Raw genomic sequence first — 144,179 nt, forward strand, 5'->3', positions numbered from 1 at the left:
CACTGCTGCTGCCCGGTCGATCGCCAAAAGTTTGCTCGCTCCGCTGCCGAATGCCCTGCTCATATCGAGCTTATGTTCATTCTATTATAGGATGGCCTTCTCAGTACCCTGTTGATAAAATTCGAACCTTTATTACAGCGTTGGCCCGTTCCGAAGCGCTATCCGCTGCCTCTTCGGTACGACACCGGCTAGGCCTAGCGACGACTAGGGCAAGCACGAATCGGTGAAGTTCGTTGCCCAGCGCGTCCGCGGGTGGCATCGTTGCCGAAAGCTTCGTACGTGTGTAGGCATGCTGTCGTTGCACGAGTACAGCAGACAATCCTTCTGATAACATCGCTGTTTTGTCATTTCTTCTACGAGCGTGAATTCATGTGAAGTTTATCAAGCCAAGCAGCCTTCCGTCTCCGCTGCGCGGTGGCACCGGCTGTGGGCGGAGCTTGGGGGAGCTCGTTCGCGGCTCGCCGGACGCGCGGTTCTCCATGTGTCCCGGCTGGCACTGCGGCGGCAGTTCGCATGCGGCGTTCGCTGCGGCACGCCGGTCAAGCTTTCGCACATGTGCTTACAAGTTCACGACCTTCCCCCTACAACGGATTGGCTCTGGCTGGCTGCCGGCTTGCATCTGACACTCTAGCCACTTCTCGCTCAACTCTGGTCTGGCGTGACCTCGCGAGATCGTTGCTATGACGACGACAAACGCTTCTGCGTCAGGCTTAACAGCTGAAAAATCGTCCTTCTATCTAAAAACAAAAGGCTATTTGTCACTTGAAACTTTACGCGAGGGTAAGATTGGGTAAGCTTAAAGCGAATACGACAGTTTAGAACACGATATCGCGCCGAGGAATTAGCGGCGAAGCTGTTATTGCTGTGAAGCGGGCGGGCAGGGCGTCGCCATGTTGTCAACTCTACGTACGCCAGCAACGTGAAGACGCCAACGTGAAAATCCGAATCTCACGTACGTCCGTAAAACTCCCGCAGACTCTTCACGTTCTGCGCATGCGCACTGGTCACACGTAGGCGCTTCACGTACGTAAAGCTCCCACGTACGTGAAACTAAAACTGTCTATTGAGTCAACTTTTCTGCGGACGACGGATGCGGGTGTGCGCTATTGTATGACCCGCGGAACCGGTCGTCTCGGCGCGGCCGCATGCGTGCGGAGCGGGTCAAAAAAGCAACCGTACAGCGGCCTTAGTGGTTTTATTTCACCCCCGTACGCGGCGTTCGCTCGCTACGCGGCGGTTGTTCTTTAGTGTATTTTCCTTTGCCGTGTACTCGAGCGCAATAAACTGTTCGAGTACGTAACTCGGTGTCTGTCCCCTCTGGCTCGAACCCGCCGCAGTAGCGACTTCTCGCACCGCGGGTTGGGGGTCACAGCTCAGTCTGTTAGGGCTGCACGTCGGGGCTAGAAGGCGGCTGTAGCGTCTAGTCCCCCCGTGGCACATTCTTGCGAGATTAACCTCCATAACATCAACAAGGTTTTCCTTGGAACGGCAAGGCTACGTAAGAAGGACTTTTGGCTCACCGGCTGGGGAATGGGGGGTGCGATTTCGGCGGCGGACATTTGAACGTGCCGTGAATATGGCGGACGGGATCTCCCGTGCGCGCCGCATTCTTCGGACAAAGCCATACCATACCAGCGCCTGTGTCTTTGTCTCCATTTCTTCGTGTTTCGTCCCGTTCGTTGCGCTGTTTTATTTCATTATGCCATACCAAGACGTTTGCCGCGGAAGGCGGCGAGAGCGTGCGGTATTGACCGGTCGCTTCGCCGTTGGGAGCCAGAAGACGGTGTGGTCGTGCACGACGGGTCCTCCCGTGTGGGTTGAGTACTCCGTGCCCGCTATCCCCGGCATTTGCCGGAAGAGGCGGCGGGAGACGACTGCTCTCGTTGCCGGCTGGATCCAGGAGCTCTCCTGTCCTCTTCTCGCGGGAAACCTCGTAGACGTCTTGGTTGCGCACCCATCGCTGATTCTCCTTCCCCCAAGGGGAGGTATTTACCTCCTCTCCCAGCCGGCGCTGCCACGACGCTCGGCGGAGTGGTGGTGACCGGTCGCGGCGAAGGGGGAGGAAACTGGTTTTCCACAGGATGTGCCGCAAAAACATCAATTAGGTGAACCCGAAGTGGCACTTTTGAGGCTTGAGAGAAACGGTGGCAGACCGAACAGCTTCGAGAACAGTTTTCAGGCGGCGCAGGTGTTCCGTGAACATCGGCGAAGAGATTATCACGTCGTCCAGATAAACAAGGCGTGTCTGCCACTTCAGACCTATGGAAAGGCGCCAACGTATCCATTTTCGCCAGAGCTACAGTATGCAATCTTTTTTTCATCAGCAAGCTATGGTACGTGCTGCAAGTGTTGCATTGGTCTCGGGTAAACTTACAAAAGCTTCACTGGATTTTTGCCGTCTTCATTTCGGTGGCGGAATGGGAACGCTGCAACAGGACGAATCTGTTCCGGCGGATTAAAGATGGGGGCTCGGGCATCTCTTCTTACGCCAGGTTATCAATCGATTTTTTGTTCGCGACGTTTCCGACCCATTCTGGCCAAGTTAGGCTGCGGCGCCTGTCGCCTGAGTTTGTTATCTCCACCAAAAATGTAGCGTGTGGGATTTATGGATATTACAGAGTGTAGTTGAGTCTAATTGGAGTAGACTCCCCGCACCACTAATGTATCGCGGGTTTATGGATATTACAGTGAGGTCATCGAGTGTGTTAGATTCCTTTCAGCGCGTTTCTCTCTGGAATATTTGTTTGGTGTAAAGAGGAAAAAGTCGCACCGCCAGTGTGATATTGTCTTCCCAGAACCCTTGTACAGGAAGGCCCTGGCACGGATGTATAAAGAGAGTAAAAAAAAATGCAAGTTCCGCCAGGAGCTAGCACCTTTTTCTTTTAAATTAAATACCAGGACATTACCAGTAAAGAAGTTCTTTGGAGGGAAGGGGTTTTTTTTACCGTAAGCAGCCGGAAACAATATATTATGTTTTTTACATTGTTGGTAAGGGGTATATTTTTTGGATGTATTACTACGGACCATAAAGAAGTATTTCCACTAGACTCGCCCGGCATTCGATATTTAAAGGGGCACCGTAACGTTCGCCAGACCACTAATTCCAGCCGGCCTGTAGGTTCTTTATACCTTCCCGATGCCTCGAAGCACAATTCTAACGGTGAAATCGTAGCGCCTTATATTTTAATTCGTTTCAATAATCAGTGTTTTGGTGCCGATGTGAGCGACACACGACGGCGAAGTTGGTTGACGGATATGACGCTTCCTTTTCGCTTAGGCGCTGCTTCACTGACTGGTTGAGCACGTACTTTAGATTTTGCAATCGCATATGTTCTTAAATTTAGTATGCAGAAAACAATTAAAAGGTGTTTTAATTGCAGCAAAATCGGCAATTAAAACACGGTCGGCAAAATCGTTAGACAGTCCGAAATAACGTGGCTGATCGTTTCTGCCGACACTCCACAGATGGCCCAAGTTGTGTGGAGATCGCTCTTGAAGCGCAAAAGCCACACCGGAATCCGCAGCACTCCGCAGAGGGCTTCTGCCAGCAAGCCACTGAACAGGGAGTTGTCATATAGTTGTTGACCTCCTTGCTGGCCCTATAAAGGCGCAGGGTAGGCTTCGCCTTATCTCCTGTACGACATTCCTCCGGATCTGCCTTTCGCACTTGTTCTCGAATTTTCGCACAAGTAGCTCTCATGTGATCCGCAGCAGCAGCGATGGACGTTAGTGGAAGACTGCGACGCAGATTTGCTAACCGTCGGGTCCAAACTCCCGCAAAGATGGTGTGCAGCAGCACCTGGTAGGCTAGGCTAGCTTGGGCAGACGGAGAAGCCGGCCGTTACCACGGCAATGACGCTGCCAAAAAACGCGGCTTCAAGTCGAGTTGCCTAGGTGGATAGCTTCTGATAAATGAGCAGAAAGCTGCGTTTCTCATAGGTTCCGCCCAAGTCGAGAGCTGGGCGAGCGAAATGGGAGAGGGGCTCTCTTTCACACCGGCTCAGACGCGCTGTTCTTTTTTTTTTATTGTATTTAGAATTTTATAAACCGAATAACTCTCGTTTCCGTGCGCAGATTTTTGTAATTCTTTTTGCACTGACGTCGACACGGTGCAAAGAACCTAGAGGCTGGCTGGAAGGAGCGGCATGACGAACGTCACTGTGCCTCTTTAAGCATAGAGGATGGGGTTCCATTTGAAGTAATTATGCTTATGGGCCTCCACTGTATATGGCACTCCAGAATGGCGGGCTATCACAGTGACAGGGATGCCAGAACTGCTCGGATTTTTTTCGAGAGAGTATAGAATGGTATACTGCCATTCAAAATGTGGGTAATGAACCTCCCGAATGGCTCTCAAGGGTCGAGCCTTTGTTTTTACTGCGGGAGTTTTAAAGAGACGAGGCCAGTCTAATACGGGCTGATCATGACATTCATTCATGCAAATTGCCTTGTGTGACATTTTTCATGTTTTGATCGAAGTTTAATTTTGTTTTATGTCGTGTGCCAATCAATAAAGAAAAAAAAGCCTGGCCGTGGCGCAATTGGTAAGTCGCTGGGATCGAAGGGATGGAGGTTCGATTCCCGGTGGAGAAAAGGTGTATTAATTTCTTTGTAACTCGCTCTCTAAAGTGTGACACTTCTGTTGACAACCTTCTTTGGACAGAACCAACAGAACTGGGAGGTTTTTGACATTCGAATATTCAAATAAAAATTTTACTCTAGATTCTCCTCTCCGTCCTGACGCATTTTACAAAATTTGGGTGCCGTAAAATGATCCGTTCACGCGCAACACGACTTTAAAATATGCTGTTTTCATGGCTTAAATTGAGACTATTTCTGCCAGCAACACTGAGTTTCTGACTTCCCGCATGATTATGAAATTGCGAGGCTTATATTGAACTACCTCAGACATTTTATGCAATGCTTCATGATTTCCATACGTTATTTTCACCATCCAACGCGCGTACGTGTGTTTTTCTAATACTGAGTGTGACGTCACCATTTCGTCAAGTGGGACATCGTTTCTGGCCGTGAAAGCAGTTTCGGTTTCGATTTACTGTTTGTCCTTTTTAAAAATACTTCTAATTGGAATTTCGAAAAACGTTTTTTTTTTTTTGTGTGTGTTGGAGTCAGGACGTGCCGAGGAATGTAATTCAACCAAAAACACAAAATAAAAAAAAAACCACCGGAGTTGGCCTTTGAAGGTCCACTGAAATGGGTCACCAAGAAGGATAAACAACGCCATAACATTGATAGATATTGAACCACCCATCATTCTCCCGCAAAAATTTTCTATTTAGCTTCTGCAACACCGGAGATATCGGCGATTAAAAAATGACGCTCCCAATTTTCCCTCTCAACTCGTACGCCGAAGGGAGCCTTAAAAAAATAAAGAATACAAGCAAGTTCGAAGCTCCGCCCAGAAATACGTCACTTCGACGAACTTCCGGGTGACGCGCGCTCGCGCGCTGGCGTACTCGTGTGTCAACCCATACTCGCTCGCACACGCCTGAGGAGTTCGCCAGTTCGCGCAGCGACGTTTAGTGTAACCGCGAACCTGTGGTTAGCCCATGTTACACTGCGGACCAAACCATGGTTACACCACTGACCGCGGTGATCGCAAACCGAGCTTGACGACCTCGGTTTGCGTCGTTAATCGAGGTTATGACGGCGTCTGTTGACGGAGGCTACTCGTCTGCGCCCGAGTGCGCGAAACGTACGAGCGGGTCTGCTTCACAAAGTTATTCATTTGTCCACTGTATCACGTTTAAAGATCGATGTATAGAATATGGTGCCGCCCGACGTCTTCAATTACGGCCGACAGCGCACTGAAGCCTTGTCTTGCCTGCAGTATCCTTTGCAAGGGTGGAAGAACGGGCTAGTTGGTAAATCATCTTGAAAAGCAAATTAGCGCACTTCAAAACAAAGACACAGGAAGAGAACGACAACACAGCGCTGACTTCAACTGGTTTTTATTAGAGAGTGACACAATATATATGTACGAAAAGTGGGCGTTTTAATGTTTAAGTAGTTTTAATGTTTAGATTCCAAGTACACTCCTCAGCCTCTAGCGGCCTGACCTTGGTTGTTTTAGGTATTCTGTTTTTAATGCCCTTTTGGTCTTGTAATGCTCTTAAATGTCCTTTTGATTCTTTTATCGCTCTTAATGCCCCTTTTGTGTTTTTTATCGCTCTTAATGCCCTCTTTGGCTTTTATCGCTCTTAATGCCCCTTTTGGCCTTTTTTCGATTTTAGTTTATGTATCTTCGGATCGTGCCATCTTTAACTGTTTTTACCTATTGGCCTCCCTCTTTTTCGCTTCTTCTTTATTTTTCATAGCCCTGTCGTTCTGCCTTCCTTTGACCTATATTGTTATTGTGCGCCTTATAACTTTGCGCTCGGTGTTTTACGCCGCGTGCAAACTCAGCAGTTGTTATCAATTCTTTCACGCCCACTTTTCGTACATATATATTGTGTCACTCTCTAATAAAAACCAGTTGAAGTCAGCGCTGTGTTGTCGTTCTCTTCCTGTGTCTTTGTTTTGAAGTGCGCTAGTTTGTTTTCCAAGTATCATTTGAACGGCTTGTTGCTGAGCAGAACGTCAAAAAATGCGCGGCCTTAGCTATGAAAGTACACGAGTTTGCAACGCCTGCAGCACGGGATGCCGCGATCAGGCTGAGGTACGTTATACAATTACCGCGGGGGTGGGGCGCGCGAGCGCGGCGAACGACGGCGCCGTGCGTGACCGTCCCTAGTCGTCGCTAGGCCTAAATTGTTTCGCTTCGAAGCCGCGGCGGTCGGCGCTTTGGAACTGATCAACGCTGTCGTAAATCGTCTACTTATGAAACTGCCTTATAGGGAATCCTATCCTGCCGTAGTAAAATAATTATAGGATTAACTCTGGCGACGCATTAATCGCAGAGCTAGTACGAGCAGATCGGATCAGCCGAAATGCACCAGCGGCAGCTGGCTTGAGCAGAGACTTGCTTGTATCACGGCTATCGCTCTTACCAGCAATTTGCTGCTGGTCAGCGATCCTCACGAGGGCTTCATACTTGATATTCGGCTCAGTATTCCAGACGCCAACAAATTTTAGCACGCTTTATTTCGGTCATCGCGGTGCTAACGATCCGGCGTGTCGTTCGCATATACGGTATGCGGGAGGAGGGGCCACAGCCCACAGCGGCGGTGTTTAAGGCCCCAATATAGTCCGACGTTTTCGACGCGACTGGCAGAAGCGGCGACGTCGGCCACGGTACGTCAACTACGACGGGCGCGTCAAAAAACTGTCGCTTCTACAGTCCGGCGCGGCTGGCGTGCACGGCGCCGCGGCGCGCATGCGCACAAGCATTTTCGAGCACACTACAGGCACTAATCACTGTTGTGATGCGATGTGTTTACTGCGAATGTTCAAATGGCACAAAGCATTTACAGCCAGCCGTGGAGACGTCCAACCCAGCAACGGCCTGCCCGCGTCGACGACGGCTAGGGACGGAACGATGATTGTGTACGTGCGTGTTTTACTGAAAACTAATCATAAATTAAGTACATGTACGATTGCACAAGAGTTAGGGAATAAACAGTAATGAGGATCCCTTTCTCGGTCGGCCGCAGTTCCTGTAGAATTCCATCAATTTCGCGAATTCCCTGGTTGTTGAGCCGCTGCAGACGTTCGGTGTGGCCAAATCGAGTACGTGGCCTTCGATTCCGGCGTGTACCGGTCACAACTCTATGCGAAGCCACTTCCGCAGTTTCTGGTATTCTTCCACTGAATGTACTGCAGATAAGGGAAACACCACCATCGTTACACCTTCTAGAGCACTGCATTAAAACGGGTATGGCACACGCACTGCGGCGAAGAACTCACAGCTGCGCTCGGCCATATTGCTGACAGATTGCATTCCAAGCATTTTTCCCCCCTCTTAACGTCTCTGTAGTCACTCCGCTTGGTATCATAGACGCAGGGCTGCCCTCGAATGCCTTCTAGCAGCTTTTCCGCAACAGTGTCTGAAACGCGCGCGCGGCCGCTGCCTACATAGCAAGACGCCATCTTTACTGCGCGCGAGGAATGCTGGGATGCGTGGCTGGCGCAGTGGGCGAGAAATAGGCGAGATTCTATTTACGCGTCGGCGACGTTGGGCCGCGTCAGCTCGCGTTCGCTACGTCCATCACGCCGTGACGTTGAACCTCGGTTTTTCGCCGAGGTAACGTCGCGGAGGCCGGCGTGCGCGCACGCGTGCGTTACAACGGACTATATTGGGGCCTTTACGGCGGTCGAGGAGGTGCTGCCATCGTGCAGTGCTTGACCGTGCTGTTGACGCCTCGTCGGACGACACTCCGGTACTCCTGAAACCACGTTATATAAATAAGATATTTGTAAATGCAGCTTCGTTCCGCCGATCACTGCGTCGCTTCGGTTGTTGTACTTGATGGGCAATGGCCGCCCGAGCTGCGTAGCAGCCCGCACAGAGTTCGAGCAGCGCACGAGCAGACGACTTTCGCAGCTACCGGAAGTGTGTCCGTGACGTCATGACTGCAGTGGCCGCAGCGAATGGCAGCTTCTAGCAAGCCTTGCCAGTCAACTCACCCGTGACGTCATGGGTTAAGGAAATAGTTCCATGCGACACCGCGAATTTCAAAAAACGCTGTTTTTAAAATTTAATAATAAATCGCTGGCTTTGTTCCAAGGAGTTATACTTTGCGTTAGTGCTCATGTCCTACACACTGAACACGTTTATCAGTGGCTTCTTGGTGGCCGTTTCAGTGGACCTTTAAAAGGCGAGCAGGAGGGGAGGAAAAAAGGTGGTGGTACTAGAGAGGGGTCACACAAGCCTAGACTATGATTATAGCATGCATTTTAAATGTGGAGACAAGATTTTTTATTAACGTAGTTACTTGATACGTGATTCTCTCCAATGACGCTACCCCTCCTCAATCTACGTCTGTTCGCCTTCTTAGTAAGGCCTGTCAGGGCCCTTCGTGAAGTGTTTATCAACGTAAATTCTGAAGGAATTCACAAGAGATGAGCGAGAACAAAACTTTATTATCAGTTGAAATATTTCAGGTTCAATTCAGTGTGTTAGGTAGCTGAGGCTGTCACGGGAAACAGCTAGAAATGAAAATGACTCGGAGAAGAGCAAATCAAAATTATGTGGTTTCTATCAGCAAATATGAGCAAAGAACTTTTACTGAGCAGTGAAGTGCATGAAAGAATAAAATACAATATTAGGGGAAGCATTAGAGACGCAGTACAAAGCGAAAAGGCTTAATGCTAACACATTCAGCGGCTGCCGCTATTCATTTTCACTTTACAGCCTTGTGTCAAATCTCGCGTATGCGGAATGAACTTTGCAAGCGCACTTCTATCCAGCTGGGGAAGGGTGGCAGTTCCTGGCCTTACTGGGCTGGGACGGTAGGTCAACGCCGCTTGCGGTGGGGGCTAGCCAGCCACCGAATGTTTATCTGTTGCAGGCCGTCATTGCACCCGCCACCGCTTAGGTGGTGGACGACGGCTGTTGATCATGATGATGACCTGAGACGAAATGGCCCATACCCACGTTGCGGCGCGCGTCTTTCTCTCCCTCTTCTTTTTCTTTCTTCTCTATTTTCTCTTCTGTGCGCACGAGGCAGCGAAGGTGGCTCAGCTACAGAGCCAGTAGCAGGCCCGTGCATTTTCTTTTCCTTCTTCGTACAGCCACAACAACAAATTCGTCCATGTCACTGCACTCTTATAACTTGCCGGAAGGATTCTATGCGAATCCTATCTCATTTCCCTTTACAAATGAAATTAATTTTACACCAGTTGCCCGGAGCTTGCTTATTCGTTACCACTATTTCCAATGCCTTAAACAACGTTCCTTTGTTGTTGTTTTTTGACCACAATATTAATCTTGACTGGAATTTCGTCTATACTTGCAGGTGTGTATTTAGGAATATTTCTTTCCTCCTTTTTCCAGTTTAGATTGGTCAGTTACAAGCTGCTTGTGCATCATTTGGGGAGATTACCCAAATGACTCAGTTGTATATAAGAGAAAGGAACAAGAGCTGAGGGGGAACCTGATTTCGCGAGCGAAGCGAACGTTACTCGCTTTTCTTCGGAAGCAAAAGCGTATTTAAATCGCCGCCAGGGATGAGTGTGCTGCCCAGGCGAAGACAACTCCTTTGCCGAAACGTTGGCTTCGCTTGCGAACTGAGGCTCCCCTCCACCTCGTTCAGTGGTCTTTCGTATACTGTGTGGCCATCGTCTTCCTCTCGTTCTATCCTGGATCCTCAGCTGCAAGTGATGCCATGTAGTTCACTGCGCCGTCTCCCACAAAACATTTTCTTTCGGCATCTAGAATTCGTTCCTGCTTTCTTTTGTTGGGGTCGCCACCTATGAACTTAGTAGTGGCGCCCTCTAAGCTCAAGCGCAGCTAAGGGGGATTTCAACAAATGTTTGGTACTGGAGCAGCGTGGATGCTTGGCTCTCTCTCTCGACCTCCTGGCACGACAGCACAAGAATACCCACACAACATGGTGTCAGAAGTGAGAGCAGCATGAAAAATTTGTCTTAAAGCACGTCTCAATGAACTTCAAAGGTAAAAAAATGCTCCCGAACGTAAGCGCCCAGCAGGCCCACTGGCTAGGCCTCACTCTGCAACCGCCAGATGCCTTCGACTTCTGCAACCCTGCAAGTTGGTCTTCATGGAAGTCTCGCTTAGAGGACTATGCCGCTGTCTTAGGACTACGGAACGCTCCGCAAGACATGCAAGTACGTACGCTTCTGTACTGCATGGGCCCGGAAGCTTGCTCGCTGCTAGACACTTTTTCACTCGACCCTCCCACGACGCAGTTGTCAACTCCGAGCACTTCGTGCATCCCTGTAATGAGCTCTATGAGTCGTCTCGCTTTCACAAGCGCGTTCAACAACCTGGTGAGAGTGTCGACGCATTTTACGCCGAACTGTTGAAGTTAGTCAAACGTTGCAACTACCCGTCACCGGCAGTGGAAGAACGCTTGGTCCGCGACAGGTTTGTCATTGGATTGCTCGACACGCGTCTCTCCGATAAGCTTTGCTGCTCCCCTAACTATTAAGCTTGGACGCCAGCTCACCAGTCCGAGGACGCGGACAAGGAACGCTCATTCGCACAGGCTACCTCGCAAGGCATGGTCAACATTGATGCTGCAACTCAAAAGTTTTCGCGCCGGCAGGTAGATGCTAACGCGGCCGCGCATATCATGCACGCTCAGAGTGCAAACAGCTCTATCTGCTGCGGTAAGAAAGGTCATTTTGCTAAAGTTTGCCGCTCCAGGCAGGCCAAACTCAATGCTATCCAAATGCATGCTCTCGAGTCGCTAGCTAAAGCCAAGTATGTGAATATCACAGTGGACAACTACACAACTCAGTTCAAAGTAGACACAGGGGCCGAGGTTTCCGCAGTTCCAAGTGACTTCCCCGGAGTCCCGGCTGAGCTCGCCAGGGGGGTCGCTATTTTGACAGGGCCCGGTGGCCAACCTCTGCGTCTACGGGGTTCGTATTTGGCACAGCTATCTTGGCACGGGAAGACCAGCTCCCAGCGTCTTTACGTCATTGAGGCACTTTCAGTACCTTTACTGAGTCTACCAGCCATCCAGGCTCTTGAAGTTGTGAAATTTTTGGGTACTGTCAACACTCCTGAGCCAACGCTTCATGCTGAACTGTTCCGTGGCCTCGCACGCTCAGAGATGAGTACAGCATTCGCTTGAAACAAGGTGTTGCGCCGTTCTCACTCAGTGCTCCTCGACGGATACCAATTCCGCTGCGTGAAGTTGTTCGGCAAGAACTTGAAAAACTCGAAAGCGACGGCGTCATTCGCCGTATTGATAAACCAACTCCGTGGTGCGCCGGACTGGTGGTAGTACCAAAAAAGGATGGAAAGTATCGTTTGTGTGTGGATCTGACTCGACTAAACAAAGTTGTTCTCAGGGAAAGACACATTTAGCCTACTGTTGAACAAGTTCTTGGGCTCATCGGTGACGCAGCCGTTTTTTCGAAGCTGGATGCAACTGCAGGCTTCCCCCAAGTCAAGTTGTCAGCGGACTCGCAAGAATTGACTACTTTCATCACACCTTTCGGTTGTTTTTGCCCTTTGGCATCACTTACGCTCCGGAGCATTTTCAAAAGCAAATGGCCAGAATCCTTGAAGGTGTCAACATGATTGATGATATTCTTGTTTTTGGACGTACCATGCAGGAACACGATGCAAGACTTGAGCAAGTGTTGACTCGTCTTGCAGCTGCAGGCGTCACCTTGAACAAAGACTCTGGGGTCTCCGAAGTCTCCTTCCTAGGTGTCTCAGCACAAGGCATCAATCCCAGGCAAGATCGATGCAGTGTATGCAATGCCACCTCCCACATACGGGATGGTAAATCATCTTGCCATTTTCTTGCCTCATAATTTGGAAATTACTGCTCCGATACGCACCTTTTTCAGCTATAGGGATACACTAGGTTTGAGTGGCTTCAGCCCGGCTCCAATGGGAAGGCAACTGAGAAGTAGAGTCCCAAAGCCGGTTGAAAAGCTTCGTCCACGCTGGCCTGAAAGGGAGGAGGTAGCCCTCAGAAATGATGCTTACAAGAAAAAAGGACTGCAAAGGACTTCAACCGACATCATCGCTTCAGGGATCTGCCATCACTTCAGTCCAGTGAGCTGGGTTCGACCCGACCAGGTGCGTGCTACAGTTCTGAGCAAGGCACAGCGTCCAAGGTCCTTCGTCGTCGAAACGGAGCGAGGAACGATTCTGCGGCGGAATCGTCGCCACCTTGTTCCCTTTGTGTTGAGGGCAGCAGATCTCGCACTTCTCCAGCCTCACCCCCTAACTCAAGAGGCACCTGATCCGTCGCCTGTTACAGCTTCACGTCCTGGTGATGGTGTTGTGTACATGTAGTACCACCGGACCGCTTGAACTTGGCATTGAGGGGGATGTTAGGTTCGCCACCTATGAACTTAATAGTGGCGCCCTCTAAGGTCAAGGGGGATTGCAATAAATCACTTTGTGTTTGGTTCTGGAGCGGCGTGGATGTTTGGCCCTCTCTCTCGGCCTTCCGGCTCGGCAGCACGGGAACGTCCACGCAACACATTCTTTTTTACCTAGCCAGTTTATATGCGTCCAGAATTTCCTTGGTGCGCCTTTAGTTGCATCGCGAATCCGGCCATGCAGTGATTGATGGACTGCTTTATTTTGGTCTAACGAGGGCCTATACCCTACGATTCTTTTGTTGGTACGCGTCACGTCTGTTCGTCCATTTCCTCTTACGATAACTTCTTTGCCTCTCGATGTTCCCTTCAAACTACCCGTCGTTGTTCGATGGCGTCGTCTTTATCCAAGCAGATTCTTGTGTTCCTCTTTCTATTCCGGTTGTTTGCTACTTTTACTTCGTTTTGTACTGATGAGTAATTTTTTAGCTAAAAATTACCTCATTGGACGGATGGATGGATGGAATATAATCAAGAGCGTCCCCTATGAAAGGGCGGTTGCAGTTTCTACCATGATCGGCTTTCCACCCTTTTCATTATACCTCGAATGCTGTTATAAATTCGTAGGCTATTTCATTATTTCAGTTACTACAGTTTTGTTCAAACCCAGAACACTATGCAACCTTCCTGCTTTTCAGCCGCCGATCTTCCAATCGTTTTTTTTGCTAACTTTCACTGCAGATACATTAACCCGACCACTGGTGTCTCTTAAGCTTATATAGGGCCTCAGTGAGTGACCTCGCCTGTATCGTCATGCGAATGGATACCATCATATTCCAGTATAAGGTGTTCAGTTGTTTCTACGGTTTTACCATACACTGCATATGCGTCATATTCTTGCTCATTTTTTTTTCCGGAGATAAAAAAACAACAACAAAGGTTTGCTTGGCGCGCTCGTAAGGGGCGGAAATTATTAACACTTCTTTTTGGGCGAGTTGGTTCATTATGACTACAGGAAAATTTGAAACAGCGCTAACACACACAACCACAAAGGATAGATGAACGACGAGACACAAGCGCGGATTCTAAACTGATTTCTACTGGAGAAACGCATCACCTTGTATACACAAGAGTTGGTGGAGACAGGAAAGGAGCCATCGTGAAGATAACCAGATACGCACGCGCGAGCAAGCGACGTTATAAAAATGCAGAAACCAAAAACAAGACATTCTAAGGGAGAAAAGTTTATGACGAACAGGGGTCGTCATTCATGTTAGGTGAAGCCAGAACCTTGTCAATAACTTTTACTGGCGTTATTTTGCTGACTTCTCGCATCACTAAAAGGTGGAGTGTATTCCCGAATGCATTTATGGTCCTGGGAGCATTACACATTAAGAGAGGAATTTGCATAGCAAAGCAACAATTTATTCAGCAAAAAATCAAATGTGCTGGGGCTCTAGTTTCACTGTGTAGACTAGAATAAAAAAAGGAACAGATACAGGAAGAGTGAGGAGAGTGCAAAGGCAGAAGCTGCGCAACGTGTGTAGCTTTTAAAATACATTTTACGCATTTACAGCGAAGATATTCGAATGCACTTACAACCCTTGTCCATTAAAATAAAGAAAGTGAAAAACCGCCGTTCGCAGCGAAAAGTCGGTGCACCACGTGACCTGAAACGTCGCGGGTAGAGACGTTTGCGGCCTGTGTGAATAAGAACGCGTGAGCCTTCACGGAAAGCAAACAGAGTTCAGGCTTTGCCTCTCAGTCACAAAACATTCGTGTCACTATAGTGCCACCTGTGAAGCTGTGAATATGTATTGTAAGGTTAAAGCGAGCACATGGCCTTATTTTTGGGGACTTTTTAACCCTAGCGGGTTATATAAAACTTGGCTATTTCTCGCAAGCCTGACCTGTTGCTGCAACTGAAAATAACCGTGTAATGGTTGGCATGTAAAACACAGTGCAGGCTGTGTAAGCACAAATAGTGCAAGAGCAGTGAAAAGCGAACCAGTGCAAAACACGGAACATTCATCCCGTGATTTAACCTTTCTTTAAAACGTTAAACCAATTTGCCCGAGCTTTCGCCTTGAGGCAAGAGCAAATTTTAACGCCGGAACAGATATTTCTGTTAAGTGCTTTTGTATTGTTCGGCAATAGACAATTTTGAACACTGTTTTTGATTTTCGCTTACGCGCCAAAACATTTTAGGCGCTGCATATGACGGTTGTCATACAGAAATTACAAAAATTAGCCAATTATAATATTATACGTGATCCCAATTTTCGCAACAAATCTGGCATATTTTTCGCGCATTTGTGCAATAGAGGATGGAGATGTGGGAAATGAGAAAAAAGTCGTTTCTAGGTCATAACTTTTGTTTCTCGGCAGTTATTCCGTGTCGTTATTGTTTTGATGAATGAAATGCGAACCGACTCATAAGTGCACAACACTTTTTATACATGATTTTGAAGTGCGAAGTATAATGCGGCGTCACAGGTGCGAGCTGAAAACACCAGCTGAACAAAAACTCCTTACAGCATTGGATTTTCTTTCATGGCCGGCTCGCTTGCTCGATAAAATCAACAATGAAAATCACTTGTGCGAAGCCATGTTAGGAGGCCCTTGTGAGCACTTTCGACTAGACGAGCATAACACCAGACTGCCTGCTTTTTTATTGTGTCTGATGTACCGAAAGATTGAAGATGATCCGAAATGCCATTGCTGTTTTATGTGAAAAAAACAACAACCTTTTTTTGTCCACCTAATTTCTGGGAGTTACAAAGAGAAAAAGGTTAATTTTATTTGAAGCCTCACCTGACGGCTTGCATGCACGGCATAATAGAAAAATTTTCGAGTAGAATATACTCACTCCTCCCTTTTATGGCCTTTCTATTTTGTAAATGACTTTCAGCTAAATTCAATGTACTCAAGGCTAGAGTTTATCATAGGGAAGTAGTAGGAAGTGCTTTCGTGATGCTCCGCTCGAGCAGCAGTCTCGTGTTCGTTCTCGTATATTCTCGCGTCCGAAGCAACGCCGAAATTGCCCAAATGCTTCGGCACAAAAATGTAACAATTTTTTCATTAATAAAAAGCTGTTTCGTATTGAACCCGCCACCTTGAATAAAAGTGAGAACACATGACGGTGGTGTGGATGCGCGTATTATATTTACAGAAAGTGACGTCATAATATCGCGGGTACCCGCAACAAGAGAAGGATTGAATACAGTGAGCGAGAGATGAAAGCACAGCTATATTTGAGGTACAATAAAAAAAAAAAAAACGACTGCTTTAGAGTAGGCTGATCGAGGTGGCGAACAATGAGTAATTGAGCTCACAAGTTTCGTTTTTTTTTTTTAACTTCAGCTAAGCACGAATGCACATGACATTTCTTTGTGAACAAATAAGCTTTCATCCGGTCATAACGCGAGAGCTACAGGAAAACATTTTCAATAAAGCCTGCATGACTATAGAGCGTTTGTAATGGCGGTTTCGCCAGCGTTGATAATGCCACTTTCCGTTCTCATCCCCTTCCTCGAAAGGGAACAGCTTCCAGAAGTGCTGTCCAAAGTAGCTCCGTCGCGCAGTTTACACTAATAGCTGCTTTTGATTTCTGTGCGCCAGCGCTGCATTCAAGCTTTGTACTGGTGAGATTAAGCACGATTTGACGCCTCTGATGCTGTGGCGCGAGATCAAGCTGAGCACTTGAATCTGCGAGTCAAACGGTGACTACGGAATGCAGACAACTGCGCGTACGGACATTTTCGCCATCTTTGCTGGCTGAAAGCACACGATGTAGAAACGGAGGGATTTGTTGAATGTTCGAAAATCATCCGAGGCCGGTGATGACGCTGTCGATCCACTGTCGGTACTGGCCGAGGGAGACGTAGACGCCGGGCACTCCGGGTTGCCCGCAGCCAATGCCCCACGAGACGAGCCCCACGGCCTTCCACAGGCCGTTGTACTCGCACACCAAGGGGCTGCCGCCGTCGCCCTGCAATACATTCATGCACCGTCAGTCTACTCCATTTTCATCGATTGACTAGGCCGAATCCAAGCAACCATGGTTACTGCAAACACTGCAATTCCCCTTGTCCATAAAGACATTTGCGCATTGCAGCGCGTTATCACTAAGTCTGCTGTTTACTTTTACCTCTTCCCATTTTGCCAAACATTTCTTTGCTAAGTGAAGTAAAATAAGTGAGCAGTTTCTTTTTGCCCTTTGCTGAGTCATTCTTAGCCATTTTCATTTTTGCTGTCTTTCCAAGTCATTGCAGTTCTCCCTTATTTCATTTTGCTGAGTCATTCTAACTCTTCATTAGCCTGGCAGATGACCGCCATTTTCCGGATTAGCTTAGCTCCTTTGCAAATAAAGGGGATTTTCATCTCTCCACTTTTCCACGTGCCAACCGTGGCCGATGCCAGGTGGTGTAATGATGGAAATTATACGGCCTTTCTTCACATTGCGCTTCTGACGCCAATGCCATAATACGTTTCGGGAGCGCTGGGCTTTTTTAACACTGGGCCGAGAGGTCGGACGCAACAAGGTTCTGTGGCACCAAGAAGTATTGCCTGGTAGAGTACCCGTTGACCTTGTCAAGGACAATTCTTCCTGAACCTCCTATACTGCAATGCCTGGCTAGCGTCGGGACGACTGGACCACGAGCTGGCCTTGGGTTCTCGTAGGAAGCTCATTGTGTGCACAGCATTTTACGCGTTTAACAAACAAAGCCCTCCATGTGCGTTTCGCTCACAAACATTTAATATAATTAAGTTATCTAATACAATTTAAATGAAGGCATCTCACTCACAATACTGCGTGCAAATCGTACGAGCAATTATGTACACAAAGGCAATGCATATGTGCTTATTACTAAAGAGAGAAGCAAAGTTCGCTTAAACCTTCCGAGCCCTATCGAAGACTGACTGTCGTGTAATGTGCTCTGTGTGCCCGCTAGACACCTTCGCCATTCGCGCTGCGTTCAACGCCACCAGTAGCCACAAAAGTTTTCAAAACCTTTTTACCATTTCTCGGTGCGCCTATGATGTTGTCCCTTTGTGAAGAAAAGGCGAATAAGCCATCGAAGAGGCTTCGAAAGTGTGAAACATCGTTTCACAGGTGATGAATCTTTAAAACGCCGCGATACGCACGACTGCCGGCACCGGCTACCCAAAGAAACACATGAAGACAAATGTTTTCGAACAGGTTTTCCTCTTTAGCAGAGAAGTCATTAATGAAGGCAGCCGTTCGTGCAAAGTTCGCGCTTGCTTAAAAAAAAAAATCAGAGCATTGGAGAACCTGCACTGGAACAATGCCTGAGTGTTGCTGCTGCTGTGGTTACGCTTGACGCGTCGGCATTTTTTTATCGCCGCCGTTGTTTTTGGTGTAACCTAGAATTTCTCGGAAGAAGAGATAGCTCGCTTGTGGCTTCTCTTCCAGGAAGAAAAATAGAGACAGCACATACTTACATATATGCAAGCATCTGTCGCATGCTTTGCCTCAATATAACGCAAAAGCGCTTAAAAAGCTGCATTGAAGTGTCATAATATTCATGGTTTCTTTTTCTTTCTCATTTTTTTCTTATGACATACTTATTTTATTTCGACGTCCTCCACCTTCGTTAGCTCGACAAAGAGGGAGAAAAAAAGCCGGAGTATAGTAGTGGTTACCGCTATTATACAGCGGAAGTTGCGGGAGCTCTGGCTCAAATATAGAGCGAAATTCACGGGACCCCGTCGCTCCTCTGGACAAGATTCGACAAGCCGATGGGGCAGCGACCGCCTGTCCTTGACGCGGCCGCGGCATACATGCCGACCGCAGCATGCCCGCGCGCCTGGGGAGGTTCAGACTTCCGGCCACTCTCGCGGTGCTCCGAAAGGACGTACTGTGTTTCTTCGGGCCCGCGATCGACGCACGGCCGCCGCAAACGAGCAACCCAGCCTTCGACGCCTCAGCAGGAAAGCCGTGAGAATTGCATTCGCTAGAGACTGTTGTTCAATCGAACATTATTTTTGCTTTTTGTTAATCTTTACCTGACCTATTAATATTTTTCGCTGTGTTTCCTATGTAATTTTTGCCCATACTTATTATATCTAGAATACTTGCTTTATCATCTTTATAGTCTTCTTTTTTTAGCACAGTGTTTTTTGTTCATTGTCGGGTTGTTTTTCCTGTTGTCATTTAATTCTTCGTCTTTTATCAGTATGTTGTGGCGTTTTATTCTTTTCATTATGCAGTGTAATTCGGATTACTATTTATAAACATTCAATTGTTTGTAAAAGAAAATGACCTATTTGAACGTATTCCTCAATCACACACCGACAAACGTACTTCACAGGTTGACCAGCCTAACCTCATAGAGTGACGACACGGGCAACCGTAAAGGGGGTCCCGCGCCTCTTTTGACCGTAAAGGCGGGAGTTTGTGACAGATTGGGGTTCGAGTCCTGCATGCTAGCCGATAATCGTTGCCAGCATGGGGTAGTGCGCTCTCAGATTCCTGCTTCTGACTCGACTTTAATGAGTTCCTGTCCATAGTTTCTGGTGACGACCTGCGCAAGCCACTCATGAGGCAAAAAAAAATGCTTTCGCCTTAAAACGACCGGCTCAGCTGATGTTCATCCGAATCGGCCATACGTAATGTCTACAAAGTCTTGACGAAAAAGCAGTTTTCAAACATAAGCGAAAGAAAGCAAATTGGCGGTCATTGCACACAGCAACGCAGGCGATACGCCGGCCGCGTCCGGCGTCTGTGAGAGCATCTATGTTTGTAAACGTAGTGAGTCAATAAATGACCTGACAATGTATTTTGGAGTGAAGACTTACTATAGGCGATAATATTTTCGAATCCAACCCGTCCAGCATAGAGAAGAAGGAAGGCAGGCCTCTAACTGCCTTTAATCCCCGGCAGTTCGCTCCTGGCCGCCATGTCCCACACATGGTCCCCTTCGCCCGACCTCAGTTCCAAACCTCTTCTTCTTCCTCCCTCTCCCGCTTATACGCATGCGCGAATCTGCAGCACACGACAGATCGAAGTAGCTGCGCCATAACAAACGACACGCGGCAAGTCAAACAAACGAGCTATTATATTTGTTTTACTCCAAGAGCCCATGTAACGGAACGGTTAAGGTTATTTAAGCCAGGCAGAACAGATGCGGCATGAAAATTACGCAGATGTGATGTGACAGGAACTTGCACTTGACTACGATCTGCGTAGTAGAGTTTGAAAGCTTCCCTCATTCTTGCTTTCATTTTCCCGGTTACCGAGCAGTTACGATAAATGACCTTGCAGTCAACAACACAGCACATAAGTGCTCGAAAAAAAGAAGTACGAGGAGCAGCACGAAGCTCGTTCCCTAATTTCCGCGCACGCTGAGTTGCCGTCATCGACTCATGGTCGCTCACGCGATGCTTTAGCATTGGAAGACTGGTGTAGAACGTTTTTTGGGTGTTGGATTATTGTGGAAAGAAAGGCATAGTCTCTGTCTCACGTTTTTGGTGGACACTTACAATTAACGGCATACAATTGGAGGTACGTCGGATCCAATCCTTCCAACTTTTCACTTACAATTAACGGCATACAATTGGAGGTACGTCAGATCCAATCCTTCCAACTTTTCACTTACAATTAACGGCATACAATTGGAGGTACGTCGGATCCAATCCTTCCAACTTTTCACTTACAATTAACGGCATGCAATTGGAGGTACGTCGGATCCAATCCTTCCAACTTTTCACTTACAATTAACGGCATACAATTGGAGGTACGTCGGATCCAATCCTTCCAACTCTTCACTTACAATTAACGGCATACAATTGGAGGTACGTCGGATCCAATCCTTCCAACTTTTCACTTACAATTAACGGCATACAATTGGAGGTACGTCGGATCCAATCCTTCCAACTTTTCACTTACAATTAACGGCATACAATTGGAGGTACGTCGGATCCAATCCTTCCAACTTTTCACTTACAATTAACGGCATACAATTGGAGGTACGTCGGATCCAATCCTTCCAACTTTTCACTTACAATTAACGGCATACAATTGGAGGTACGTCGGATCCAATCCTTCCAACTTTTCACTTACAATTAACGGCATAAAATTGGTGGTACGTCGGATTCAATCCTTCCAACTTTTCACTTACAATTAACGGCATACAATTGGAGGTACGTCGGATCCAATCCTTCCAACTTTTCACTTAAAATTAACGGCATACAATTGCAGGTACGTCGGATCCAATCCTTCCAACTTTTCACTTACAATTAACGGCATACAATTGCAGGTACGTCGGATCCAATCCTTGCAACTTTTCGAGCAGGTGGATGAGAAATGCGTCATAGACACGTCAAACTAGGAAGGAGCAGCGTACCGTGCAGGCGTCCTTTCCGGGCTCCCCTCCGGCGCACACGAAGCCGGGGTGCAGCTGGTAGTAGGGCCCCAAGCGCGTCCTTTTGAGCCGTTGCTCGCAGTCGGCGTGGCTCACCACGGGCACGTCCACTTTCTTCAGGATGTGCTGGTACTCGCCCTGGTTGCCTGCACCATTTGAGCTCGATCAACGCCAATGCGAATGTTGACACCAAGGGTGGAAAATCAACCAATGAAAATTGCATAACGAGAACAAAGAAGACCGATTATTGCTTTCTGTACACTGTGTGAATGGACATCGTGGCGCACAGTCACGTGGTACAACACCACACTCCGTATGCTGCACTATACTGATTTGTGAAACAACAGAATGTTGGTAGTCAGCGCCCGTCTTGCCTTATGTGTTTTACTTTGAAAAGTTGCAGTGCTTTTACGTCGATCGAAGGGTTCGACCTGACGACAGGAATTGGCTCTTGCTTCCTGCAACGCGGCCTAAATTTCCGGTGAGTATGCGGCTGTAGTCATCAGCAGCTGTCGCTATGAAGATGCGGTCCGATGGAAACAGAAAAAAAAACGACCGAGGTTTAACTGCTAACCTAGGTAGGCGAAGCCAAAGCGGGGACCGCGCTTAAGTCTGTTTAAGAGGGAAAACGGCGAAAGCCACTTAATTGTATCGCCGCTCTCATTACCACTATCAGCATCGTTGTCAACTAAATGCAACGTCATTGCGACTATCCTCGTTATCAAATACATAGTCATTATTGTCATCGCTACATCGATATTATAATTCTTACGCTGGACAAGAAGAATGACGATCTGTGCCCCACGAGCCCAGCGTGAAGCAGGGGTTTTGGCGCTCGGCTGGGCATGGGAGAGATGTTTCGATTCTCGGTGGAGACAGAGTTTTTTCTTATAGCCACCCTTTGTCCTCTGGCTCACTGAAAGTCAAACTACAGCCGTCGCTGACCTTGGCCTCAAGGGCGTAGTTAAGCTTTCGCGTCAAAAAATGTCACTGCGCCAGAAGTTACATGAGCTGCACGGGCCAAAGCAAACTTCGACTGCACAGTCAATTTTTTTTTTGAGAATTTTGGCGAATGTGCTCGTGCTGTCGGCTTTCAAGATAACGTCCTGAGAGCTCAGTCATTAAAGGTGAAGTATTAATTTATTATGATGCTTGAACCGAATGAGTTGTTGGAGAAGAGAAAAAAATCTGATGAACTTTCAGTTCCCGACCACAGTCTAGTTATGAACCCGGGTGCTTGCTGAGAGCTATATGGAAAGGTTCCAAAGAAACAGAGGCAATGCACGACACGAGTGCACTGAACGGCCGTCTGTTCTCTCAGGACATTCAGACCGAAGCCACTGACAACGCTCTCTCTCTTTTCCTCTGGGTTGCCAATATAGTTTGTCAGAAATAAATTGACGGAAGTTGCCATTTTGCTGAAGAGCACAGATAAGCACATAGTGTGGGGATTGTGTCCCCGGAGGGATGCGAAACATGCAGCCGGTGCTGCTGTTTTGCTAGCTAGAGACCCCCCGTGGGGTCACTGCGAGAGGGAGCCGTACTGCTGAGCCCTTCCGAGAGGATCTCTTGGGAGAACTGTTGCTCCGTTTTTCCCGTGTCAGTCTCGCCTGGTCTCGCGTTTCGACTGGGCCACCTTCAGGTGACCTAAGTCCGCATGCGGGAAGCGAACGGAGAGACCGCCTTCGACAGCGGCAGGTGCGTACATTTTTCCCTCCAGGGTCACTGACTTTGGCTGGGGGACAGCGGGTTATGAACGCGTGCGAAACTTGTATGCTTGCTCGAAACCAGGCCCGAAAGGAATCCGACGCACGCCTGTTCGGCGCTGACGCATGACCGACGCTTCTGAGTCGGCAGGGCCTGGTTTTGCACAGTTCTCGGTTACCGCCAGCCGGTGGCGGCGCGCATTGAGCCATCGACGTGCGATCTGTGTCACTCTTCCTGCCTCATCATGTGTCTCTGTGACCCAAAGCGTGAGTAGTTTCTTCCTTGTGTGCACGGCGCCTGGGATACGGGTTGTAACGAGGTCTGGGGGTCAGTGTAGCGTTCCTTCGGAGCGGAAGAGCAGGTGGCACCTCTCAAAAGTAATCATTCGACGGATATCGGACTCGTTCTTGACACTCGTAGAAAAAGCATATAAAAGAAATAAAACAAATTAGGGAATGATCGGGCCTTAACAGTAGACGCAAATATTGCTTTATACTCTTTTGTTTACGCATGGTTATGAGGAAAGGAAGGCGCAGTGTGACGTCTGATGGAGAGGTACATATTTGGTCGTCGGCTGGAATTCCTACCGCGTACTATAGCCTCCAACTTGGCGAGCCAAATGGGAAGCAAAATGCTATGACGTCACCCTGACTTTTTGGACAAATGGTGTGAGCCCGGCCTTAACAGGTACGGCATTCCTCACCGAAGGCGTCCTTTCCCCAGCCGGTGACCCAGCAGCGGTGGCCCTCGAAATTCTCCCGAGGCTCAGGTAAGCAGGCGGCCCCTATGTGCGGCAGATTGAGGTCGACGGGCGAGTCCAGCCTGATCAGGGCCAAGTCGTTGTTCAGGTTCCCAGGGAAGAACTCCGGGTGGATGACCACCTGCGCCGCCTGCTTCTCGACGTGCGCGTAGAACTCGTCGTCCCGGTTCACGTCCCACTCGCCCAGGCGGATCTTGATGTCCTGCGGACGGAGGCTGAACAAAAGATGACCTCCATCTTCAATTGGGTTTTACAGCTCTGGACACCGCTTCGGTATTTCTAAACCAAGGTCAAACTGGGACCTAGTTTGCCTAAGCGACGAGTATCACCTAGTTTAGAGTGCTCTGGTGAACTATAGTGCACGACCACACGACTTAAAGGTCCTTTATGACCACGGTACTAACTGACGACTTTGGAAACTACGCGTTGCAATTAATTGCAGGTAATTAGTGAACTGCGAGCAAAATTGAACTAGACTCTGGGGCGTGAAGTCATAGAATGCATCTTGAAACCGCGCAATAAGACAAGGGAGGAGAAAGACACCAACAGGACAAGGCGCGGAACTTCAACTAGTTTATTACAACGGTGCGTCGAAATTACAATCGCACTATAAACTAACAAAGAATCATCATGTAACACTGGTGCACAAACGTGTATGGGACATAGTGCTATCCTGATATGCAAACCCTTTATCTGATAAGTTAACTGAGGTTTTGCTGACACATGGCCCAGATTCCTTCCTAATACAGTAGGCCTCGTACACTTCTCTACTTAGTTTAGACGGGAACGTTTTTAAGATTGTCCTCTCGCGGAATCGAGGCTTGTAACCACGGCAGTGGCGACAATGGTCGGCCTCCCCCCGCCAATGCGCCTACTCCTGCGTGGTGCTCCTGAAGTTTATACAGCATCCAGTTTGCCCAATGTAGTTTTTGCCTCAGGGGTATTTTGTATACGAACCCACTTCTGCACGGGACAAATCTGTCTGTGTGCTCATTCTGCCTCCCCTGCACTTTATTGCACAGGCCAGCCAGGTATTGAGGTGCGGTGAAGACCACACCTCAAAAACTGCAATGGGAGGGATAAGGGTAGATAGAGAACACCTCAGTAGTCTACGATTAGCTGATGGCATTGCCAAGAATGATTGGTGACAGGAAAAGTAGAAAGATAGGCTTGAAAATCAATATGCAGAAGACTAAGGTAATGTTCAACAGCCTCGGGAAGGAACAGCAGTTTACGTTAGGTAGCGAAGCACTGGAAGTAGTAGGCGAATATATGTCTACTTAGGACTGGTAGTAACCGCAGATCCGGACCACGAAAAGGAAATAAGAATATGATTGTGATGTAGCGCATTTGGCAAGCACTCGCAGATGATGAGTAGCAGCTTACCGGTATCGCTCAAGAGGAAAGTACACAACAATTGCATTTTACCTGTACTCACCTATGGGACTGAAACGTGGAGGCTAGCAAAGAGGGTTCTAAGTAAGTTGAGGAGAGCGCAGAGGGCTATGGAACGAAAAATGGTAGGGGTAACATTAAGCGATAGGAAGCGTGCAGAGTGGGTGAGAGAAATAACTCAAGTTACTGACGTTCTAGTGGAAATCAAGAAGAAATGGGCACGGGCAGGACGTAGTGCGAAGAGAGGACAACCGATGGTCGCTGAGGGTAACAAACTGGATTCCAAGGGAAGGAAAGCGTAGCAGGGGGCGGCAGAAAGTTAGGTGGGCGGATAAGGTTAAGAAGTTCGCAGGGGTCAAGTGGATGCAGCTAGCACAGGATCGGGTTAATGGGAGAAATATGGGAGAGGCCCTCGCCCTGCAGTGGGTATAGTCAGGCTGATGATTATGATGATGATGATGATAATGAACAACGGCACGTCACCTTTCAGCGCCACCTTTTTCAAGCGATGCGAAATCTGATGTAAATATGGCATGGAAACAGGTTTCGTGTTGTGCTGGTTCCCTGCGGCGGTGCTCAGGTACACCCCTAGCGTCACTGGCAAGAACCTCTAGCACAGAGGTGATTAACTCCCAGGGAAAAACAGCACTGCTTTCTTCCTCGCCCCTGGTCTTTTTGTGCGGTTTCAAGATGCATTCTAATGGTAGCCAGAAACTAGCCCGCCTCTCAATATTATACGTGAAGTCATATTTCGTTGAATATCTTATGCGGAATATTATTGCACTGAGCTAAGTGTAGGTCCCAATTGATTACTTTTTCAAAAGGAGGAATTTTTGCTGGCTACATGAGTAAAAGTGCGGCACTGATGTGCTTAGCCGCATATGAGCGGTTTCAGTATTGTGAAATGTTGGGTGGCATGACAGTTTTCATAATTTCATATGTTCTTCATGTGACTCATATAGAAATCATATGAAACATACACAATCTATGCGAGAAACATATATTAAGGGAACAAATTGGTACATATTTCGTATGACAACTTGACCTTATATTCCACGCAAGAGTCAAGTAGTTGGGAATATATGTGGGGAAAGCGAGTTCAAACTTAGTAAATTGACGAAGAAGCTGTCATACAGAAGGGGCACTGGGCATTCATTACGCCATATTATGCCATGGTATGGGACTTGCAGAGAAACAAGCTAAAACCAAAAATAACCCCTGATGTATAGAACAGAGCTAATTTTAAATCGATGGGAGATGCTATATTGTCACGGTGAAATAAGAAAGGGGATGTTTATTTACAGTGTTGTGGCAGCGGAACAAGGTGAAGCTATACTAGCCCCCAAAACACCAACGCCTCTTCCTTCTCTTCTGCCACACAATCCTTCATCGTCGTCAGTAGCATGACATTTCCTCCCTTCTCAGCCGAAGCCCTCTGGACGTGTTCGTAAGTCGTGCGAGAGTTACACGGCTTCAAGCGGGCAACGTGACGTAGTTCGGGTTTGGCAGACTGACGACCCGATGCGGTCAGGCGAGCTGTTTTATATGTTCAATCACTGATGCGTTTGACAACCACATATGGGCTGTGATAGTGGGCCAAGTGTTTTTGATGTAGGCTGCAGCACCGAATTGGATGCCGCAGACAGAATAAATCCCCTATAGAGTACGTGACACGCCGGTGACTGGAATCCTATCGTACTTTTGAACGTTCTTGTGAAACACCAGAGCGTAAGCGGGCGACTCTCCGAGCTTCTTCGGCAAGGCAGAGGATCTCATCCAGGCAGTGATCATCACGGCTTGAGAAGGGCAGGATAGTATCCAGGGGGTAGCGTGGTTATCTGGCATAGAGCAGGAATAATGGGCTATGTGATGAAGGGTAGTGGATGTCCCAGTTCTTATGCCCTGCATCCACATACATGGCCAGCGCGTTTATAAGCGTTCTGTTGCGCTCAGTCAAGTCTGGAGTTGGTATGGCGTCAAATGCCGGGAAGTTACGGCGCATAAACGCTTGAGCTCTTCAATAACATCAGCGGTGAATTGTCGGCCCCAATAAGTGATGACAAATCATGGCGGCCCGTGTCGTAAGATGGTGCAACAGGAAAAGGGACACTTGATGCGCCGTAGTAGATGGAATAGCGCGGTTTCACAGTAACGTGTGAGGTAGTCCCCGCAGATTATAATCCAGCGATTTCCCTCCAACGACTTGGAACTAGAAGGATTGTGTAGCAGAAGAGGAGGAATATGCGTTGGTATTTTTGGGCTAGAAGATTTCAAGTTGTTCCGCACCTACAGCATTGTAAATAAGCACCCCCTTTCTTATTTCATCGTAACAACTTGGTGCAGGGTCCTCCGTCCGACTCCTACCTACGTCGCTGGAAGACCATCTAGATTTTCGCCTAGTCGCCGCCTTACTGGATTGCCACCGCTCCCGACCATCATGGACCACACAACCGACTCAAACCGTGCACGCCGCGACGCTGCAAGCTAGGCTGGCGACAAGCCTGCCCCCTCCAGCCCTATTCCGTCCCAGCCTTACCGGGAAGCACGATCGTTTGCAGGAGAAGGTGAGGACGTTAAGAAATAGCTACTCCATTATCAACGAGTTGGTCGGTACAATTGGTGGGACCCTGTCACCATGGTGACAAATTTCGTATTCTTTCTCACTCACACGGCGAGGACTTGGTTTGAGAATAACGAAGACAACTTTGCGACTTGGGACTGGTTTGCCACAGATTTAAAACAGCGTTTTGGCGACTCTGTTCCAAGCAAAAAGTGAGCTGAGCAACCCTTGCCCAAAAAGCTCAATTGCCCGATGAAACTTGCGCCACCTATAAAGAAGAGATCACCAGATTATGCAAATGTGTCAATTCCAACATGCTCGACGAAGAAAGAGTCGGCCGCATCTTGAAGGGCATCGCGGATGATGTGTACAACTTCTTAATCGCCAAAAACAACCCTGACACTGTCTCTGATGTCATTAGACACATCCACGCGTTTCAAGTTCTCAAAACACATCGTATTGCGCCGAAATTGGGGCGGCTGGCCAACGTGCCTACCGAGGCCAGCCTTGATGACCACGCCCTACTAGAATTTCCTTTGACTATCCAGCAAATGGTGCGGGAAGAACGTCTACGGCTCGACCCACTTCCCCATCACGAATATGCTGAGGTCTCTGCCCACAGGGTCTCTAGAAGGCCGGCTTCACCACTACCACTAGCGATTACAGCGCAGCCTTTCTCCCGAGCTCTTCAAGTTGCGGCTTGGATTCACTACCTGCCTATGCATTTTGCCAGCCCGTCTTCGTCGATGCTCACCGCCCCAATGCATGACTTCACCTCAAGTACACCTCGCTCTTCAATCCGATCTACCAGGATTCCTCAGCAGTATGGGCATTCAGCCAGAACTACGACGCGCCCTGCTGTTCCTGGCTCTTACCCACAACATCATTTTTTAGATTCCCCATCAATCTGCTGCGGTGTCGAATGTCACATCGCCAGGCACTGTGGCAGTAGGCTGCTTCCACGCTATAACCGCCCGGCGCTTCCAACAGTACCCAACAATCTGCAATACAGCCCCGTTTTCCAACAATGAAATGTTCCGCGTGGTACCACTACGACCGTTCACGACCGTTCCCCAGCATGTGATCGAAGTGTTACTCCTCCGTCCGTGCGCGCCGTTCTCCATCACCGGCGCTCCGTGTCACCTCGTCAGGAAAGCTAATCAGCGCGACCAATAGGGGTGAGGCCGCTGGAAATGTGCTCTGTGTTAATATCATTCCTTCAACTATAATGCTGAAAAACAAAATTAGTGTGTTCATTGATGGTATGTTTAAATTAGCTTTGGTGGATACGGGTGTCTGTGATGAATAATCAGTTTACGCGCTAGTTGGCACGCAAAGTGATGCTTGAATACGACCGCGCTTCAATGTTTTGTGGTGTGAGTGGAGAGGCGTTGCGGCCTCTGGGTGTCCGTGGGTGGTGCAATTTTTCATGCCGAATTCGTCGTCATAGCGGCACAATATAATGGCGATATTAAATTCTTGTATTGAACTTTTAGGATATGAAAATGAATTTCTGTCAGCCAAGACATGGATAGGACAAGTAAGGCGTAAGAAAAACCAAAGAAACTGTACTGAAAACAACAACAACAACAAAAACGAGATAACAGTATGCAATGACAGAATCAAAGGCGACCTTTCAGTTCTTTTCACTTCACGGTACAATAAGACAAAAAATTTGATAACTACTCGCGTATAGGTAAATTTATAGAATCTTCAGGTAGGCGCGCTATACTTTGGCAAAAGGACGAATTACAAAAACAAGATAAGACTGGTACGTGCGCGAAACTCATTTTTTTTTGTAATTCGTCCTTGTGCCAAAGTAAAGCGCGCCTACCTGAAGATACAGAAACCAACTGGCCACCATTACAGCATTGCTAAAGTTATAGAACTCTCTTTTTAGCTTTCCACTGCTGTATAAAACGGTGAAAACAAACGGAAGCAGTATCACAGCCCTCTGGATGGATGCACCAACATATGTATGTATGTATGTATGTATGTATGTATGTATGTATGTATGTATGTATGTATGTATGTATGTATGTATGTATGTATGTATGTATGTATGTATGTATGTATGTATGTATGTATGTATGTATGTATGTATGTATGTATGTATGTATGTATGTATGTATGTATGTATGTATGTATGCATGTATGTATGTATGCATGTATGTATGTATGTATGTATGTATGTATGTATGTATGTATGTATGTATGTATGTATGTATGTATGTATGTATGTATGTATGTATGTATGTATGTATGTATGTATGCATGCATGCATGTACAGGGTCGTCCACTTCTAGCTAGAACACGATCACTGCTTTTAAAGCAACATTGTATCTGACGCAGGCAGATATCGATGCAAAGCGATGCAAGCACACAGAGACACGGATGTGCTGCTTCGCATGGCCAGCCACTTTAGATTACTGCGTGGCCGGGTCGGATGCAATGTTGCTTTAAAAGCAGTGACCGTGTTCTAGCTAGAAGTGGACGAGGCTGTACGTACGTACGCACGCATGTATGTATTGTGGGGCTCCGCAGCCCCTTTAGGTGTTTTAAACCCCGCGCGCGTCTTTCTGTTTGTATTGTGTTTGCACGGGCAGCGCGAGTGCGCATGAGCAAGCAGATAATCTTGGGGGGCGTGATGTTAGCGGCGACAGACGATGGTAGATAAGCGCGTCAGAAGCGAGGCATTTCTCTATGAGCGAGGCGCGTGGCTTTTTTGCCCCGGCGGAGAAGCCGGCGCGGGGCAACGGGCGAGCGTCATGGGCCAGCAGGGTGTGCACAGACGACTGAAAGAAGATCGCAGACACGAAGATGGAAGCAGTGCCTGCAGGAACAGCCTAAGCGTATTTCTGTGAGTTGCTGTACCGCGAGAAGCAATCTTTCTTGTGTCGCCGTTAGCGCTTTGGCCCCATTGCTCGTTTTATTCGCTCCGCAGTGTGTTTGGTTTCGCCGCGGTAAGGCCCTGACATTCTTCCCGCTTTCCGTTGGTGTTCTATTGTCGCGCGCATGAACAGCCTGTTCTCAGCGCAGTAGCGCCTTATGTTTCTTTGTTTCGCTTTTTTTGTTTATCCGGAATAAACCGGTGTTTTTTAAGACTGGATTTGTCACTCGTCGGGCGAGACCATGGCTCGCAGACCCGTTTTTTTGAAGGCGAGGCCTTCAGTATGTGTCTATACGTATGTACGTGCGTACGTATGTATGTATTGCTCTCAAATGGTTTGCCACTTTTGTTTGCGTGATTTTCTTGCAGATGAGTCGATCTAACTTTCAATAGGGCGCTTCTATATTGCTTCCTCAATGTTGTTAGGTATATTCGTCCTTTCGTTGTTTATAATTGTGTTTCCTTTTTACACTTCCTGCATTTCTCTTTTCACATGGCGACCCACCTACAGACTAAAATTTACACCTCCTCTTCGCCTTTTCTCACTTTTTGCGAGCTGCATATTAAATACTCCATTCGGTTCATAACCCCGCAATATAATCATATCGGTACCGTCTGCATACCGGAGTAAGTTGTCGAGACATTTTATTAATTCTCATGTTATTTCAAAAATGCGTTTCCTGTCACCATGTCATTTTGCCCGCAACTGCACCTGGCACGTAGAGTTCTGTGCAATTTCCTTGATATCTAAGTATGCCAACTCCTCCCTTTTTCATTTGCGCTGCTTTTCCGTTGAAATCCTCCCGGACATAGTCATGGATAGATGGCAGGTCTTCTAGACCACTAGGATATGTCTCGGACCGAGCATATTCAGGTATTTCATGTTCCTTCAACGGCCTGTGTTTCAGCTCCCTCGCATGTTCATGTAAGTGATACTGGTCTTAAATTTCTTTGTGATCTTCATAGTAGCTACCATATGGTATTTCTTTTTCGCTGCACCCCCTCTCCTACGCCAGCCTATCTCAGGTCCTATATTCCCACTGAACTGAAGCAAAGGATGGCCGTCGCTGTAGACGATGCAGGAAAAGAACCCCAAAGTAAGCCGTTCGCTCACAACCGAAAATACAGCAGAAGACGTTGCGATCTCCCGTCCAATGGCTAGCATGACAGCAAAGTACACTGTTAGCGACTCAAAAGCGCTTGTGAGAAATTAAGCCAAATGAAGCATGGCACTGGATAGAGGCATTGTTAGCTATATAAAATTAAATGCCACTACAGGACAGTCAAGGGTGCGGTACCAGTCTGCGCATGCATCAGTCAACACAACGCAGGCGGTTTCATGGCCTCCAGACGACCACTTACCCGAACCCGGTGGCATACCGCCGCTGCCATCTTGGGCAATACATGAACACTAAAGGTGCAAAGAAAGGACGAACCTCGCACATATTATATGGCAATTTATGCTCGCTGTATTTCTGCCGTTTTTTCCCTCCCTGTTTGCGGCAGATGCCACCATGCTTGGCGTTTCTTTCTCAGATGCACACTTACTTCTTGAGGCAGTGGGCTGCCGTGGCGACCCACTGGCTGGCGACGAGGGTACCGCCGCACACGTACAAGCTCTCCTGGGGCGCCAGCTTCTTCATGATGCCCACCTGCGAGAGGAGGAGATTCGTTGGAGTCTCCGGACCTGCTCAAGCTAATGTGACAAGGGACGTGGAGGGGGTTTCCCACAATGGTGGGGTATTCTGCAGTTGAAGAGTGGCGGCTCTCACCGTTAAGTGCATACACGCTTCTGCTGCCAAAGAAAGTACCCTCTGAGAATAGCCGGGCATGGTGAATGAATTGTCGTTTTGGTTCTTTCTCACTCCGCCGATCATGTAATATCAAGTACGCTTAGACGGTAGCTCTGGCATTGTTTACATTCTATACGTCACTGTTTCCCTCCCTGCGAACATGTCGGCCTAGTGATGAAATCTTGGCGCAAACTTCTTACCGCTTGTTTTCAGACACTGGACCGTAATTTTTTTTTTATTTTTTTTTGTGTTCAGTTATGCTGCGAAGAGAGATACACCACTTGATTGAGCATGATTTCCTTCCTTTATCGCTCGCGTTCCTTTTTAAACGTAGCAAGTTTATCATCCAACCTAGGCCACGATTCCCACCAGAATTAGTAGCCAACCTCGGCCCGATAGTTATTTATTTTCTTATTTGCATGTTTAACTACATTCAACCACAGGAGCATTGCAAATTGGGGGGGGGGGGGGGGGGGGGGGAGGGCTGAGAGGTTGTTGGGAGGTTATTTTCTCAACTTTTGCGTCCAAGACAACTATGAAAATAGGAGAGTTAAAATATTCCAGCAAGGACATCGGAACAGCGCATGCACAAAATTTCGACGTAAGTGAATATGTGAAATGAAAACTAACCTCTGGAGATATCACGCCATGGAGAAATTTAAACCGTGGGAGCGATTCGAAATATTGCGCAGAAAATTTGTCATACGCGCGAGTGATATCAGTACTAAGCAGCAACAGTAACCTTTAACGCTGCCGTCCGTGCAGAATTTAACGTTGCTTTGGCGAAGCGAGCAGCGTCAATGGTGGCGAAACAAAAGAGCAATGCAAGAAATTGTATACCGGATTATGGGGCAGGCGCAACACGATGAGTTCAAAATAATGGAATCACTTGGTGTTTGATATAGCTCACACAGACGTTGCATAGTATTCCACAGGATTCTACAGCATCGCCTTTTGTATTTCGCCTCCATGACCGAGATCGAGCCCGTAATTCGGAATGAACAACCGAATGCCATCTAGCGGTCGGAAGAGCGTGATATAGCTGCTGTGGAACGTTGATGATAGACGAGGCACTTAACGAACTGCTTGTTTGTGAGGCAAGCAGGATGGGCGTATTGCGACCGACTGCTACAAGTGCTTTAGTGACCGTGATGGATTTGAGGAGGGGTTTCTACCTATGTGCCTAAGTGCACTGCAGCGGGGACGGTACATACGGAACACTCGCGACGTCTCTAACTTCTGCCAAGCTTCGCTTAGCAACGATGGATCGGGGTGGTGGGAAAAGCCTCAACGACAGGCGGCGCGTCCTATCCAGTGATGCTCGAACTCGATAGCGCCCAGGATACCGTGCACGGCGCGGAAAACCCGCCGTTCGCGGATTGGCCATGAGCGAGAAATCTTGATTGGATTACATCACGTCACAGCTGCATGGCCACGCGAGGGGTAGCACACCATAACACTCTGGTTGAACGTGAAGTCATGTGTGGAATGAAAAAAAAAATCATATGTAATGAGTGATAGAGGTCACCGCATGTCGAAAAATTTTGACTTCGTAAAGAAATCGCTTAAACTTTCAAGTATTTTCGGGATTGAACCATTTTGTGTTTGCCAGCCAGATGAGCTTCAGGTCTTGGCCAGAAGCACAGGATAATTTGCACGTCTTGGAGTTTTCGTGTAAAGCGACACTGCGCTATTGAGTGGTTTGGTTTGATTTCTAGGGTTTAACGCCCCAAGGCGACGCCGTAGTGGAGGACTTGGGAAATTTCGGCCACCTAGGGTGCACTGAGATCGACGCCACCCGTTTTGGCTCCATCGAAACGCCGGCGGTCGGGATCGAACGGGGTGCTCCGGCAGAGTAGTCGGGCACCTAACCACTGCACCACCAGTCAGTGCATGCGCTGTTGAGCGTGTGTGTGTGTGTCTGTGCTAATGAGATATATAGCAATTAAAGAAGTATGATTAGGCACAGTGCATTTCGGCGTTTTACATCTTTGTTGCGGGATGTGTTACAGTGGCACCGGCATGCGGCGGCCACCAGAACACAGGTAATCGAACGTACGCCGCTGTCGCAACAGATGAGTGGCATAAATTGCTCTTCTTGCGTTTTCGCTGTGCTGAACCTGCAACACTAGTTTGTGGCGTTCTGTGTCCGTAGGTGGTTTAATTTCTCAATGCGGAAGGCCCTCCGAAGACCACACTCATGCTAATGTTGTGTTTTGGTATTTTTTTGTGCACCCAAGGCGGGCTGCGCATGGCGATCGCCTTGTAGACAGGACGAACCCGGTCAATCGCGCGGCAAATGATATCGAGCACCAAATTCTCTCTATGCTTGAGGCCGTGCAGGCACACCAGACGGTGATTTTCGAGCCTGCCCGAGAGTTTGCTGCTGTATAGCGTGGTTGTTATCTCGGCCCGGAGACGTGAAAAGGAAAAAAAAGAAGCGACGGGAGGGCAACCCAATCCGTGGTCATCTCATTCGCCTTGTGCTTCTGATCCCGCCAGCAAACAAATAGCTTCAGAATAATGGATCGGCTAGGCGGCAAGCAGCGACAGCGGCGAAGGCGTGTCCAGTTGATGCGCATGCTTGAACCCGATAGTGCCAAGGATCCTGTGCCGCGGAAAACCCAGCGTGTTCCTTTCTTTGTATTCTCCTTTGTTTTTTTGAGCTGTTTCCACCTCTTCGCCCATCGCCTGGACGGTATTTCAAAAGCACATGGAGGTGGCGTACAAAAAAGGCCGGCAGGTTTGAGGGCACTGTAGCGAATGCTATTAATTTTGCTGGAAATCACATCATCTAGAAGTGACTTTTATAGGAAACTAGAACGCCTGCGTGTACATCGAGCAGAAAGGTTATACAGACGATCCAAGTGCTAAAATGACTTAGTATAGGCTAGACGTGTGCACAAAAAAAAATGAAGCTAAAAATGGCTGGCGAACCAGTGTGGAAGTCCTTCTCTCACCGCTTGGATTCCCGCAAATCTATGTCTCTCGTCTGGATCGCCATACGCTTCCACAGTAGACAGCCGCTCTATGTGCTGGTCGCAGGCTTACTGACTTCTGGGAGAAAATTGTTGGTGCAGTGGCTATTACGGGTTCCCAGCCTGTTCCTCACGGGAATCAGCGACGGGTGTAATATTTTCTCTTGAGGAACTCGACACTGCCATTGTCTTCGTCAGGGTCAGATGGAATCACATATGCCGCACTGTCCCGCTTTGGCCACAACGTGCGAGAAGAGCTCCTCAAACGTCTCCTAACCAGTCTTGGCTCGACGGTGTTGTGTCGGCCCTTACTAAAACAAGGAAAATATCCACACAGGTCTATAGCTTTGGCCAGTTGCCGGGAAAGGTCATGAAAAAAAGTATTTGACGCATCTTGGATGGTACTTTGAGCACTATAATATGTAACCAAACGCAATGTTCGAATTTCGGCTGATTCGCTCCTCTGTTGACAAGGTAGTTCATCTCGTGACCACGGTTCAACAAGAACGAATGAAACGTCTGTCCGGTTTCTTGATGTAAAAGGTGCTTACGAGAATGCGACCCATGAAGCCATCTTTGATGTGCTGGAAGCATTTGTAGCCGTATGATGGCGGGAATAGAGAGCTACCTGATCAAAAAATAATTTTTTATCCATTGTGAAGATGGCCCGATAACTACGCACTACACGCATGGTGGTGTCCTACACCACGCCTACGCTTATAGTTATGCAGGGTGGTGTCCTCAGCCATACTTTGTTTAATTTGGCAGTCATCGTCCTTCTAAAGAGCCTCCCCAACATCGTCCACTATGACGCTGACTTTCTTTTACACAGCGTCATTCTCCATCATGGCGCTCCTCGCCAATTAATCACCGACCGCGGTCGCTACGTTTTGTCACGAGTTATCGAAGACATCCTCCGTTCATGTTATACGAAGCATAAGCTCGCGACCGGGTACCATCCCCAAACCAACGACCTTACCGAGCGTTTCAACCGGACACTCACTGACATATGTTATCTATGCATGTCTCGCCTGATCACGACTAGGACCTCGTGCTGCCATATGTGACGTTTGCCTATAATTCTTCCAAGCACGACACGATGGGTTATTGATCCTTCTTCCTGCTCGTTAACAGAAACCCTTCCTTACCTTTGGACATGCTGATTCCGCCTGCTGGCCGCCCCATAACCACCTATGCACGAAACGCCATTTCTCAAGCCACTGAAGCGCGCCAAGTAGCCCGTCGTCGGCTCCTTGCCTCTCAGACTTCCCAGAAGTCTGCCTACGATAGACGACGTCGCCACGTATCTTATGACCCTGGGTCCTTGGTTCTTCTATGATCTCCTGCTCGCCGCGTTAGCCTGGACAGATGGGATGGAATATAGGAGCGTCCCCTTTGAAACGGGGTGGTAGTAGTAGCTATCATGTTCATTTTTCTCCCTATATCTTAATTATTGATTTAGAATGGTTAAACCATCATTCTATTTATTAAATTTTGTTCCTACATTACTAATATTATGTCACTTCTCTGCTTTTAAGCCACCAATCTTCCAGTCGTTTTTTGCTAGTTTCCACCGCCGGTTTATTCACCCGGCCACTGTTATCTCTAACCCCAGAGCTTCAGGAACAGTGATTGCGCAATCACTGTTCCTGAAGCTCTGGGGTTTAGAGATAACAGTGGCCGGGTGAATAAACCGGCGGATGGATACCATTACATTCGAGTATAATATGGTCAATTGTTTCACTGGAGTTTCCACATACAGCACATGCGTCATCTCCATTGTTAAATTTCTTTTTGTAGCTGCGTGTTCTAAGGCACCCTGACCTAGCTTCAAAAAGTAGGGCACTGACTCCAGAGTTATCAAAGAAATCTTCCTTCCTGATCTGCATTTTCCACTTTCGGTATAATTCCACACTCTCTTTCTTTTCCATCAAATTTATCCAATTTTTACCTTCTGTGTTTTTCACCTGTTGCTTAATGCTCTTTATTTCTCCGTCCTTGTTACTAGCATGCTTACTAGTTAGTTTCCTAGTTCTTTTCCTCCATTGTGAGTCAACGCTTTTTAGGTACAGGTATTTAAATACTTTAGCTGCCCATCTGTTACTGTCCAATTTCCTCAGGCGTTCCTCATATAATATTTTACTCTGAGCTTCCCGCACTTCGAAAGATGCCCAGCCCATATCTCCCTGTACCGCCTCATTTGTAGTTTTGCCGTGGGCACCTAGTGCTAATCGTCCAACGGATCTCTGATTTATTTCTAATGTCGACTGTACCTCTGATTTTAGGCACGAAACCGCATTTCCGAAAGTAAGTCCGGGCACCATAATTCCTTTCCAAATACCCCTCAAAACCTCATACCTATCGTATCCCCACAATGCCTTATGCTTCATTATCCCGGCATTCCTTCGCCCTTTGGCCTTAAGTGATTGCTCATGCTTTCCAATGTATGCCAATCCTTCGTTTACCCATACCCCCAGATATTTATATTCTGCTACTCTAGGTATTTCAAGGCCTTGTATTTTAAGACCCTGATCAGTTGAGCCGTTGAAAATCATCAGACCCGACTTAACTGCACTGAAACTGAAGCCTAGAGCCTCCCCTTCGTCTCCGCAATACTTAACTAGAGTTTGCAATTCTTCCAGACTCTCAGCTAGCAGCACAATATCGTCTGCATACATCAAACCGGGGAGGCGCTGCTCTACCGCCTTTCCACCTAATCTATATGACAGGTTAAAACCTAGGTTACTTTCTTGTATCCTCCTTATTTCCAGGTTTATCATATAAAGCATGAATAGCACCGGTGATAGAGGACAGCCTTGTCTTGATCCTTTGCATACTTTGACATCCTCCGTACTTCTTATCCCTTCCCACGTAATTTCTACTTTGTTATCCCGGTATATTTCCTGTAGGAACTCTATTATCTCATAACCGATACCTTCTTCTTTTAATATGTTCCACAGGAGTTCCCTGCCTACGTTGTCGTACGCCCCGTTTATGTCCAGGAAGGCCAAATACAAAGGTCTATTTTCCACTCTAGATATTTCGACGCATTGGGTAAGCACGAACAGGCTATCATCTAAGCGCCTGCCATTTCTAAAGCCGTTCTGAAGTTCTCCGAGTATCTTGTTACTTTCAACCCATGCTTGCACCTTTAATTTCACCGCCTGCATGGCTAACCTGTACATAACAGATGTTATGGTAATCGGCCTGTAGTATTTTATGTGCATCCTGTCTCCTTTCCCTTTATAAATCAAATTCATTTTACTCTGCCGCCAGCTGTCCGGAATTTGCTTATTCGTTATGACTGTTTCCAGAGCTTTCAACAACGTTTCCTTACTTTTTGGACCGAGTTCATTATTCAGCTTGATCGGAATTCCATCTATTCCTGTAGATGTGTTTTTATGAATATTTTTTTCTGCCTTTTTCCAGTTTAGATTGGTCAGTTCTAAGCTGCTTTGTATTCTGCTACCTTGTGTTGCTTCCTGATTTGCGGAGATTACCCTATCGTCGCTCTTAAATGACTCTGCTATAACTGATGTAATGTAGTTCACTGCGTTATCTCCCTTTAAACAATTTCCCTCGTTATCTTGAATCCGATCCTGCTTTCTTTGATTCTTCTTCCCTAGCCAGCTTATATGGTTCCAGAATTTTCTTGCTCCGCCTCTAGAGGCATCGTGTATATCAGCCATCCAGCGATCGGTGGACTGTCTTATTTTACTTTGGACGAGGGCCTGCACTTGAAGTTTCTTTTGTCGATATGATTCCCATTTTTGGTCGATTTCCTTCTGAGATACCTGCGCTTTCTTTGCCACTCGGTGTTCCCTTGAAGCAGCCCGTCGTTGTTCAATAGCTTCCCTGATTCCCTTATTCCACCAGCTCCGTGGCTTCCTCTTTCCATTCCAGCGGTTGGCTACTCGGCCTCTCGGATAAACTTTTGTCCCCCTACAGTGGCTGTTATCGTGTGGTGCGCCAAGTCACCGATGGGACGTACGAACTTGCTCCTCTTGTGTCTGCATCTTTCTCGTCTCGGCCCGCTACTGACATTGTACATGTTTCGCGGCTTAAGCCATACCAACTCATCCCTTCTTTAGCAGTTTAGCGCCGGCGACTGCGCTTACACCGCCGGGGGTAATGATACGAGAAGTGTTTTCTCCCCTTGTGCGGCACGATAGATGACGACAAAGTGGGACTGTTTTGATGTGGTGCTGCTCGCTGCTATGTCAGTTGCAATCTTGTAAATATACTGTAAATAGATTGAGTCTTCACGTAACATTTTGTGCGGCGATGACATCCGCATTTGGGCCTCCTCTGTAAGCCGTCTCGAGGTGCGTGCAAGACTTCAGCAAGCAGCACCGATAACTTCTACGATCAGAAGCAAGGTCTCTGTGTTTCAGCGGAAAAGTCCGCGCTGATGCCATTTACACGCAAATGTATGAATCCATATCCGGAATCCATCGACAGTTACTCATTTCTTACTGTAAATCTAATCGTTTCTTAGGGATTATAATAGACCAAAATCTGTCATGGAGCCCGCATTACACCTTACTGACAAAAAAGCTAGCATCTATCGGTCACTTGGTTTCTTGGCGAAATATCATGGGGCTCGTAGGTTTCAGTCAATGATGTAGTTGTACAGAGCATACTTTTGGGATTCCTGAGGTCAGGTACGCCCGTACTTTCAAATACGTGCAAGACTGATTTGCGGCAACTCCAGGCAGTCCAATGTCAGGCCTTTCGCACATACCTGGGCCTCCCTCGGAGTGCATTGAAATCGGGAAATATTGCAATCGTCAAAGACCACACGCTTTGACGTATATTACTCTGGACTCATTGAGAATGCACATACGTCATATTTTAGGGATTACACAGCATCTGTGCCTCTGCAGATACCACAAACTGCATTTACAAAGGTCATACCAACGCAACAATCGTCAATCCCAAAACAGTTCACTCCAGCAGCACTACCTGTCTATCCACTGCGGTGTCTGCGTCTCTTATGTGTGCGCCTTGCTCCTGGGGATATCGAAGAAATCGAATTTAATACCGGCCTTTAAGCAACTAACACTGCCCATGTTATACTTTGAGGAACCGTACTCAAGTCTGTACCGATGGTTCGGCAGCTTCATCTAGTTCTAGAGACAGGTTGAGATTGATCAAGTCATTTCACATAGGGTAACTGAGGCAGCAGTGGCCGCACTTCGCGCGGCTGTAAAATTCATATCTCAGCAAACATCTGAAAAATGAGTTGTGTTAAGCTTCCCTACAATGTCTGCCTTGAGCCATGGCGACCACAAGTAACGGAAGTACGACACCCCAAACAATAGAAGAGGCAAGGGCTACCGAGTGGCATTGTTGGCAATGATTTAGCTGACGATGCTGCTCGATCGGCTTACCCAACATTGTCCAGGTTCCCCTGACTGGCAGAGCAAGACAGCGTCAGCTGCTTGCTGGACGCTATACTTTGACCCCTTACTTGAACAGGAAATACCGATCGGCCTCCCCCGCTGTGGTGCTACGCTGCTGTGCCGCCTGAGGTTGAGAGTGGCGTTTACTCTCATCTCATCGCAATGGCAGTTTCTTCAACGTGTCAACAGTGCGGATGTGACGAAGTAATTGGGTACGTACTTTGTGACTGACCTCGGTTTGAACGAGAGTTTGCCCTTCTGGCTGCTGCACTCCGCCTCTTGGGTTCTCATCCTCATACGGAAGGGAAGATTCTAGGACCATTGACAAAGCCTTCATCACATAGGAAAGTGGTGACGGTGCTCTCGAAGTTTTTGAATGTCTCAAAGTTCAGTTCACGATTGTGAACTTTAAGTGTGCGCCCTCTGTCTCTTTAACTTAGTGGACTATTAGTGGAGAAAAAAATGGCATCTCGGTTGTTTTACAGCACCGATGAAGTTGAGCAGACTTTGCAGGATCGTCAACGATGGCATGAAGAACAATGCCTGCACTAAGAAACACCAGACAAAAGTCATGAAATGTCATAAGGGTGTGGTTTACAACATTCCCTTGCCTTGCGGCAAACGCTACTTCAGACAAACAGGCCGTTGCCTTAACGAAATATTGCAGGAGCACCAGCTAATGGTTTCAGGCATTGCGATGGATGACCACTTGGCCGAACATTGCAAAAAGTGCCTTCACCAACCATACTTACGCAGCCATAGGGAAAATGAATACTAGGGAGAGCAGGGAATTCCTTGAGGCCCTCTGCATTAAACTGGCATGATGAATGCATGAGTGAGCCCACTGTCGCGCTCAGTAATAACGAATGGGAATTTCTAGAAAGATATGGTGGCTATTAAAAATTTTGAAGGTTTTTCCACACACAGTAGCTGATGATTCGTCGTAGCCCTTGTTACTATCTGGTGGGCAATTTTTCTCCCATCACTCTTTTCCTCTGCTCTAAGACTTGTGCCTGTGGTTGCGCCGAGGGTGTTGTGGTTCTTTACTTGTGTTGGAACTCCTGCTCATTTTGTTGCTGGGTTTGTCGCGGTGTAGTTTTTATCAATTTATGGTTGTATTGTCTGTCTCATCTAATTGTTGCTGGCTTTGTCGCGGTGTACTTTTTACCTTTTCATGGTTGTTTTGTCTGTTTCATCTACCGTCACCTCGGTATGCCTTTAAACTTGTCGGTTTTAGATTTCATGTCGCCTTTTGAAGATTTCTTTCGCCCCAACGGTTTTAATTTCGTTTTTATATTTTGGTTTTATAAGGTCTTTTCGTAACGTATTCCTTCATCTTCTTCGTTCCCTGTGAATTAGAGACTTATCGAATTGAATCATTTCAGTGCATTCTGTAAACGTGGCGTTTTTAAGTCGGTTTATCACCTCTGACGCGACTGCTACTGAAGGCGGCACCAACGGAGCATGTTAATGAGGAGAGGGAATAAATGTATAAATGCGTTCTTTCCGGAATAAATTTCAGTTGCAAGTCTAGCGTTTGCCCTGTCCGCCTAACCGCAGTGTGTGTCCCCTTGTGCGCTAGCACCATGCCTGAGTGGAATATAGACTCGTAAAAATTAATTTCCCCGGGAGCACATGCAACCAGCCCGATATTGGAAATTGATTGGCGACGTCTGGTCAACCAGTGGCCCGGCGTTGCCAATGCGCTACCAATAATGCTACAGCCATGCGATAACATTGACCACTCTTGGACCAGTGATTTACATGTTCCCTCATTGCTATCAACGGGCAATAATGACCTTGCTTATAGAATTGCTTGCTAACATTGTATACACAATGATATATTATGGCCAATATTACCCAGCCATCGACAATGTCTCGCCAATCATGGCATACATTGGTAAATATTTTCCTGCCAGTATATATGTCTTGTCGACATTGAATGTAGCTTGGCACTCATTGGTCAATATCATCCCGCCAGTCTTAGTGGCTTGCCAACATTGTATGCATGTTCAGTTCCAGTGGCCGATATTTCCCAACGAGTGGTGGCCACTGGCCTACATTAAACATATCATGGCATGCATTGGCAAATATTGCCCAGCCAGTATTGGCGGCTTGTTAACATCGGTTAACATACATTGGTCAATATCCCCCTGCCAATCGTGATGCTTCCCAACATTGTGTATATCTGCAGATAAAACGGTCGATCATGGCATACAATAGTAAATATTGGAAAGCAAGACAGCGCACTTCAAATCACAGACACAGAAAGGGAACAACAACACAGTGCGCTGTTTTGCTTTCCAAGATGATTTACCAACTAGCCCGTTCCTTCATCCTTGCAAGGTAAATATTGTCCTGCCAGTATAGCTGGCTTGTCGACATGTAATAGATCTTGGCATATATTGGTTAATGTTATCCCACCGGTTTCAGTGGCTTCCCAACAATGTATACTTGTTGGTGAGACTGGCCAGCATTGCACCTATCATGGCATAAATTGGTGAATCTTGCAATGGCAGTATTAATTGCTTGTCAGCACCGAATGTATCTTGGCACACACTGGTCAATATCCTCCCGCCAGTCGTCTTGTCTTCCCAGCATTGTATATCTGCAATTGCAGTGGTCGATGTTGCCTGACGAAGTGTAATGGCTTGCCAAAATATGCCAAAATACCATACATCTTTACATAGGTTAATCATTATTCTCTTGCCATCATTGATGGCCTCTCAACTTGAAATATTTGCTGCCATACGATGGTCAATATTTTAGTACTATTTGAGATGGTTTCCCAAAATTGTATCCATCATGGGTTATAGTGGTCGATATTTTAAGGGCAGCTGCGATGGCTTGCCAACATTGCACGCATCATTGTATGCGTGCTGTAACCCGTGCCCCTGCTCTACCACTTTACTCCATGGCCAGTCACTGGATAGCGTTGATTTGCACGATTCCACTCCCACCTATCCATTCATCGATACCACCGCCGGCCTTCACATCAGCGCCATAACGCCTCTTCCTTCGCCACTCCATCATCCCTCGAAGTTTTCCACCGGTCCATCGACGCTGGCCTGACGCCCTACAACGAGCCCAGCTTGTCGCATCCTACAACGTTTCGCGGCTTCGTTCGACTCCCAGCAACCTTCGTTGAGGCACACAACTACCGTTACTCACCGTATTGATACCGGCACCCATGCCCCTTTGCGCCAGCGTCCGTACCGTGTTTCAGCCGCCGAGCGCCGCATTATCGATGAATAGGTGACCGACATGTTCCAGCGCAACGTGATCCAACCGTCGCACAGCCCTTGGGCGTCTCCGGTCGTCCTAATCAAGAAAAAAAGACGGTTTCATCCGATTATGTATAGATTACCGCCGACTGAACAAGATCACGCGCAAGGACGTTTATCCTCTCTCTCGTATCGACGACGCCCTTGACTGTTTGCAGGAAGCTGAGTTATTTTCTTCAATAGACCTGCTTTCCGGCTACTGGCAGGTGCCGATGGCAGAGACCGATCGCCCCAAAACCGCTTTCGTCACACCCGATGGGCTCTACGAGTTTAATGTCATGCCATTCGGACTGTGCAATGCCCCTGCCACATTCGAACGCATGATGGACAACCTACTCAGAGGGCTCAAATGGCACACTTGCCTTTGTTACCTGGACGACGTTGTCATCTTTTCCCCAGATTTTCCATCTCACCTCCAGCGCCTTGAGACAGTTCTGCATGCCTGACCGACGCTGGCCTCCAATTAAATTTAAAGAAGTGCCGTTTCGGAGCACGGCAGCTAACAGTTCTCGGACATGTCGTCTCCAAGGATGGCGTTCTTCCCGATCCGGCAAAATTGCGCGCTGTGGCATAATTTCCCAAGCCAACCAATGTTTAAGAACTCCACAGCTTTGTCGGCCTCTGCTCGTACTTCCGCCGCTTCGTTCGCAATTTCGCCACGATCATCGACCCTCTCACCAAGCTTCTGTTCAGCCACGATCCTTCAGCCTGGTCTCTGCACTGTGATGATGCCTTCGCGACACTCCGCCACCTTCTGATGACTCCGCCAATCCTGCGTCATTTCGACCCTTCTTCTCCCACGGAAATCCACACTGATGCCAGTGGCGTCGGCCTCGGCGCAGTACTCGCTCAGCGGAAGTCTGGCTTTGATGAGTACGTTGTCGCTTACGCCAGTCGGACCCTAACAAAAGCTGAAGCAAACTATTCCGTCACCGAGAAAGGGTGCCTCGCTATCCTGTGGGCAATAGCAAAATTTCGCCCCTACTTGTATGGCCGTTCTTTTGATCTCGTCACCGATCATAACTCCCTCTGCTGGCTGTCTTCTTTGAAAGATCCTTCTTGTCCACTGGCCCGTTGGGCTCTGAGGCTCCAAGAATACGACATTAACGTCATCTATCGCTCTGGCCGTAAACGTGCCGATGCTGATGCTCTCTCACGTTCTCCCTTGCCATCTGAAGCCACTCCTGCTATATCCGTTCTACATCCCACCGACATGCCCACCGATATGACTTCCGAGCAACGCAAAGACGCATGGATCGCTTCACTCCTGAATGTTTTATCCGGCCGCGCTTCACGACCTCCTTGCCGCGCTCTCCGTCGCCAGTCTCACCATTTCGCTATCAGAGACGAGCTCCTCTACCGTAGGAATTACCTTCCGGATGGTAGAAAGTGGCTGCTTGTAATTCCGACCCATCTGCGCTCTGTGATTTGCTCCCATTACCACGACGATCCCCAGTGTGCCGGCTTATTGAAAACCTTCACTCGCCTGCGACAGCGGTACTACTGGCGTGGGATGTTCGTTAATTCGTCCAGTCTTGCCAAGAGTGTCAGCACCGAAAACACCCACCTCGCCAGCAGGCCGCTCCTCTGCAGCCGCTGACCTGCCCAGCTCAGCCCTTTGAGCGCGTTGGAATCGACCTGTACGGCCCGCTTCCTAGCACATCAACAGGCAATCGCTGGATCATCATTGCAATTGATCATCTCACACGCCGAAACGGCGCCTTTGACATCTGCTGCAGCCCAAGACATTGCCTCCTTCATCCTCCATCACATCATTCTTCGCCACGGGGCTCCCAAAGAATTGCTGAGTGACGGAGGTCCCGCCTTCCGTTTTGAAGTTGTGGAAGCTGTTCTTAGGGAATGCAAAATCTTTCACCGCGCCAGCTCCGCGTACCAACAGCAAATAAATGGAATGGTGGAGCGTTTTAACCACACCATGGGCGACATGATGGCAATGTATGTCGCTTCCGACCACTCCAACTGGGACCGCTTCTTTCATTCATTACATTCGCTTATAACTCTGCCACTCAAGCAACCACCGGATTCTCGCCATACTTCCTCCTGTACTGTCGTGAGCCCTCTTGTACCATGGACACCATTCTCCCTTACCGACCGGATTCTTCCGAATTCGCGACTGTTTCACAAGCTGCAACTTATGCTGAAGAATGCCGCCAGTTAGCACGGTCCACGTTTCACGCCCAGCAACAGCAGAAAACCACCCGAGATCAATCTGCACTTCTTCCTACTTACTGTACAGCTATGGGTACCTTCCTCCTGTCCCGGCCGTTCGTTCATCCAAACGTCTGAGCAAGTATCGGGGTCCCTACCGCATTGTCAAGCAAACATCCTCCGTCAACTACATTATCGAACCCCTTACGCCATCCACTGACCACCGTCGCCGCAATCGTGAAAACAGTAACCGCCTGAAACCTTACTACGATCCTGCCATCGTCGCATCGTCATAAGCCGCCAGGATGGCGTCTTTTCGCCCGGGGGAAGTTGTAGGACAGGTATTCGGCTCTGATATGTTCAGCGCCTGATGCTGAAGAGAACGACAATCATGTTCAACGCGCGTGACGGTCAGGGAAGAAAACGACGACGAAGCTCGCTCCGACGCCTGTGCGGGTGCTGACACAAGTCTCACGACTGATCGCCGAACGTTCTATTGACTGTTGACGGCGTAGCGCCCTGTTCAAGGTCTTCTACAACAAAAACATTATTTTCTATATGTTCTCTACCTTCCCCTAGTAGAGAAAAAAATCAAGCTTTCTCAGATGTTTTAGAATGAAGTGTATTTAAATTCAATACCATTGCACGTTGCCCAACTTTTTACTAAGTTGTGTACTTGCTGTGGCAGCTGTTAACTAGTTCGGACTTATTTTTGCTGGTAAAGACTTACAAGAGAAAATATTGCAGAAGCTTGAAGCATAGCAACCCCACTATTGGAGACTGGAAATAAATGTTAGTGAATTTTTTCGTTTTACAAAAACAAAAAAATATGAATGCGTGCTCACCACTGAAATATTTGTCATAAAATTACTGTTGCCTGGTCATGCTGCTCTTCAAGGAAATTATTTTTGTTCGAAAGCTGTATAAGCGCGTGTATAACTCTCATGACCTGCCTTCGAATATTTTTGCAAAGTCGGCTTAACATCACGCGTTTAAATGCTTGTTCCTATGCAGTATTCTTGGAAGATTCTTCATGCTTTTCAGGAATATTGCCAGGGGGCGCTCGGAGTGAAAACGACGTTGAAGTGAATCGGCTCCGGACTCTCAGGACGTACCTAAAACTCGGACCGTGCAATTCCACCTGTACCGGCTCTGTTAATCTAGCCCCAGTCGCCAACACCGTGACAAATCTGGTGGAGGTGAGGTCTGATGTCCCGTACCCCTAAGTTAAGCAGGAGTGCTGGTCATATATTCGAGGAAACGCCTGTTCACCGCACTAGCCGCAGGCAACGAGGCCTACCACCTGAGTTTTCCCCCTCGGGCATGACTACCGGCAGCCACGACGTCGTCGCAATGCCTGGCGCGACCCCCACCTACGTGACGTTTCAGAACCCCCACGTCCCAAAGACCTTACACAGGGACACCTACGAAGACGTCGACGACTGGTTGCAGCACTACGAAAGGGTAGCTACATTCAACCTCTGGAATGACGCCGCACGGCTTCGAAATCTATACTTCAGCCTTGAGGATAGCGCTCGGACGTGGTTCGAGAACCATGAAGAGCAGCTGTGTTCTTGGAGTGTGTTCAAACGTCATCTTGCGGCAACTTACGGTAGCTCAGATCGCCGGACTCCGGACTCGCAGCTCCACAGCAGATCAGCTCCGGGCTCGCAGGACGTACCTAAAACTCGGGCCGTGCAATTCCACCTTACCGTTCTTGTTAACCTAGCCCCAGTCGCCAACACCATGACAATATTGTCAGAACACATTGCAACCAGACCGAGGGTATTTCAATATGAAAATTACGTTCGTTCGCTGTAACAGTTTAGAAAAAAACGTACCGTCTTTGCCAAAAGTAACCAGGCTGCAGGATTTCCTTCTCAACCGTGTTTGGAGCCCTTGATCTATTTCAAGACAAGAAATGGTCTTTAAGATAAGAGTGATGGGCTTTTGTTCCGTACAGGTGATTAATGTCCTTAACTACACGGCTAAGGAGCAAATCGGGCAGTCTGGTTGCTTTTGGCAAAAACGGTACGTTCTTTCTAGCAGTGTTAGACAGGCGGCTGTTTGCGACGCCAGCCTCCGCCGTGGCAACGTACGCTTTCTTCGTTCCCACGCGTCCATTGAACCCCGGCGAAATTGAAACTTGCGATGTCATATGAAACCATGCGGACAGCACTGCCGCGCTCACACGACTGGCGCCGGCGCGCTCTCTCTCTTTGCTCTTTTCTCCTCTCTAGCAGTGCAGGTGCACGCCTCGCGGGTTGTCTTCTGCAGCTCCGCTGAGTCCGCTCACACCGGAGAATAAACAGTAGAACCAAGACATGCCTCGTCCCGTCTCGCGGAACAGTCTGCAGCTCAGTGTGAGTACCACTGACCCTTTATTTTACGATATATGTTCTTAAGGGAGTAGGTCTTTGGGAGCCTTTGTTGCTTTATTTGCCACCCATGTTGCTACACTTCCCTGCAGGAGGAAAGACTCGGGATTACGAGGACGGACCTTTGCGTGATAATTTCCTCTTGGGCTGCTTCGGTTGACGCTGCATGCAAGGCTGTGTTTTACGACCGGTAAGATATCCATTTTTTATACAGTGCGGCGTATTCACTGGAAATTAATCATCTTGTCAGTCATTGGCACCTGATAATTAAGATTAACAGAATGTGCTTATCTGCTGTTTATGTAAGAGTAAGAAAAGATTTTGCTTTAACTCTTTTGCACAAAACAGAAAATATGCATTTTTCACGAATCCTGATTTCAGCACATTCACTTGGACAAATCACTTTTATAGCAGTGGCAAATTTTACTGCTCATGAACAGTTTGCCCAAGCTGTACTAAAAAATCAATTCTGCATAATATTCTGCATCTGCTGGCGAAAACAAAAGTTTTCGCCAGCAGATGTTTGTACGAAAGGAAGATGGTGACATGAAAGCTGCTCGAGCATACATCGGCAAGGACTGCTGAAAGCCGTTGTCCTTATAACCGAGAACAAACGTCGCATGCTAGAGATGCTGGCTTGGCAGACACCTGCTGAAGCTGCCTTTAATGCGGCGTCTTCCTACAGCCTGGGATCTGCCGACACCTTGTCAATGGACCTAACCAGAGGTGAAGTCCCGGAAGTCTGAAATAATTCTGCCTATAGTTATTTTTCACTATGTGCCACATGCGCACCTAATAAATACCCATGAAACGGACAATTCTGGCTTTTTGTGTGAATGCATGTGTACTTTCAGGATGCTGTATATATATTATGAGCTGCATGTAAAATACCTGCACAAAAACAAACTCAACCCTGTGTTTGGTGCATGATGGCCTTAGCTGCCTCTGCGCCGTAACACCCATGAAATAAAAAATTGTCACAAAAAACAACATTAAACAAAAATGGGATTGCTTGGATGCCAATGATGCAAAGCCAGTGGACAAGCTTGGGTGGGCGATGCTGGGCAGCCGATGAGCCTAGCTGGATAGCACTTATTAAAAGCCATGAGTAAGCTTGGTTGCAAGTATTGGATTGCCAGTGAGAGTGGCTGGATGTACGTTATATAGGAGCCAGTGGGTATGCTTGGGTGGAAGATATTGGGTAGCTGTTGAGTGAGGCTGCATGCCAATAAATAACCTAGTCTGCCATTGGTGGCCATTGTTGGAAAGCCAGTCTAGTAGATTGGAATAAATCTTGGACGGGTAGGTCCCCAATGAAACACCATTATTGGCCCCAATATTGGGGTGGCCGGTTTCCTCCAATATTGGGCTGATGGCTGTCCATTGACGGCGTGCTCCTTGGGTTCATTGCCGCTTTTTCATTTTTCTCCCTTTGCTACCCACCACACGCGTATAGTTGCCTACTGATCATTGCGTAGTTAACCTTTATGTTCTATTTCTGTCTTTCTTTCCGTCTCAGTGTGAATTGCTTTAATATGTATATGGTAGAGGACCGGATTAACCGGTGGGCTATGGAAGATGCCTTTGTGAGTGTAGTTTGGCTGGGGATGACGGTGCATTAACAACTCGCCAGATACGCGACGTTGCTATGCTACGTGGTGACCGATACGCTACTGCACTTCGGAGCGATCGCCAAAGTTCTCTACTCCGACGAAGGTATTTTGGAAAAAAACATATTCACAATATTTTTGGTAACGCGAGCCCCATTTTCTTTAACTAAGCTGAGAGAAAAAGGCTCTTTTCTGACAGTAAGCTGCTCACTCCATACTCGAACATGGATCGTGCTTCCAATGTGGATTTAAAGTGTCCATATCAAAGAAAACCGAATAACGTTTGAAGGGGGAATCCTCAGTTCGCAAGCCAACGTTTCGACAACAGGACTTGTCTTCGTCTAGGCATAGAAGAAAGTGTCCAGTTATTAAGTATATCTTCTTTATGTCTCAATGTTTTAGTCCCCCGTAAAGGGGTCAATTGTGTTTTGTTTCCTTTCGTTTTACGGATGAAAATTAACATCCTTAGTGTTTTTATTTTAGTGTCATACTTGCCACGCAAATGTTTATATACTTTTCTCATTTATGCTGCAGTTATTTGGATCGAATGGTGACTTCTGGACATGCTAAATAATCATTTTGATTTATTTGTTGATTGATCGTGTAGCGACTCGCGTGGCGTTCACCACGTGCCGAAGAGGACATGAGAGCTCAGGAAGCTCGGGACCTTCGCCTCTTATCAAATAAATGTGGTCGCCAATGCCTGTCGATCTCCACAATCGATTGATTATTCCGAGGGCTTGTACTCACGTGCCAGGGGAACTCGGCGAAGTCGGCGCCGCTCTCCGGGTAGTGCAGGTTCTTGACTCGTCCGTGGATGCCGAATGCGTTGCGGGCTCCGCACGTAGGGTATGGGGCCTCGGGAAGTTGGGACTGCGGGAACACGGGGCCCAACACACCTACCGAAGGCGCCGGAAACGGAAGCGTCGCATCCACGGGCACCGGAGGCCGCCTCACTGGCTTTCGCTGCGTGTACACCGCCGACAAGCGTGCCTCATTGCTCGGCCAAATCTCTATAGTCAAGTAAAGAATGTAGCCGAGAATACTACTCAAAGGAAGCCCTCCAACCAATGGCATCGACAGACAGGAACCTCTCTGCAATTGAGGCATAAAGTAACGTTTCCCCCTCTCATACCAGTAGGTGTAAAGGGCGTTACGTTGGCGATAGTTCCAAGTCTATGGAAGAAAGGAAAGAGACTGCCTAGCCGGAGGAAAACATGGACAGAGGCTGGAGCTGTGCCCTCTTGAGAGGGACAAGAGTTCAGAGCTGACGCCAATGGCTGGAAAGACTCCTATGAGTGGTATTTACCGCTGAATTCTTGACTTGTAACCGACTATAATCTGTGCACTAAAGTTAACGAAGAGCCACGCCTCTTCAGTGCTTTAACTAAGATGCTAATGTGTTTCGCCGTAAAAAAACTCAGCACTTTGCAACACAAAACTATAGAAGATTTCACGGGGTTCATGACATGCTAACCGTTCGACTGAAAATCAAACTAATTTTGGCCTCAGGAGTTTTTCTCGTATCATATACGCCTTAAAGCAGACGGATGTGGTCCAGACGGTGATTTCGTCCCCCTTCGAGCATCTATCTCGCGTACATGAATCTGGCGATTCCATAAGCAAAATCTCACCTATAGAGACGCGAGTTATAACAGCATCATAAAGTGGCTGGTGGATCGTGTGGTTTTAAATTCCACCCGGTGTCATTTAATGGGCGCCGCAATTCGATAGCACGCGGGTATATATCCGCCTCCCTCGAAAACGACCGCCGGTGTCGAGATAGCACCCGCGAGCTTCATGTCAGAAACTGAACGCCTCTCTGCCACTCGGGCGGGTAGGAGAGATGGAAGCCCGCGTACATGGCGAGCGCTTTTGAAAAAGACGTCCTTTCTACTTAACGGGTTCCAACCAACCTGTTACTAAGACGGCGTTGGTCAAAAGGAATCCGTGCACGGACGCTTGGCCGCTTTCGCTACCGTTACCACCATCATCAGCGTGTAGAGGCATCCTCTATCGCCCCCTCGAGGCATGCTTCGCAGTCACGAATAAATGCATGTCAGGCTGACAGAATGCAGTTCGCTCTTTTACGGGGCAGTTGTGTGAAAAGCGCGGCGCAGAAAACTGTCGAATGCATATTGGCAGCCAGTGCACAAAATTCGCATTGTTTGAGAGTTTGCCGCAATTGCTACAGCGAAGGATTTGAGGGGAAGCAGTTGTTAGTTGCCCCCAAAATGCGCCTGGCCACTAAAACAAATTTATAGGATGCCTAATCAGACCAGGTACACTTTTCTACAGAAACGCGACTTTAGCATTTGTCTTTCCGGGCATGTGAAGCGCTCACAGCGGAGTTTTATTTATTTCCGGTTCTGAAAAATAATTGCCACGGAGGCACCATGGGTAATCCAAATCCATTTCTGCGTTATCTGCGCTGCCGCTTAGTTTGTCTCCCAAGCACTGAGCAGATAGCTATATCGCTACTCTGTCAATGAGGAAACACATCGGCCTGCATCGACTGGTTACGTTACTTCAAAGACGGTTACTTTCGCTGAACGCGAATGTATAAGTTGAGAAATGGTAAAAAACAATGAAGGGACTGCAGAGGCACGACGACAGCTTCTGCGGTCACAAATTTTTGAGTTCATGCAAAACCGTCGTCACAGTTCCTAAATGCTTGCCGGCCAAGGTTTTTTCTAACCAATAAACTCGCGCTTTGCTGCCTAAAAAACGTTGACATAGCGAAAGGGAGTGCATTTTGGCCAGGAGCGTAAAAGTGGACGGAGTTTTGGTCGCTGTCTCTTTGCGAGCGATACGTCCTTTTACCGCAACTGTGATGAATGAACGCTTACTTAGTTGTCGGTAGTGCTTCCCTCTCTGCAGTAGCAGTTGTGCTTAATCATCAATGGCCTTCGTTCTCGCACCGCATAATCGCCACGTGAGTTGTACGAAGGGTGTGCAGACGACGCACATTCCAAGTTGTTCAAATCCATGCGAAATCCGTCTCACTTCCTTAAGCACTGAACTTGAATAGCAGACTAATCTGTGTTGAGTGTTCATGGACACTGAGACTATGAGGTGAAACAGTCATTAGAAGAAGAAATTGGTATTCTGAATAAGAGACGCGGCAGATTTTATGCGTGCACTAGCTGCCACTCACTCTTTTGTCATTAGCAAACGAAAGTTTTCTGCTGATGAACCTCTCCTATCTATTTCAATTTAACCTCGTCTTGCGGCAGCCACGACCCCAGTAAATTTCTTCCCTTTCGTTTCAAAGGGCATATGTGTTTTCCCTGCCCACTCTGTTCACTTTTTTTCCCGGAGGGGAACGACTGCTGTCCACGGTGTCCTCGTTATTATTAGGAAACCCTGGCACAGCCGGCGTCTCGTCAAATGTCGGGCATCACTCACGATGGGGTAGTGGTTAGCCGGCGGAGGTCTGCGGTGCGGTCCGAAGGCGGGCTTCTTGGGGAACAGCTGCTCCAAAATCTCAGGCGGGACGGGATTGCCCGGATGCTGGAAGACAGGACCCCCGCGATGCGGAGGCTCCGGCAGCTTGCAGCACGTGCGCAGCATTCCGCAAGGGTTGAAGCTGGCGCCCAGCATCCGCTGCATGATGTCCGTCGCGTACGCCGGTGCCTCCGTCTGTCCGGACAAGACAAAGCACACGCACGCATTAAACGCGCCATTCTGCTGTACCAAAATCACAGCACTTGGTGAGTGGACTTCACTGGCGTTCTTCCTTTTAATTTGTTTTTTGTTCAGAACTCTCCGGTTCGTATGTCCCATTCCACCAGCGTAATGAAGACACGGAAGGAGACGGTGGACTGTTACCGGTTTGCGGGCTGGTGCATGTTAATCTATAATGGTGGAAATAGCACTAAAACAGCACTGTGCCTGTGTTGCGCTCTTGCTCCGTCATGTTTTATTGCTATTTCCACCATGATCGTAAACCATCAAGCCCACCTCTACACTCTTTTGAGGTTAACCCCGCACGCTCTCGTCCCCCCTCCAGAGACTCTGGCTACTCTATACAGAGCTGGGTTCCCATCGGCCGCGATTCTGCTTAGCCATTCGTATAATGTAAACTGCGGCCTATGTCCAGCGTTTTGTACCGGGTGCCTCTTACGTAGCGGCGAGCATTATAAGAGTGTTTCATTTTGATCGCGTTAAGTTTGGAGTCACAGTGGCCATGAGACGTTGCTTGAAAAGGGCTCAGCTCACCACTCACGTACGTGCTCGGACAAATTTATTTAAGCACTCTTTGTTCCCGCAGACTGATTGTAATTGTTTGCCGGCAGACTGTGTTAAATCTCTTGACCATATAAGGTTTAAGACTTGCTTCGCGTGCTTTGTTTACCTGCAGATCAGTTACGGCTGGTCGAGCGGGCTAAGCTAGAAGGAACAGCCAGAGGGCTCCTGGTCTAAGAGGTCCTCCTGGGAGTGTTTACATTTTTTTTAAATAAAGTTTTTTCCTCCTCCTCCTCCTTACTGCTTACGCGTTGTTGCATATGTTTATCAGTGTTTTTTCTTGTAGACATTTCCTTCTTGGGCTTCGCTGCCTGCAGTGTGATATAAGCATTCCAGACCCTTTTATTTCGCCTGCGACTCTTCGCCTCAAGGGGACGGAAGTGGTGCGCCCGACCGTCAGCTTTTTTGAGAAGCCTGTTTCGGAAACAAGTGCGAAATCCCGTTTTTGGAAGATTGTTGGTGAAAACACCTCACGGGGTGCTTGCGGTGGGTTGCCGCCCATATCTCGCCTGTAATTCCATGTGGAAGCACTCCCGTAGCGTATTTGTCTACGCAGCAGCACGTTTACATTCCGCTGATTTTTGAACGTGAACCGAGCTTTACCATCTAAAACAGGACTGTCAGGTTCGCCATGCCATCACGTCTATAACCTCTTTTCATCGCCACACACGCTCCGCCACAGCGCTTTCTGACGACAGCCATCCGCTTCGGCTGCGACTCAATAGTCCGGCAAGGTTTTGTCCCCCGTCGAACATGTCTAGCAATGAACTTGTTGCGTTTGGTGTCAACGGCAGCTCCTTTCCTTTAGTTTCATTCCTCCGTCCAGTTCTCGTTCAGCCGCACTTACTTCCAACATCTCCTCACCTAATACATTTAGAGCACTTAAACGTTTTTTGTCTCAATAAAGTGGCTATTTCCATACTCTACCTGTGGCCTAGTATTCTGAATATGAAATCACCTTTTTTTTTTTCTCGTTTCGTTATTTTCGTCAAGTAATAGATTTTTAGTTTGTATCATGTTGTTTTGTATTATAGTTGTTTCATTTTGCACCGGTATATATGTATTTTGTTTTCTTCCTCAGTCGTCAGTAGACATACTTGTATCCATTTTGGGATCCACGACTAGCCTCTGGCTAAGGATCCTTCAGTGTCTGATGTAATCCTTTGTCTACTTTGAAATAAATAAAGAAAGAAAGAGCGAAGAGGCACGCCGCATATTCCGTGCTTCCCAGTGCTCGGTGCGGATAGATAACGCGATCAGGTGCCGAGGCCAACAACGATGGGGAATCAAAAAAAAAAAAAAAAAAAACTATGAGCTGAAGGGTTACCCTCTGCGGCGCTTCTTCCAATTCTTTCAGCCCCTCCTTTATACCGATGTCTACTAAGAGTGAGACAACGCATCTTCTTTCGTCGAAACCAATTTATTGGCGCGATGATCATCACAGCCAATTAATTTTTTTCTCGCTGGTTTCCATAGCAACTGTGACACCAGCCGCTATGGGAGCGTGTGTTTCCTCGTTTGTGTCGGGGACTGTAATAAGGATTCGAACCGAATACTTCTGAGTGTGTGGCATGCAATAAAGACCCAATAAAGATGCAATAAACTCTTTGGCAAACTTTGTTCAACACTCTCAACTGGAAATCGTCAAGCAAAACCATTCTAAACAGTGCTTTCGTACGTCTTAATCAACTTCATCCATGCTAAACACACGATAATAATTTTTTTCCGTTATCATCGATTATTTTGGATTCGCACGGGATAAGTATCAGGCGGATATCCTTTTATCTTGAAAAATACACTGCTGCAAGACTGTAGGTGTTGATGGGCTTCGAACAGAGAGTTGAACGAAACGAGCTCGGTCTAATTGAAGTGATCATTCTATTAGCGTAATTCTTGAGTTCGCCTTTCATGAGTTGATAATTTTCTGGCCCAGATTCACACAAGTGGGAAGGCATACCGAGTCTGCACTCCGTTCTTGCTTATGCAGGCTTTTCTGCTCGGCTTCGTCGGCATCAGCAATCATACGTGCATCGAGTGCCTTTCACTGCTGTCATCTGAATATGACGCTTCAGCTCCCGATCAGCCCCCTGCTGGCAGTGTCGTTTGAGATGTGGCGTCGGCAGCAGCTTCAGTTTGCGGAAGCTTCTTTTGCCTGCTACATTGCTCCCTTGTCAAGCCGTATCAGTGTAAGGTGCTACATTATTAGGGACACTTAAACTCATCCTTTAAGGGTATGACGCGAGAGCGTAAGCTACCAGCCCACATATAAAGTCACGCCTCAACAAAGCCGCATGGACGTAACGAGAATGCAAACGGCAGCCTGATATCACCCTTCCATGTGAAGGGAGCGACCAGAGTTGGTAGTCTCTTCCCGGCGTAGCTGCGGCCACCCGAGGTCTCGCTTCGGCTTATTGCTTTCGCAATAAAAAAAAGGATGCCTTTCCCCGCATCATCCCGGTCATCGTATGTGCCCAACAGCGTTTAACGGCTCTGTAACCAGGGGCGATCGCCTGTGCCTCCCCTATACTAACTTTTTTTATTGTAGCTTTTTAATTCTTGCCTCTATTATCCCATATATACATTCTCTTTAGCCCACAGTCGTAAGCAAGCCACATATATGTGATAGACCGACCGACATCTGTAAAACCCCGCTGTAAGCAGGGTAGGGGATGGAGATGGCTGGACAGTATGAAAAACAACCGAACTGAGGTTTCCCTTCAGATCTTTTTCACGGTGCTTTAAGCAAGCTGTACGAACGGCCATTCATGGCACTGAGCTAGCGGGTCTGGATTTCTATCTTGACATGCCTGTCGACTCGCCCATCCCGACACTAGTGCAGCGATGCGACTGACAGTTCGCACAAGACCGGACTTCTTGCTGAACGGGGCCTTTAACCAAGGACCAATATACTCTCCTTGACGCTGTTGCGTGAAACATACGACCGAAGGCAGATTATCATTCTCTGTGCCATTTAATCTGCACTAGAAACCATGGTTGTCCGGGGCGCGCCCAATCATTTCCAGCTCACCGTCGAGTCAAGGAGGAAGTTACAATTCTCACTCAGCAGGTTTTAGCATACAGTGGGTTTTAAGGTGGAGTTACGGTAAGCGTTTGTAAAAGCAAGTTTGCCCTTATCTACGTCGTTTCATTTTTCCTCGCTCAATCCGCTAACATGCGTCACTAGTTGCGGATCATCCAAACCAACCGCACTAACCTTACCGCACTTCTTGTAAAGCTTCGAGGTCTCACCTTGTTTCCGGTGTCCCTCCTCATGCGAGACTCGACAGCCGGTGCGCTGTCATTGGCCCCTCTCTCCCCCGAAACGGCGTCGTCGGCGACCCGGTCGTTGCTTCGCTCGTCGATGGGGATCAGGAGTTCCGACCCGCCGAACGGGGGCGGCGGAGCGGCGACCTGGTCCAACCTAGGACTTGCCACATAGCCGTCTTTGCACAGGTAGAAAGGCACGCACACGCACTCCTGGCCGCCCAAGTCCGCCATCGGATACTCGGGAGGCAAATCTGAGCCGCTCACGTACGACGCTCCCAGAGCGTTGCCGAACGGCCCTCGCCCTTCGTCCAGGTGCTTCCCGGGCCGAGGACCGCTGCGGTTGATGGTCGAGGACGCGGTGTGCTTTTCCACGTTGTAGCCGTAGCCTTTCTTCTCGGGCCGAACGATGGGCGGAAGGGCGTTCTGAGGCCCCTGCGGCTTGCGCGGAAAGTACGCAGGTTGGCCGGAAGGCGTCGGAGGGGCCGCGGGTGAGTACTCGACCATGGTAGGGCCGTTGGGACGGCTCTTGACTGTCGAGAAGAAGCCGCTGGGAACGAAGTGTTGCGAGCTGTCAGGGCGATGGCGATCGGGTTTCTTCTCGGGGACTCCTATGATCGGAATGAAGCCCTTGATGGGAAAGTAGCTTTCCGGATCGTTCACTATCCTGGACTCGGGCACGGGATCAGAAAAGCCGTTGCTTCTGCCACTCGTCGCGTCAGTGGCACTGCCGTCGCTAACGATCTTTGCTTTGCGGAAACCCGACGTTCTCGACTCGGCGTTCGTGAGTGTGGGATCCCGTTCGAAGAACTTTGATCGCTGCCTGGCATTGCGGCCCACGATAATGACGCTCCCCGATGTGGTGTTGTACAGCTCGGTGTCATTGTGCACGCTGTCTAGCACAGTCATGCGGTAGGTGATCGTTTCTGGCTTGGCCGTCGTAGAATTCGTCTCCTCTGAAAGGAATGTTCACACGACATTCAAAAGGTGGCAAGACAGTTTCCTGCGGCAGCACGCATGAACGGTTTCTTAAACCGTGTCAGGGCGACGCGTGCACGTAAAATGGCACTTGTTACAGTCAGGCACTGAATGAATGTATACACATTTTGACGCTGCAGACATTAAAGATAGTAAAAAGAAAAAGACGAAAAGGAGAAAAACCTGGTATTTTGTACAACTATATCAACTGCTACTTCATTCCATGAATCGACGATTGCCTGAGTGGTGGGTTACGATACACAGGCATCAATGCCCTTTTTCTTTCGATTGTTATTTGTGTCTTGCTCCTGCTTCGCTGCTCTTCCAGATTTCTTTTAGTGCGTAGCACTACTATCCGCAATCACGGATTTCGCCGATGTCTGCCCGAAGCCGCTCTCTCTCTCTCTCTCTTCATGAACTTCAACTGGAGAAAGAGAAGGTGGCTACGCGCATCGCACGGCTCAGCATTGAGGAGGCGGAGCGGCCGCATAGCTGCAGCAGAAGCCGCTCTTTCTCTCTCTGTCCATCCGTCTCTTCGTGAACTTGAAGAGAAGGAAGGGAAAGTGGCGACGTCCGCATCATGCGACTTAACACTGAGGTGGCGGAGCGGCCGCGTAGATGCACCCAGTGAGAGAGTAAGACAGTGAGAGAGGGGACATGTCAGTTGCAGACGTGGCGGCCGTGACTGGGCAGCGTTTCACAAAGGTGTGGTACTCCGCAGTGAGCAGTCGTGTGTCGCTCGCGCGTCCTCAACTTCGGCATCTCCCCCCATGCATCAGTTTCTCCTCAACCTTCACGGACAGCAGACGTGCACGCGCGGTGCTCCCTGGACCTCGGCTCCGAGCTGCTCGCCGCGCCGTGAAGGTGCTTTTGCTTACCTCCGCGCCTTAACTGGCGCTTGCCTTTAAGCGTGTTTCCCTCTCTCTTCTCTCTTTTCTCCCCTACAATCACACCCCCGACCTTTCGGCCGCAGAGCAGTGCATTGTAAAGAGGTACATTGTGCCTATTTTAGTTAATTTATAGTAAGGACCATTGAAGACGGGACGCGGCTGCGCCGCGCGTTTGCTTCGCGTCGCCATGGATGAAGCCGGGCCGTCAGGTACTGCGGCGCAGGTTCTCCATGCTTGACATGCTGAAGTGCAACGGTTAAGCGGTGCTACGCACCTACTTCGCATTTGATCAACTACGCAAATCGGCCGTAATTTTTTTTTGTGCATGGTCTAGCCAGAGGTCTGGCCTCATGATCCTTATCAGGAAAGCTGCAGAAACGTTAGTTTGAAAGAACAAATCAAAATAAAAAAACAGCGCCGCTACTTAATACACTGGACACCTTCACAACTATGGCTGTGGCTTTCTGAGGGGCCGAACTATCCGCGTGCGCGTTCGCTCTGAGCTTAGTCCTGTGCCGTGTGGTGTCACTCAGGGCAGTGTTTTGAGCCCCTTTCTTATCAACTTGGGGCTCTCGGGTCTGGCGATAGCATCAGCTACCTATTGTCATGTTGTGCGTGTTGCCATCTACGTTGCCGACGTAGCGCTCTTCGCTTCCTCCCCAACATCAAAGTGACACCACACAGTTCGCCCCCTCCAGCTCGCTCTGGACAATGTAGTGGGCTTCCTGACGAACATCGGCCTAACCGTCTCGAGTGACAAGACCAAGGCACTCCTGGTCCGCCCCCGCGGGTACAGGGCGCTCCGGGGGCTCACCACACTTCGTCTCGGCGGCCAACCTCTCCCGTGGAGCAAGCAGGTCCTATATTTGGGTCATCTCATCTACTGATCCCTCAAGTGATCTCCCGCAGTCAAGGTTCTCCGCAAAGAGACCCACAGAGTCGCTGCACAAGCTCGTCGCTTTCCTGCGCGCGGCGAAGGTGCCACACCTGCACTATGCCAGCGACTTTATGATGCTATATGGCCACGTCCCAGGTGCTCTACGCCCTTCCTCTCGTCAACCTCGCGCCATGCAAGTTGCACTCCCTCGACTCAGACCATCGGACAGCACTCCGGCTCTTCTACGGCCTGCCAAGTTTCTCTACAATCCCTACCCATCCCTGCCCTCTCACTGTTTTTTTTTTAAGGTTGCTTTTTGGTTGTTTTTTTTCCAACATGTCTGCTCGATGCATGGTTTATATATATGCTGTCTACTGCCTGGCACTGCCATTCAAGCCTTCGGAGGCTTTGGCAGGCCTGTATTTGTACTGGAAAAAGTAAATAATACATTTTTATTATTATTATTATGCGGACACACGCTTTTCTCCCGTCTCCCTCAGAGCGCTCCAAACGCTGCTCAACCATGTCGAGCGCATGCATCGGGCACCTGAGTGCGCCCCTCTGCTCCACTATCTGCGCAACAACAGTCGCTCACGAGTGGGAGGGGCTGTCCTAATACTGAACGAGCTCCTGGGATCACCACCCAAGTTAGCGCAGCTACTCTGTCAAAACGTTTCACTCAGGAGAATGGTGTCCCTCAGGGGTGCATCTTGAGTACCACGCTGTTTATAGTAAAAATGAACTCCATAGTAAAAATAATCCCAACGACCATCATGCATTCAGTCTATGTCGATGACCTACAAATAGCATGTACATCCTCTAATGTATCAACGTGTGAGAGACAAATTCAATTAACAGTGAATAAACTAGCGACATGGGCAGATAGAAATGGTTTCAGGTTCTCTGCACAGAAATCAATAGCCGTTTTATTCTCACTTAGACGAGGTTTGCAAGTGGACCCTACAGTTTACCTCAATGACATTGCTCTCCCAGTAAAACACGAACATAATTTTCTAGGCATTACTTTCGACAGAAAGCTTACTTTCCTCCCCCACATAAACACCCTTAAAAAGAAAGCCTCCCAATCTTTAAATATACTCAAAGTGCTGTCACGTAAACGCTGGGGAGCCGACAGGACATGCCTTCTGCAGATTTATCGTTCAGTTGTACGTTCGAGCTTGGACTACGGTTGCATAGTCTACGGTTCCGCAAGACCCTCATACCTAAAACGACTAGACCCAGTCCACAACCTAGGTCTGCGTCTTTCGACCGGGGCATACAGGACGTCGCCTGTGCGAAGTGTGTATGTAGAAACGAACGAACCATCTCTTGAGGACAGAAGAACCATGCTAACTTGTTCATACATTCTTAAGATCCGTTCGCTACCAACACACCTCTGCTACCCCATAGTAACAAAGTGCCCGTCCAGAACCCTGTTCAACAACAAACCGCAAGCAGTCAGACCCCTCCTCCTCCGCTTCGAACAGATGTGCGAAGAAATAAAAATACTCGATACACTCCCCGACATTGCACAATGCCCTGATCCATTACCCCCTTGGTATAAATTTCCCTGTGTATGCGACCTTACTTTAACACAGTTTGACAAACAACAAACTCCACACGAACACATATTACAAGAATTCCTGACATTAGAGGAAAAATACAAAGACCACAATACATTTTATACCGACGGTTCTAAAACTACCTCATATGTTGGTAGTGGTGTCGTAGAAAACAATCGCCAGAAAACAGTTAGGTTGCCCAATTGTGCATCAGTGTTCACTGCAGAAAGTTATGCCATATCCATAGCTGTGGAAAAAATAATAAAATGCAATATTGAAAAGAGTATAATCTACACTGACTCCCTCAGCTTAATCACAGCATTACACTCTAAAAATGCAACAGAACCTGTAGTGGGAAAAATAATACATTGTATAACATCAGCCGAAACACGAGGTTACAAAATTAAATTCTGCTGGGTACCTAGCCATGTCGGAATCGTAGGTAACGAGACAGCTGACGAATGTGCAGCAGCTGCCCGAAAAGCAAAAATAGAAAAAGTAAATGTACCACGCAAAGATGTTTTGAAATTCATACAAAAAAAGCTCAGGGAAAAATGGCAAGCCTCATGGAAAAATGAAATAAACAACAAACTACACGTCGTGAAACCAGTTGTCGAAGAATGGAAGTCATGCAGTCACCAGAAACGCTTCATGGAGGTAATATTATGTCGCCTTCGAATAGGACACACGCATCTTACTCATAGTTACATTCTCAAAAAAGAAGATGAACCCATATGTGAAGACTGTGGACATGGACTGACGATAAACCACATTTTAATTTCATGTAAAAAACTCGAAAAGCTACGGAAAAAGCATTTCACTCTATTTTACACCAAACAGATACCATTCCATCCATCACTTCTCCTAGGAGAGAATGCAATTGTAGACATTTCATGTGTCTTTAGTTTCTTAGAAGAAACATCCTTCCTGAACAAGCTATGATATCTTAACACTTCATTCCTTCTAAAAAAAAACCATAATATACCTTGTGCTTGGCGCATGATAGCCTGAGTTGCTTATGCGCCATAAAACACAACACAACAACAACAACCAAGTTAGCGCACCTCTCCAGACCTCCCCATCCTCAAGTTCCCACAAACCTCCCGAGTGTAACAACGAAACGTCTCAGCCCGCTCTGTGCTCTACAGCAAGTAGCCGCTGTGCACCATGAACTTAGAGTTCATCTAAACTGATGGATCCGTTTCCAGCCAAGGAACTCTGCAGCTTGTGTTGCCCCTGCTGGGGCTTGTAAAAACAGTGAAGGCTTCCCACCTTCTCAACCGTCGCAGAGCTCACCGCCATAGACCTTGCTCTCGCCCTCGTGTTTGATATGCCGCATCCAGTCGTGTCTGCTCAAGCACGAGATAGGCCACAACCTCCCGCTTGTCATCGTTGCCAAGCTCGACGAGTTGGAGCTACGCGGAGCTCAAGTCGTCTTCCAATGGACGCCCTCACATGTTGGCGGCCATGGAAATGAGACCACCGACCAGCTAGCAAAGCAGGCGCACCACCTCCCCGTGCCTCTCTCGACATCAGCTTCGCACTATGATGCAGCGAGGCTCATCATCTCTCGCTACGTTCGCCGCCACCACCCTGAAAGCATGTGGCCGCCAACCAGCGCATCGGCCTACTTGACGCGCGAGCCTTCGACCGTGGCGACTTAGCCTACTACGACTGCGTGTCGGTTGTGTGTGGACTGCCGAGAGCATGTTCCGCCTCCTGCGTGTTGCCATTGCTGTGTATGTTCTGTCACGGCCGGTCTCGAGGGAGAGCGCGTTTCTCTCTTCTCTTACGGCCTCTCCAATGGGGTATGTTTCCACCGCCCGCCGCGCCTCGGTGGGGTCGCCACCGCCCCACTGCTTCTCCTCCGCTACAGCCGTTCACACGCAAGGGAAACGCGCGCTCGCTCTTCGCTCCGCCCGCATCGGTTGCAACCGGCAGGTCCTGATATTTCACCCCTTATGGCTTATAGGAAGAAGCCGTAATCAGCGTCTGATTTATCGTGTATGAGCAATAAAAATAGTCAATAATGCGCGTGCGCGCCTTCGTCAGTGCTGTCGCGCACGGTCGAATGAAGTTTCGGGTGCACTTACATCAACACTTTTTGCTGCTAAATTTTTCACAAAAATATATGTACCATTTTATGCAGTGTGCCTTTGAAAGCTGTAAGCAGGTACAGCGCGACCTGACGCTAGTGCATGGCAAACTAAAATTCATAGCACGTCTCAGATTCAGAGTAAGGAACAAAAATTTACGCATACAGTTAAAATTTCAGTTCTCTAGTGAAGTGGGCTGTTCTAGCTTCGTTTAAAACAAATCAGTAGGTTGAACTTCGTACTGTGAAAAACTGCGCCGAAATAAACACACCACAAGAAATAAGACGGGACAAAGGCGCTGTACAAATATGAACCAACTAGCCCAAGAAACGGTATTAATGAAGGTTGAACTTCAGCAGATGTATACGTAGTCTCGCGACTGACGCACACGTAGACAGTCGTAGTCAGTTTAATACAGTGATAAAAAACAACAACATTTAATCAAGGAAATGGGCATAAACAGATATGCATAATTGAAAAGAGCAACAAGCAATAAAAAAAAAAAATGTCCTTCAAAGTTAACACATTGCACTCATTCATCAAAACGGTACATGTGGCTTGAAAATTAGTCTCAAAATCTTTCTGGACGGTTTGTGCACATAAGGAGCTGGCCTTTCATTCCTGTCTGTCACTTTCTTAGCATAATTGACAAGAAGGATTCTGATAAATTTCTCACTTATTAAAGAAGCGGACCTTATAGCATAGCTATTGTCAATGCCTTCCGGGCAACTCAGCAAAGGTGTGTTCTCAAGTGCTGGCTGGATTAAGACTTGAAGGACTTCAAGGACATTTGTGTGTGGTAGGTGCAAGACAGATTTAAAAAAAAAAGACACAACCTTGTCCAAGAGGGCTACAGACTCTGGTTTTGGATAATGCAGTCCGCTAGAATCTTGTCCTCGCAGAATATAGTGTACTTTCTGCTTCTTTCGCTGGTTTCAAGAAGGATAGCACAAGCGTCACACCCGAAGTCACTGATTAACTTCACAATGTATCCAGCGACGTAAGCTAAACAAGAATACGTGACAGTGGGTAATGGGATGACAGGAGATACCATCACTTCTTTCAGTTCCTCGGTTACTGATTGCGGCAGAGCTGAAATGATTTCGTCAGTGTCGACACTAGGTGCCTAGGCGCGCAATACAGCGCGACATACAATTCCTATAGTCACCTCTGAATAAATAGCACAGAGAAAAGCTTTTATATTAATTATTGAGGAGTGTCCCTTGAGTAACAGTGGCCAATGTGTAATAAGCAAAGCATTCTACCAAAATAATGGGGCAGCGATTGCTCTCTAAGGCAGGCATTACTGCACAGATAGTTGGAACTATTAGTTCAAAAACATACTAGAAAAAGAAAGAAAATATTGCTAGGAATTAGTGCTTGGAATTGATTTCCTGTTTATTTTTCATGAAATAATCATGATATCATGTAAACATTTCATTAAACCATCGTTTATTTGCAAAATTAAAATAATGTTTATAATACAACATAAAACATTTGCTGGTCTATAAATTATAGCAAAATTGATAACAAAACTTAAAAGCGTTTACTCTGACGTTATACTAATACTTTGTCATGTAAGCATTGTGCAACTTACATTACATTTTTATAAAATTATTTTCATCTTCGGTGTTACCGCGATGGTTTCTCATCTAGCGCTGAAAGATGGTTTTGCCATTGTTGCTGTTATGTTTGCCTTGAAGAAGCTTCGATGTGATCATGCTCATTCATTTTTTTTATTCATCTTCTTGTACAGGCTCGGGAAAAAATTCAGATTAAAATGAACAAAAATAGATACCATGCCGCAATACATGTCATATGCTTTTCGAACGTTTGCTGAGCGACAGTGTTTGTTAATATAAAGACTCCATTCACGTGTGCAGCACGCTGACAGGATGCCGCTGCAGCCTTTACCTTCTGTAATCTTTCATTTAGGGGCTGCACTCACCACGAAACCCGCGGGCGACAGCGCGAAACCAGGCAAAAGCCACCCGCCGCCACTGAAGCAGATGCGGAGCGAACAGTGAGCAGGTCGCGCCCCTTGCGGCGGCGGAGAGCGTAACTCAAGGAGAAAAGTTCCCATTGTTCACGCGGCGATTGAGAAGGCCGTAAGAAAGAGCGCACGCTCTCTCCCTCGAGACCGGCCGTGGTTCTGTGTGGTGCCCCGCAAGAAACCCTCGAGCGCTTGCTCTGTGCATGCCCTACCCTACAACAGCAGCGAGCCGCCCTTCAACTGGGATACCGACACCTGGAACTTCCCTCGGCGGCCTTTGGTGGTGTGTTGTACCCGAACTGTGCGCCAGCGAAACAAAGTGCCGACCTCAGGCTCCTTCTAGTTTTTCCGGAGGACTCCCACCTTCGCCCCCACCTCTAAACACCGCGGGCGTGTCCTTCTAGCGTTGCCGCGCCATCTCTCCCCCCCCCCCCTTTATGCCCCTTGCCCATCCCTCCATTCACTTATCTCTTCTTGCCCTTCCTCTGCACAGCCCCGTTGTGGTGGTCCCTAAACGCTACTAGGATACAGTTATAGGGCTGTGCCCCCAATTCTTCACATTCCTTATCCCCCCCCCCCTTTCCCCCCATCAATGAATGAATGAAAACTTTATTTCCACCGAAAAGGAGCCCTTCATCTCCCGCCCCGGCACGCAGGCTGGGGAGCGGGTCAGGAGGGCCCCGCGGGCTGAGGTCAGGTGAGGTTACAAGCACTCTTCACGGCCTCAGCCGCCAGGCGGGTCGCGTGCCGCTGAACGGTGGGATCTCCGCTCCGCAGCCAAACCTCCCAGGCCTCCCTACTATCAATGTTAATGCCGGCGCCTGGGGAAACGGCGCATAGACATATTATATGATCTAGCGTGCCTTTTTGGCCGCAATTTTTACATTTAGAATCTTCTTCCTCCCCGGTCTGTGTTAAGAAAACCCAGACAGGGCAGATGTAGTTATCGACTTGTAATCGCCTCCAGATGCGTGCTTCATTGTTAGTGAGAGACCGATCTGGGGGAGGGTATACTTTTCGATCTAGTTGGTAAGATTCTATGATCTCATTGTATGTGATAGCGCAATCTTTAATTCCCTTGCATTCGGGCTGTTCTACCGCTGCCCGGTGGTAGAGATCTCGGGCCAGCAGGTGCGCAGCTTCGTTGCCAGGGACAGACTCGTGTGTTGGTATCTATATGATGGATAGTTTTGGTCTGTGTGCCAGTGCATGCGAGCGCTATTGCGACCTCTTCAGCTGCACTGATGTCACGGGTGCGTGCTGATGCCGCAATTTTAGGTGCACCTTCTCCATTTACTACTGCCGAGACAGCTGCTCCGTGTCGTCCGCATGATGCGTCTACATAAGCAACTTCATCGACTGCTTTGCGTTTAATTCTTTTAGCGATGGCTTTGGCTCTGTGTTCTCTGTGTTCTTTGTTGTAGTCTGGGTGCATGTTTCGAGGTAAGGGTGGTACCAGTATGTGTTCCCTTATGTTGGGTGGGATAGACGTTTTCGTCTGTGGGCCTCTGTCTGATTGGAGTCCGACCCAGTCTAGGATGGCTCTGCCTGTCTCTGTCTGACTTAGTCTTCCCAGTTAAGAGATTATGACAGCTTCAGTGAGCTCTTGCCATGTATTATGAATCTCCAGCTTCTCTGTTGATGTGGAGACAGGGAGGCCTAGTGCGCGTTTGACGCATTTTCGAATTATGACGTCGATTTTTTCACGTTCTGTCTTTTTGAGATTGAGAAAAGGTGTGGCATAACATACGCGACTGATGATGTAGGCCTGTGTCATTTTGAGTAGACTACGTTCCTTGAGACCATGTTCCTCTAAGCGCTACTCTTCTGAATACGCCCGTAACTTGGGCTGCGTAGTTCTCCAATTTTTTGATGGTGTTTGTGTTCTGCCCTCTTGCTTGGAGGATCATTCCTAAGATTCTAATTTCCTCTACTTGTGGAACCGGGTAGTTTTCAACATTTATCTTTATGTCTGCTTTATTTTTCTTATATTTGGGGTTGTAGATGAATAGTTCTGACTTTTGCGGTGATCAGGATAGACCGCGTTCCGCAGCGTACTCAATCACCTTATTTGCGGCAGCCTGGAGTTTGTTCTCTATCTCTGCGTCGCTATCTTTATTTATCCAAAGATTTATGTCATCTGCGTACATGCTAAATTTTAAGTCCGGTATTTGCTTTAGTTGGTACTGGTAGCCCCCTCATAGGAATGTTAAATAGAAAGGGAGACAAGACAGAGCCTTGTGGCGTTCCCTTGCTACCCAAGGTGACTGTGGGTGATTTGGCGCTTTGAAAGCTCTTGGTGACTTCTCTGTTTGTGAGAAAATCTTTGATATAGTTATAGGTCTGATTCCAACCCCAACTTCTTGGAGACCTTCGAGCACTGCCTTATGCTTGACATTGTCGCAGGTTTTGGTTAGGTCAAGTCCGGGAATAGTCTTTGTATCTGAAGGTTCATGTGTTATGATATCGTATCTAAGTCTGAGCATCACGTCCTGTGTGCTTAGCCCCGGCCTGAAGCCCACCATTTCGTGTTGCCAGAGGTTCTCTTGCTCCATGTATTTGGTAAGTCTCGTCTGAATAACGCGTTCCATTAGCTTTCCCACACATGAGGTCAGTGATATGGGTCTTAGGTTTTCTAGTTTTGGCGGCTTTCCCGGTTTGGTATGAGGACTATACTGACATTTTTCCATGCCTGCGGTAGTTGTCCAGTCTCCCCTACCTTATTAGTGTATTCTGCCAGGGCTGTGATTCACTCGTCGTCTAGATTTCTGATAATAGTGTTCGTGATACCGTCAGGTCCTGCGGCCGATCTTGTCTAATCCAATAATCTCAGCTCGGACTTCAGCACTAGTGCTGGGGGCGTCTAAGTCTAGGTTAGGTTTCCCCTCATATGCTGGTAACGTTTCGGTTTCCGTTTGTGCGATGTAAATTTCTATCAATTTACTCATCAATTGTTCGTCCGAGCCTTCGAAGGCATGCTTATCTTTAGTTTGATTTACGTTGGCTTGTGCTTTAGACTTTTCCGGATCGAGCATGTGTAGTGGAATGTTGCATGTTTTGGAGAGGCTCATGCCTTGTTCCATTTCATCACATCTGCTACACCAGTTTTGTTCATTTAGTTTGATGGCGTATGTCTCCATCTCTTTATTATGTCAAGCTAGTGCTCTCCTAATATTACGGTTCCATCTTTGTGTTTTTAGGCTTTTCTCTAGGTCCTGTTTCTTGTTCCACATGCTTAGGAGTTTGCTATCGATACTCGGCGGTGCATCTTCGTCTTCTAGTGTGACTGTTGCTTCCTCCACGTGTTTCTTTAGTGTTTGTGACCGCTTGTCGATATCGTCGATTTTATCAATTCCCTCGGTCTCTCGTATTTGCCTAAATCTTTCCCATTCCGTGATATTGGGTTGTTTGCGTTTTCTAATTTTGATTCCTTTTCCTAATGTGAGTGCAATAATGAAGTGGTTACTACCTAGGGTTTGTTCGGTGTTTTTCCAGTCCGCTGTACTTACATTCTTGCTTAATGTCAGGTCGGGGGTACTGTCCCTGCTGACGCTATTACCCGTGCGTGTGGGTGCATTTGGATCAGTGTGCAGGGTGAGTCCTAGTGTTTGCATGTCTTCCCATAATTGTCGTCCCTTAGGATCCTGCCGATCGTACTCCCATTCCTGATGGGCTGCATCAAGTCACCGGCTATGATAAGCGGGTTATTTCCTGCGATCTTTAGCGCTTTTCGGAATAGGACTTGAAACCTAACTTTCCTTTGCTTCGGAGTGCTGTATATATTCAAGAGAAAGATACTCTTTCGGTCTTTTCTTCCAGTGATGATTTCGGTTAAAACTGCTTCTATATCACGAGATGTGATCTCGTGATTAGTAGCGGCTATTTTTCTCTGGATAAAAGTCGTGACTTTGGACTTTTCGCCCCTATCGCTGCTGTGGCTTTGATATCCAAACAATTTGGTTGGGTTTTTCCCAGTCTCCTGTATCATGATAGCTATGGGCGTGTCGGCAGTTTGTTCTATGTATTGTTGCAATAGCGCTCGTTTTCTCTGGTACCCTCGGCAGTTCCACTGCCAGATTGTGGAGTTGTCTTTCTGATTATGGCTTTTGTCCATGATTGTTACTCATTGTTTCTTCTAGTTTTGCAATTCTGTTACCGGATTCAGAGAAGGCCAGTGATGCTTCCTGCATTTGTTTAGTGAGATTTTGAATCTGCACTTGCATCTGTCCCTGAGCCCCTAGAAGGTGCTGGATTAGCGTGTTAATATTCTCGAGTTGCTTATCAAATTTGTCATTACGTTGTTCAAATTTTCTATTAATGGTTATAAACGGATCGGTCTCTCCCCTTTACCTTCTGTGGTGGCGGCCGGGTGAATTCCAAGTTCATACCATTTGATTCCTCTGAAGTAGAATTAGTAGTAATTGAATTTGTGTTTTTTTGGTACCTTATTTGATTGATTTGCCGGCGGGCTCTTAGCCGTGGGCTTTTCGGTGAATTTAGATTTAAGTTCCTGAATTTCGCGACTAATTTGTTTGATCCTCTCTCTACGTTCTGCGTTTTCCCCTCTAAGTTTTTCCATCTCTCTATTGTCAGCCTGGGAGGTTTTGCTAGTGAAGCTTACGGTCTTGTTGTCTGCTGACTGGAGTGGGCGCCATGGATGCTTGGGATCTCTGGGAGGCAGGCCAGGTCCTCGTTCCTGGCTCGTGTCCCGGGATTTCGAGGTCTCTCTGGTTCTCGAGCTTGATCTTGATCTCAATCGGGTCCCCGACCGTGGGTCCGTGTTTGCCCGGTTCCTTCCTCGGGGTTCTCGTCCCCGGTGCTCTTGTTCCGAAGAGTAGAGGATGGGTCCCTGGCTTCCTGAAGTTGATTGCAGTTGTTGTTTTTCTGGCTTTTTCTCCCACATTTTCTTCTTTGAGAGGTAGGGCATCCTGTATATTTCGCGGCATTTGTTGTCTCCTAGGACATGGTCTTTACCGCAGAGTTGACACTTAGGTTCACATGTGTGTCTAGCGCCTGGATGTTCCAAGCCACAGCCGCGACACTTCACGTTGGTCGGGTCTGGGCATACATCGGCTCTGTGTCCCAGCCTGCCGCATGTTGTGCAGACTTCGTACTTCTTCTTATACAAGCAGCACCTCATGTTGATTCCTTGGAAATTGAGCCATTTCGGCACAAACCAGTCTTCAAAACGTATCAGAATGGTTTTGGATCGCGCTCCCAGTCTTCTAATACCAGAGATTTGAGGATTAGTCCCACTCCATTCTATCATTTCTTTAAGTTCCTCCGCTGAATATTCGAGTGGTACGTCGTGAACGACGCCTTTGCCTCCGTCTTCCGGCATGGCGATGTATGACTTGTCTTCAATTATGTTGAGTTCAATCTTCAGAGCTTGAATGGCTGCGTACTTGTAAGTTCTCTCGGTATCCGTGGTAGCGACCAGTATTGATTGCTGAGTAGAGTTTGGGGAGATGATCCCACCCTTCGAGGTCGTCAGATCCAGGCCGGCGGCTTGGATGATAACTCGAGACAAGTTCAATCTTCCTACAATGTTGATAATACTGTTAATTCCGCCTCTGGGGCGAATGATGATCTTGTTAGATGTGCTGGGAATTCGCTCCTGCTGTCGCTCAATCAATTTTTCGGCCAGCTTCCTCCTTGGTTAGGTTCAGCGTTCCAACGTGGTCGGCGTTGTTGACGGCCACGTTTCGGTTTCTCTTTCTGATAAACCATTGTCCGTTCAAAATATCGCTGGCGGAAGCGTCTGTTCCCTCCACGGTTTCCATCATCTTGCTCTTCTCAAGTCGCGACGCTCTGGAGCCGCTCCCAGCCTCTTCGGGTAACGCCTAGCGCCCAGCGAGGCTTCGGAGTAGAGCTAGGCCTAGGCCTCGGTCAGAAATTTTTAAAGACTCATAAAATCCAGAAAATTGGGCCTACCGTCGAAAGTCCGGTGTCCCCGTGGTGTTTCAAGGTTCAGGTATCCGTTGGTAACACAGGATAGGAGAAGTCAAATACCGCATTCGCAGACTGAACTTTCGCGGAGCGAAACAAAGTGGCGCCCGTCTCAGAAAGCGAACCTCCCTCCAGCAAGAACCTCAAGCTCGATCGACAAGGAAAGGTCATCGCCGCAGTGTAGCGGCGCCACTCACTGTGGCTCGCCAGCCACAAATCGCATAAAATAAACAAGTTAAAGAAGCTATGTGAGGAGAAGTGGCGTCTGATGTGCTGCCGAGAGAACCGCGCGCAGGTAAGCGCATTGTTTACGGCATGCATTGAATAAGTGGAATGTGCTTAAAAATCCTCGTTCTGCAAACGCGGAGACAGCATCAAGCGTGTGCAAATGCGCTCGAAGTAGCTCTGGGACAAGCTTCGAGTAGCAGTCGAACTGTTTCGGCCGGTTTCAGCATAGAAGTCTTGGAACAACACAGGATTGCACGCGCCAGAGACGCTTCATAGGAATAGCGTGGGTGGTTTCCTCAGTCCAGGATGCCATTGGCCTGGGCCCTGGTGAGCAGGCTGCGCTGCTCAGAGAGACCCGTGTGGGCCAGCTCTGCCTCCCACTCCGCTTGGCTGAGCGCTCGAGCTTATATATATCTCTAATTGCTCTTTGCAGTTCCATATCATGTGAAGGATGTCCGAGACTTCACCGCATGCAGTGCATGTGTTATTTTTGAATTTTTCGGGCCAGACTTTGTGGTACTTTGCTAGGTTTGGGAATGTCCTAGCCTGTATGTTCCTCCAGGTTACTGCCTCCTGTCTGCTGAGGTCTTTGTGCGGTTCTGCGTATCGTTTTCTTTCTAATTTGAAGTACTGTATTAGTTCCCCGTATGTGAGAGGGGTTGAAGGCTCTGGGGCAGCTGACGCAGGTGCCCGGAAAGTATGCCCTCAGGCTATCCTGTCGGCAACCTCGTTGCCGTCGATTCCCTCGTGTGCCGGTATCCACATGATTGTGTGCTTCATGTTGCCCGTCTTTTTTTCCTGCTCCATTATTCGGTGTGCCTGTTTGCATACCCGTCCCAGGAGGAAGGCACGACAGGCCTTTTGGGAATCGCTCAGTATTATGTGTTTTCTACCTTGGTTGCTGGCGTGTTTAACTGCAAGGGCGATTGCAACTTCCTCTGCATCCTCTAGGTAGTTATTGGAGTTGATCGGTCACCTCTCTTCCGGTCAACTGTGGTGTCTTTTCTCCCCAGATATGGACTTACGCTGACGACATTACGGTGTGGACGACGACAGGATCAGCGGGAGAAAAGGAAGACAAATTGCAAAGAGCCCTGGATGGCATTGAAGAAATTGCAAGAAGAAACGGCATGCAATGCGCCCCTGAAAAAAAACCGAGTTCATTAGAATCCACAAGAAAATCTTCAAGGCAGAGCCGATTCAAATCCGACTTCAAAACCAAGAAATCAGAGAAGTAAAAACCTTGAGGATACTTGGTATGTGGCTACAGAGCTACGGGGAAAGAACGCACACAATCAAGCTAATGACTCGGGCAACCAGTCAGGTCTGCGGCATGATCGAAAGAATAGCAAACAGGAACGGAGGGTTAAAGTAGAGGGACGCGATCAGAATAGTAATGGCGATGACAGTCCCCCGCTGGACCTATAGCCTCCCGTACCACAGCGTCACCAAAACGGAATCACAGAAAATTGATGCGCAGTTTCGGAAAGCTTATAAACGCACTCAGATTACCAAGTCATGCTGAGGCTTTTATGGGAATGGGCATCTCGGCCACCTACGAAGAACACAAAGAAGCAACCCTGGTCTGCCAAGAACGCAGACTAGAACAAAGTCGCACTGGTAGACGCCTACTGAACATCATAGGACGACCCATCGCCGAGAAAACTAACCCCCTAAGAGAAACACTCACTCCCGAAAGCAGAGCTGAATACCAGGATAGACCCCCTACAGAACAGCGAAAGACGAAAAGCGAGAAGTCGCCAAATACAAAACAACGTCGTCAGAAACAATAGTGACATACTCTATGTAGACGCTTCATCGAGATGTTTACTTTTTCCAGCGTTGTCAGGGCGCGGCACTGGTTGCGTAAGTGCCCTGCTCGTGCGCCTCTCCTGTGCCCCATGGAGCGGGGCCTTTATCGTTAAAAATGCGCACATAATGTTGTAAGAAAACTGCAACGCATTCGTTTTTTGTGCAGTGTTCAGAGTGGTGGGGTACCATTTCTCTTTCCAAGTGGCGTTAAAATTGCAGGCTAATTTGCGACAGTCTTTCGAGACGACGACGTATGTGCCTTCGATTTTATGCCGTTAATTGTTAGTGTCCACTGAAAAGGGAGACACTGCTCTTTCCTTTGCGCACCCCCTCCCCCCCCCCCCCCCCGGTCAGAAAAAAAAAGCGCGGAACGAGAAGATGTTGTTAAATTCACTACTTTGTGCACTATTATTGTGAAGCTGGAGCGTCACCCTACATTTTTGTTATATATTTGGAGAATAAAAAGAAAACGATGATTTGAGATATCGTATTGGATTCTGCCACTCTTCTCATGCATACGTTGGGTGTATGTAGCACATATTCGCCATGATAAACGCTCCACTAGCTATGGCAGCTTGCCACTTTCACGATCACCCTCGATACCTCTAAGCAGACAATGAACAGAAATGAGCAGCTCGTTATAAAGTGTATACTTTATACCTTGGAAGCGTATAACGTGAGACGTGTACAATATAACTCAATATGCGTACCTATTAAAAAACAGCACCCTGCAGTCTCCGAGGGCGAAGAAACTGTGGCACAATTTTTTTTCGGGTAGTAAATGGGTGTTTATTAGTGTAATAACTTTATGGCGAAATTGTGAATAATTGCAGAGCACAAGAGAAAAGATAGCAGAAGAAGGTTCCCTCAGCTGCCCGGCCTTGACTGCTCGGTTAACGCGGTGATACTGGACGCTGGCTGTGCAACAGGGCAGCGCTGTTGAACTCTCTCAACCTCAAGTTAGACGCAACATAAGTAAGGTAGGAAGCTGTATGGCAGCCGCCATAGTGGTTGACCCTTGTATCCTGCGTGTGCCGTGGGTTTGAATCCCCTTGTGGTACTGTCTTTTTCTCACTTTCTAACCAATTGTTTTTCAGCCACAAAGCCATCGCACGATACATTCACCATTGATCACCAACACAATGGGAACATTCCACCATGATTCTTTTCGTCTCCAATCTACGTTTTCTACAAAATATGCCGTATTTGCCGAGTACCGAGCAACACCACAGAGCAGTCAATCAATGCAATTCTCCCGAGGCGTCCGCGCGACTGCTTAAAGTAAATTATACTGGCGGCAATCCATTAACCTGCCGTGCTTCCTACGGCCTCCACAGCCACCAACGATTGCAAGGCTTGTCACGTGTTACTGATCCCAAGGTCACCGATTCCGTATTCACAGAGGCTAAATACAAAAGCAACCGTGTGCTGAACGATGTCAGAGGCAGTTAAATAATGCCGCATGTCTGGCCGAAGTTAGTCTCCAACCATCTACTAAGGCGGCCCTCGTAGCTAATGCCTGTCTTTGGGACTTAAAACCCAAGTGGTTAATTTATTAATGTTCCACTCTTCCATACTGAATGGTATCAAACTTAGTGGAGCCATCGAGGAGCACGTAGGTATTAAACGAACGAATAAAGTACCTTGTTTTCCCTCAAACAATATCTGATTAGAATGTGCTCCAGCACATGTGGGAATGGTAGCGGCAACACTTCTCTCTACTGAACGATAGGCTAGCTTTGGAGCGGTAGCTGTAAATCAGCCACGAAAAAGAATCAAGGTCAATAATAGTGCAGTTTTGACATTGAACTCCCGATCTGCGCAACAAACATGCTGTCGCCGCAGCCGATCACGCCTCGTGTAAAACTGCAACACATTCTCGCGCTGTGCAGCAAACATCGTCGTCTTCATGAAGTTCCTTTATTTAACCCTAGCTAAGGAACACTTAGGGCTGCTGCCGGACAGCCCGTTGCCTAGAAGCGGAACCGAGTCGAGATTTAAGCAGTGGCTGCGGACGTTGCCTAACGCTCGTGAAACTTGGTTCAAAGGTAACTGAACCTCAACAATGGTTTTGTAATTTCTTTCTACTAAAGACTGGTTGGAATGAGTTGATTCACCACCCTTAAAATACATAGAAAAAACACACACATTAAGATTTCCGTGTTTTGTCTTCTGTCACCTATCAACCATGGCGGTGACGCGGTCGCAGCCGTACACAACACAAACGAATCATCGCTCTGGCTCTTAGTATTCCAAAGTCGAAACGCCGGTCGCGACTATAGGCTGGGATTTTGGCTTCATTCAAGGGAAACGAACAGGCCGCCCACGCATTCTGCCCCGGTCCTCTGTGGCTAATGTACTTGGAAGTCTACTTCCAACCAGACGTCCAGAATTTAGCGCAAAAATAAAGAGCAATGGACGAAGAAGGACACATTAGCTACTGACTGTATATTCATGCCAAAGTACAGAGCATATATAAAGAAAAACCGAGCATGCGCAGAAGGGCAGCAGTTAACGCAAAAACATGTTCAGAAAGCCGCATTCCGCTGAGTACATGTGGACAGAAATAGCGCTAATGCAACGATCGGATAGCTCATTTATATAATATGCCTCTAATGCCTTACCTTATAATTCCCACTTTTTCCCAGAATCGTCGTCTTGTCAAATCCTGCCCTACACTTGCATGATGCTAGCTGCTGCACAACGTTGGCATTTTGGTTTCTTATTTCGTTATCTTTATCTTCTTTTTTACGTTTTTTCTCAACATTTTGACCATGCTCCAGTAACCGGTCATTGACAAGCAGCCAGTTCGGCGAAAATAGGAAAGAATAACGGCCTGGGGGGCGATTTGGTGCATGATGGAATTGAACGGCGGCGCAACACGGACACAGACAAGAAGGGGACACCACATGCGCACAAACTATTTATTAAACGGAAAGGTGGCATATTTATACGTCCATCTCAAGCATCAGACTCATCGCCACAGTCCGCTCCAAACCCAACACGTGAACGCCGAGCAGCACCAACAGGAAATCAGACCAGATATTTCTAACCTCAGTAGATAAACCATCAAAAACGGGAAAAAACATTTTTTTTAAAAACGGAAGGCAGGCCATATCTCATAGCAAATGCAGTGTGGACCGAAAACAGCAGAGTAAGACATAAGAAGCGACCAGCCCGAACCCTAACAAATAAAAAATAAAACGATAAAACAATCGTAGCACATGTGTGCGCATGTGGTGTCCCCTTCTTGTCTGTGTCCGTTTCCGTGTTGCGCCGCCGTTCAATTCCATCGAAAATATGAAACCCCACATGAAAGGAGGATGCGGTACACCACTCCTACCGCACAGTTCTTATAGGAGAACCCGTGTTTTTTTTTGTTTGTTTTTTTGCAACCCTCGCCGAGATACCCAGTAATACATGGGCAAAGCTTCGAGAGCTTGTTAGGTGCGGTAAGCACCAGAGGCACATTGTGCCTGCCCGGCACTTTTTTAAGGTTGGGGGATAAGCGGTGTACATAAGGTACCACCACCGGCTTGGAAAAAAAAAGGCTCAGCTCTTTTTCGGGGGCTCTTATCTTTTTGCAAGATGGCCTCAACTACAGCTGATATAATATAACTGTAATACATGATTCTGTTATCTTGTGATAAAGTGTATGTGGGTCAAACGGGCAGGCGTATTAATGTTCGGTTACGAGAGCACGAGAGATCATTAGAGATTGGTATAAGGCTCTAATCTGGTTGCGCATTGTAAGGGGTGTGATGGTTGCCATCCTTTTCTAACACAGACAGGTATGTTGGATGCCCATCCGGCACAGATTAATAGAGAAATCATTGAGGTCAGGCATATCACGCGATTAGGTGAAAAATGTGTTAGTGAACCGTCAATCGCTTTAACAGATAATGAGGTTGGGTTTCTTGAACGTGGTATGAGTGCTGGGTCGTCATGACTTAGTTTTTTGTTTAATGTGTGGTTTAGTGCGGCTTGGCTTGGATATTTAAACTGTACGTTTTTTAAATAAACTTCAGTTGCGAGTCAGCGCCCGTCCTGCTTGCTTCTTGTTCCTAGTCTGTAGCGCTGTTTATTCATCATGACAGCTGATATGACCGGTCTAGGGAAACCTGCTGCAACGAGCCTCAAAACCTGGTCATTCAGACTTTGTTGTATTTTTTGAGGACATGAATTTTGAAGCGCAGATTCCAAGAAAAGCGAGGCTATGGGTCTTTTGACCACTTAGGAATGCGCCGGATCTTAAAAGGGCCACTGTCCAGGGAAGGACTTTTTAAGAAAAGGAGCCTAACCGCGGAACACCTCAAGGGGCGGTCCTATCACCGCTACTTTTTAACGTGGCCCTAGCGCCATTAGCAAAGGCCCTTGCTGCTATCCCAGAGCTCCACACAGCCATATATGCAGATGAATAACCCTCTGGACAACAGGCGGATCCCTTGGAACAGCCCAGGATATCTTGCAGTCTGCCATAGACATGACCACCACCTATCTAAAAAACACAGGCCTCCGCTGCTCCCTAACTAAATCGGAACTATTGCAGCTTAAACCCATACCCGGAGATCCCCCCATTGAACTTCACATGTACGGAAACCCAGTGCCCATTGTGTCTCAGATGAAGATTCTCGGCCTTCTCATTAACAACGCACTTGATGCAACCGCCACCCTTCAACTCTTGCAAAGACAGACCAAGCAGGTTGCTGGACTAATCAGGCGTGTGGCTGCGCGCAACCATGGGCCGAATCACATACCTCCTCCCATATCATATACTCACTCAGCGCCAAACAGTGGAGGCGTACATCCTAATACGCATGGCCGTAACCTCCGCCCTACGTCTTCCACGGACGGTTAGCACAGAACGTCTGCTGGCCACTGGTACTCACAATACCGTGAACGAATTATCAGAAGCTCAACGCACCAACCAATTAGTCCACCTGAGTCGCACGGAAACAGGACAATGCCTACTGCGACAACTCCGTCTCAATCCACCCATCGCCACCCCAGCAAGTACTACACCTTTCATGATCTCTCCGGGCACGCAGGATCACATATACCAGAAGCCCCTACCACGCAACATGGGCGCTTGCCTTTATCAGGGAAGGCGGAAAGTTAGAGCCAGCTATTACACCAAAAGATACCGCAACCGCTCTGATATCCTCTATGTCGACGCGGCAGGGAATTCTAAAGTAGGATTTTTCACTGCAGTCGCTGCCTACGAAGATCGCAGAGTGCGGGCCGCCGCCACTATCCGAACTAATTCACCTGCAGAAGCGGAAGGAACCGCCATCGCACTCGCGCTTGCCCATTCAGCCATTGACAAAGACATTACCGAAATTTATACAGATTCTCAGGCGGCATACCGCCACTACCTAAACGGCGTGGCGACACCGGCCGCGCATAATATTCTTGCCACCACCACCTCTCTCGACCGAACGGTTAATCTAACGTGGATCCCAGGGCATGCCTCGATCCCTGGTAATGAGCGCGTTCATTCGCTGGCTCGAGAACTCTCTAACCGAGCACCGGATGATCAGGCACCCAACTCCGCGCAGGAGGCCGCATCCGTCCTTTCTACATACCACCAAATCACCACATTCTACAAACACAACCGCATGACACTGCCACCACCCCACAGCACCTTGTCACCCTTATCCAGTGCTATATGGCGACAATTACAGATGGATTATTTCATTTCCCCCTACTGTCTCTCTTGCCTCCACCCTAGCTTGCCCCCTCACTGCGACACCTGTGGCGAGCCCAAATCCTCACTTTTCCACTACCTGTGGGAATGTCCTTCCCCCCAGGCAGTGCCCCCCATCCCCCCTTTTCTTCCTGGGAGGCTGCTTTGCGGACAGCTCAACCCGCCGGTCAGAAATGGCTGGTGGATCGGGCTCTATGTGAAGCAAAAGCCCGTGGACTCCTGGACTAGTAGGGGACCACCCTGGAACACATTTTTTTATTAAATAAAGTTGTTTTCATCCATCCATCCATTTCAGTGTTTCGACCAGGTACCGGAGACAGTCTGTGCAAAATGCTGCAGTGACACGCGCGCCGCAAAGCAACTAAAATACAAATCAAAGCTCTCTCATGCTCTCCTTCGGGAAGCCAGCTTCCCCATTTCCTGCGCTGGCCCGTCGAGATACAGTTATGACGTACTTGCCGCGAACGACGTCCATTGGTCCGTCTCGCTGACTGACGGGAGAAGCTAGGATGGGCGTACACCACTAATTGTGTCCGCCGCTCGCTACTGCGCGCTTTTCCCTCGCCCGTTTCGTTTTCGCGCATGCAGAGAGTACCACCATCACCACACCCCTGCTCCGAGTCCGTTCTGTCTGCTGCGCCGTTTCTACAGCCTTCCCATTCTTTCGCGCAACCTGAAGCTTTCATTCCGACGTGACCTGCCGTTTTCTCTCCCTTTTAGGAGAGAGGTTCGGCGACTCGGCCCAACGTCAACGAGACAGCAAAAGCGAAGAAAAAGAAAAGGCTCAAAGGCCGGGCCATGACGTACGCGAGTGACGTTCTCCACAAGACGCCCTACCTCCCGCCAAACGCGGAGGAGGAAGGGGAATTTGGCTCACGGAGGCCAGACGCCCGACTAGGAGAGTGAAATCCTCTGACACGGTACGGAAGGAGGGGGAAGCGCAAAATCGGTTGATTGCGGTGGCTGTAACTCCGTTATTAATTACTCTTTTCAAAAACTTCTGGCGGCCTTGCGTTGTGGGGACGAAGCCTCAAAGCCACCGCGGAAAATAAAAAATTTGAGCCGGAGGGTGGGCCTTTAACTTAATAAATCTTTTTTTTTTTGGTTCGGGGGGAGTACATCCAGCAAAGATGGCCCTCTCAGAAAATCAGCTTGAGGTCTAAATAACGCAAGATATTATTGTCGGGAAGTTCACAGGTGAACACTAACCTTTGTCTGGGTTGATTAAAAGAAGTTAAAATTAATAACATGGTTAGGGGATGTAAAGGTCCCCCTCAGAAAAATAAAAATGCCGCCGTGCCATGCACTCACCAAATGCCTCACCGTTTGAAGCAAGTAGGTAGCAGATATGGATGTTCTGTTTTCTGGACCTATTAAGCTTGGCAGAATATGTGCCATGGTTGACCAAAAAAAAAAAAGGAGGGAAAACGAAAAGAAATGAAGAAAAACAAAGAGGGCGCCAGATAAAGCCTGACTTGAGGTTTGTCCCTTGCGTAGAAAGAGTTGTGAATGAAGTGCCTTTCACATGCAGGAAGACCTACATAGTCAAACGGAAAGCGCCTGACCACCCACCTAGGTGACCACAACACTTCTTTGAAAGGTTCCGTCCTCAAATCTTGCTCTGCATTATAGGAACTTTAAACAGGCCGCGGAAAGTCAGGGGCACTTCCGTCCCGTCTAATTCTCCCAAGCGGGGGCGAAAGGAGGAAAGAAAAAGCTGAGAGGAGGACTTCTCCCTCGCGCCTAAATTTTCCCCTCGCACTGACGGCGCCGCCGACTGCGCTGCGTGGCTTGCTTCGTCGCGTGAACCACTGCAACCGTTACGACTCCGCTCGTTTTGAATTAGAACTGTCGTCTGCGTCGGTCGTCTGCGTAGCCTAGCGCTGTGAATTCTCTGCGTGTTGGCTTGTCGGCCAAAGTCGCGATTTTTCGTCGCGGTTCTTTTACTCTGTGCATCTCATTCCTGCTGGCTCTTCGCCCCTTCGTGAGACGAGAGACTTGTCTGCGTGCACCTCCAGTTCCGTGGACCCATCTCGTCTGCTCATTGTGCTGGCCATTACAGTCGGCGATATCCGCTGTGTTTCGTGTTGTTGAACTTGTTACCTTCATGCACTGTGGAGAGACGTGCGTTTCGAAGAAGACGGTTCTTCCAGGAAGGGTAGTGTAAATTTTTAATCATGCATTTTGGTTATGTATAGCGCAGTGACATGTGATTACTTGCATCAAATACCAACCACTAGGTAACTAGAACGCAGGTATTTGCTCATGTTTCTACATTGCTTTGATGGTATGGAATGCGTAGAATGAATATGTGCATCATTTATTTAATTTCATATCAACTGTACACATGCTGACAGAAGCAGTGCCGGCAAACTGGGTTCTTTTGTAGTGATAAAGCAAGCATGCAAGATTACAATGTTAGCGCAGAACACATAACACTACTGTAAACTGTTAGCTATATAAAGTGCGCGTGTGTGAGGGATACCTTGTCGCATCTTTTCATTTTCTGTTTCACGTGCAGCTAATAAAAAAGAGAAACGATATCTGCTGTTCTCTGTGCTATTTCTTGCTGCGGTCGGGTAGGCTTGCTCGCGAGCGCCTGCGCCCTCGAGAGCGCTATGTTTGTGGTTTTTCTTTCCATCACACTGTTCCTGCCGCGAGCCGGTCGCATGGTCGCGCCGCGGCAGAACGATGATGCGGTAGAAAATCCACGGGCAGAGCGTTTTCCCGGGCGCGGGCGCACGCGAGCGCGCGACCCGCGCTGCTTGAAGCAGCCTACCGACACCCCCTTCAGCGCACCGTTTTTTTGGACCAGTCCGCTATACGGCCTCCCCCGTCAAGTCCATTTTTTACGCGCCCCCGCCCGCTATAATCCTATAATGGGGAGTTTGGCGCTAGCGTCTGTAATTCGTGGCCGCTGGGAGGTATAGGGAGTTTCACACCCCTGCTTTAAACATAAAAACCAACCGAATTCCTCTTCTGAGAGTGCACTTTGGGCCACTAAAATGCGATGAAGCGAAAGCCATTATAGCGCAGTGGATCGTAACCCTCAACTATTCCCATCCTCCTCCCTTTCTTTACGGCGTCGTACACGTGTCCACGGTCAATTGCGACAGATACAGCGCCTTTTCTATTCTGTAAATCAATTTCTAACGCCTCCTAAACATCATAATAATAATTGGTTCACAGGAAGGGAAAGGTGCAGTATCTGTCACACTTGCTATGTGGACACCTAAGGAAGGGATGAAGGAGAGAAATTGGAGCCGTAGTGGAGGGCTTTGGAGTAATTTCGACCACCTGGGGATCTTTAGCGTCGCACAGCACACGTATGCCTCTTCATTTCGCTGCCATCGAAACACAGCCGCCGGCGGTCGGGATCGAAGCCGGGTACTCCGGCACAGTAGTCGGGCGTCTTCGGTTAAAGGAATGCGCCGTATGTATGTCTCGGTAAACACCTAAATGAAGGGCATAAAACACGGACGGCGGCTTTACGAGTTGCTGAGTACGCTGTCACGTAACAAATAAATGGCGCTCAGAAGGCGAACAATGGCGGCCGATTGCGGTCAGGCCTCGTCGTCGCCGCTCCGTGGCCCGCGACGGGCCACAGAACGCGTCCGATGAAGATCCCCCAAATGGGGTCACCCACTACGCCACTTTCTGCCGGCCGAGGGGCTGTCGCTTTTCAAGGTCACTCTCTCCCCGTGGAAACAATGCCGGCCTACTTGCGTATGCGGGTGTGCGCCTGAAATGCCTCGCATCGTCTCTCCAGAGGATGTTATCCGCCAGACATGGTGCTTTGTGGGGTACTTTGTCTCCGCGCTACACTTTTTGCAACCATCCTGCCCGAGCTGTTCGACGTTTGAGTCCCTAAGGCAATGAGAGATTGTGGAAGCATTGGAGGGGATTGGAGATCAGTAGGCTTACAGTCGTTAAATGGATTGACTCAAAAGCGGAACTGCGACTTTTGGAGGTATAACTCATAATGTGCTGTAACTTCTTGCTGCTTGCAAGTTGCTGTAGAACCATGCACACCGGGTGCACCGTTAAGAGGCAGTGCAGGCTCAGCACAGTGTGTGCATGTGTGTGTGTGCACGCACGCTTGTGTGTGTGTGTGGGTTTGTGAGTTTACAATCTTGCAATAAGAAATCGAACCCCGCCCCCTCAAACACACATACACACACCAGCAGTGCCACCAGCAGCGCCACAATCACCGCTATTCCTTGCTTCTCATTACTTCGATCAGCAAAAAATAACACTTTGTGAACATCCTAGCATAAATTTTAAGTGCTTGGACGATGTTAGGAATTCCCGCGAGTTTACCTTCTCGCAATGTTCACTGTCGTTTTTGTGTCAATCTTTTGATCTGCATTTCCACTAGAATATCATTAACCCGCCTTTGTTTATGGATCACTAAGACCTTTTCTATACTGCTAGTTGGTAGCGCCGTTTTCAAGCTCGAATCCTTTTCGCGACCTTCTGAGTTCCCCTTCTTCCATGCATAATCGATTATCTGTTAGAAACGGCGGTTATGTCTGGAACTACAGTTACACACCTTCCTCTCGATGGTTACTGGTAAAATTGTCGTATCTGCTGCCGAATTCTATTCACTAAGATGATACAATCTCGTGCTTTCGATAGGGAGGTAATGGCAGTCGCTTTCGTTTCGATTGCTCCAGTGTCATGCAAAGAACGGTACGCCATTAGGTTTGTTATGATTGCCACAGAATCGGGACACTCCTTCAGTGTACTGTTTCCTACTGATAAACAAAAAGAATACACATTCGCGAAATGCAGTATACTCTCACTAAGAGGCATGTCTAAATCATCACAAGCTTTATTTATAAGATGTGCAACTTTACACAATGCAAGATTGCGTAAAGTTTTCTTGCAAATATTATTTTTGAACCTTTTTTGTGTGTAAACAGTACAAGGAGCACGGCATGCAACAAGGGATGAAAGTACTCATAAGTTTTCTCCACCAACTGTCTCCAGTCAGAAATGCTATAACACTATGTCACTGGTTTTGCTTTAAGGTGACGCCACATTTATTGGGGCCTCATCGAACTGGAAGAAAAGAGAATACTAATCTTTATTGACTTAATTGAGTCACTGAATGGATCTAAATCACTTGACCAGTAAACCAAAATATTATGAACCGCAGCATATTCAGCATCTAAAAAGAGGCCGCCTGCTGTCGAGCAAACACTGCGCGAAGATCACATTGTTTTCTTGCATTTTGTGCACGTTGTACTTGAAGTAAACCATTAGGAATATCAAAGCAGAAGTGATAGTGAGGTCTTCCATGTCTTATTCACGGGTGCGGCGCCACCGCAGAAACGACGTTCGTGACATTTTCGGCTCACAGGAAGAACCACGCACACGGACGGTAGAGAGGGGAAGCCACTGTGCGCCCGAACGACGATGCAGAGCGGATGGTCAGACTGTGGTTGAACTCCTCCGTGCCTATCGTCAGTGCTCCATTATGAGCCTCAAGGACGCTACAGACGCATAGAGAAGGTATCGAGGGCATGTTGAAGGGGGTGGTCCCAGGAGGTGCGCCAGATGGGTAGAGAGAAAGGGTAAACAGGGAAGGCCGTGTGACATTGTCAGGTAATGCGTATTTATGTACCGCTTCGAATAAAGTTTGGACAAGCAGCGGCAGGTATGCGAAGTAGAAGAACCGAGGACTAGTGCAAGTATGAATTGCCACAACACCGTCATGCTCTCTATAAAGGGGTTTCAGCGGCAGCTAGCATTCTGAAAGAGCGCCGATCATCCAGGTTTCATGCCGATAAATTACCGGCGCCGCCCGATTCGAGAGGAGTCAATGGAGGAGGCAACCTGTTGTATTTTTTTTCAATTTGCAATCAATCAATCAATCAATCAATCAATCAATCAATCAATCAATCAATCAATCAATCAATCAATCAATCAATCAGTCATCAATAAGTTAATTATTCAATCAGTTGTATATTATTTCCCAGAAAAATCTGGGTGGTGCGCGTTTTTGACGCAGTTTTTCTGCTTTGGTACGAGGAGTGCGTATGGCTCGCAGCCCGCATTGTTTTCCCGCGCCTTTTTAACAACGAGGTTGTTTCTTTCTTTCTTTCTTTCTTTATTGCTCATTGCCTAATAGTCGTGCAGCTGCAGCCCACCGCGGCGAGGCGAATGACCGCGTGACCCTCCGAGAAAGCGCGGCACCGTCGACGGACACCGCCATTGACCGAGATTCGCTGCCCTCTTTCTCGAGCTGGGCTTCCACTACCTCCTTCCAAGGAAAGTAAAACCGACCGCTGCTGCACAGTACGAAGATGACAGTGCCTTGGCCGCCTGGTTACTCAAGCAGTACTCGCATAAGCAGAGCTGAGAAAAGGAATGCTGCAAGCGCAAAAGAACGAAAACTGCCAAGTGTTCGCGAGGCAGTAGCGCAGTAAAGATTGGTTTGGTTTGTGGGTTTTAACGTCCCGACTCAGGCTATGAAAGACACCGTAGTGCAGGACTCCGGAAACTTCGACCACCTGGGGTTCTTTAACGTGCACTGACATCGCACAGCACACGGGCGCCTTGCTTTTCGCCTCGACCGAAAAGCTGCCGCCGAGGCCGGGATTCGATCCCGCGTCCTTGGGAACAGTAGTCGAGCGCCGTAACCACTGCGCCACCCCGGCGGGTGAGTAAAGATTGAAAGGAATCAATGGCACAAGTGCAGCAGCACGGCTAGATCAACTAGTGGTCCCTAGTTGGATGCCAGGACAAAATTTGCATTTCTTTTTGGCTGCCATATTTTCCGTGAAAGCTGCACAGCCTTCGTTTGTAGCAGTGCGGCTGCGCTTGTGCTGCAACCGTTTAGAAATTCAAATAGCCACTAGACCAAAGCACCGAGGATGGGGTGTTAGCTTGAAAAGGCATGACGGACGAGAGAAAGGACTCCTCAAAGAGTGGTTGGAACGATCTGAGAGGGATGCCAGAGCCAAGGGTTGAAGGGTTGGGCAACTCTATCAAAGCAGACGTGCACTCGTCTCGGGCGGAAGTTTGTTCTGAGTTTCAAAAGGGCAGTGCAATCATCATCATCCGCACTATACCTCTTCTAGGACGAAGGCCTCTCCCGTGCAGTTAGTGCAATAAATTATCTCACAAGTGCAAAAACGAGGCCTCCGCATCCGGAAATAAAACTGATAAAAAGCAAATCACAAATTCTTTGAACGGTCGCTTGTATTTGACAAACAGACTTCAATGCCAATTGGTCAGATACGATTCTACGCCCGAATGCAAAGCACGTTGTCTACTAGCTCAGCACTAGCGTTTGTCCTTTCGTGTTTGTGAGCGCCAAAATCAAGCTTCATTTTTTCCTTATTTTTTGTTTTATGTTATTACTTGATCTACTGTTCATAAAGGTACACTAAGGACATGTTGAAGTTGAAGATGAGAGCTGCAAGGTAAGAGAGATAAATAATAGAACATATGAGCCATTCAGCAATCGTGTACAACACGTGTGCCGCTTCAACTGATGAAGACAAAGACGACCACATGAAGAGCCTTTCTTAATTGAGGTTTTATTCCATTTAAGGGGAAAAAGGAAAGGGTATGTGACATTGTTTGATAATGAAAAAGTAAAAAGGAAAGAGAAGACCGCGCGGAAGTTCACTGTGCTGATTGCAAACTGAAAAAATAAAAACACGAAAGAAATTTAGGAAATTAAAATTACCAGCTAAGTGTTTGTGAAGCACGGCCGGGAGTTTCTCGGCGTAGCCGCATCTGCGCTCCCTGATACACGTTCGTGGTTGACACTCGTGTGTATGTTTCGTCCTTACCCAACATATCGATGGAGGCGAAACGAAGAGCTGTGCTGTGCGATGTCAGCGCACGTTAAAGATCCCAAGGTGGTCGAAATTACTCCGTAGCCCTCCACTACAGCTCCTCTTTCTCTCTTTCCACTTTCACTGCCACCTTCCTCCCTTCCCTTACGGCGCGGTTGCGGTGTCCACAGAAAACAAGTGAGACAGTTACCGCGCCTTTTCCTTCCTATAAATAAATCAGTTCCTTACCCAACATATCCGTCTTCCTCCGGGCAACCGAAGGGAAATTTACGTAGTTGCCTAGCTTCCATGCCAGAAATAATTCGGAAGCGCTTCATGACCTTCGTCAAGAGAACGGTTTTTTCAAGTGCAGGATTGCAACCGTGTTTCAGACAGCGATCGGACAAATTTCGTGGCACCTGCAAGGGACAAGATTGTCTTCTGTGCTCTGGGAGTTTGGGTAACGTTCAGTTCGTCCCACATGACGTGTCACATAAAAAATGTATTTTGTACTTAGCCCGCATTGAGCATGTGATGAAAGGTGATACAAGGCAAACCGCACATGACGTTTCCTGAACTTCTTGTTCCGCCATGTTTTGTTTTTACAGATACAATCAGACGGGTTCGGAGTAAAAAGGATCTTCGCCTTGAAACCCCTGGCCATTTTTTCAGACTGACCGTGATACCGTGAACGCAATTCAAGAACTATGACCACAAAAGCAAGCTGGTATTCCGTTTTTAAATCCCTCAGAGAAGTCTCGGCCGCACCAGTTAAACCCCTCGGGATACCCACAGCCGCTCGGATGGCATATTGTAATCGCATGCTCTCGCCCCCTTAAGGTATTTCACACTCGTGCATAAGGATCGGTGGCTACTACATGTCCTAAGTATTTGTACTCAACTCTTTTGGGTGCACTGTAAACGTGTTTCTATTTCAACACTGTCGAAACTTACCCTACGTTTGTCTCCATAACAACTGCAGTGCTCGTTCGGTCGAAAACATGGCGCCATCATCTTAACCCCGAATTGAAAAAACGGTGGCCACGGGAACTAATCGAAACCTCGATGCTCGCGTTTGCCAGAAGGGCGCTATGGCGGTATATGGGCCCCTAATTTCATCGTGAGCGAAGAAAGCCACGTACCGTTCATCTTCTTCTCGGCCTCAGCCACAAGCAGAGATGCAGCCAGGGTGAGTGCGGCGAAGAAGAGTTTGCCTTCCATTGCCTGCAAGAAAAGTGCACTCATTATTGTCACGCAATGCGCGAACGTTGTTGATTGCGTCAACACTGTTTGCCTCCACTGTCCTCGGGGCCTTAAGAGGCGCTGAGGAAGAAGAGGGGATTGAGAGTTACGGAGCTTTTATAAACTATAGGTTAGCTCACGGTGTGGGTTAGCTCTAGAGTCGAAATGCAGTGCTCATGACACCAACCGTTCTTTCAACGACGCTATGGTGAGGTCAAAAAAGGGCTTTTCAAAGCGTAATTTTGCGACCGAAGACTACTGGAGGGAAAATGTGTAAATCCTGTTTGCTTGAAGATTGAGATTAAAATCCGGAGGCACTACACGGAGAATTACTTGAAAGATCGGGGACAAAACGTAGCGCAAAAAAAGCCACAGAGAGAAGATCGGAAATTCGCGTGTGCATTCTCCGGAATAGTTGTCATTTCACTTTCTCCCAGACTGCAAGAGTTGTGACAAAGACTTGACCCAGCACGGGATGGTTTCAGAGCATCGGGTTGATGAAGCGGGTGCAAGTAGAACATTTGGAAGTGGCTTTTGCCTTAAGAGTGAAACGCGCCTTCTCTGCGGTACACTAAATTAGGCTATTTCTGCGCACACTGTTTTGTCCGATCGACTACGCCTGGTTTTCAGTGCAACGAGCTCCTCAACGCGTTAAAATCACAGGGGCCTATTAATCGCTGAGCATTTCGGTTACTGCGTCGCATTAACGCACTAGCGTGAGCCGAATGTGCTCATCATTGGCGGATTATTGTGTGGACTTTGACATGATAAACGTTTAAGCAGCCCTGAATTTCAATTTGCAGATTTCGTTTTCAAGAGCCCTGTCAGAGATGCTTCTGTGGTCGATGATCGCTGACGCCGAAACGTGCCACACAGTAATTTACACGCTTTCACCATTCGCTATTTCGGCAAGTGGTCGCTTATATCTAAACGGGCAAGATTTCAGTTAGAAGGTTGTGAACTATATGGCAGGTTGCGCTTTACAGATACTATAAATCTACCTTGTAGTTAGCAACCAATACCATTTAAAGTTTTCTATACCCATTCTTTGACCGTTACTCGTGTGCTGCATCCCATATTAATAATTGATCACAGGAAAGGAAAGGCGCAGCATCTGTCACACTTGTTTTGTGGACACGTGGGCGGCGCCGCAAGGGAAGGGAGGTTGGAGAGAAAAGTATCACAGTGGAGGGCTACGGAGTAATTTAGACCACCTTTCATATTTATCACACTACACACGGACGCCTCTTCTTTTCGCGCCCCGCCACAGTGGTGCAGACGCCCGACTGCTGTGCTGGAGTACCCGGGTTCGAACCTGACCTTGGCGGCTGTGTTTCGATGGAGGCGAAACGAAGAGGCGGCCGTGTGCTGTGCGATGTCAGCGCACGTTAAAGATCCCCAGGTGGTCGAAATTACTCCATAGCCCTCCACTACGGCTCCTCTTTCTCTCTTTCCACTTTCACTCCACCTTCCTCCCTTTCCTTATGGCTCGGTTGAGGTGTCCACAGAAAACAAGTGAGAAAGTTACCGCGCCTTTTCCTTCCTATAAATCAATCAGTTTAAATCAATATTCTTTTCGCCTCGATCGAAACGCAGCCGTAGACGGTCGGAATTGAACCCGGGGTCCTATTCTATACAATTCGCCATTTGGTTCAGACCACGGTGTAAGAAATATTTCTTACACCGTGGTTCAGACTGTGACGTACGCGTGGCGTGTCCAGTAGGACGGTGCCAGGTTACGTAAGCACGCAATCGGGTTACGCATTCTTAAGAAAAAGAAAAAATATTATAGAAAAGTCTGTTCTGCATTGGCGCCATTGCAAGTTTGAAAAAACGACCCGGAACTGAGCCGCTGTGGTGCATTTTGCGATGCCTCGAGTTGCCGCAAGGGCGAGTGAAATATGTTGATACGCTCAGTGTACCATGACAAACTTGCGGTCGGGCAGCACGGAAGAGGCCGAGGGAGTCTACGAGAGCTTTACAGCTGAAGAACGTCCACAGAATATTCGCAGTGGCTTGGCGCAGAATGGGAGGGGAAAGTGGCATTATTGCTCATAAGCGCCGATAATCTCTCACATTCACCTATCAGTGGCTTTGAAATGCAGGAACTAAAACGTTTATGGATCTCATCGTAAATAGGAAGAATCGACAGATATGCGGAATAGCTCCGACACTGGCGAAGAGGCGAGCGCAGTCGGCATTTTCCATGACCGAGGACAACGCTCGGAGCCTCGAAGTATCAATACTGCTAGTTATACTGGCTGTGCTGCCCCCATTTCTAGATCAGCAGCGTTATGACCAGCTACCGTCAGCAAAGCAAGTGTGCTTAGTTAAGTTTCGAACGTCTTGTGTCGGCTTGAGTTGTGTAGAGCGCGGAAAGCAGCGCAGAGAGCGCTTTCTGTGTGCGTGCCTTCCACCCGACTAAGATGAAGGTATACGCTGGACCTTATACTTAGTCCATGCGGTGGCTCCTGCGAAACGCGAGAGACGTCTGAGCGACAAAGAAACTGAAGAGCGGAATAGCAGGGAGGTTAGCTAGGCGATACCCAGTAGGCTACCGTACACGTACAGAGGGCACAAACAGAGAAAAACGAAAGCGAAAAATGGCTCTCCGCGTACCCTTAGTGCCGTAGCAGTATACAATGCAAAGCCGTAAAGCAAGGTTATTTCCTGGATCTATTACAAAAACAATCAACAAAAAAGTGAATCAACAGCGCATGGTCATAACGTGCTCCGAATTGTTTTTGTTTTCTGAAAAGAAAATAAGCCTACATGCATGAAATACATCAACTGTGTGGCAAAAGAGGTTCTCAGTAATTTTTTTTTTTTGCTTTTTCTATCATGGGAAGCCTCTTGATGTCATTGAAGTGAATGCATAACGCTAGACAGAAAGGGCGTTTCAACACTATAGCCAAAGTTGGCAAAACATACTGAATGAAAACAAGCGCAGCTGAGGAACACCGAAGCAGAGACAAACAGCGGGCCTTGTGTATGTCTGTTGCGCTCTTTTCCATTCAATGCAAAAGGCAGTATTTAAAAACTATAGACACCTAATTTTTCGCTTCATGTTTTACCTTTCGTAATGATGCCTAGGACATTACTGTGCGCCTACGGCTGCTGAATAATTTATAATTCTCACCTGTTTCGGTTTTAACAGCCCGAGTGACGTCACAGTCGCCTAGGCGGATGAAAAATACAGCGATATTACCACTCTTGTGTCATTTGAATTCACTACAGTGATAAAGCCAGCGTGTCTCAAGAACAGGAATCAGTACAAGTGAAAAATGAGCGATTATATCGCTGCCTTTTCATGATTGTGACGTCAGAGCCATCTCTCGGCTATAGAAAACGAAACTGGTGAGGAAAGCAAATTCAATTATAAATTATTTAGCGGTCGTAAGCGAAAACTGCGTGCGGATCGATATATAGTAATGACTTAGGCATCATTTTGGGGTCCCTTTAAGGCAGCCATTGGTGCCTGTCGTCGCTGCACAGCCGCCACATCGTATGACTCTTCAGACTGTCGCACTCACGAACTGTCCAGACAAATAATTCGAAAGCATCGTGGTGCTCTCTGAAATGCCTCGTCTCGCGCCAGATCAACCGCTTGAGTGAGCAGACCGCCATTGCTGCGCTTGGCAACAACTGCGCGGTTTCTCATGAGGGCAAATTGTCTACATCTGTGTTGTCCCCGCCTTTTTTTGCGCTATGTCTTCGAGAAACTGCTACCAACTAGCCCAGACCAAACATCTGTTGCGAATATAAATTTGCATTTTCATGACTAATCATCTAAAAGGTTACGCAGCTAAAAAGTGCCCTTATGACGCCAGCTTACTTCACCATCCACAGTAATTGTCTACCAAACTGCTCGCCTCAAAGTAGTCCCAAATGTGGCGCTCAACGCCATTTACGGCATTGCAGCACGTACTTTCCGTCATGAAACGTCATTTTGACATCACCGTATCATGTGTATGCATAATGCATTTCCCGTTACACAACGTCAGCCAATCAGATTTCAGGAAGCGTCCCTTGACAGCAAGCAGTACATCTCATCCCACTGTGCTTTTCTCCCTACCATCTATACCGTCTTTTGTTCCCCCACAATTACTTGTGTTTACCTTCTAGACAGCATGAATAGCTATGCTAAAAAACTGTTTGCAAGGTTACGTCATTTTGACGTCGACGCAAAATGCCATTTCGGCAGCTCAAAATTTCGCGGCAGAATTTTGAAACACGTGATTATTCTGAGAACCAACCAGGGAAACAATATGGCGACGAATAGCGCCAATGTGTGTCTAGAATAGCTCCCCCCGGGTACTCCGGCACCGTTGTCGGCTTTTGTGAGTGTGGCAGCTGTGGCTTGGGCGGGTCAAGGCATTTAACGCGAAAACAGTATATGGCTTATCCGCAAAGAAACCCTTAATGCCAGATACCCTCGCGCAGAAATTTCAGTCTACAACGGTGGCGGTGTATCAAGGCGATTAAAGTATGACATTCACTGTGAATTAAGTGCTGCAGCATGTCAAAAATGATTTAACTTTGCATATTAAGTGATTTCATTTAAAGCAAAACTTTCACTTCCAGGGGTGACTCGAATTCACTACCTAAGATTGCGAGTCAGACATGCCGCCGACTAGGTCATTAAATGTTTTTTATTGACTGACTTAGGCATGATTGATTGATTTTTAGGGTTCAACATCCCAAACCAACTCTGGCTATGAGAGACGCCGTAGTGGAGGATTCCGGTAATTTCGACCACCTGGGGTTCGTTAACGCGCACTATAACATCGCACAGTACACGGGAGCCTGGCTTTTTTTACGATTACCTGCAGTCGTGGTCTCAGTGAGTCTCGCAACGGAATTCTCGGTGAGATGTGGATGCGAAAGCATTCACAGCACCGTGAATGCTTCCAGTGTGATTTCCGCGTGATTTTATGCCTGGCGTCCTCTGAGACCTGCGTCTCCTTACTGTTGTGCTCACGTCAATGGAGGATCTTGGGCGTTTCACAATAGAACAACCCTGCCTGCAGAGATTGCTCTCCTTTGTTTCTCCTGGATACCTTCTGCAGGCGTTCACGGGGTCATGGGTGGTGATGGTCAGTAAAACAGAGGGCTCGATGGCAGTTGCGTTTCGTAGAGAAAATTGTTCGTGAGGCTGGTTCCAACAATCTCGGATATAATTGGAGCACGTTAGCCCCGCTGTTAGGCGCATTATCTGAGTGGCTTACCGGGAGCACTGGAAGTGGTCGGTTCTACCATCGGGTTCGGGAGTCCATAGTATTGCCACGAACCATTCAAATGTTTATTTGTTCTTTTTCGCAGGCATGCGTTCTTATCTTTGTGCATCTAGCGCGCGGATCAGTTCTTTAGTCTTTGTTTTGTTCATACTCGTTTTCGCGAGATGCGGCTTGATCATCCTTTGTTGCGGCTGATGATTGAAGATGTATCTCGAAGGATTCCAGCCACGCGATTGTATCTCTACAATATCTCTTGTTATGCTAGTCACACCTCGGTTTTACCTAGTTGTTTCTACGCCTCTTTTAAATTGAGTGCTGACGAGTAAAAGGGGCATTCTTAGTTCGACGATCGACCAGCACGTTTGTTCTTTCTCATGTCGCTATCGAGCTACCGCCTGCCCTGGGCCATTCGCCGTCGGGTACCGGGAGCGGCCAGCACTCGAGCCCCCCAAACTGCCCCATCGACGCGCACTTCATAGTGGCTCCGGAAGGAGCTTCGAGTCACGACGTCGTCATTGACGCCATCAAGGAAGTAACTGGTGCTGACGGTATCTGCAGCACCTCGTCGGCCTCAAGTACCTCGTGTGCGTGCGGTCCTCAGCACACGCCACGAAGTTGTCTGCATCTGGAGCTGTACACCTCGGAAATCAACGTGTGCCGGTAGAACCTGTGGGCCCACCGGTTGTCTTCGTCACAGTCTATCGACTGGACCCTTACGTGTCCGACGATGTCCTGATTGCAGCTCTGGCGCCGTACGGGAAACCCCGTGGTGTTCAACATGTGCATTTTAAGGACAACCCAAGCAAGTTCGCGGGCACAAGGGTGGTTCGGTTAGAAATGCTTACCCCGGTACGGAACTTCATGCCTATCCAAGGCCGCAAAGTTATGCTCGAGTACCGTGGTACGAAGCGGGTTTGCGCGAAGTGCAATTTGGCGGGCCACATGGCGGCGGCTTGCAAGACACCGAGATGTGAGCGCTGCGCCGTCTTCGGACACATGACTGAGGGCTGCACAGCGCCATGCCAACGATGCGGTGGGCGACATGCTACCGTCGACTGCACCCAGCGAAGGACATAGCGGCGGTACAAGAACTACGAGCGGTTCGGGACGAACGCACCATTATAAATGAGCCCAGCAGCGTTTACCTAGCTCACGCCACCCGGGCAATACAGAGAGACGTAACACCCAGCATTACTTGCTACAACCCACCAGTGGTTCCTGAAATCAACGAACCGGCGAAAGATTCACCCCCGGAAAAGCTGGCGGCGGCGTCAGCCTCCGAGCGCGCATCACAAGCCGAAGCAAAAGAGCAGCGACAACAAAAGTCATTGCAAGTTTTGCCGGCGCGAATGGCGAGGAACGCACCGATGAAAGCATCGCAACTAGCACCGGCAACGATCCGATACAGGGTGAAATAACTGATAACGTTTCACGCTCTTCACATTTCATGGTTGCTTCGCCGGCTGAGTCTGCAGCTGCGGAAAACGGGTCAACGAGTCCTGCGAGCATTCCGACTCCGGGAAAGTGGGCGGATCAGGTGGATAGCGAAGACTCTTGTCCAAACTCGCCAAGCAGCGCGTCCTACGACAGAGGGTCTCCCGAGACGGACAGTCCATCCTCCTCAGTGTTCACGAACAGCCAGCCTACTTGCAGCCAACGCCAGCGGCCGCACCCCTCACCAGCAAGTGATAATGATGCGTCTAGGACATTTCGGACTCCAAAAAAAGCTCGTGTAAACTCGCCCGAGCGGGTCGCTGCTGAGGGTGAGTTCTCCGACGAGATGTACTTTTGAATTTTTGGTGGGCAAGATGGCTACGCTCATCCTTCTTAAATTCATGTTCCTTAACATACTCACGCTGAACGTTCAAGGTTTTCGGAACCCGGACAAACAGCGTGAGGTTGTTCACTTTGCACGATCCCAGAAGATTGACTTACTTTTCCTACAGGAGTGTAATTTGCGTAACCAGCGTGAAGTGCATGAGTTTAATGACCGATTTTCTGTTAAGAGTTTCTTTTCATTCAGTTATTCCCATTGTCATGGTGTGGGGATGGTCATTTTCAGGCGCAGTCTGCTGCATGGTAGTCATTGTGTCTTCGACACAGAGGGCAGAGTCACCGCGTTTGATTTTTTCTACGGCCAGCGGAAGATTCGTATAATTATATAACCTGTACGCGCCTGTAGACCATTCACAATCGAACGACTTCTACGCTTCTCTTTCACCTTTTCTTTTGGAGAGTCACCCATTCTTGCTTATCGGAGATTTTAATTGTGTTCTGGACATACGCTCACTAAGAGAAGTCCGACGGACAATGACGCACACTGTAGAGTTGCAGCGCATTCTATCACAGTTTGACTTGCATGACGCGTGGTGTCATTTAGATGGAGATTCTTTTGGCTTTACTCGGAAAGGCAGGCTAGGTTGCAGCATACTTGATCGGGTCTATGTTCCTGGTGAGCTTTTGACTGCAGTGGTCTAATGTCGCGTACTAGACATTCCAGCAGATGCCGGTTACCGTTTCAGGCAACCGCCCAGTTTCTGTGGCGCTTTACCTGCCCGGTCGACCGGGAGAACGTAGCGATATCTGGCGTCTTGATGTTTCAGTTCTGCGAGATCTGGAGGCTTCACATGAGGTTAGAGACGCGATCACGGCGTCGCTGGCAAAACCTGGACTAGGATCGCGTGACTGGGACACGCTCAAGGAGGAATGGCGTGACGCGTGCGTTAGGGCGGGTCGCCGCAAACGCGAACGCGAAGCGGTTGTTCTCAAAGACTGTTTAAGGCGCATCCGCATGGTTAAGTTAGGCGGCTCTAGGACTGCAGAGGCCCAGGCCTACTTGCAGTTCCAGCGTGATCGGTACACGCGTCTACAGTGCCTACATACACGCTCTGCAGTACGCTTGGCAGCTCAAAAGCGACCCATCTCCGATCCTGAAGTATTGCGCCTAGCACGGGACGTGAACGCGACCGGAAAGTTGCCGACATACGTTGCTAGCGTATACGTAGAGAATGGCCAAGAGAGCACTCAACGACGTGACACTGAGCGCATGTTTTGGAATTACTTTTCTGATCTGTTCACTTCCGAGCTACACATTACAAACCAGGAATAAAACACGCGTGTCAACCAGTTGGCTCCATCCTCCCGCGGCTTAATGATGAAGAATGGGCCTCTCTCATGCGTCCGACCACTACAGGACTGGTGCTATCCGTTCTGCATGGCGTGAACACGGGTACATCTACAGGCACTGATGGCATACCTATCGAATTTTACCGCACTTTCTGTTCAGAAATACACCATATGCTAATCAAGACTCTAAACGACGCACTTTCTCGGTACTTCGTTCCGCGTTCATTCGGAAAGGGTCGGATCGTGTTGCTCCCTAAACCGGACAGGGACGGGCGACAGCCATCCAGCTGGCGCCCCATTACGTTGCTAAATAATGGTTACAAAATCCTGACAGCTATCCTTGTTAAGCGCATTAACCCTCTTCTTTCTCAGCTAATTAGCCCCCAGCAGTTTTGCTCGGTCCCCGGACGTAGTATTTTCACATCATTAACATCACTGAGTTTACTCATTCACGTGAAGTTAGCGGTATTGTAGTTAGCCTGGATCAGGAGAAGGCGTTGATCGTCTAGAACCCTCATACCTAAATGGGATCCTACGCTGTTACAATTTCCCGGAAGCCTTCACTGAACTCATTCAACTGCTGTACAGCAACATGACTTTTGAATGGAGTTGCTACACCGTCCTTTGCTGTAACCCGCTGTGTTAGGCAGGGTTGCCCGCTATCGTCGGTGCTCTTCGTGCTCGCTATAGACCCTCTGTTGAGAGTTCGGCTTCGGTGCGTGGCCTGGCGTCTCAAGGGTTACGGCATACGCGGATGACGTAACGTTGCTCTTGCATGACAGCCTGGGGAGTCTTTCTCGACTGTACGCTGAGTACGCCTCTCTCTCTCTGGCGGAAAGTTGAATGAAAGTGAAAGCCAGGTGCTATGTCTGGGGCGTTCTGCTGATACTCTTCCGGACATGCTAACGCGCTCCGAGCATGTCACAATCATAGGAGTCACATTTTGTGGGAGCGGAATCTCTCCACGCACGTGGCAGAAGATTGTCGCAGCAATAGAGATGCAAGTGGCTGCCGTCGCCGCTTCCCCCTTGGCCATGAGAGAGAGGGCATATTTTGTGAAAAACGTGTTGTGCAGTAAGCTATGGTTTGTTGCACGCGTCGCGTTGCCTCCTTCTTCCGTAGTGCGCGAACTACACACTTTGTTGTTTGGCTGGTTCTGGGAGGGCAAAACTGAACTAGTCTCGCGAGCCCAGCTTCGCCTTGCGCGCGACTGCGGTTGGTGGAGCATGCCATGCTTGGTAACGTTCTGCAGGGCAATATGCGCTAAATGGGTGAAGAGTCTTGTAGGCGAGGCAGATTACGTAGGAAGGCCTTTGCTCCTGTACTGGCTTGGGAGCCATCGCCGTTCCTTGGTGCTCCGCGTCCTAGGAAACAGTGCGCCATCAGCAGCCACACCATACTACGCAGTGGCAGCGCGCATGTGCACACACCTAGAGGAAGCGTTTGCTGGTGAGGACTGGACTGAAATGGCCACCTCGCGATTGTGTGAGACATTGTGTCTTGCAGGGCTGCCACCGGGTACTGCACCAAGCACAATGCGCGACTCTAAATGGAAGGACGCTCACTGCCCCGCCTACCCGATACCGTAAAGGATTTCCGCTGGCGAGTCGAGTGGGGAGTCTTGCCGACGAAAAAACGGCTTCTCCGGTTTGGGATTGTGCCAGACAACAAGTGTGTCAATTGCGGTCACATAGAAACACAGCAGCATGCATTAAACGACTGCGTAGTGGCGCGCACAATTCGCCGGTTAGCGACTCGGGCATTTTCTATTCCAGTCTCGCGCACAAGACGACCACGCGAAGCTTTTGAGCGACTAGTTGTGAAGTCAATTGACTTCATACTACGAAAAAACCGAAATGCAGCCGCCTACTATAGGCGATCGCATCGACAAATGTACCCCATCTTTAAACGACTGACAGTGTCGCTGTGGAACCTTTTAGATACTGAACTTTTCATGCTGGGTGAGCAGGCTTAAAACTGATTTCCTATAAATAAATCAGTTCCTGCGAAAATGGTCCTCTCGCCACATACATGTATTCAACGGGAGGGTGGTATTTGAAGTTGTTTTCTCGTAACAACATGCACCCAGAAGCGCACTTGGACCTTTTCTTGAGCCCTTTCTAACATCCCCCTCCTCTGTTTTTGTTTCCGAAGATGCCGCCGGAGTTCAAGAACTGCCGGCCTGAAATTGAGACGACTGTCCCAGCTTCCTGGTCTAACCCCCGAAGAGCGGGATAGTCACTCTGTCGGACAAATAAAAGTTCTCGCTTTCTCTCTCTGCCGCCAGCGGTCGGGTCCGTGTGCTGTGCGATATCAGTTGTTGTCGTGGCTACAGGAAGAATGAAAAGCAAATGCATGGGCCTACTGGCTTTGTAGCTGAGCCACCTCCGCTGCTTCGTAAGGACAGAAGAGAAAATAGAGAAGAAAAAGAAGAGAGAGAGGTTGGTTGGTTGGTTTGTGGTATAGTGCCTAGAATATACTAGGCACTATAGTTTGTGGGGTTTAACGTCCCAAAGCAACTCAGGCTATGAGAGACGCCGTAGTGGAGGACTCCGGAAATTTCGACCACCTGGGGTTCTTTAACGTGCACTCACATCGCACAGCACACGGGCGTCTTGCTTTTCGCTGCCACCGAAAAGCGGCCGCCGAGGCCGGGATTCGATCCCGCGTCCTTGGGAACAGTAGTCGAGCGCCGTAACCACTGCGCCACCCCGGCGGAGGCGAAGAGAGAGAGGATGACGCGCACCACCACAGCCGTCGTCCACCACCGAAGTGGTGGCGGGTGCAATGACGGCCTACAAAAGATAAAAAGTTGGTGGCAGGCTAGCCCCCGCCGTAAGCGGCGGTGACCTATCTCAGCCCCATCAGGGCCAGGATCAGCCATCCTTCACCACCTCTCCCTTCCCAACCTCTCAGCGCACGTTAAAGATCCCCAGGTCGTCTAAAGTAATACAGATTCCTCCACTACGGCACCCCTTTCACTCCGCTTTCACTCCCATCTTTCTCCCTTGCTTTAAAGCGTGGTTAAGGTGTCCACAAAAGAAGTTTGTCAGACATTATATCATTACATGTAGCACTGGAACGAACGGCGATAAGCGGCAAACGATGAGAGGCAAATGATAGGAGAGGAAGGGTAAGTGGGCTTTCGCCCCTATACTGCTAGCACTTTTCTGCCGTCGGTGGAGGTCGTGCCTTCGCTCCGGCTACCACGTGACAGCGTGACGTCACGACCAGAGGAGAGCAGGGGCCCCAACTCGTCTCTTCGGCCGTAGTCGTTCCTTTGTTCGGCGCGGCGACTACCACGTGACGGCCTCCTCGGCCCGCCAGGTGAGGGCGCTCGCTAGGAGAGGATTAACGGGGTGCCGCAGGCGTGCTCCGCTTAGTCATGTCTGAGGAGTTGTACAAGGCGTCGCTGAAGCGACGTGCTGAGCTCAAACGCCGGCGCCGTGCCGAGGAGACAGATGAAGAAAGGCAAGAGCGGTTGGCTAAGCAACGCGCCTATGCCGCAGAATGGCGAGCCCGGTGGTGTTCTACACGTTCAGTGAGCGAGCCAGTGTTCAGACCAAGAGTCACTACTTTACGGACCACCAAAGCGTGTTCATTGGAATAAACAAATAGCGGAAACCATGTTGTGTCCAGAGTAAATCCTTCAGTTGCACAAAAAGCGAAGCCATGCCAAACCACCAGCAGAGCCAAGCGCAGCCAGGAAGGTATTGCTTTCGCAATTACTCAGGCTTAACCAGAGCTAATGCCACAGCTAATTTTTTAAAATTTCCAAACATATTAACCACTTTGCCACCGCTGCGGGGCTCAACATCTGTGGGAGGTGGTGGAGGGTGGCAGTTCCTGGCCCTACGGGGCTAGGACGGTAGGTCAACGCCGCTTGTGTCTGGGGCTAGCCAGCCACCAAATTTTATCTGTTGTAGGCCGTCATTGCACCCGCCACTGCTTCGGTGGTGGACGACGGCTGTTGTTGCGGCGCGCGTCTTTCTCTCCCTATTCTTTTTCTTTCTTCCCTACTTTCTCTCTTCTGTCCGCATGGGGCAGCGGAGGTGTCGCGTTGCCCCGCCGGGGCGTAATCCCGTCTTCTCAACGGTAGGGTCCCGCAACTTCTTTCTCGTCAGTGGTTGCCTCTGAGTGGGTTAAACGGCGATTGTTACTGAGAGGTGTATCTGAACGCAACCTAAAGGTAACATACACTCACTAAAGGCAGGAAATGATTACGCTGAAAATTATGAAATAGTGTAAGCGTTGTCATTCTGTTTACTCGCGGCTGTGTTCACGGCAGGTTTTGTGGCTATTAAGAATTAAAACCATCACATGAGATGCAACCTAAAGGGGAACACCGTCCAGAAAGATATTAGTAGCTTATTGTAATGTTGCAATGCAAAAAACAAATTTCTAAAAAATTAACAAATGCAGGATTCGAACATACATATCATTCGCCAAGTGCTGAGGTAACTAATGTTAATCCATTGCGCCACTGAGGCAACGAGTACGGCAGGCTTTAAATGTGCTCTTATTCATTTTTACAATATTTCCACTATCTGCCGCCAGGTGACGCTGCTCAGAGGACCCTACCGTTGAGAGAACGGAATCACGCCCCGCCGGGGTGGTGCAGTGGTAAGACGCCCGACTACTATGCCGGAGTACCCGGGTTCGAACCCGACCTCGGCGGCTGCGTTTCGATGGAGACGAAACGAAGAGGTGTCCGTGTGCTGTGCGATGTCAGCGCACGTTAAAGATCCCCAGGTGGTCGAAATTACTCCGTAGACCTCCACTACGGCTCCTCTTTCTCTCTCCACTTTCATCCCACCTTCCTCCCTTCCCTTAAGGCGCGGTTGCGGTGTCCACAGAATACAAGTGAGACAGTTACCGCGCCTTTCCCTTCCTATAAATTAATCAATTACAGATGTCGCATTTCGATGGAGGCGAAACGAAGAGGCGTCCATGTGCTGTGCGATGTCAGCGCACGTTAAAGATCCCCAGGTGGTCGAAATTACTCCGTAGCCCTCCACTACGGCTTCTCTCTCTCTCTCTCTCTTTCCACTTTCATCCCACCTTCCTCCCTTCCCTTAAGGCGCGGTTGCGGTGTCCACAGAATACAAGTGAGACAGTTACCGCGCCTTTCTCCCTATAAATTAATCAATTACAGATGTCGCGTTTCGATGGAGGCGAAACGAAGAGGCGTCCGTGTGCTGTGCGATGTCAGCGCACGTTAAAGATCCCCAGGTGGTCGAAATTACTCCGTAGCCCTCCACTACGGCTTCTCTCTCTCTCTCTTTCCACTTTCATCCCACCTTCCTCCCTTCCCTTAAGGCGCGGTTGCGGTGTCCACAGAATACAAGTGAGAGTTACCGCGCCTTTCCCTTCCTATAAATTAATCAATTACAGATGTCGCGTTTCGATGGAGGCGAAACGAAGAGGCGTCCATGTGCTGTGCGATGTCAGCGCACGTTAAAGATCCCCAGGAGGTCGAAATTACTCCGTAGCCCTCCACTACGGCTTCTCCCTCTCTCTGTAGACTTTCACTCCCACCTTCCTCCCTTCCCTTACAGCGCGGTTGCGGTGTCCACAGAAAACAAGTGAGACAGTTACCGCGCCTTTCCCTTCCTATAAATCAGTCAGTTTAGGCAGCGGAGGTGGCTCAGCTACAGAGCCAGTTGCAGGCCCGTGCATTTTCTTTTCCTTCTTTCTACAGCCACAACAACTCAAGATCTTTAGCTGGTTTGGTGTTTGGGCAAATGAGAGCACAACGTGCCTTGTTGGACACTTACAATGAACGACGCCAAGTCAGAGGTACATGCATGGCTTGAGCATTGCTGCTCAGTGGACAGCCAAACGAGCAGTGCGCGTAAAAGGCGTGCGTTTTTTTTTTTTTTTGCAATTCTGCGTTACGTCTTTTCAAACAGACGAGCCTTATAGGCCGTCACTTGAAGTGCGGTATATTGCAGTAGTTACTGTCTAGCGTCATGCCAACGCGGTTGCCATGGAGACGGCAGCATGCAAATTACAGTGTATTAGCGACCTGCGGTGTCTTGTTTAATAAACAGTCTAATGAAAGATACAGGCGTGGCTTGGTCTGTTAACGCACTGGGCTGGTGGTCGGAGAGGTAGGGTAAATTCATCCGTTGGAGGACGAATTTTTTTCGTAATGGTAAAACAGAATCGCGCCGTCATTTGATTGACAGGTTGCGTCTGACACTTTCTGTGGACAGACAGACGCACTCTCATGGACCTATAAAGGCTTCTCAAAATTCATCTTGTTAGCGCAAAAGGACAGGACACACAGTAGGAAGACACGGACACCACATGTACACACCAAGCGCCTGTGGTGTATGTGTCTTCCTACTGTGTGTCCGGTTCTTTTGCGCTAACAAGATGAATTTTGAGAGTGATCCCCAACTAGGCCAACAATTAACGCCTTTAAGGTATGAAGGCTTTTGTCCTAACATACAACATTGCCTGACAATGCCGTCTTCTGCCTCCACCGCCGCCCATCCGGCTCGTCTCCTGGGACCAAGCTCTCAGAATGCCCTTCGTGTTGTCTAGACTAGGCGGTGGTGTCCTTGAGGTTCGCAGACAGCCTTGGAGGAGTTAAACCATCGCCTGACCATGTACAATCGAGCTTCCACTCTGTCAACTAGGTTATCTATATGAGTCTAACCGGCCTCAGTAACACAGTATAACCAATCATAACAGATATTTTTCTTGCACAACTGGGCTTTCAGCCGATTTAAGCTGCAACAAGTTTTCTTTTTTTTTTTTTTTCAGTACGGGCACTTTAACGCGATTGCGTTAGTGAACAACCAAGCAAGGTCATGTTGCTAAAAAGAAAGAGGGGGGCTTTTGACCGACAGGATTGCACCGAAGCTGTGTCGTCGTCGTTACCGTAATAATAACTCCGACTGGGCTCAGTGTACGGGAAAGGCATCTCTCGTAAATAGTTCAGCACTGTAGAAACTCTGGCCACTTTGTCCCGGCGCAGACTCTGTAAACTCATCTGCTAAGCTGCTGACATCTTATCCCCCTTCGCAACCTCACGCACCCTTTCTGCCAACCCCCGCTACTCTTACCGCTTCTTGAATTCCGGTCCATTAGTTATCTTCGCTTTACGTATGCTCCATTTCTTCTTGATTTGGACATCACTAATGGCGAATTCCAATCGCAGAACTGGAGCAGCGCGCACGCTCCATGACAGAACGCCTCAATCCGGCGGAGAGCACGCTCCCAGACTCTGCGTTTCGAATACTCTTGCTCCGGCCGGAGCAAGTAGGTGGCGCTCGCGAGCAAACGGAGAAAGTACCCATCATACCTCGCACTTGCCCACACTTTTCGTGCGCTCGCGTCGTCTGCTTTGCAAGCCTGCAGCCTTTCTTCCCTTTGATATGGAGGTTACACCAGCCGTTTACGCAATTATATCCTCCTTGCTCGAAGAGCCGAGCGCGGACACACACGCTAAGACTCCTTCAGCACTTTCTTTAATATGGAAGAAAACTTCGGTTCACGTACCGAATGTTTGCAGTCTTCCAGAGCCGAGCTGTAACGTGCGCGGCTTTGAGTTTACACGGACGCTTGATTCTTCGACAGATGAGTCGGAACTGTTGCTCTCCGACTCGCTGTCCTCAAGCAAAGCGAGCGCAAGAGCGCGACGCGAATCACCATCCATGGCGGCGGCAAATACTGATCGTCTGCTATGGAGCGGCGCGTTGCAGAGACCAGAAGCCAACGCGGCGAGCCACTGGAAATGGATGCGCTAGCTAGCGCATGCGCAAGCGTTGCTCGGAAAGTCACGTCACGCAAACTTCCGGTCGGTTCCCCCGATTTCGGCGGAGCAGTTTTGACTGCTCCGCGGAGCGACCCTTGCTCGGCAATTGCTCCCGTTCTGCGTTCGGAAGACGCGATCCGTGTTCCGGATCTGCGTTTGGAAGACAATTGCTCCGAAAGGAGCAGAAAACGTTGCTCTGGAAGTGCTCCTGCTCTGCGATTGGAATTCACCATAAGACTCATTTCTTAGAGAACTCACTCTGCTCTCTTGCTGTCTGCTAACTCTGTGCTTTACCCTCTCCTTTCCGTAGCTCGTTGTAATGTCCTCAGCTCAATTAGGATACTTTTCTTCCCCGATCTTCTAGTGCAGATCAGAGCTCGCAACAAACTGCTGTATATTTTACGCGAAGCGTGTACAGCTCATTTGGTCTGAAAGCTGTGGCCGTTGTCGTTACCCGGAATTGAGAAAAAATGTGTCGCAAAAATGCCCGCGTGATTTAGTATTGAAATTGTGACGCGAATGTTCTTAAAAACACCAGCGCAAAACGTAGGTACAAATGAACAGAAAACGACAGGACGGGCGCTGACTACCAACTGTTTATTCTCAGTTGGTAGTCAGCGCCCGTCCTGTCATTTTCTGTTCCTTTGTCCCCGCGTTTTGCGCTGGTCTTTTTATGAGCTAGTATGAACCAAGTGACGCAAAGAGCTATTTTTATCAATCGAATGTTCGTTGTGCATATTTAGGTTTCCAATTTAGCATCTATATATTGGTCAAGAGGGTGGCTAGTTTCAGGGGAATAGCCAGGGGGAGGGCGTATGGGGCCCCCCACGAAATGTTGTCGTACTGTCATACACCGCCGAACAAAACAACCACCAGAGCCGGAAATCATTCTGGGTTTTTTCTCCAGTATGCCTTTTTCACGCTCAAAAAGAGATTTCGGCGGGAACAAAAAAGCGAAAAGTGCATTTAGTTTTCTGAAATCGTTCATCGGACCATACAAAGGAGACAAACCACACTATCAGACTAGCTGACAGAGCACGCAGGAACGCGTGAAAAAAAAAAAAAAAAGAAACTAGGAGGGAGCATGACGCCAAACTCGATCTTCCGAGGCCGCGCTGTCTCCTCCCTCTCGGGCCTCTTTTTCGCACGGAATCTCAGTTTTTTTAGCCGCTATGTATGCTCCGGTGGAAAGACTGCTCACTTGTTCGTAAAACTTGAGTTTGTTAGAATGCAAATGCTGCATTTTAATCAAAGTTATAGGAGGCACCCTTTCATCTGTGAGTCCGTCAGGAAAAGTACGCATTCGAAATAATTTTAATTGCTGGAAAACTGGCTATGATGAATTTTCAGTCCTGCACTTGCTAAGCTAAATGATTTTCGTCTGAAACAATACACGCGCAGGATACTCGATGGAACGAAAGCCCCGGACGGTCTTCCGTGCAATATTTGCATCCCGGCATGCAGAATTTATGACGAAGTTGGGTATCTCGATACGGAGGAGGCTGAGCAGCAACGTCAGCCCCCCTGGAAGAAAATTTCTGGCTACGCCACTGAGCAATCACTTGATACAGGCTGCGCGCCAGATGACTGGAATGTTTGCAAAATTATTCCTCTTCTTAAATCTGGCGCTAAACGCTGTCCCATATCGCTCACTAGCATTCCGAGGAACACGCCATCTTCTGCTACCTAGCAAAATCCCAAATTCCTTCTTCAGTAGTTTTCAGCATTGCATTGCTGACGATTGGTCGCTAGGAGACTGCATATTCCTGGACTTTTGTAAAGCTTTTGATAAAGTCTCGATTGAATTACGAGTTTTTAAAACAAGCAGATTAAACGTCATGATAACGTGCTTGCATGGCTGCACTCCGTTATGATTATTCAATGCCAATTTGTAATAGCAAATAATACTAGATCTCAGTTTTTTCTCAGTCGATTACGGTGTGCCTCAAGGTTTCCTCCTATTACTTCATCAATTTGTCCCTTTGCGGAGGACTGTATTATCTATCGTAAAATTAACAACGAATATCCGATATCGAGAGCATTCAGCATTGGAATACGAAGCTGAACATTAATAAGTTGAAATATACACGTGTCACCTGCGTCAGCACAACAGCTCCCAATTACTACATGCTCCTCTTAAATCTTTCTCATGACACACATATTCAGGTGCTCACGTAACTAATAACTTGTCACGGAGTTGCACGTTCATCACAGAGTTAATAACGCTAACACAACTCTTGGCTACCTCAGAAGAACCTTTTGTCGTTGTCCTAAAAGTTCTCCTTTATAAAACATTGGTTCGTCCCAAACTGGAAAATGCAGCTTCGGTCTGGGACTGACGCGTCGTTTCATTCATCACTGAACTGAAAAGTGTGCAGAATCGCGCATCTCGCTATATATTGCCTATCATGGGACTCCTAGCGTCATGAAAACTTCCCTGTCATTGATTTCGGCTATGTTTATTTCATAAGATCATTCACTATAATCTATATCTCAAGCAGAACACAACCATCCTACACGCATTTATCACATCCACAGGGTACGACTTCTATTGTGTCGCACCAAACATTGCATGAATCCTTCATTCCCAGCACTTTTAATGATTTGAGCCGCACCCCTCGTGCCTTCTTGCCCCCCCCCCCCTTTTTTTTTTTGCCCCAGCCTTTGACACTGTGTCTGTTCTGTCGTTTTTCTTCCTGTTCGTTTTCTTTTTCTTAACACGCGTACTGCTCTGTTGGGTTGCTGCTGATTTTGCGCCCGATATCTTTTTGCAAATTTTTGCAAATTTTGCCCTGCAGTGGCTGATGATGATGATGATTATATAGTCACCATTTAGTTATCCTTTTGCTGTCTTGTGTGTTTGTGTGTGTGTTGTTGTGTGTTTGTGTGTGTTGTGTGTGTAGGTTCACTCCCCTCTTTAATTCCCTTGGTCCCTGAGGGTAAACAGACTGTTCGAGCGGGGATCACAAAGCAGCGCTCCGAAATCATTTCAAAGGCCAAGCTGCGAAGAACGGCGTTGCGGACCGCTTTGACCAGCACCAACCCACAAGAACTAAATGGTACGCTGATTCGTAACCTTATTATTAGCAATAATTAAGCTAGTTCACATTGGGTGCTGTCGTACTCCTCAGACGACCTAGTTTGTTTCGTATCGACGGCGTACAAATTGGCTGCAGCGCAATGGCGGATAATCCACGCTAACCTTATTACTGCAAAATAACGATATGATCGAGCGACGCCACTGGAGCTATGTACAAGCTAACCGGGTGGGCTGCTATTCGGCTGTGAGGATAAAATTGCTTGCTTCTACTAGCGGCTCCGTGAGGGTGTCAGCGATCTTCAAGAGGGATTCACTTTTGACGTTATTTCATCCCACGGGTTATTGTTTACGCAACAAATTCTAGCACACTTTTTTTTTTTTTTTTTTTTTTTTTTGACACGGGATCCATCGTAGAGTACGTTTGACGATTGCGGTGGGTTCGCGGCAGTGGAGACACCGCCTGCGCGCGCCGTAATGCCGCGCCTGATTTTCCAAACAATGCATTGCGAATAAGTGTGGCTTGTTCCATCGATTGATCACGTCAGTTCGTTAACTGCTTGCCTTAGCCAACGGTGACAGCCTGTGTGACAGCGCCTAACCAGGATTCACGATAACAGCATTTATTAATAACCGTTGGCCGATTGTGTGACTGTCTATCGGCTGCATTTTATTTTAAATATTCGTAGCGCCCAAATTGGAACGCGACGCAAATATTTCTTTTAAAGGCAGCCATTGTCTTATACTTATTTAGCTTTTTAAATATAGCTTATTTCGGAGCATAGAGTAAGGGAGTGCACGTTAAAGAACCCCAGGTGGCCAAAATTTACAGAGGCAAACCCACTATGGCGTCTCTCATAGCCTCAGTCGCTTTGGGACGTTAAACCCCACAAACCAACCGACTATTTTTTCCGTTTCCAATGTTCGTTGAAAACGTTAGACCTTTTCGGCTGCATTTTATGGAGTTTCACCCTGCAAAGCGACTTGGAGACTCAGGCAACACGATTCATGCCGTACTATATAATGCTTCGGATGTTTAGACCACTTGTGGTTCCCAAGACAGCACGCGTGTCCTCTTGCACCGAAACGCTGACTTCGCGGTCGGCATCGAACCCTCGTCCTCGGGATTACTTAATTTCTATTTAGAGCTGTTTATTCTTTATTAATCTTTGCTCAAGACAGATTTTCATTGGGCCACTGTAATGAACTGGGTATTTTGTATGCTGGCACATTGGCTTTTTATGCTAACGAGATAAAATGTCCAGACGGTAGATCCTTCGGTCATGTATACGCTTAAGTACTGCAAAAACGTAAAAAAGAGGTGTCCGCATGCTGTGCGATGTCAGCACACGTGAAAGATCCCCAGGTGATCGAAATTACTACGTAGCCCTCAACTACGGCTCCTCTTTCTCCCTTTCCACTTTCACTCCCATCTTCTTCCCTTCCCTTACGGCGCGGTAATGGCGTCCACAGAGCAAGTGTGACAGATAGTGCGCTTTTCCTTTGCTGTGAACTAATTATCATCGATCTGAGCTGTCCTCCGGACATGTGTAGCTGCCTAGAAGGCGTCCCTTGTGATAACGGGGAGTTCCGCTCTGCTAGGTGCGTTGACTTGCTCAGTTTGTAACGAAACTGCGTTTGTTAGAGATGCAAATTTCTGTTATTTCTACCACGCACGTTGTTCGCCTGTACAAGAGGTGCGTGTCGGTTTCTTGTGCCTCTTCTACCTTCCTCCGTGCGTTTTTCGTGCGCTGGAATAATGTCTCGCAATTATGCGAGAGATGGGCTCGTCAGCCCTTTTCCAATGCCAGTGAACTGCCGTTTGGCGAAGCACGGCAGTCAATTTGTACTTTCAACACATACCTGGAAATCATTCAAATAACTTTTTTAGCTTTCGCGGGCTGCACATGTGAAAGGAAATTCCACCATGTCTGTTGAGATCACGAGGCTGCGTTTGAAAAAACAAACAAACAAAAAAGCAGGCAGCTCGCGTGGGAGCAAAGCGTCGCCTATCAGTGCGATAATAGGCTTGCTGGACAAGTCGCTCATTCACGATGGCAAAAAAGCGCGTGACAAGACGCGACAGCGAAGAAATACGCGGCGACATAAGTGCGATGTTGTCGCGTTTGGTCGCGCTCTCTTTTGCCAGAACGATAATACGCTGCATAAGAAGAAACGAAGTCTGCTGCGTAGGATGTGCGGATATATCCGTTGGTATGATGCAGATTTTAATATGCAAAAAATGTTTAACAACTTTCCTGAATTTGCGTGAACTCTCCGTGTATGAAATCACTCAGCATGGAAAAAAGGATGAAAGACGCCAACAGTCAGCGAGACCAAAGGGAACAAAGCGGATTTTATTTTAATTCGGCTCCTGTAATGACCGAAACCTCTACTGTAATTATTTTCAGGTGAAGGGTAAATGAATACGTTCGTTTACAAGCAAAATTAAGCACCCAGGAAAGTAGAAGATTGAAATACCTTTGGTAAGAGTTTACACAACTTCCTTTCGGTGTACTTCCCTTCGTTCCGCGCGGTTGTTGGCTTCCTTCATTCGTGTATGGTGTAGAGCTCCTCATTTCCATTACATTTGTCACCAAGAAACTTTTCCAAACTGGAAATAGGTGGAGTGCTAGTAGAACCTTCCATTATTCATGCATCAAAGAATATATTTCTCCCAGGAGATTTGCCTGCTTATACGTAGCTCGCCTCAGCTTATCTCGGCTGGAAAACATTTGGAGGGCACAACTGAAAGGGCAATTTCACTTTCTGGAATTAAGCCCTGCTGGTATTTTCATGTCTCCACTCGGCTGCTTAAGAAGTTCGCGTCCGAAGGAGGAAGTCTACGCAGCGTTGGGAAGAAGGGCTGTTGCGTCATGCGCGACGACTTCGTGCCACGCGTGTAGTGCAGCGCTGAAAGGGGCGCCGCATGCCGTTGCCCGCCCATTGTTCCCAGCGTTCTTTTTCCTCTGCCGCCGCACGCGGAAGTCGTTCCGCGCATCAATGACGCTTCGGAAGCGCCTCCGTGATTTCCCGGGAGATATCCCGCCACTTGATCCTGCATAATTCCACGAAGAAAGAGCGCTGTCTGGTGAGTGTGTGCTGAAAGCGAGCCGCTGAAGAGCAATAAGGACCTTTTCTGAAGCGCGCTGGGTTTCCGGCACGAAGACTTAGGGAATCCACGAGCGGTGAAGGTAGACTGCTACCTGAGGCAGCGCGAACTATCTGTCCAATATCGGAGGTTACAGGCAGGGCCAGACACTGCCGACACAGAGCCAACAATGGCCTCCTGGTTTGTGCTGCGATTTCCGGCTCCAAGTACTCTCAGAGAAGCCTTAACCTCTAAGTTCGGGCAGACCGGTCACCATCGCAAAGTACGACGATTTCTGTGCTACGAGGCTACTGACAGTATGTGGCCAATTTAGGGTCTTCTTCGAGTAAGACTGAGAGATAGAGGATCTGCTTCTTGAAATACCACTTCCCTGCAGACAAGCTCTATGACTCACGGAACATTGTTGCATCAAGGATTGCATCCAGCGTGGCTACCTTTTTGGCTTCGTCCGGAGCTTAGTCTGACATGCCATGCTTAAGGTCGTTCGTTTGACCAGGTGGTCTGACGCTTATTGCCTGAAATTCACTTAGAGACCAAGAAACGTCACTACAGAATTAAGGCTGCTTGCATGCTTCCAAGTGAAGCTCCTGTAGAGATAATCGGCCTAACTGGTCCTCGCTCCCGTACTCCTAACCACAATCCAGCTGCGGCAACCGTACACACTTCCCGAACCCCACCCTGGAATAATAAAAAGGTCATAATATGAAAATCACAGGTTCTAACCACAGCTTGACGGAAGTCCTTGAAACCTCTCACTACGCCTGATTTCATAATGTGCGGCTTTCTTCCAGGCATGCAGTTTCACCTTCGGCTCGTAAATTTGTACGATGTAGCAGCTTTGCACTTACCGATTGCAGTGTTAGCTCGATGTTATCCAGAGGTTGTCCTCGCACAACGGTTGTCCTCGCCTCAGAGCGACGTGTCTTCTTTTCGAAGTTTGGAAACAGCCGCAGACTAAAGCGAATTGAGCACAGCTGAGGAAGGGTGGAAGCACGACGACTGGGTCGTCTCTACACAGTGAGCGGGATCATCGTTGGCGGTACAGCGCCGGTGGTACGGGGTGGCGCTTTCGCGTTAGCCGAGTCTTTCTCTGCTGGGGTCGCCCACCGCTTTATAGACGAGGGCCCCCGACGCGAGGGAGAACCCCCGAATTTGGGTCACCGCGGCACGCCCCCTCTTCCTCCTTTCCCTGTAGCGGCGCTGCCCGAGAAGCAGCTTGACCATTTCTTCTTCCAAAAAGAAAGAGGCGGGAGACGATGGCGCATTTCTGAGGGTATTTCTTTATGCTTACTCTGCCGGCGCTTTATTACGCGACAGTGGCCAGAACCCAAAATTGAGAAAACGGTATCGGAATAATAGCAGTGGCTCAGCCGTTCTGTCATGCCGTTTCGCTTCTTATCATCCATGTGCGACGGTGAATCGAAGCGACAATCTTGGATTGTATGCCGCTAAGTGACGTTCGACAAAAACCAACTTATGGAACAATGTGCGAAATGAAAAGGCAGTGTTAAAGGAGTTCTCGCGTGTAGTGTTAAGGAGCCACTTGACTCAAATTTTGTTCCCTACGAGAGAACGAGGCCGCGAGGGGCAAAGAACTGTGAATTAAGCACATACTTGCGAATCTTCGGATTCCCTTTTTAATGATGATATGCAGACGTTATGAGTTGTAGTGCCTGAACATTCGTGGGAATTTGTTAGTTATATTTGTTTAGGGTAAGCCATATAGACTGGATTGGTAAGCTATTAATTTTAGGTATCGTGGCGCAGATGGCGTTTTCAGTATCCAAGTTAGAAGATGATATTACTGTAGTGATATGCGCATTGCAGGTTAGATTGTTGCTAACATCGTGCCCTTATATTTATAAAATTCAGTGAATTCAACGTTGACATATGAGATCACATTGAGAATACAAACGGCTAAATGATAGCACATTCAAGTTCCATTAGCCATCAGTGGTGCATATAATTTAAGTCGTTCTCGGATGTGCGGTCGAAAGCGCAGAATGGGCGAACAAGTGGGCCCGAATGAAAGCCTCCTTCGCGGTGCCAGGGAATAATATTAGTCCCCGGAAAAAGCGTTTCTAAAAATGAATGCTTTTTGAGAAATGCTCACCCACACGACGGGAGTTCTTGCTCACAGCTTCCGCCGCAGCCGCGGTGCCCGTGTTACGCTGCTAAGGCGTCGCAGAATTTCCTGCACTGGGGTTGAGAGGAAGTTTCATGATCGAGTTGCCCTTTTACTAATTACAAAGTGCCCTCCGCAATGGGACGATTAGGGAGACGGCCAGAGAGTCGTCCTCCGCTGTGTTCTCGGGCGGCAGCTTTGCTGTAAGCTACTTTGATAATGCGGCTGGGTTTTAGAACGAGCAGCGTGAACGATAAGACGGGGGTATTGGATGCCTCGATGCGGCACCCCATACACTGCTGCTGCGTAGTCGGGTGGTCGGATGCGCATTTTATGTGCTGCTTTTGAGGCGTGCTTCGGTGTGTACGTTGACAGCGTACTCGAGCGGCAATGTGCTCCCGAATTAAGACGCTCCTATTGCATAAAAGCGCTAACAAAGGTCGAAATGCTCAGCAACTGCGGCATGATTACTGCTCTTTCGTCCGCCACATCGGCTTCGACGCTGCTCGTGCACATCGGTTTATCTTGCCATCGGCTACGCCACATCAGCAAGCTGTTCCCGAACAAGTGAAAATATTAATTTTAAAACTATCTCAAGCTCCTATGAAGCTAGTTGCTTTGCACATCAGGAATAATTTATATTCCATTCTCCGCAGCATTTCGGCCCACCGACATCGTCTACAAGATAACGATGTTTTCAATCCGCTGCGTTCCTGACACGTATCCGATATTGGGAAATGCTGTTTTACTCCAACTATCGTATTCTATTCTTTGTTACGCTGTTGTTGCCATCACCGCGTTGTGGAAATGAACTATCTTCTCAAGGGCATTTGTCTTAGTGTCTGCTGAATAAACCTGTGTATTGGCTGCCGCTTGCGGTGCATTATCGACGGCCGCGGCAACTTTGCAAAGCGAAAACCTTACTAGCACCATTACGCGAAAATCCTTTCGCTGGCGTATGGACTCCAAAACCACTTCACGTGTAATCAAATGTGACAAATACTGCGTTTTTTCGTTCTGTCAACCAATTATAGAACGCTGGTTGTGTGTACCGTCTGCAGGCTCTCGCGTTTGTCCCGATTCTGCTCTTGGAACTCTTTCGCACCAAATAAACGGAGAGTTGAGCTAGTTGGCGCATTTTTTTTTTAAACACACAGCGCAACAAACGAAGGAAAAACAAACAGACGAGAACTCATTTGTCCTTCGTTTGTTTTAAAAAAGGAAATACTTTGCTGCTACCGCCCTGTCCGGTCACCTGTGACGAAACTTGCGATACTTTAATGCGAAAGTATTTTTTGGCTAATGAGGGACGTGGACATAGCCTGCCGCTAGTCTGTCATCACAGCGTGTCCGCACATACTCACACTTAAAGAAACGCGTCATCGCCAGGAATTGAACCACCATCCGAACAGATCAGCTTCCGTGGCACGAGATAACTGCACTATCGCCGCAGACGATCACACCTTGTGTAAAACTGCAACGCACTCCTGCGCCGTCAAGAACGTCGTCGTCACGAAGTTGCGCCTGCGCCGCTACTTCATTTAACCATAGGTAAATGCGCGGTACACATGCGCCATTGGGTCGAGTGCGGCCAAGGGCAACTAGCGTAGTGTCGGACAAATCCACCTGGCGACATGACAGAACTCCTTGCGCCTTACCGCACCTGAGAAGTGCGTGCGTGTTTTTCCAAGATCCCTCATCAGAACTTCGCCCATGCGGCGCGTCCATCAGATATATATTTCCAAAGAGACTTTTTCTCTGTGAATTGTTTAAATGAGATAGGATTATGAACTTCCTCTGAAAAAAAAAAAATGCGACATCTGGCGGCGCTTTCTGCCATAAAATTTGTTGATTGGTGAACGAGGTGGTTCCTGATGTTATGGCGGGGTTCAATGCAAAAGAACGGAGCTGAACGCAGGCGCAGAGCGGGTAATCTGTGAACACAAGCGGCAAAAGTTAAGTGACCATATTCCTGAGATCTCAAAGCGGTACAAGGGTGCACGGTAATTTTTCGAGAACCACTAACGATACGGACATAAACTTGGCAGCGTTCCGTCAAATGTTTAGTTTAGTGGACACCGATGCACATAAAAGAGTGTTTTTCTCAATAAAAGGTTTTGATTTTTCCCCGCGATTCGTAATTATGGATGTACAGTTTTGGTCGGGAATCCAAGTGTAGCGAGGCACGACGGTGACGCGAGCCCCGTGTGTGCATCCCTTTCTCCTCTTCCGGCAGCCTGCTGACCCAGCTTCTGCGGGCGCATCACCACGTTGGGAATTCCGCTCGCACGCAATGGGCCACCAGTGACTTGCTGCGCCTCCATCAGCGCACGGGAAATAACCTCTTTACTTCCGAAGGAAAGAAGCCAACAGTCGGCGAGGCCAAGGAAAGCATTGGGGATTGTACTTCGTCTTCCGAACAGTCTTGGGTCATGCTCACTTCACGAAAGAGTTTTAGACAGTCTACAGACTGTGTAAAGACACCTGTTAAGGCATATAGACTGTCTACAGATTTATGGGAATAGAATTTTATATCTCTATGTATTTTGGGCACACTCATAGACTTTAGATGCATATACAAATTTAAGACTATCTCTAGGTAGACTATAGACGAAAAGAAAAGTGGTATGATTGATTATCTCTGGATGAGAGAAAATTCAGAGATAATCTTCAGATAACCTTTAGACATATGCAACAGGTGTAAATAATAGCAATAGGTTCTATAAAAAGTCCATTGCGAGTCTATAGACCATTTTTGTAAAATTTTAGGAGCTGTACGCGGCACGGTCACGAGCGCAACGAAAGTGAAAGATTGGAAAGAGACAAGCGTTATCTTATTTCAGTAGCAGGAGTATGTTGGAGATGCTAAAAATTACAGACCGTATATATGACAGATCGCAGGTTGCTTATAAAATACTTTTTTAGTTTGTTTAGAATACTCAAACTGAAAAGCTGGGCATGACATGGTGGTTGGCGACCATGAAAAGCCTTAACACCGTTTCTTTGGCTAGTTGGTTCATACTTAACTCGTCTTCTTCCTTGTGGTGTGTTTAGTTCGGCGCAGTTTTCACAGTACATGAAAAGCCTGTATGCAAAGGATAGAAAAAAGCACGCAATGGAAACGGTGTAACAAATTTCAAAGTGGTAATAATGAAAAAGAACGTGAGGAATACGAAAGCATTTCAGGAGTGGCAACGGCGAGGCTTATCGTGAGTGGCGAATTTACCGTTGATATGCGGTGATCGTGTACACTCCTGCCAGAATTATCGCACAAGGTTTCATTCTTCCCCCGTGTCTGTCGTTGGTTACTTGTGCAGATATCGTATGGTATCATTTGTAGGAAATGATATCATGCGACGCTGGAAACAACAAGCAATTGGTGTAAAATAGATATTTTTTCACAAAAAGAACAGCTGTTCCAGTTCATTCAGTTTTCGTTGCCAATTAATTTTGTTCATTAATCTATATTACCCTTTGTAATTTACTGTGTATTTTGAGGATAAAATTACGATACGATTAAAGCACAGCGCCTGCCATGAGCTAATTGGGCCCATATTAGGCACCTTTGGAAGTGTAATTTATGGCGCACCTGACCAGAGTCCTCTCTACCACCCCTGTCCTTACAGCCGCCTTAGCAATCGTGGCCCTCGAAACGGCCACACGAGATCCCACGGAAACTCTGGCCGCCCCCGATTACCTGGTCGTTTGTGTCGAGCCGGATGGTTCCCAATTGTTAAGGCTTGTTAAGGTAGAATAATTGCTTCAGGGAAACAGTCTCATGACGAAAGTTCTGCTTTTTTATATAAAAGGTTTCACGAGCCGTCTCATGTCTGCCTCTACACAGAATTCTCACGTCGCGGCCTATATTAGATGTAGCTTATTGACAAGTTACAAAGGGTACAGAAACGCAACGTTTGTGACTGGAAATTATTATTTTCAAAGAGCTTCGCGTCCGTATTGGGTGGAAGAAGACTTTAGCAACCCAAAGAAAAATCTGCAGGCTCAAGTTCTTGTGCAGCATTTACAATGATTGTACCAGTAAGCAGTCACATTACATTTCGGAGAGACTAGACAGCACGAAAAAGATTATGAGTTATCAATGCCGCATTAATGCATTTAAGTATTTGTTCTTCACTAACACAATTCTGGACTGGAATAAGCTTCCGAATGATGTAGTTTGTGCACCTGACTTCCAATGAGCTGTTGAAATGATGTTGTGATATATTTCTCCAGGTCTCGTGCGTTTACCAGCGCTGCGTTGATGTACGTTATGTTATCACTTATACTACTTGTGAATTCATTTAGTGTTCTTTTAGTGTGTTGTGTTACTTTGCTGACAAGTTTCCCAATGATAAGGAAAGCCTACAAAACGGCCCTAAACCTACCAAGAAACACCCCAAACAACAAGCTACTAGAACTGGGAGTTCACAACACCTTTGAGGAGCTGGCGACGGCCCAACTGGAAGCACAGCTAGAAAGGCTAGAACTCACGGAAACAGGCAGAAGACTACTGAGAAGACTAGGCTACCAGGCGGAAAACACGCCAGACCCACACGAAAACATTCCAGACGAAATCCGGCGAAACCTCAGAATTCGCCCGATACCACGAAATATGGACCCCAACCTACACGCGACCAGAAGACAGGCAAGAGCAGAATACGTGGAGAACCACCTAGCTAAAAAGGCATATACAGTATATACAGACGCAGGGCTATACCCGAGAGACAGATACAGCACCAACACGAGGATAGCAGCAGCGGTGGTTGACTGCTCAGGCAACACGATCAGCTGCGCATCCGCGAGAGGAAGATCGGTAGTAGACGGAGAGGAGATCGCTGTGGCACTCGCAGCGGCCGAGGGCTATCGAAGAAACGAATCACAGGTTATAATAACAGACTCCAAGACAGCCTGCAGAAGGTTCCAACAAGGAAGGATCTGCAGGGAGGCCCTACGCATTCTCCTCGGCGCAGGAGCCTCGGGCTATAAAGCAACACAAGTAGTTTTCTGGGCACCGGCGCACACCAACATAGAGGGCAACATGAGGGCAGACAGCCTGGTTCGCGAAATCACGCACCGAGCCTTGCTGACAGAAGACCTCGTGGACCCCGTGATGGTGGACCCGACGTACGCAGATATTTTAAATCACTGCAGAGGCAGCAGGTTAAAATACCCTCCGCCCCACAAGCGACTCACACAAGAAGAAGCGACCAGCTGGAGAAGACTGGCACCTTCCACAACTTATACATTCTAAACAAAATGTTTCCCACACAGTATAGAGATAGCTGCCCCTGGTGCGGAGACAGTCCGACCCTATACCACGTCACATGGGAATGTAAACACAACTACACTTTCCACAAACAAACTAACCCGAGTGCGGAGCAATGGGAGGGCCTGCTAACCAGCTGCGAGCTCACCGCCCAAAGGGCATTGGTGCAGCACGCATGCGAGGTAGCCAGGACCAGTGGAGCCCTGGAATGAGGGAACCACCCGTGCTAAGGAGTCTCCAACGGTGGCGAAGAAGCGGCTGCAGGAAGACTCTCCGAGACTAACCAAAAGACCTCAATAAAGTTTTTTCACTCACTCACTCCCAATATCTTCTTTGCATGTGCATATCTTCTTTGCATATAAATAAATAAATAAATAAATAAATAAATAAATAAATAAATAAATAAATAAATAAATAAATAAATAAATAAATAAATAAATAAATAAATAAATAAATAAATAAATAAATAAATAAATAAATAAATGTGGTACACAGTTGAGGAGAGCATGCTGCGGGCTAGTTGGTGATTCATTAAGTAAAAAATTTAGCGCAAAAAAATTAACAACACAATGGACAGGAAGGAAGCTTCTGGCGTCGCGCCTTAAGAGCAGCAATGGAAAGTCGACCTTGGACATCTTCGTTCCATGTCTGCCAAGATAACGACTGACAAGAAAGAGCGTCTCATCTTCGCCGGGATCTTATGAGTCCTGGAGAAAGGCCCGATGTGTGGCATTCAGCCCAAGGTCCCCTCCATCAACAGGAACATATCCTCAAAGGCTCCAGAAGAGGACCAGGAACGTTGCCTTCTAGAAGGAATGGAATGTTTGAAAAGGCACGCTAAATATCCAATGTCCCGTAAGTGTTAGATGTGAATTCGGTAGTTAAATATTTTAAAGACAGTCAGACAAAGAAGGCATGTTCGTTGTCATGCCTAATGGTCTGTATAATGAAAAAGTCCTCCAAATAGTGCACAAAAATTTTGTTGATGTTAAAAGCAGCCAAGTGAGGGTAAAAATGAAATTTATAACTTTTTTTAAAAGCCTACAGTTGTCAAAAGCTATTGATGCTAGTTCGCGGAATTCTTTGGCGTTTTTCTTCCCAGCTAAACCACACAAACCGGAAATGCCTCTCAGGATAATTGTTAGCGAGAGGAGTTGTTGGCAGTCGTTTCTTGTTGAACAAGCTGTAGCACATTCCTGTGGATGTCTCCTTTCTGATAAAAAAAATCGCAAGAAGTTGAGTTTGTGAAGAACAATGACCGAATAGCTTATACATAATAGGTTCACAGGAAGGGAAAGGCGTAGTATCTGTCACACTTGTTTCTGTGGACACCTGTACCGCGCCGTAAGGGAAAGGAGGAACGTGGGAGTGAAAGTGGATAGAGAGAAAGAGGAGCCGTAGTGGAGGGCTACGGATAGCTTTCGCCTTTTCTATTGATAAAGATTTGTTTTACTCAGCGCCCCATGCCGAATTGTTAGTTTCTCTGATAGACTGCATTGAAGCTTCGGGGGCTGCGGCCTTCCAGAACTCAGCTGGGATTTCCCTTGATAATATTTCAACATTATTAGAACGTTATTTACAGGTTACTTTTATCTCTCATGACAATTCGTTTTCTTCTGCAGCGTAAAGGCGTATGTATTGACTCTTGCGTGGCGCCCATTTTAGGTGACCTATTTTTATCTTCAATTACTACTTGCACAGTCTGTTCAAGAGGGGGTTTTTAAAGTTTTTATATATGTCGACGAAGTTTCTAATTCCTTTAGAAAAAGGAACCTTTACATCCCCCGACCACAAGGGTTAGTGTTCACCCACCAGCTTCCCGATAATAATTTTGCTTTTTTTAGACCTCAAGCTGATGTTCTGCGAATACCATCTTTGCTGGATGTATTCCCCCCGATCCAGAAAATAGTTAATAAGTTAGGATTCGGCGCATTCAAACTTGGTCAAAAGAGCCATAGAATCACTTTGTTTGGAGTCTGCGCTTCAAAAGTCATGCCCTCACAAAATGCAAGATAGTTTCAATGATCTTGAGGCCAGTTACAGCAGATTTCCTTAGATCAGTCATATCAGCTGTGGCTGAGGCCATCCTACAAACAGAGAAGGCACCCAAAGAAGAACAGCTGAACCCCTTTCTTCCAAGCCTGTGGCGGTGCCTTATGTACAGGGTCCTTCAAAATATGTGCGAACACGGCGAAGCGTGCCCGCGCTCCGTGAGCGTCAGCGCATCCGGCGCGGTCGCGCATCGAAACAATGTGGCGCATGCGCACGCTATGTGCGCATGCGAACGCTTCGAATATGTGCGAATATGCGAATATGTGCGAACGCTTCGCCGTGTTCGCACATATTTTGAAGGACCCTGTACACCGTTTATCCCGCAACCTTAGAAAAGTGGCGGGAAGGCATAACGTGCCCCTGGTGTTTACCGCACCTAACAAGCTTTCGAAGCTTTGCCCACGCATCACTGGCTGTCCCAGCGGGGGTTGCAGCAAAAAACACAGTTTACCCTATGTGAACTGTGTGGTGGGAGTGGTTTACCGCATACCCCCTCTTGTGCCGCGGGCGGAAGCCCTGACTCGCCAGTATGGATTAAAACCCGGCGTATTTTACGAGGACGTCTCCACCATGGGGGATGGTATACAGCCGCAGTCGTCCAAGGCAGTAAACGGGCTTTTCGAGCCCGGCACATATCACACGTGGTCGCCATTGCTGCATCTCATTCCACTTCCAATACGACAATTTCCGATTCGTGAGGGGCCTGTCGGAACGTCGAGCAAGACTGGTGCTGCGAACTGCTAAATGCTTCGTCAGCGCCACGTGTGCCCGCCTCCGCTCTGCTCGTCGTTATCACCAAGCGTCACGGCAGCCTCTGCTTGCAGCTTTCCTTTCGTTCTTGTTTTCCTTTGGCTTGGTATAAAAACCCAAGCCACACAATAAGCTTTGTTCTTTCTGCCCCAGCCATCAGTCTCGTTGGGCTCTAGCGAGCTCCGCCGCCGACCCGTTGGCAGGCGTCCGCCAGCTGCTGGCGGTTTGTAACAACTGGGTGCCGTACCTTAGCCTGCCGCCTTCTACAAAAACTGCGGGGCCCTGCTCGCCGGATTATTGTTTGGGCTCCTGCACACATACGATGACATTGCCTTGCTAAGCAACTCGGGGGATGAACTGCAAATAACGATTGATGACCTAGACAGGAAAAGTAGAAAGGTAGGCTTGAAAATCAATAGGCAGAAGACTAAGGTAATGTTCAACAGCCTCGGGAAGGAACAGCAGTTTACATTAGGTAGCGAAGTACTGGAAGTAGTAGGCGAATATGTCTACTTAAGACAGGTAGTAACCGCAGATTCGGACCATGAAAAGGAAATAACAAGAAGAATAAGTTTGGGATGGAGCGCATTTGGCAAGCACTCGCAGATTATGACTAGCAGCTTACCGGTATCGCTCAAAAAGAAAGTATACAACAGTTACATCTTACCTTTACTCACCTATGGGGCTGAAACGTGGAGGCTAACCAGGAGGGTTCTACTTAAGTTGAGGACAACCCAGAGGGCTATGGAACGAAAAATGGTAGGGGTAACATTAAGAGATAGGAAGCGTGCAGAGTGTGTCAGAGAAATAACTCAAGTTACCGACATTCTAGTGGAAATTAAGAAGAAGAAATGGACATGTGCAGGACATGTAGTGCGAAGAGAGGATAACCGATGGTCTCTTAGGGTAACAAACTGGATTCCAAGGGAAGGAAAGCGTAGCAGGGGGCGGCAGAAAGTTAGGTGGGCGGATGAGGTTAAGAAGTTCGCAGGGGTCAAGTTGATGCAGCTAGTACAGAACCAGGTTAATTGGAGAAATATGGGAGAAGTCTTCGCCCTGAAGTGGGTATAGTCAGGCTGGTGGTGGTGATGATGATGATGATGATTATTGCACACCCTTCCATTGTTTATAATATTTATTGTGGAAGTAACTTTGTTTTCAGCTGCTGTATACGAGATGACGGTACGTTAGTTTGGCGAAATAGCGATAGTGCTGAGTCTGTCTACTTCAACGAAAAACTTGAAATTGCAATTTGTGAACAAATGTTGTGAACAACAAGCGCTTAAAAAGGATCGCCCGAAAGATTTATACCACCACAGAAGATCAAGATAATTTCATTTGACCCGCGAGTACGACACAACATTTCTTTCATATAAGTGTAATGCAATCCGCAGAAATAAGAAGCTGATTGCTCCTTTCGGGCTGTGCTAACAAGATATCTTCAAGATATGCGTAATATATATTTGCCTTGCCCGTTTACTTAAATTATTCTCACGCATCTTATACCACAAGTAAACCACTCCAGAAAGCGTGTTGCCGATGAGGAAGGTGAATGCGCCTTGTTCGAATTGTGAGCAGCGGCGCTATTGATGCCTTGTTCGCTAAACAACCAAGGTTTACCGGTTCTGCCGGTGCCAGCCAGCAGCGCGCACTCTCTGCCATTGTATAATAAATAAATTCTTTTTTTCGACATAATTGTTTTGCTATATTCCAGCCCTCGATGAAAATTTCTCATTGCCTGGCTGTTTCGGCTTCTTTAGGGAGTTTCACGTTTTTTATATTATTTTGTAAACCCGAAGGCCTTCTGCACGTTTCATACTTTACTGCGGTTTCTTTCTTGCTTTTATGGGATGATTCACATTAACATAAAGCGCAACATCCCTTCGTGTAGTGCGGATATGCACAAGAACCTCATTACTGGTGCTGCACTGCATCGCGCCAGCGTACGGTCACGCAAAAACAAACACGAAGCGAACCATAGAAAGCAGTATATAGATGGTCGACCCAGACTAGACGTAAGACGCGCAACCCCGAAACGGCAGCAGAGCGACAGACGTGCATTCACTTTTCCTCTTAAAGCGGATCCCCCGATTTTTTTTTTTTTTATAGAGGACTCCATTGGACGACATACACGTCTGGGGGGTTGCGCAAGCTCGCGCGCCGAAATTCCGCCGGTCCTTTGGAGAACCGTTTGGGTCGCTTTCTCTCCGTCCTTGTTTTCAGGCGCCCTCTGCAGGGGCGACCGAGCGGTCGCCCTTCCAAGTTCACTGCTTATCGAGGTCAACAGCGTGTGCGGTGTGCTGCACTACCTGTGTACACGTAACGGCGTTCGAATCGCATAACTAACTATGGCCGGACATGTACCGCGGATTGGCTTGCCGCAGCTTTCTCAAAGCAATCCTTTTTCATGTGGTCCCAGCTAAATGTAAAGCAAGGTTTTGAAAAGCAAGGAGGGCCCTAGTTCAGCGAAACGGCCACAGCGCTGCAGAGTCGCTTGGCGTTGTCTCCAGAGGTTTATTGGATTGAAGAAAAAAGTGTCAATACAAATGTTGTAGACGATCGCGAAGAGAGGATAGGCGTAATGTTTTCATTAGGGTGCGATTTACGCAGCCTCATTTATTGGCCTTCAAATGAAGGTACTGCATGGCTAGCTGCACATCGCTTGCCCTCTGTGTACACCGAATTTCATTTGGGAGAGCGCTATAGGCAAAACTGCATTTTGTTTTGTTTTGACACATATGTTCTCACGCTGAAGTAGCAACGTGGAAGCTTTTCTTATTGCGCGTGTTATTATTCATCATCATCATCACCAGCCTGACTATACTCACTTCAGGGCGAAGGCCTCTCCCATATTTCTCCAATTAACCCAGTTCTGTGCTAGCTGCATCCACTTGACCCCTGCGAACTTCTTAACCTCATCCGCCCACCTAACTTTCTCCCGCCCCCTACTATGCTTTTCTTCCCTTGAAATCTAGTTTGCTACCCTAAGCGACCATCGGCTATCCTCTCTTCGCACTACATGTCCTGCCCATGCCCATTTCTTCTTAATTTCCGCTAGGATGTCAGTATCCTGAGTTATTTCTCTCACCCACTCTGCACGCTTGCTATCTCTTAATGTTACCCCTACCATTTTTCGTTCCATAGCCCTCTGGGGTGTCCTCAACTTAAGTAGAACCCTCTTGGTTAGCCTCCACGTTTAAGCCCCATAGGTGGGTACAGGACTGTTGTATACTTTCCTCTTGAGCGATACCGGTAAGCTGCTAGTCATAATCTGCGAGTGCTTACCAAATGCGCTCCATCCCAATCTTATACTTGTTATTTCCTTTTCATGGTCCGGATCTGCGGTTACTACCTGTCCTAAGTAGACATATTCGCCTACTACTTCCAGTGCTTCGCTACCTAACGTAAACTGCTGTTCCTTCCCGAGGCTGTTGAACATTACCTTAGCCTTCTGCATATTGATTTTCAATCCTAGCTTTCTACTTTTCCTGTCTAAGTCACCAATCATTATTTGTAGTTCATCTCCTGAGTTACTTAGCAAGGCAATGTATTAAGGCAAATATGAAGTATTAAGGGTAAGTAAGTAAGTAGGTTAGGTAAGTAAGGGGGTAAGTAAGTAGGGTAGGTAAGTGAGAGTAGGTAAGTAAGTGCGGGTAGTAAGTATTAAGTATTAAATATTAAGGCAAGCATTGAGGGCCTCAAAATAGTACTTGTCGTAAGCGGTAGCTTGGTACAAATAGTTCAGTCAAGTAAATTGCTCTTCATGACAACCTATAACTCATGTACTGACACTTTGTTCCTAAAGGCAGTCATTAGGAATTTGAGCAAAGTTTGGAGAATGAAAAATTCTAAAAACGATTACGATAATCCCTAATGGGATATTTGGGTGCAGCTGTTTAAGGTGTTTTTGCGATATATTGAGGCAAAGAATTTGATATATGCTTGTATGTTGCAGTTGCCGAGCACTCTATTTTTCTCGCGATCCAAAGAGAATTTCTCAAAAGAAGCGAAGAATTCGAAAGATCGGAGCAGAGATCTTGTCTCTTCTTTCACTTCCGCTCAGAAATTTTCTTTGGCTCTGGATTTTACCGTGGTTGCTGTCTCTCTTTCGCGCGGTTACATGGACAAAAACTTCGACGTGGCTCAGCCGCAGACCGGGTGACCGGGGGTAGCGCTCTTTAATGCCTGCAGAGGAAAGTGGAAGCGCGAACATTCTTCCGGACATTCAGTTACCAGAGCGCATTGATCTCCAGTTCGACGCTCTTCAATTCACGAGAGTGCTGGTGCCGGCCAGTTTGTGTAACACAGCTGGAAACGAACAGATCATTGACAAGACGAAGAAAAGTAGAACAGCACTACTCTGCAAATCGAATATGCCGTATACGATCGTCGATAGCCTGGAGCCAACTAGCTCAGATGTGGCGACTTTGCAAAGCGTCCTCAGTCCTCTCGTCACAGCTGCAGTACCATATACACCGCGTGCCCAAGTTTTTAGAAAAGACGGCGTGCCTTGCCAATGAAACAAGCAGCGCCAGGTCCTTGCGCTAGGTCACACTAAAGGTATATGACGCGCATCTTTCTAAAATGGGCAAAGATATGAGCCAATCGGACAAAGGGCGAGCGCATGTTTTGCAAAATATTTCACCACTTTCTACCGCGTTTGCATGTATGCCACTGGAGCAGGCAGCCAACATCAGTTTTGTATCTCAATTTAAAAAAAAAAATATTATTTGACATATATTGCACGGCACAATAAGTCCACAAGCTGGCAGGAGACTTTAGCGCCTCGTGATTGCGCCTGGTTGTTGTTGTTTAAAACAATTATTTCCCAAAAAGAAAGAAAAAGGGGAGATTAAGCACTGCGGGTGAAAGACTTATTTCTGGCCAGGGGGGAAATTTGGGCAAGTCGCTATTGATCCATAAACTAAGAGAGCGCAAAAACAGGATGACGGACAAATGGGAAGAACACACACCACGAGCGCTTGTGATGCGTGTTCTCCCCCTTTGTCCGTCGGCCTGTTTTTACGCTCTGTTACGTTATGGAGCTTATTTCTGGATCCCAACGGCCACCGCTGTAGCTGTGGACCTGGGACGCCATTTTCCTCTCGGTCGGCCACTGAGCAAGGATGGTCTGGATGGTCTCTAACTATTCCTCAGAATGGAACTATTGTATGTCTTGGCTTGGGGGTTTGTCGCCGGAGCATCCCCAAGTGACGTGGTCGTTATGTCACCGCACCAAGGGCAGACCCCCGTCACATTGATCCGGGTAGGTAGTAATTAGGTTATGAATGTTAGGGAAGGTGTTGATCTGTAGTGTGCGCCAATCTCTGGCCGGAGGAAGGGGGAGGAGACGTCTCTGTATTCGGAGAAATGTAATCGTTCGCCATCGACTAATAGGGAGGTGACAACCTCCAAATGAATGAATTATAGGTTGAATTCATATCTTGTCCTTCTGTGTACCGTCTTATTTTACAAAAATTTCTCTGGCTTCTAAAAATGAAGTGCGCAGAGGTCATTTGCTAAGGAGTACCGCCGTTCATTTCATGCAGGTATTCCCTTTCATGCAGCCAGTATATGCACACAAAATACTCTCATAGCCATTCCACGAAGCAAGGTGATGTGCCAGCAAATGGCCGGCAACCGTTTTCCACTGTCTAAGATTGCGTCCGCTTTCTCCCGACAAGAGGGCATCGGGAAAAACCCAGCCTGTCAGGAACTCGAGACGCGCTTTTGTGGGGCACCGTTGCTACCTCGCCCCTCTGCCATTACAGTAGGTGCAAGGAGCTCGGCCCGAACGGACTGCCTTCACGACGGTCCGGGGTTTCCCCCGCTCCGTTTTTGATTTTTCGACGGCGGCGAAGCGGAAAGCCCATTTCTTGACGTCATTCACCCGCTCCGCGCAAAAGAGGCCGCGTTGTTCGTTCCTGCGCCTTCCGCCTGCTGCATGCCCGGTCGCGTCGTCTGCTTCCTTCTGCATGGGAACTGCGTTGCAACGCGGCGGCAGTCTCCTTTCCCCTGCGTCGACGGCATGACAGTGACTTGTATATATCGATTTTCATTGGCCGCAGAAAGGTATTTTACATTACGGGGATAAACCGCGTCAGTTGCTTTTAAATATTATCGAAGTACTTGTCATACGTCTTACCATGTGAGTCCGTTGCATTACTTCCGTTTGCTTGCGAACACCCGGTTGCGTCTTCTACTGCTTTCTGTGCGCGCACGCCGCACGCACGCACGCACACACACGCGCACACACACACACACACACACACACACACACACACACACACACACACACACACACACACACACACACACACACACACACACACACACACACACACACACACACACACACACACACACACACACACACACACATATATATATATATATATATATATATATATATATATATATATATATATATATATATATATATATATATATATATATATATGACAGTATTCGCGCTTTGTTTCACTTACCGCCGAGTTCGTTCTTCAATCCGAGCAAACACTCTTCCATCAACTTCGCATCTTCGCGGAGAAGCGGCACTTGTCGCATAGCGTTCGCTACGTGTTCTCGAAGCCCGTCGCATTCGTTCTGGACGGTGTGCTGCACACGCTCATCCGGAGCCAATTCTTCGTTGACTTGATCTTGCTGCGACTTCACATCATTAATGCGCTTGTGGGTGGCGATGACTTGCCGTTCCTGCCGCGACACCCGAACGTCTTCCAGCTACACTTTTCGGTGCTTTTTCGAGTCCTCTAGCTTCACTTCTCGTAACGCCGCTGAAAGCTGCCGGTTCGATGAAGGCTGGCGCTCGAGAAGGGAGGGGGGGGGGGATGCGCTAAAGTGTCCTCCGCACTGTCTCCGACCTCCCCCCCCCCCCCTCCCACATACACACACAAACACACAAACACACGAGGCCACACCAACACACTTTTTTGTATAAAACAGCGCGAAGACACAGGACGTAGCAGAAGAAGACACACATGGCGCTGAACTTGCAACTGCCTTGATTGAAAAAAAAAAAAAAAAAACACTGCCTTATAAAGGCAAACATTAAGCAAGCGCGAACGCGCCTTGTCAGACATGCTCTTGTCACATAATTAAAACGAGTCATATCCCCACGCGCGATCATAGTCGTTCCCCTCTTGTTTAACATCATTTCTTATGAGGTACTGATTCCTGGCTGACACTACGATTTCCCTTCCTCACGATATGATATGCCTCGGCTACTTCCCTTGTGACACGAGCATTATGGACGTCGAGGAACGGAGTGCACTGGCACTCTAGACAATGCTTAGCAAATTTGTTGAACATTTACCTGAAGAATTTTGGTGCTCCGAATACCGTACATTGAGGCACCGTCCTGTCTGGTCAGTGTATGTGCGGCCAAGTAACATAGGAATCTGGTATACCACAGCAGCCTTACACGGGACGAACTTGTTTTTATGATTACGTTTACAACCGCTTCTCTTGCCAATTCTATCTTTCTGCCTTTGTACTGCTGCTCCAACCTTGCCTACCTTATTTTGCCCATATTTGCCCTACACCATATTTTGCCCTCACTTTCTTAAATCTGTGTGAAGGATTATGAACGTATGGCATCGCAACTATATTTTTCCTTCTCTCATAAGGACTGGAGCGCTTCTGACAGTACGCTTCTTCTACGCGTGAACAGCCAGACTTGTCAAAACCAGCTTTTTTGTCTCCGCTCATCGCCGTGTGCGTTTGTCGGGCGCGCTCAGCCTCTTATTACCTCCGTCATGAAACATGCCCCACGGATCTACAAGCCCTTTGTTCCGTCAGCGGGACATACGAGGAGGATTCTTCGGAGTGAATATTGGCCACAGGCGAGTTGCCGCCCGCCATGGCGCGTGCTTGCTTCTGTTACGGGGTAGGACCACACTGCATGCACACACTTGCCCGCGCCGTAGCAGATATTGAAGGGAAAAATGAGGGTGCTCGTTATGATACATGAAGGAAAGAAGTCGGCGAGGCCAAGGAAAGCATTGGGGATTGTACTTTGTCTTTTTAATTTTTACTTCGGTAATCACATAAATTAGTAATGTAATCTGTTTAGGGGAAAGATAATTAATCACAAAGTACAAGGAAGAACAACGTGCCGATGGTGGGAAGCGAATCCACGACCTCCGAATATCGCGTCCGGTGCTCTTCCAACTGAGCTACATCGGCCGCTGTTCCTCCCTGCTACTTTCTCGGGTATTAATTAATACCCGAGAAAGTAGCAGGGGGGAACAGCGGCCGATGTAGCTCAGTTGGAAGTAATACCCGAGAAAGTAGCAGGGGGGAACAGCGGCCGATGTAGCTCAGTTGGAAGAGCACCGGACGCGATATTCGGAGGTCGTGGATTCGCTTCCCACCATCGGCACGTCGTTCTTTCTTGTACTTTGTGACTAATTATCTTTACACACACATATATATATATATATATATATATATATATATATATATATATATATATATATATATATATATGTAAAGATAACTTGTGTAAAGATATATATATATATATATATATATATATTGTTTTGCATTTACTTAATTAGCTAATTATGTTAATTTTTCTAATTTAATAAATATCGACTTTAGACCAAAAATGTGAATTGGAAAGTTGTAGAGCACCTTCAGAAACCCCCATTCCATTAATTGCGATAAAGAAAGTCTCACGTGTATCTTTATTTCCGGGCTCAGAAGAAAGCCCGCGAAATACAAATAATACCACGTGACTAGCGCATTTGTGCGCCGCGATTGTGGTGCTCTCAGTCGTGGTTTGAGCGAACGAAATAAGCTGCGGCCGTGACCCGATGGTCCTGTTGCAGCGGCAGGCAGAAATGTTGGCGATGGTTCGAGCGAGCTCGAGCTCGCCCGTCGCCACCGCGATTTTGGCCAGGCCTGCGCACCGCAGCAGCCTACATCACGACAGGCGGATGGCGATAAAGAACCGGCAAATGAAGGTGCAGCGCTAAATCTAGTCGAGTCACATGATGTCATCTCGCCCCTTTACCCAAGCCTGTATGCGCAGATTCAGTGGCTGATACCTTATCGCTCATTTGTTTGTCGTGGCGTTCGCTGATGGTAGAGAAGGAGGCCTTGTTAGAATGTCGGTGGTGTCGGCTCGCCGCTCTCGCTGCTACTGCACCGTCACGTGGGTCGGCTGTTTGACGCGGGCGAAGAAGCCATCGCAGGCATATCGGCCTGCCGCTTTAACGGGGCCAAGAAGACACGGCCGCAGCTGATTTCGTTCGCTCAAACCACGACTGAGAGCACCACAATCGCGGCGCGCAAATGCACTAGTCACGTGGTATTATTTGTATTTCGCGGGCTTTCTTCTGAGCCCGGAAAAAAAGATACACGTGAGACTTTCTTTATCGCAATTAATGAAATGGGGGTTTCTGAAGGTGCTCTACAACTTTCCAATTTGCATGTTTAGTCTAAAGTCGATATTTATTAAATTAGATAAATTAACATAATTAGCTAATTAAGTAATTGCAAAACAAATAATTGCCTGTAATGCGCAAAGAGGCTGGCAGTTGAATGCAATTGGTTTCACTGACCTAATATTATTGTGTACCCCTTGGTTCAAGTTAGCTGGGACACCCGGTATATATATATATATATATATATGTAAGAAGAGGTAGGGGCGCCCGAACGAAAACAATAATTTATTTCCTACGTCAAGGAATGCGAAAAGCAGCCTATGCTTTCTGCTTAAATACATGCGCTATCAAAGGACATATCCTGCACTGACAATAGAGCAAGATGCGCGTAAAACCACAGATCATGCATCGTCAAAGAGGTTGCATAATTTCCTTATGGCGCGTTTGGCGCTCGTGCAGCGCATTTACGGCATCACTTGCAGGTACACAAAAATGACCGCTCACATGCGCGCAAGGTAATGATTAACGCGTCTTTTAAGATACGACCAAGAAACATGCCACAAGTTATGTGTTCATCTATTATAAAAAAATATGCAAAACCCAACATACGTGCCCTAGTAGGTGGTACAACGTACAAAAAAAAAATTGTTATTTTTATAGGCTGGCATGTTGAAAGCTCGAATTACTTATACTGGAGCACACTTTTAAATTAAAAGCGAAAACATGTAAAGACGTCTACACAGTCATCCACCCTCTCTTTAATACTAGTCACGCTACTCGGGGAAAAAAAAAACCCTAGGTTTTCATTAAGACCAGAAGTAACTGCATTGAATTTGTAGATTAAAAAGGATTCTCGAACTTTCCTTTCATGGTGAGAATTAAAATCAGATTCCAGTATTGTGGCTGTAATGTTATCAAAATAATAGCCCGGAATCGCGACATGTTTAGAATGCGGAAGGTTAGACAAGTTTTTAGCATATGATCTGTGGTTATTGAATCGTAACCTGAGCGGCCGTGCAGTCTGTCCATGTACTGGAGTTTGCACACAGAGCATTGGAGAAGATAGATGACATTGGTACTGTCGCAAGTGAAATTACCTTTTATTTTACAGTAAAAGTCTGATGCTGCGCTTTGCAGTACTGTAGTAGTGGTACACCTTACAAATCGGCTTTTGGCAAGGGCGACAGTCAGTTGGAAGAGTGTTAGTCATTTTTGATGAAGTTAGCAAGTGTCGGAAATTTTACGACCTTCGGTATGGGAAGCGAGATGGCTGTAGGAGGATTTGTGTCAGGAACTGCTCCTCTGCATAAGAATATTGTGATGCCGTTAACATTCGGTGCTGACGCACAATGGGTTAGCACTAAAGTGGGGTACGGTGATTGTCGAGTCTGTTCACGTGAGCCAAGGACATCAACGCGTTTTATTGCGTCGTCAATAATTGCGTTGGATATATTTGTCGTGTTAGGGCATCACGCAGTTTCCCGCAGTTGTCAACAAAGTCCGAATCTTTTGAACAAATTCTTTTAAAACCAAGTGCTTGGCTGTATGAGATGCTGGTCTTACACTGCCTTGCATGACTGTTTTCAAAGTGGAGGTATTGATGCCTGTCAGTAGGTTTCCTATAAACTTTAGTCATGCGTTTAGTGCTAGACAAAAGCACTGTTACGTCCAAAAAAATCTATAATATGGTTCTGCAAATGAAGTGGACGGGTGAACGCTATTGAATCATGCTATAAAAGACAGTAGTTCTGATTCACCGTGGTGCCAGATGAAAAAAATTTCATCTATGTAGCGCTTGTAATAAAAGGGTTTCAAGCTACATCTACCAAGGAGTTTGTCCTCAAGTATTCCCATTAAAATGTTGACGTAATTTGGGCCTACCTTGGTTCCTATCGATGCACCGCTCACTTGTACAAAATGATCCCCCTTTAATTCGAAATTATTAAATTGTGCGCTTCAGCAGGACCGCCAGAGTGGAGGATTCGACCGGTTTTATAAATGATAGATCGTCGTATGCGCCGAGCACCACACGGATACCATGGTATCCGTGCGGTGGTATCCAGCCTTGTGAGCAATAATTACCTTACACTTCTGCATGCTAATGTTTAAGACTACCTTTCTGCTTTTGCTGCCTAATTGTTTGCCATTCATCCCCTGAGTTGCTTAGGAAGGCAATGTCATCACCGAATCGCAGATTACTGAGATATTCTCCACCAAGCCTTATCCCTAACTGCTCCCATTCCAAGTCGCTGAACACTTCCTCTATGCAAGCTGGGAGTAGTAGTGGGGTGATTGTGCTTCCTTGCCTAACGCCTTTTCCTGTAAAAATTGTATTCCTGTATCTGTGCAGAAAAATAGTTACAGTGCAGCTACTATAGTTGTCGTTCAGTACTTTGACGTGCGACTCATTTACACTTTTTTTCGCAATGACTGCATGACTGCCGAGGTTTCACTTGGTGAAATGCTTTCCTTGCAATCAATGAAGGCTGTGTATAAGGGCTTGTTATATTCTGGACATTTTTCTTTCACCTGGTTAATAGGATGGATATGATCGATGGTAGAGTAGCCGTTTCGAAAACGTGCTTGATCTTTGGTTGGCCATGTTAGCGATTACCTTGTAGGTAAGAAATAGAAGCTTATTGGTCTGCATTTTTCAAGTCCTTTGCGTCCCTTTCTTATTAATTAAGATCATGTTAGCGTTCTTCCGATAAAATCAATGTCACCAGGCATTTCTTATACAGGGTGGCCTGGTTTTATAGTACGGCATCCTCGTGCTGGAAAATACTCGTAGATAATAACTAGTAGCTCACCGGTATCGCTCGAGAGGAACGTATACAACAGTTGCGTTTTACCTGTACTCACCTATGGCGCTGAAAGCTAACGAAAGGGTTCTACATAAGTGGAAAGAAAAATATTAGGTGCAACTGTAAGATATAGGACTCGTGCATAGTGGGCGCAAAAATAACACGAGTCAATGACATTCTGGTGGAAACAAGAAGAAATGGGCATTCGGAGGGCATGTAGTGCGAAGAGAGGATAAGAGGCTAGGTAACAAGATGAATTCCAAGGGAAGGAAAGCTTAGAAGAAAGCGGCAGAAAGTAAGGTGGGCAGAAGAGGTTCACAGCGGTCGAATAGATGCAGTTAGACAGGACCGGGTTAACTGGAGGAATATGAAGCGTCCTTCGCTCTGCAGTGAGTATAGTGCGGTTGATGATGATGAGACCCCCTTCCTTCAGCAAATATGCAGTGACCTGGTCCTCCCAGAATTTTCCTCCCCTTTTCATAGTTCATAAATCTTCCTTAACTCCGTCCTTCGTTACTGGCGGAACCTCTGATTGCTCTTGGCTACTGCCAATCTAATTATTGTCCTAGACAGTAGAGAACTCCTCGGCTACATTGACTATCTTGTCCATATTAATGATGACATTGTTTGTCTTGCTGCTTAGCGGATGCAAGTGATTTTTGCATATATGCCTAATTTTTGTCTTTACCACTTTAAGGCTGCAACCGTTTTTTACAGCATGCTCGATTTTCTCCATGCTTTATTTCCTTATGTCGGACACTTTGTACCTATCGATTAGCATTGATAGCTCTGCTAGTTCGATCTTGTCTGTTGGGTTGGAGGCTTTTATACTTTGGCGTCTCTTAATCAAACATTTCGTCTGCCTAGATGATTTAGCGGCATCCATAACTACTCTGCCACCTACTTAGTAATGATATCTCAGTAGAAGTGAATTAGAGGAAAAGCCACCCAAGAACAGCTTGACAAAGCTCCCATTATCATACCATATATTTACATTATTTCCCCTGTTTACTGACATTTTTTATGGGTCGATGTACGGCGAATGCGATGTGGAGAACGTCAAAGATATCTTTAGTGAGTGCAACATGAGAAATATAGACAGCAACCTCGGTCAAATCGTTGTTCAGTTTGGAGGCGCCAATTTCAGCGGCTTGATCGAATGTGAACAGTTTGATCGGGACAGGGCCGGATTAACAGTGATGTGAGCCCGGTTGAAAACAAAAATTATGAGGGCCCTTATAATCCCTCGCCATGCACTGTATACCCCGCTCCCCGTTGTCATGCTTGATACTTGACACGTTTTAGAATTTCCTAGAGAAAATCACATTTACTCGAAGAATATGTGGCCTGTTTATGAACATCACCTGAGCATATGCTTTCCTGTAGAGCATACGGATAGGCTCACTTGTACACTGAGCTATTCTCGGAAATAACAGGATTCATAACATATTCTTTCAATAACAAGAACAGATTTGTGAAAAATTTAGTTCTGGAATAGTTATTCTTGGCTAATTCGAAAGCGCAGGATGATATATGCGGCTCGTGAGAGAAGTACAGAATCAGATGAGTACAGATGAACTCAATGAGATCGTCTAGAAGCAGCAAAAATAGAGAGGCTATGAGAACCGTCACTTGTCTCCCCCGCATCACACCGGTCGTGGCACTATGAGAGAACTCCAGGCTCAGCACATTAGTTGAACTGGTACAGTAACGCCGTGATGCTCGTAGCCTTAAGGCGACCCTTTTTGCACTCACCGCGAGCACTCCGGGCATCGCACACCATATTGCCGCCGCCATCGCCACTTCTTTGTTCAGCTGAGCGAAAACAAACCTTCATAGACCAACAACATCTTATCATCCCTTCGTGAAAGGATAGCTGAGCAAGACACCAAGGCTCAATAACTGCATGTGTAGATGCCAGCATTGACGGATGTGAAACGACAACTGTAATTCATTGTCCTTGTAAGCCGGCGCTGAATAGCACATCCAGATATCAAGAACCTCCTTCTTCTTTCTGTGCTGAGCTGGTTGCCGTCCAAGACGCGCTTCGCTCTGATCTATCCGTCACAACCTTACTACCTACAGCCAAAATTGTCATTCGTACCGACGCCCTACAAGCAATACGTCAGCTCTGACGCGTCAGTTGCAGCCCAGAAATCTGCCAGGATATACATAGTCTGGCGGCTTCGCAAACCATTCGAATTGAGTGGGTCCCACGTGACCTACTCAGTTCGCAAACCTCTGCAGATTCTGCAACCCGCCAGGCGACTCTACCTTCATCAATGCTTCCTCACTATGGATGAGGCCACTTAAAGTGGCCTCATCAATAGTGAGGAAGGTAAAAGTTTAGTGAATCGACGCCTAACGTAAGTTGAAAGGCAAGCTACAACTTCCCCGAACGCATGCTTTTATTAAAAACGCCCGTCTTTTGAAATATGTTTTCATACAAGAGCCCGGTTTGTTTCATTTCTCACTTAATCTGCATCCCCAGACAATACAGAACTTTGCAAAGTGTCTTTTTTTATGTTTTTAAGGTAGCTATTAATCATGACGAGGCAGCAACTGCCGGAGCAAGACCACGAGGCCACCACATATGAACAACGTCGATGATAGCTCGAGGCGCATCGAGCCAAACCTCGCTCTTTACGGAGCTCAGCGGTACACGCCTGATTTTCCAATAACGCCACCGCAAGGGTTTCACGCACATGTCAAGCATGTGCCGTGTGGAAAGGAATCTCGCAAAGCCTTTTGATCGGAAAGTTTCTTCGGTTTCTTGGTGAGACGTTGACCTGCCTGAGATTCTCGCGCTTTCAATTTCAGCAAAACGCACAATTAACCTCAATAGCAGTAATGACAGTTTAGTTGGTTTACCAGCTGGAACGTGCTGACTCATAGCTGAAATCCAGCTAGATTCTAGTTGATCATCAACCGGGGCCCGCTGACTCCCAGCAGGTATAAGATACACGTACGAGACTTTCCTTCGCCTTTTTTCCAATTCTCGGGTGGCCACGAAGAAGGGAGGAACCGGTTCATTTGAACCCTGGGTAACCCGGGCCTGAAGCGAGATCGACTCGACCTCTCCACATTTATTCTCATTAAATTACTCTCTCCCTCTTTGGAGGTGGTCATTTTCGAGGCTCAGCTGTGGCTCCTGCAAGCCCCGCACCCGTAGTCTGATTTCGAGTTTGGTTCGGGCTCATCCGTGTTTGTGAAAGGCTTGCGCTCAGAGGTTTATCATAGCATGTGTTCCTGTATAGTGTAAGCACTTCGCCCGAGCTGCAGATGAGCAAACGTTAAGCACGAAGAACGATGTGTTCAGTCGTGGCGCGACTCTTGGCGGTGATTATTGCGAGTGTAGCGGCCCTCGCGCTCTTATCGCAAGCCACGGCGCTGGTCAAAGTTGGCACTAGGCGCCTCAGTGCAATAAAAACACTATTAGTTGTGATTTAGCTCGGGTTAATCCTAGTTAAAGTCGCGCTTCAACCAAGCCGTATGAACGTGCCTGCAGGGGTAACGAGAATGTAAACGGTTCTGGCCCATATGAAAGCAGCGACATGCCCGTTCCACAGGGTGATATTTTATGAGGAGACCGCAGCTACGCCGTGAAGAGGCCTCTTCACGCCTATTCATGGCGCATCTTCACGGCGTAGCTGCGGCCATCCGATCTCGCTTTGGCTGTCGTAGTAATGCTTCCGCAATAAAAACAAAAACAGTTCGAACCCGAACGCTACTGCAGCTGGTTATTCCTAAGCTTAGCTCAGACGGTGACTCGGCATCGACCACACAACTCCACCCTCCGAATTCCGCTGGCTCTTTTACCCCTCCTACAGCCGGCGACCCACCCCAGGACGCACGGCATAACGGCACTCCGTTGGCCGCGTTTCAACCAGTCAACCTGCCACCATTTTGGCCCAACAGCCCTCGTGCCTGGCTACTCCAGGTTGAGGCGCATTTCCATTTGAGGCGTTTCACCAGCCAGGAGACCTAGTTCCTTCATCTTGTGTCCTCCAGATGTCGCCGAGGAATTAGTGGACATTATCGCCTCGCCGGACACGACCCGAACTTTTGACACGTTAAAGGCGGCTCTCGTTGACCGCAAATTAGCGTCCGAGCGCAGCTGACTCCAGGAGCTCCTCGCCGCAACAGAATTCGGTGATAGCTGCCCTTCGCAGCTCCACCGTCGACAGCTGCTTGGAGACTCGGAGCCGGACAGTTTGCTACGTGAGGTGTTTTTCTAGCCCCAGAACATGGGCGTCGTCCTCGCGGGTGATGTCCCTCTGGACAAGCTCGCCGAAATCAAGGACCGTGTGGCGGATTACTCAAGGCACGCCAGCGTCAGCGCCGTTACCGCTCCTCCTTCCACTACTACCATAGCCTCCCAGATTGTAAGCATAGAAGAGCGACTGGATGCTTTAGCAGGTGGCTTGATGACTTCGCGCCCCTGCAACGCCGTTCTCAGTCGAGGTTCTAGTCCTGCCGACACTCCCACAAACCATTGCCTTCACCGGAACTCCAACCATCCGAAGCGTGGCAAGACACCTCCTCAGCAGTGTGCTGGTACCATCGTGCTTTCGGCAGCTCTGCCCGCAAGTGCACCCACCCGTTCTTCTGGTGGGGAAACGCTGCGACCGGCCACTGACGGCGGCAAGTGGCACTGGTGGACGGACATGCCGCCTAGTTTATGTTTCGGACAGGATCACTGTTGCTCGCTTCCTCGTTCACACAGGATCACTGGCAGATCGCCATCGCGACGAACCGACCTCCCTGCTTTAAGTCACAAACAGCTCCCCAATCCGCACGTACGCCAACGGTCTCTTACACTGAATCTTGGATTGCGCCGGACGTTCGCTGGATTTTCATCATCGCCGATGTCTCGCAAGCTGTTCTCAGCGCTGATTTCCTCAGTTCCTTCAGCCTCGCTGTCGATATGCAGGCCCATTGCCTCATCGATCTCAGCACGAAACTCTCCGTCAACGGCGTACTCTCCATCTCTGCGGCGACATGTCTGAGAGTTTTCGTCCGCACTTCGCCGTACGGGTAAGTCTTTGCTGATTTTCTCAACATCACGAAGCCGCACACGAGAGAGTCACTTGTGAAACGCTCGATCACCCACCACATCGTGACCTCTGGACCACCTGTGGTTGCTCGCCCTCGTCGCCTGTCTGGAGAACGCCTCACTGCCACTCGCCGTGAGTTTCAACGCATGCTTGAACTCGGCATTGTGCGCCCTTCCTCCAGCAGCTGGCCATTGCCACTCCACATGGTGCCAAAGAAAGATCCGGGCGACTGAAGGCCATGTGGAGATTACCGTATCCTCAATGCTCACACCTTACCAGACATCAATCCACTTCCTCACATACAGGACTTCTCATCAAATTTGGCTGGTTCCACGAACTTCTTAAGATTGGCTTAGGGAAGGCTCACCATTAAATCCCCGTGTAGCACGCTGATATTCCGAAGACGACCACAACAACACCATTCAGCCTGTTTGAATATGTGATAATTCCTTTTGGATTGCGCAACGCTGCACAGACATTTCAGAAAACTATAAACAAAGTTACGCGAGGCCTCGACTTCGTTTTCGTCTACATTGATGATCTCCTCGTCGCAAGCTCCTCCGAGCATGAGCACGCAGCTCACCTGCGCGCCCTTTTCCAACGCGTTGATGAATACGGCCTCGTTATTAATCCGGACAAGTGCCTTTTCGACATCGTTAAAATTGATATTCTAGGCCATCTTGTCACTGAACAAGTTATCCGGCCTGTCGACAGCAAAGTAAAGGCCGTTCAAGATTTTCCACCCCCTACATCACTTAGGAAGCACAGAGAATTCTTGGGCCTTCTGAACTTTCACCGCCGCCTTCTCCACAAGAGTACCAATTTTCTGAAGCCTCTAAACGAACTGTAGAAGAATGGCTGTTTGAGCGAGTTGGTGAACCATGATGGACAGTAATATACGTGCGCAAAAAGACGAGACAAAAAGGAGAAGTGGACAACGACAGCGCAGAACTGACAACTGATTTTATTCGAAGAACGGAAGAGTATATATAAGTACACACACTTGTTGTACCCACATGCGCATAGTCAAAAATGTATAAAAATCTATATCAACTCATGTAAAACTCCCCCCATCACACGCACGTGGTGAAAACTGCCGACGCACTATCGATTGTGCAGCATGGTCATCTCTTTTTCTGTCAATGCGACGGACGTTTTACTGACACAAACAGTTTGCTTCCGGTTAGTATGGCAAGCCTCGGCGATTTCTCGAGTAGTCTGGTCTAATTACCTGTGTGACAATCGTTTGCATGTTGTGCAGTCTGATAAAGAAGGCTACTTTGTTGTACTTTCCGAGAAACAGTTTTCAGAAAAAGCATGTGAGTCAGTAAGGAAGCATTTTAGAGTGAGCAGAAAGGATCCGGCTCAGTGCAAGAAAGAGGCTTATTGCATGACTTTGGGCTAGAGAATTTGGCAAGCAAAGTAAAGAAAGCTGAACTTCCAGTTCTTGAAATTTTCTTTTCAGCAAAAACGCATAAGCCTGGCATCCCTTTCCGGGCAATAGTTTCTGAGCGCCAGACTTGGCAAGTAGTCGTATCGTCTTACCTTAACAATCATTTGTCAGCACTTTCCGTTATTGACCCGTTTCTTGCGCATAACTCAGAGACCGTTGTTAAGCATCTTTTGGACGAGAATATGGCTTCTTGTTCTGGCTTTAGCATAGATGTGGTTGACTTGTTTTATTCTCTTTCCCATAATCAACTTCTACAATGTGTCAAGAATTGCATCACAGAGGATAATGATGAGTGTTTGTTTCGAAATGAGTGCGGTATATATAACTGTTGGATCCTTCCTGGAACTTTTGTCATTTTATCTTCAGAACACCTATGTAATGTGGGACGATAAATTATTCATGCAGAAGTCTGGTGTGTGTGTATAGGTGCTAAAGTAGCCCCCGTTCTCAGCAATATTTATCTTAGTTATGTCGACCAAAAGATAGCGACCTAACAGGAAAGAACATTCGTATATTCCGATACGTAGATGATTTCCTTGTTTTAGTTAGATCCTTGGATGCTGTAAATGTGCCTCAGATCCTTGACATTTTTGATCGGAATGGTACGGGACTGAAGTTTACCTTTGAGGTTCCTCAGAAAAGTGTTTTGCAATTTTTAGATTTAAAGTTGACTTTTAATATGAATCATGTGTGTTGGCAGTACTCTCCTAGGAGTGTAAAGCCTCTTTTAAACTACAAGTCATGTCACTCCAAACTTGTAAAATCTGGAATAGTAACAGCTTCTTTTAGGATGGCTGTCAATAAGTCTTGTGCACATCAAATGCTTAATAGCCTTGAAATCCAAGCTAATAGATGTAAGGAGGCTGGTTATCCAGACTCAGTGCTTGTAGGTAGTGCTGATAAGGTTCTGCGTTCTCTGAAGTGTTCCAGACAGATAGAAAGAAAAAATGAAAGAAATAAAATTGCAGTTGTGCCTTATATACATGCATTGTCACATCGGTTTAAAAAAGTAGACGCAAAATATGGCGTACAGGTGTTGTTTTCAGCCCCTAATAAGATTGGTAAGGTAGGTGCAGCAGTTCAAAGAGCAGCTGGGGGGCACAGGAAGTAAGAACAGATGCCAGGTCAATCACGCCAAGAGTTTCATTGGTTGTAGGATGGGTGTAGTATATCAAGTACCATTGTCCTGTGGCCGTACGTATATTGGGCAGACAGGCCGTTGCATCAACATAAGGCTGATGGAACATGCACAGTCCTTAAAAAAAGAATGAAACAAACTTAGCAAAGCATTGTAACGCGTGTGAGTGGGTACCTTTCTTTGTTGATACTAATATATTGTTTCTTCATAAAGACCAGACTACTCGAGAAATCGCCGAGGCTTTCCATATTAACCGTAAGCATAATGTTTCTGTTAGTCGCATTGACAGAAAAAGAGATGACCACAATCGATAGTGCGTCGGCAGTTTTCACCACGTGCGTGTGATGGGGGGAGTTTTACATGTGCTGATTTATATTTTTATAAATTTCGACTATGCGCATGTGGGTACAACAGGTGTGTGTATATGTATATATGCTCTTCCGTTCTTCGATTAAATCAGTTGTCAGTTCTGCGCCGTCGTTGTCCACTTCTCCTCTTTGTCTCGTCTTTTTGCGCATGTATATTACTGTCCTCTAAACGACCTTTTGGCTACCGACAAAGATCCAACTTGAGTAGACTGACGAGATTGCAGCTGCATTCGTTGCTGTGAAGAAGGCACTCGCAGATGCCACTTTGCTAATACATCCCGTTCCTAAGGCGCCCCTGTGTCTTGTCACTGATACATTAGCATTGCAGTCGGCGAGTACTTGAGTAGCATGTGTCTAGCTGGCAGCTTCTCGGTTTTTTCTCTCAAAAGCTAAAGCCACCAGAGGCTAGACACAAACCTTCGGTCGAGAATTCATCGCGGTGTACCTCGCCATCAAGCATTTCCGCCACTTCTTGTAGGGTCGGGACTTTCACTTGTCACAGAACATAAGCCTTTGACGTTTGCCTTGCAAACGGAACTACAGCACCTTCAATGAACTTGAGATTCGCCAATTTTCCTTAATATTCTCAATCTTAATCTTTCCTTTCCAGTGGATATCCGTCACGCCCATGGACCGGAAAATACTGCTGCTGATCCACTTTCCCTTGTCGCTGCCATGACGTCCGACTCACCAGTGGACATGGAGGAGTTAGCAGCCGCACAGCGCAACGACCCAGAGTTACATCGCCTACGTTCCTCGTCCACGTCCTTGTACTTCGCTGAATGTCTGCTGCCGTTTTCCTCAACGTTGATTACGTGCGTGACATCCACTGGTGTTCCGCGCCCCTTTGGATTTCCGTCGCGCCATATTTGACGAATTGCACCACATGAGCCACCCTTGTATTCGTGCCACACAGAAGCGGCTTACATCGCGCTTCTTTTGGCCGAGCATGAATGCCGATGTCCGTCGCTGGGCACGAACCTGCCTTGATGACAGCGTGTGAAAGTTCAACGGCATATCGTCACGTCTGCCTCTCCTTTTTGGGGTCCCGATGCGAGGTTCTCCTGCGTCCACATAGACATTGTTGGACATCTTCCGTCATCCCCTAGGGCCTCCTACCTCCTCACGTGTGTGGATCATTTCACCCGCTGGCTCGAGGTTACGCCCATTTCTGACACTATGGCTGAGACAGTTGCTACGACCTTCATGGCCGGCTGGGTGTCTCGTTTCGGCTGCCCGTCTGCCGTCACCACCAACCGCCCTTGCCAACATCCTGGGTGTTCGCCACATTCATACGACCGCATACCATCTGCAAATGGCATGGTGGAACGTCTTCACTGCCAACTCAAGGCTGACCTTACCACTTATCAACCGAGATAAAGCTGGTCCGACCTTCTCCGCCTCGTCCTTCTGGGAATCCGCTCAGACCTGAAGGCTGACCTTCGCTGCTCTTCTGCTGAGCTTGTCTATGACGTACACCTGCCACTTCTCCTTCGTCCCCTTCGCTCATCCATGATGCTTCTCTCCACCCCCGGAACACATTTCGACACATCACTGTGGTCACCCTTGCTAATCTTCACCCTCAATCCGTGTTTACGAGCCAGGATTTGGACACCTGCAGCCATGTTTTCTTTCTCCGTGACCACGTCCGTCCTCCCCTAACACCGGCCTACAACGGACCGTTCCGCGTGGTCCAGCGTGTGACGAGAACATTCACTATATACATCAACGGTCGTGAAGATGTTTCTGCTGACAGGCTGAATTCCTACATTGCCACTCCTCCAACCGTGACCCCTCCACTCACTCTCGCTTCGACTCTGCCGACTCTGCCACCAAATTCGTCCGCTGCATGGGCAGAACCCGTGGCTACCGCTCTATAGGGGGGCGGGGGGGGGGGGGGGGGGAGGGTGGAGCCTTGTAGCGCTCCTCTCCTCGCGCTCTTATCGCAAGCCACGGCACGGCACTGGAAAAAGAAGAAGAGGTGAGCACTAGGCGCCTCAGCGCGAGCAGCGCAATAAAAAAAAAAAAACAGTTTGAACCCGAACGCTGTCGGCGCTGGTTATTCTTCGTCTTAGCTCCGGCACCAGCTGGGGTATCCATAAACGAAGGAGTTACTGGAACCTGCCCTCACCGGATTGGGTTTGTCTTAATATAAGGGGAACTCGCTGTCGTGATCTCGGAGGCAATGTGCGATGATGTCTGTACCTCGAATCGGTGTCACATTTGGGGTCTGTCTTCAGTAGAGTACACGACTTACTGAAGTGCGCTTTATCTCTGTTGTATGTGAATCACAGGGTGCTTGTCTGTGCGATAGACGGCTGCGATATCCAGACAAATAGAATCGTTCTCTTCATGATAATGACTTACGCACACCTAGGTTTTGTCGGAGTTATCGCTGTGCTAAAGCTTTGGGAGCGCGCGATCCTTTTCTTGGGAGGTTTTTCGCTTCGGCATCGTCGGCATGTACCTCTGGATCCTGGAGCCGCTGGTGCTGAGACCGAGCTCAAGCGGCGCGATTGGCATAAGCTGGGCTCACAGACTTCGTTACCAGTGCAGACTCCTGGCAGCCCTCAATCGGCTTAGAAAAA

The 144,179-nt window shown here is 47.9% G+C and overlaps 1 protein-coding gene and 1 pseudogene across 3 annotated transcripts; one reads left to right on the forward strand and one right to left on the reverse strand.

Annotated features, from left to right (window-relative positions):
* The first annotated feature begins 10,584 nt into the window (after positions 1-10,584).
* On the forward strand, positions 10,585-11,723 carry LOC146187774 (uncharacterized; annotated as a pseudogene).
* Positions 11,724-16,199: 4,476 nt separating this feature from the next.
* On the reverse strand, positions 16,200-114,826 carry LOC146187775 (uncharacterized). 3 transcript variants are annotated; one of them, XM_084603534.1, is made up of 9 exons: positions 114,658-114,826; positions 88,789-88,870; positions 57,747-58,717; positions 53,658-53,891; positions 51,000-51,215; positions 32,181-32,284; positions 23,731-24,002; positions 21,303-21,466; positions 16,200-16,924 (listed from the first exon to the last, which is right to left on the reverse strand). In XM_084603534.1, exons 2-9 carry the CDS (start codon positions 88,865-88,867, stop codon positions 16,760-16,762), a joined length of 2,205 nt encoding a protein of 734 aa, XP_084459660.1. In that variant the 5' UTR covers positions 88,868-88,870; positions 114,658-114,826; the 3' UTR covers positions 16,200-16,759. The 3 variants fall into 3 exon arrangements, with proteins under 3 accessions (XP_084459660.1, XP_084459659.1, XP_084459658.1); XM_084603533.1 differs by lacking the exon at positions 114,658-114,826 and adding an exon at positions 113,282-113,607; XM_084603532.1 differs by lacking the exon at positions 114,658-114,826 and adding an exon at positions 112,017-112,520.
* Between the last annotated feature and the right edge of the window lie 29,353 nt (positions 114,827-144,179).

This window comes from Amblyomma maculatum, chromosome 5 (genome assembly GCF_055883805.1).
Source record: "Amblyomma maculatum isolate TAMU_Amacu chromosome 5, ASM5588380v1, whole genome shotgun sequence".
Taxonomy (NCBI): Eukaryota; Metazoa; Arthropoda; class Arachnida; order Ixodida; family Ixodidae; genus Amblyomma; species Amblyomma maculatum.

Excerpts from the sequence above, each read along its gene's own strand:
- LOC146187775 (XM_084603534.1), bottom strand. The coding sequence starts at position 88,867 with ATGGAAGGCAAACTCTTCTTCGCCGCACTCACCCTGGCTGCATCTCTG. Across the intron at positions 53,892-57,746 it reads GGAGGGACACCGGAAACAAG|ACGGAGGCACCGGCGTACGC; the intron begins GTGAGACCTCGA and ends TTGTCCGGACAG. Across the intron at positions 21,467-23,730 it reads CTGGGGAAAGGACGCCTTCG|GCAACCAGGGCGAGTACCAG; the intron begins GTGAGGAATGCC and ends CAAATGGTGCAG.